Here is a 144,179-nt window from a genome sequence, read left to right on the forward strand (position 1 = left end):
GAAGGATGACCCCTAAAGATTTAGGCTGAGTGACTGGGTAGATGGTGCCGCCGTTAGGGGTGGAACAGGCTGGGAGATGGGAGGGCGGAGGAGTCTGCTGGTGGTAAAGAGAAGTGTGATTTTTAAGGAAGGGGAAGGTTGTTTTATTATGACGGGGAAGATGGAGTTTGCTTGCAGTAGAAGGAGAAAGGGCCACTGGACAGGGAAGGTTGGCCAGGCAAGTGTGGGAAAGGGCCACCGATGGCTGAGGGGGACACAGGTGACTGGGCTGCAGAGCAAGCCGTCAGAGAGAGAGCAGAGAAAGAGGGAGGAAATTTGCAATGGTGAGAACTCAGATTGTGTCGTCTCAGTCCAATTACGATGCTGAGCCATTTGCCGCCATGTGATGGTGGAGTGAGGGGCTCGTGCTGGGGCGAGGCTGCCCCTTTAAGTTGTTTGAAACTGATTGAGTCCCCAGGCCTGTGTTCCCATAATTACCGTACCTATTACCTGGTGTCACCCAGGGCCTTTCCTTTCTACCAAAGCAGCTCATTTTTTCAAAGTGGAGCCTTCCATTGATTAAACATTTATTGAGTGCTTGTTACAGACAGAAAACTCTGAAGATTGGGGGTACTAATACAGCGACGGCATTGTCCTGGGTCTCAAGGAACTCACAACCTAGTTAGGGAAGGTGACAGCTGAACCAGAACTCTAAAACCAGGCAGAAAGAAAAATAAATAAATGCCAGGAAGGAATTACAGCAACAGCTTGCAGGAGAGGAAGTTACATATAATTCAGATGGGCAGAGGGTGCCATGGATCAGAGCTGGCTTGCGGGGAAGTCGGCTGGAATGTGGCCAACAGGTGAAGGAGGGGGAAGATGTCCTAAAAGGGGCAACAGGGTGAGCAAAAGCTGACTACTCAGGCCATCTGCCCTGCACACAGATGGGGAGGGGGATGTGCCAGGGAGTAGAAAAGACAAGAAAATCAAGGGTTCTGCCTTAGAAGAGAAACCACACCAATTAGCATCAAAGCAAAGAAACGATGGGGTGTACTCTCTTGGGGGCCACCTTGAATCACATTCCTGACCCCCACCCCTGGAGTCACACAGCTTCCAGGTAAGGAGGGCCTCACTGCCAAGAACACCTGGGCACCGGAGGACGCCTGCCTGCCTAGAACGTGAGGCTTTCCAAAGCGCAGTGGGGACCCCGGTTCAGACTATTTTCATTATTGTTACCATCATAATTGGCATTTCACACACTGCCTGTTATCTCCTTCTGGTGTTTAGCAGCTCGGAAATGTTCTGCCTGTGATTTTTTTTTTCCATCTAGCATTTATTCCAGCTTCCCCTCCACCTTTTACTTAGCTTCTTTCCCCTAGAAGAGGACTCGACACCACGAACATTTTTTTATTTAGCACAAAATAGCGACAAGTGTATTTGTGAATGTTACAACAAAGAAAGGCATTATGTGGCTGAAAGAAAGGCTAAGAATTAGATAACATCCCACATTCCTAAATTTTAAATCCGTCCCTCCCCCAGGAGAATACACTTGAGCGAATTTTGTGTGTGTTGAACAATTCTACTTGTTCGTAGGTTAGAAAGAGCTTTAAAAAAAAAAAGCAACTCACAATACTCCCTTTTTTGCATATGCCAAACATTTTCACCCAGGGCGAAATCAGTTGCTATTTTAAACAAATTGATTTTTCTGGAGGATGCTGTAAAAATATTATTGCAGGCAGAGCCAGCCTGGGGCAAAGCAGTGTGAACTGCGGGAAGCTTGTCTTTGGTGTTTTCCCGACTCCTCTTCCCTGTTCAGGGGCTGACCTCCACCAGCACTGAGTGTCCCATCCTGGCTGCTGAGGGCTTAGATCTGCGATGGAGAGGCCTGGGAGCCTGGGAAGGTGGGGTCACCTCTGGCTCAGCCAGTAACCAGGTACAACCTTGAGCAAATCCCTTCCCCTCTTTGGGACATAAAATGAGGGTATTGGATCATGGAGGATCCAAAACTCAGATGACCACAAGATGAGACAGATCATGTAAATGGGTGAAGCAGGCTTGGCAGAAGACACTAGGGAGTGGTGGGGACTGAGGCAGAGCAGAGAAAGACTGCCTTAACTAAGGGGCAAGGGCTGGTTCATTGCAGCCAATCGCTGCCTTAGTTAGTGCGAGCCTGGTGTTGCCAGAACTGCTGATTTTTTTAAGGGAACCAAAAATATGAGTTTTATGTGAAAATCTCCAGGCCTAATCTGGCCTGCAGTGGTAAGTGTGTGATCTCTGGGCCAGGTTATCTCTATGACCCTTCTGGTTCTGTCAGCAGCTGGGGGAGGATTAAGGTTCTTTTGCCTCTACTGAGTCTTTTAATGCAACCTCTTAAACATGAGAAGCCCAGAGAGTGAGTCTCTGACGGTGGAGCTGGAAGCCCTATGATGGGCCATTGGGGAAGTTATTTGCGGCTCTGCGCCTGCTCCCCTAGCAGAATATGCTGTCCCCGAAGCTCGGTGCTCTGCCCACACGTGAGCCTGGTGCTACTTACATGGTTTCTTTCTAGTACAAAGTGGCCCAGTCGGGGCAGTCAAGTCCACCCGCAGAGCTGGCCCTCCGCTCTGAGTACCATTTTAACACAGTAACCGCCTGAGTCAGATGGGAGCCCCCTCAGTGGCCAAGGGGTGGGGAGTTTAGAGACTGAGTTATGAGGGAGGAGGAGAAAACTTGGAGTGAGTCTTTGATCACACAATTGCATGCAACTAGAATATCTTACTTTTAACTCCCTGCCCCTAACACATTCACTATTTAATATACTGCGAAAAACTTACCTTCTTGCTTTGACACCTAGGAATTAGGGAAAATTTAGCTGTGTCCAAAGCCCTTCTTGTGATCCTCTCTTAGTCCAGATGAGAAGAATGGCTAGGATTCTCTACTTTTAATACAAAATATCGGCTTTGTTTTATTTGCATATCTGATGCCTAAAGCACACGACTCTCTTGTTATTCAACATTCTGGTAGTTGCCAGTGTTCAGCACTGAAATGACTGCTTTTTAGTTTCAGATAAAAGTTGGGTTGAAGTAACTGATACATTTTAAGTTAGATCAAAGCATAGACCCATCATTTCTCGTTTAATGTTTATTAAGCTCTCTCCCTGGCTCTTGTCGTGTTGTTCAGAAAGCTGTATCCCTAGACCGTATTAACTTTGTTCCCTGCGGAAAGATCCTCACTAAGTCGCGTTGGTTACCATGCCCATGACTTTTATGGAAGGCCATTTTAAGAATCAGCCAAATGAAGAACATTTCCCCATTTTCTCAAAAAACTGTTGTGGAAGATATTGTCCATTATGGTGTTCAATGTTCCTGACACAACGATCCACATTATAAATTCCTCTTAGGATTTAATATTAGGAAATGTTTGCTTCTCTTGACACAAGAGAATGCTTCTTCTTAAGTGGTCATGAAGATGCTAGACGCTCGACCTCGTCATGCTCCCGTTGCTCTTTTGCCTTGGCTGCTGGGTCCCTTAAAGCCCGCCTTTATGCTGGTGGCAGCAACCATATATTCCCAAACTAGGAGCAGAATTATCCTACGGCTGCGCTTTCTTGGTGTTGACCTGTTTTTATTTTAATTGTTTTCTGCGTGTATATATGTGTTTTAATCTGTGTTGGTTAGAGGAGTTTGGGAAGTAAGCAATCCATAAACTATGCATAAATTTCACGATCATTTAAACACATATGTTATGCTATTTTATTATTGTTTTCAAATTACTTCATTTGTGTCTCTTTAATCTTCTCAGCTGGAATTGTAATTTTTTAAAAAAATCTTACAGTTGTACTTAACACAAAGCTTTACACCCAGTTAGCATTCAATAAATACTTGCTAATTTGTTCGCTTCACCATTGACTAATGGCCCATTCCCAAGACACTGAAAGACGGAAAACAGCTTAAATCATATAAAGAATGAAAGTTTATTCATAAACGCGAAGTGAGAAAATAGATAGGTTTCACATACTCTCTCCCTTCTCTGCAAATGGGTGGGGCATCTGACCCAGTAAGAAGTGTGACTTACCCCAGGAAGGCTTGGATTTTGGTAGGAATTCCTAATGTGCAAGGGCACTTAAGACCAGAAAATGGCTTCTACTTATTTGAAGATTTCCTGTATTTACCAAACATGCCTTGACTGTTTACCCTGTGCCTAGCACCGTGCCAGGTGAGGGAAGACAGAAGTAAGGGGAGTGGTCTAGTCTCAGGCTGCATAGAAAAGCAGACAGACCTCAGGGCCACAGCTCACAAAATGGCCCCAGGACGTTGCCACTAGGGTCATCTCTCTCTTGGAGCTGCCCAGCTTGGTGGAACTGGGCGAGGGGTGCAGGGGAACGGTGACAATGAGGAACCAACCACTGGTCTGCTTTATAAGGAGTGTCCTCAAACAGCTCAGTCTCTCTTCATCTTCCAATTATTGAACCAGTAAGTCCAATACCACCATGTTCTTGGCCCTTCTGCCCACAGCCACGATCTGGCTGGGTTGAGGTGTGATACAGCTCACACCAGAGATGGAGAAATGCGTACTTACTGGCAGCTGGGGATTATGATGAGATGGCACTGATTAGATCTGCAATTAACTGTGACCAGCTACCTCAAAGCTAAAGAGTCTGCATTGCCGAGGGAAGGATGGCATTTTGTTGGGCAATGTGTCTTTTAGCGCTTGTTTACATAAATTGTTTACTGACCCTGTGGGGTAACATGACTACTTAGTTGCTAACACACCTCCAAATTTGTGGTAACAATCTCTGATAACACGCATACCACTGACTCACTAGGCAATGCGTATCTCTGTACTTGGAATTTTCTTAGTCATCATATTCTTGGGAAAATAGCAAATGATGGTCACAATTTATTGCAAAGGGTGTTTAGTAATTTAGCATGCATCTGTGAAATGTTACTTAATCCTGGGTGGTCTGTGTGCATAATTATGTTTTAATTTGCACATGATTGCTGATTCTCATTTCACTTAAACAATCAGGATGCATCAAATGCCTGGCTGTTGTCTTATAACATTTTGTTTTCCCCCTTGGAACGATTGGAAAGAGACCATCACATCCCACAGCCATCTGCAATCCTCCATGTGTATTGCTGAATATTGAGTAGATATTACAAGTATTGAATTTGGCAGTACTTCCACAGTCATATTCCGATGTATTTTTCATTGCCTACTGGAAAGAAAATTAAAAGAAAGAGGAAAATGTTAAAGTTCTCTGGGTTCTGCAGAAATGCCCTTGCATCTCTATACCTCTCTCTTCCCATCGTTTGTTTTGTTTCCTCCTCTAATAATAATATCAATCTCTTACCTTTGCATAGTGCACATATTTTAAAAGCATCATCCAATAAAGTGTGGTGTTTGGTCTTTACATTGACTCTGTGAGGTGGGTGGGCTTGCCAAACATTCATTGCATGTATGAGAAAACTAAAGCGAAGAATGCTGGTGACTTCTGGTAACTAATATCTCTATTATTCTGTGATAGCCTAGGAGAGGCCAAGAACTCCTGGTACCTACTTCTGAACATTCCCCACTCAGTAGCACTGCCTTCTAGCTAGAGGATGATGTAGTGGGAGATAATTCCTGTCACATCTTACAGTATATCTCCAGGATGTCAAGAGTGATCATGGAATTGAATGTGAAGGGCCAACATCTAACTGAAAAATAGCCCACTTACAGGTGAAGGGCCCGGAATATGCATGTGTTTCTTTTTCTGGGTCCCCTTCTCTGATGGAGGCCATTTGAACAGAGATCCAGAATAAAACGAGGAAGGGAACTATGTGACTATCTAGAAGAGCATTTCTGACTGAAAGAACAGCAAGTGTAAAAAAATCCCAAAGATGGGAGTGAACCTGGAGGCCGGTGCGGCTGGGGTGGAATCCTGGCCAGGGATCCCGGGTGAGGTTGGAAAGTTAGCTGGGACAACACCACGAAAGGTCTTGCAGGTCATTATGAAGTCCGTGTCTTTCACTTTGTGTGAGCTGGAAAGCCAGCAGAGGGGTGACATGATGTATATGACTTGGGACTGAAACGAATCACTCTGGCTGCTACACAGAGAACGGATTATCACAAGGCAAAGGTGGAATCAGGGACATCAGTTTCCCTGAGAGATGCTGGTGGCTCAGGCTAGACAATGTGCAGCGGAGGTGAAGGAGTGATCGGGTCCTGGATACATTTTGAAGGTGAAGTTGGTAGAATTTGCTGATGGATTGGATGGAGATGTTGAGAGAGGGAAGTCAAGAAGAAAATATTTTATTTAATAAAACCCTACATTTCCATGGAAAGAGTCCTAAGAGTTAAAAGAAAACAATATAAGGACAATTGATCCTTCTGTTTGGAAAAACAATATTCTAGATGCAAGCAAGCAGGGATTATGGCTTAATTTAGCCCTGTGGGTGAGTGATTTGTTGGAAGATGAATTCAGTCACTAATTGTTAGAGTCTTCCAATCAATCGAAGGCAGGATCCTGCGAAAATGTGGGTTACATTCTAATCTCAGCTGGAGGGCTTTGGTGCCCTAAATTTCCCTTCCTCCAACATTCCAGTGTGTGGGCCTTTGTGACCTGCAACCAACTGGTTCAATAACAGTTTTGCCTTTCCCCTAGCCCTGGGGCTGAGGTGCAGCTCTGGGATTTTTCCGAGTGGTCCTTCTGTGCTAAGACCTCGCCCAAGGCCACGGCCACATGCATGACAGCCTGTTCATCAGGAAGCCATCTGAAGGAGAGTTGGTCCAAGTGGGCTTTTGAGGTCTTAATACAAGAGTGAGAGAGAGTCCATTTCCCCAGGAAGGAGGTTGGACATTCTCTGCAAGTCACTGAGGAGTGTCCCTGCCCAAGAGGGTCACAACTGGTTATTGTTAATAATGGAGAGACCCCCTATAATTCATTCTCCTGTCCAGCTGAACAAGAGCAGATCTGTGAGACATCTCTTCCAGCAGGACTCTGCGTAAAAGGAGGCTGGTTCTCTCTGTCTCTACGTCTCTTCAGATCCCAGCATCAGGGTCTTAGGGGCGTTCCTGAAAGGTCTGCACTCCCTGTTTCCCAGGAACCTGACTCACAGCAACCCGGCTGCAGGAGTTATGCTTCCGCAGAGAAGAGCGATCAGATGCTCGTGTGCAGCCCGGCAAGTAATGGAGGAAGCCTGGAAACCCGTGAGCCTCTTCTAAGGTTCCCTGGAATTGGGGGGTGGGGAGGACTTGTTGCCTCTGGGGAACGACAGTCACTTCCCTCTCATTATAGTCAGCAGCCCCTTTTCTGCAGAGCAGCGTCTGATGGTGACCATGAGACCGCATGTACAGATGAGAAGCCTGAGCATAGAGATCTAATCCAAAGGCACAGCTGAGACAGGTTTCCGACAATGGAAAGGAGCCCACACGACATTAGGTTTGACATTTTCCCCTTCGTGGAAGACTTCCTCTTGGAGACACACAGAAGTCCATCCAACACCTCATTACCCAGGCACTGATGACCTGACACCTGGCTTCTTCTGGCCCCTAAAGATGAACCTATCATGAAAATATAAATGCACCATCTCTCACTCATTGTCATCCAGCCATGATTAATCAGGCTGTAGATTATCCAGGGCTTTTTTTTCTCTGTCTTTTGATAATTTTATAAGCCCGTCCAATCTCCTCCACTACAGGGTGGGTATGCGCAGAAAGAAGAGGTACAGCTCAGTATAGTCAATGTCTTCATGAGTTAGGAGGAAGGATTTGGTGTGGGAGAAACTAAATGGCTTAAAAATGATATTGGATTCTCTTTAAGTTTTAATTATCCATGTTCTCTTTCCTTTCATTATTATGGATCCCTGAACGTCACAGTAATGGATGCACAGTTGACAGCTGCACCGTGTAACAACTATGTCTGCTCTGTGATCATATTCCAGCATGCTATTTATCAGGGACCATTAGAACTTAGGATACTGGAGGGCAGCAGAAATAAACAGTAGACAAGCCCAGGGTGCTCTCTTAAACGTCCTCGCCATCTTTCATGATCATTTTCTTAAAAATGAGATTCGTGCAGACTAAGTCTACTCTTTCTTATGAATTTTCAGAATCTAATCCGTATGAGCCACAGGGGAACTGCACGATCACTGTCTTCAGATTGGTATAAGCTGAATTGGTTTTCAGCCATACCCAATGCACGTTAGCTACAGAGGTTCCAGAAGGAACTCCTTGTTGGACAGTCTTGCTATCTTCTGAATATTTTTCTCAGACTCTGGCCTGAGTCATCAGGTAAAGGCCTGGGATGGACTTACTTCAACCAAGCACGGGTTCGTCAGAGCTGATGAGACTCAGTGTCCAAAGAGAGAGGTCACCTCGGTGAGGAGTCACGCAGCAGAGTGTGTGTGATTCCAAGAGCCAGGGACAGGGCTCCAGGAAAGACCCCACATAGTTTTGGAAATCAGGCCGAAGACAGTATAGTCATTATGTGGGAATCCTGTCCACGGGTGAGTGTCTTAGCCTTGGAATTAGGGAGCAGGTGCAGACCTCTAGTCCCAGTAGAGGGATTCGGAACAGCAGGAGAATTGAGCAGTCAGCAAAAATTAAATGAGCATCCTGTCCCGGGACCTGGAGCCTGGGAAAGAGGGCAGGGGCTCTCAGGGCTGAATCATGACTCAGCTGTTAGTGGGAGAGTTTAAATGTGCTTATAAGTATAAAGTGCTCAGAACACTACTTAGAACACAGTAAGCCAGTTTTAAGTGTCAGCTGTTATTAGTGTCACCACCATTGTCATTTTCATGTGACTATCCCAGGAATGCCACATCCTAACTCTGACAACAGTGGTTCATACTAAGCACCTAGATCTCAGTTCAGCACGGTGATGGATGCTAACCCCAACTGTTGTGTGTGAGGCTCTTTACTTTTTCATTAATTAATTAATTAATTAATTAATTAATTGATTAATTGAAGTACAGTCTGTTTACAATGTGTCAATTTCTGGTGTACAGCATAATGCTGCAGTCACACATACACATACCTACATTCCTTTTCATATTCTTTTTCATTATAGGTTGCTACAAGAAAGTGATTATAGTTCTCTGTGCTCTACAGTATAAACCTGTTGTTTATCTGTTTTATGTATAGTAGTTAGTATCTGCAAATCTCAAACTCCCAATTTATCTCTTCCCACCCTCTTCCTGCCTTGGTAATCATAAGTTTGTTTTCTATGTCTGTGAATCTGTTTCTGTTTTATAAATAAGTTCATTTGTGTCTCTTTTTTTTTCAGATTCTGCATATAAGTGATATCATATGGTAATTTTCTTTCTTTTACTGGCTTCACTTAGTATGACAATCTCCAGGTCCATCCATGTTGCTGCAAATGGCATTATTTTATTATTTTTGTGGCTGAGTAGTATTCCATTGTATAAATATACCACAGCTTCTCTATCCAGTCATCTGTTGATGGACATTTAGGCTGTTTCCATGTCTTGGCTATTGTAAATAGAGCTGCTATGAACATTGGGGTGCAGGTGTCTTTTCCAATTAGAGTGTGTGTGAGGCTTTTTAAATGTTGCCTTTCATATCTCTGGATTGATCTGGGAATTGGAGCAAAAGTGGTCCATCAGGCAGAAGGAACAGAAGGTCCAGTTGTGGGAACCTGGACAGAGAGGAAGTAAGGGTTGAGGCTGGTACTCATGATGTGGTCTGAGAGCAGCCTAAGTAGGTGACCCTCAGGCAGGAACATGTAATGAGTAGCTCTCAAAAACGGAGCATGCCTGATTTCTGTGCGGGGAAACATAAATTCGCTTGGATTGAAATTGATTTTTTTTTGTATTTCTGAAATAAACGTTCAGAAATCCAAATGTGGATAATGCTAACTGTCTTCTCAGTAATCTATAGGCCTCTATGGACTGGAATCATCCAAGATAAATAAGATCTGCTGTTAGACTGAGGATCTCCTGCAGCCCGGGTGAATGCAGCATCACATGGGAGTGTGGGCACAGGGATGATTGCTGAGGACTCCTGCAATTAATTCAGTCTCTAAAGAGTTAATTCAGTCTGAAGCACACACTACCAATTCCATCCATATCAGTGCAACTGGATTTGGGGGAGTTTTTATTAAAAATTCTCAAGTCAGTTCAATACAAGAGAATTACCTCCTTGCCACACCAACTCTCCTGCCAAGCACTTGATAAAATGTGTTCTACAAATGTAGATATGGAGTCATGATAAGAAAACTCACTCCTGCTGAATATTGGAATTATCTGGGGGAGATGGCAAGCAAATGTTAAAACCAGGACAAATCCCCACTGGAGTTTTTCCAAACTCAGAGATCATCCATCGTCCTGGGACAAACTTTGACGGGAAAAAAGTGAGACCCTTCAGTTTCCCCACATGTTGGTGAGCATCTTCTTGATGGAACCGCCCCAACTGCTCATAACAGGACAACTTTCATGTATGTCAGGTCTGACCAAGACCTTGAGTGGGCGCTGGCTTGTGAGTCAGACCCCTCGTGTGCTAGGATAGGTTCCTTACAGGCTGAACCCTATCACATACCTTTAATTTAAGCCTGCAATGGACCTCACGTTTTTCTGGGGATATATCTTGTTAACTATCTATGGAAGCAGGGCTCCTATCCCTGGCGCCCGTGGCCAGCCTCACCAGCACCTACAGAGGCGCAGAGGAGTGACTGAGGAGGAAGGAGGGACGATGCTGAGGAGTGGTGACAAGAGGGTGTTGGTGTGGGAGCATTTGCCGTTGAGAGAATGAGGAGGGCTGGGGCAACCTAGAATAGGCATGGCAACCTCTTTCTGATTTTTTTTTGTTTTGGGGTTTTGGGGGTGTTTTGGGTAATAAGAAACACTGTATAAAATTATCACTTACCATGAAAAAGCAGTGGTTTTGCACAAAAAGAGCATCAGATGAGAAGAGGAAATGTAGTTCTGGCTCCTGGTGCTGTAGGAGTGAGCACAAGCAGGGCATTTTCCGCCGCTGTACCTTGGTTTCCACACCTGCACCTTAGAAGGGTGGAGACAGGGAGGAGTCAGTGATGTGTCAGGACCTCTCCAACTCTCATATTTCAAGTCCATGAGCCCTGCATCTTGCCCCAGCATGCTAAGTGCCAACCCACGTACACATTTTCCCTCCACTGAACACTGAGATTCCCTTTGTGATACATTCTACTCTTCACACACACTTGGGCTATGGAGATAAAACACTTGCCTGAGACAGACAATCATTTAGCCAAGAAAACAGAATGTGAAAGAAAATGAAAGCCCATCAGCAGAACAGATGGCTCCGCATACAAGGCAGAGAGACCCGCAGGTGAGACAGAGGGCAGGGCTGATGGGGACACGAGATAAGAGGTGTCAGCAGAAAGATGGATGGAAGGGAGGAGGGAGGCACAGCGGTGACAAGTGGAGCAAGTGCACCATCAGCACTGGCATCACCTAACGCAGACAGACAACCATTTAGGGGACACACAGCCCTGCCCTCCTTCCCGGCTTCCTCCCGCCCTGCCTCCAATGGAAACGGCAAGCGATTTTCAAAACCAAAGCAGGGAATTATGGATCAGGATCACAGAGCGTACCACCACCGTTCACTGTGCCGAGTGGTTTACATCTATTAGCTTATTTCATCTGCATAGTGACCTCATGGGTTGGCCTTATTTCTGTTATTATTATTATAATACCAGTGTACGAATGAAATTAAAAAAAAACAGTCAAGAAGATCCAGTCAGCTAGTAACTGTCAGTGCTGGGCCGAACTGGGTCTGGCTGACTCTTGGCCCTCCTCACTGCCCCGTGCAGCAACCAGACCACTTCCGGTCTATGCAAGTTAGCTTTGGTGCATTTCTCTGCCTTTCACTCACTCTCCCTTCTCCCTTTTTCTGAGACAAAGGTCTCAGCAGATTGGAGCAAGAGGAGATCTTTGCTTCACGCTTTCCTCTTCTTCTCCGCCTCCCTCCCTTCCTTTTCCAGCCAAGAGTTCCGTGTATAACATAGAATTTACGAGGAGGCCATCCATTCACCACTTCCCTAATTTTTATGGCATTTGTGATCAAATCAACTCAAAGGCTGTGGGAAGCTTTGGTAATTAAATAATTTGGGGAACAGAATATTTAATTAATTGTAATTACATATGCCATCTTGAAAGTCATTTCTATTTTAATTTTAGCACAAGCTGTATTGTGCAAAACACTTTTTTTTCTTTGCCACCCAAACCTCTCGTTTCTTTTTTTCCTGTTTTTCTCACCATTTCTCTTAACCCTGGCATCTTTACTTCCCTCTTTCCTTGTATTAAGAGGCACAGGCAGGGTACCAGCCATACTTTAGTTCCGTGTGCTAGGGGCAGTGGACACCAAAAGAGAACATAAGAGAGTCTTGGCCTGCAAGATGCATATGGTCTGATTGAGAAGACAGTCCAAAATGTATTAAAATGTCAATAATACGAACAGCCCCATGGATGATACTTCCAGGCAGAGTGCACTGGAAGTGAGTTTGGACCTGCCTCGAGATATGTGTGGCATTTGTATGGATAAAGACAAATAGAGCAAGTTCCTAGGAAGAGGGGCGTTTGGATCTATAAGAGGTGATTTGTATTTCTTTTCTCTTTCTTTTTTTCTTTTCTTTTCTTTATTTTTTAAATTGAAGTATAGTTGGTTTACAGTGTTGTGTTAATTTCTGGTATACAGCACAGTAATCTAGTTAAATATATATATATAATTGTTTTTCATTATAGGGTATTATAAGATGTTGAATATAGTTCCCTGTGCTATACAGTAGGACCTTGTTGTTTATCTGATTTTATCTTCTTCTTCATTTACTCATTCATTCACTCAACAAAGATTTTCGAGCACCTGTGGATGCCAGACAGTGGCCACTAAAATGTCTGTCTTGAACCCAGGGAAGCACCATCCCACACTCTGTGCTTTCCCATCGGAGCTCAGTGAGGACAGCAGAGCCCGCCCCACTCTCTGGGTGTTCTGGTGGGCACAGTGCCTCCGAGTCCACCTACTGTCGGGGCGAGATGAGTCTGTCCACTGCTGGCTGTGACAGTCCCAGTTGCGTCCTCCCCTGACCAAGGCAGAACTCCACGTAAAGGAAACGGGCTTAGCCCACAACTGTACGGGGAACACAGAAGAGAAAACCCACCTAGTGGGTCTCCAGCCTTTTTGCCACCTCCTCACAGAGCATTCTCCTTGGGCTCCAAGCCCCTGGAGGCCCCCTGAGGTGCCTTTTTCTGGAATGCTCAGACTTGACATCCTATCTTAGCCACATGAGACTCACCTTAGAGCTGGACTCTGAATCTGTGTTTTCTGAATTCCGCAGTGTTTGCCCTTTCTACATCTTCCCCTCAGGAGGTTTTCTGGTTTCACTCTGAAAAGGAACCTGAGAGTGGTGGTGATTCATTTCTTTGTTTCATTTATCCACTCATTTGTTCAGAAAACATATGTCAAGCAGCTGCTGTGTGTCAGGCGCTGGGCTAAGTTTTGTGGGACATAAATGAATACATGGTTCTGTTCTCAAAACCTTTAAAGATAAATGAAGTTTATCAGACACGAAAAAACACAACTCAGGCTAAGCTACGTGTCACAGTACAGGATGACGGAAGACACATCTAACTCAGTTTGCAGAGCTGAACCCAGTCTTGAGATGAGTGATAAATGATTGTAAAGCAGAGAAGAGCAGGTGGGCATTCTAGGTAGAGGGGACAGCTTGTGCAAAGGCGTGGAGACAGGTGTTGGGGAGTGATGTGACTTTCTTCCCTATAAGGTGTTACATAGCCAAGAACTAGACCCAAGATTATTCGTCCCTCTGAGGGAGAGGGTCATCATAACCTTGTATGGGAAAGCAGCGTGGTACAGTGACAAGTCCCAATTTAGTATTAGAAGTTCTGGATTTGCATTGCAGACACCAGATGCTCTGCGCTTGAAGCCTGGCTTTGCCATGTACCATCTGCACATGGCAAAGCCAGCAGGTCACAAATTTCCCATCCCATTTTTGCCACTTGTACAGCAGACCAAAAAGATTTTGCAAAGCTACCTTGGGACTAAATGAGATAAGGTGCATGATATTAAATAGCACTTAGTAGAGGGTAATATCAATATTACCTTAAGTTTTAATGCTAAGATTTTGTAAACTGTTAGCACTTTACAAGTAGAAAGAATCACATAGACTCTCCACGATCTTGCCAAATGTCAACCCCAAATTCGTGGTCACCAGCACTTTTAGATTTTAGGTAGTTTGGTGGTTTGGCCTTGTCTACCTTACAGACCCTATTTTCCATGTGAAATCAAACAATTTAACGTTGCAATAAGAGTCTGTGTTGGAGCAGTGATGACATCAGTGACCGTGTTGTAAGAGCTCGGATATCGTGCTCTTTCAACCCCAGCGGATCCCCGGGAGGGCTCTCAGCTCTCCACGGTGAACAGGTGAATCTTGGGGACAGAGAAGCCAGCTCTGCTCACACCGTCTCTAATGATATGATTTGCTGAGCTCTTTTGCCAAAGCTGCTTTTGCTTTGTTGTTAAGCCTGCTTTTCTTTTGTTTGTGAAGTCGATCAAGTGCAGAGACTCCTGTGATAATGAAGTTGCGTGGGTGTGCTCGCCAAGCAGCCCACTCTCCAGGGGCTTTGTTGAGCTTAGGTTGTGCTGCCTTTGGAGGTCCAGGCCGAGGAGCTTTCACAAACCCGAGATGCCTCCTTGAAGGGTCCTTTGGGGCACTTAGGTATTATTTACCTCATCCCATCCCTTTCTCCTCTAAAGCAAAATTGTGTTAGTGTGGATCACATAGTGATAGTGTCACAATAATGGGTGGGAATAGCTGTACATGCCTCCTGGTTTTTCTAAATAGGTTTTTTTTAAAACATTTTTTATTGATTTATAATCATTTCACGATGTTCTGTCAAATTCCAGTGTAGAGCACAATCTCCGAGCCACACATGAACATACATATAATCATTGTCACACTTTCTTCTCTGTGAGCTACCATAAGATCTTGTGTATATTTCCCTGTGCTACACAGTATAACCTTGTTTATCTATTCTACATTTTGAAATCCCAGTCCCTTCCCACCCCCCGCCCCTTGGCAATCACAAGTTTGTATTCTATGTCTATGAGTTTGTTTCTGTTTTGTATTTATATTTTGTTTGTTTGTTTGTTTGTTTTCTGATTCCACATATGAGCGATCTCATATGGTATTTTTCTTTCTCTTTCTGGCTTACTTCACTCAGAATGACATTCTCCTGGAGTATCCACGTTGCTGCAAATGGCATTATGTTGTCGGTTTTTATGGCTGAGTAGTATTCCATTGTATAAATATACCACATCTTCTTTATCCAGTCATCTGTTGATGGACATTTAGGCTGTTTCCATGTCTTGGCTATTGTAAATTCTAAATAGGTTTAAGTACAATTTTTTAAATTACATTTTTAATCAAAAAGCAGCCTATGCTTTTTATAATATGTAAAGCAGCGTAGAGATGTATAAAGAAAGAGCTAATGTCCCCCTGGTCCTTCTGATTCCACTCAATGAGATCACAGTTCAGTGCAGGTGACCTTCCACAGCTTTCTCTGTGTTCACTAACACATACTCACACTCACACACACACATCTTCCTGTTTGTTTGGTTTGGCAAATGGGATAATTCACTACTCATTACCCTATCATTTGCCTCTGATATACAGACCTCCAGATACAACTCATAGACCCATATAAATATTATATATTATGTATTATATACAGATATTTTTCTGTAATAAAGACTCATAATAAGGAGTTGCTGGTCAGGCCGGTGCCATGTTAATAGGACATTCCATATAATGTTCCACAAAGTCTGCATCATCACTTGAGAACACCCACTGCCCCACGTCCTTCCCAGTCCTGAATAAGATCAGCCTTTTTAATTTCTGGAAATCGGAAGAACTAGACATTGATGAGATTAGTCTTCTTGACCCCTTCCCTTCCCTCCAGAGTAGCCAGACGATGACTGTCTGGGCGCTAAGAGATCAGGCAGAGAGCCGGCCCCACCCTGACTCTCTCGCTTGATGAGAATTCAGCCTGTGATTCACAGGCTGTTCCGCTCACCTTTGTTTCACCAGCGGGGCTCGGCTGGCTTCTCTGGAAGACTTAGGAGCATGAGTAAATTTAGTGTGAAATACCCCTGACAGCTCTAAAAGGTTGTGTTTTATTCATTAAAAGGAGGCCTAACCGTGAAGCTAAACACCGTGGTAGGAAAGGATTCCCCAAACACCTGAAGAGACATTTGAAACAGAGGCCAAAACCCTCCTATCTGCCAAACGCTCCTATTTGCCGAAGATGAAAGAGGAAGAAGAGAGGAGGCGGGAAAGAGAGCGGATGAGTCTGACGTCATGCCCTGAGCCCCTGCGGGACTGTCGTGGAGCCCGCGGTGTCCTACATACACCTAACCCCAGGCCTGCACATGGTGCACACTTCATACATTGCGATGACTGTTGTTATTACATGTTTAATAAACAACAAGTTTTTTTCAACTTGTGATTTGCTACTGACAGACACTTCCTCAATAAGCTATGATTTGAGGACAGTTTCCATTAAAGGCTTTATTGATTTGCAGTTTCTAGGGATCGGACAAGAGCCCCTCTTTTCTGCATGCCTGAACCGAAGCCTTTTCTTCAGGAAGCAGAATGGGAGCTCTCGACTCATCAAATCTGTCCTCAGAGTCCACACAGCCTCTTACTCCTGATTTCTTTTTTTTAAGCCATGAGATCCCTAGATCCTTCTAGCTGAAAGCCCCTTGTTCCCAGACTTGGGCGTGCTGTTCGCAGCCATGGCAAGGATGCCTCCAGGCCCCGGAGAGCTCCGTGGATTAAGGGTGTCCTGGGGAATGACCCTCAGCCAGAGGTGGTATCAAAAAGTCCCACCCCAGGACTTAGTATGTACCTGAAGTTCATTCCAAGGAGCTGATCATTTATTTACACAGTGAGGGACCACGTGCTCAACTATTGCCCTTTCATTTTCCACACACGCTTAATTTTCTATATGTGTATAAGGTGTGTATTTCCATTCGCTTACCCTGCTGCTGATTGCACCTGCCCTACTTTAGCTCTTAGGACCATGCAAGGATAAAGGTGGGCTTCAGCACCCCAAAGCTCTTTCTTAGCAATCATCTGGTACTTGCTTCTAACTTTATTTCCAATCTGTAAAATTTCTTGGCTTCCCGATCTCAACTTTGACCTTTTAACCAAAGTGTTGGCTTTGGTCTCTCAGTACAGATACTGAGGATTCCCAGGCTCTCAGGCTCCTGTAGCCCCTTGCTGGCCCCGAGTCCCACCCCTCTGATGCTCAGTGTCTGACCACAGCCTCGTGACACACCTCCATCTCTCCACAGCAAGGAAAATTGTTCTCAGTGATAGAATGCATTGTCCAGTTCACAACATTTCAGTCTTATGGAGTCCTCCCTCCATATTTCTGCATTTCTTGTGTCCATGGGCTGTTTGCCAGGGATCCTTTACTGCGCGTCGTGTCTTCCTGACACCCTGCCTCCTCCTGGAAGCTCGGGATGAGCGCTGTGAGCCTGGCATTGTTTTCACATCTAGCAGCTTGAGAACAACTAAGTTTTCCCTAGGAACTTGAAATAGAAACATCTTAGCCTGGGTCTGGATGAACTTGGTAGTGCCTTGGTCCTGCTGGCCACGTGCTAAAGCTAAGAGACGACAGGACGGGTTGCTGGAGATGGAGGAGAGGAGGCAAACCACCTCCACTCTCAGGCCCCGAGCGGGCGAGCGCTGCAGACAGCTGGAGTCGGATGTGCCTGTCACACGGGAGCTCGCGGGCGCTATCCAAAATCCAATCTGATCCACTCCGACTGGGCTATTACACTCCAGCCCTGATAGGATCACACTCTTAGAGCACAGGGTAAAATTAAATTTGAGAGAAAATGAGATTTCTTTTGTTTTCTGCAGAGTCCCGTAGATAAGCGTTCTCCACGACTTGACCTTGATGGCTGCAGGAAGCCCTGTTGCAGGCCCGGAGGGATCTGATAGACACATGGAATGAATTGGCGATTCCTTTGCTTGCCTGTCTTCACACCACCACTGGGGACAATGGCCTCCTCTCTCTGTCTCCCTTTAGGCCAGGCCTGGGCAAAATTGTAAAGAACTGCAGAGGATGGAGGACACATGTCTCCATCCCTTCTCTGCAACTCCTCCTCCCTCCCTTGTCAATCCCTGCTCTTCAGCTACCAAATGGCAGCTGCAGACTCCCATGGGATTTTCACGAGCTCTCAGCTATGACTGACTCCATCAGATCAGCTCATTGGAGCTAAAATGTTAACAGTGGCACAAAATATGGTTAACTCTTTACCTCTTCACTGCAAGTCCTTTTATGTGGCCTTCAAGTAGAGAATATCTAAGCCACAGATTTCAGAGATACTGACAAGACTCTAACAACCTGTAGGAGAGGCTCCTTCCACCCCAAAATCACAGCACTTGGCCCCCCGCCCCCTGGGGAGAAAGATAAACCCTAAACACATGCTTTCCTTTCTGAGCGTGGGCTGTAGACAAGGGGCCTCGGAGTCACTGGGGATGCTGGTAAAGTGCGTATTTTCAGTCCCCTGCCCAGAATGACTAAGTCAGAATCTCTGCCATGGCTTCCAAGAAAATAACCTTTTTAATCTGCTTTCCATGAGATTCTGAAGCCTATTGTGAGAGCCACTGGCTTTAGACCTGGAGGCACTTCCCCCAAGTGGTTCTGGCTCCTTCAGACCACCCATCATCTATGTGATTGCTCCTCTCTGGAGTGTCAGAGACAGCCGGCTCCTTTGGCCCTTACTGCCCCGCCTTACTCCCCAGTGGCTACTATGGTAAAGGCCAGGGGCTTCTTAGAAACCTGCAGCTTCCTCTCAGCCAATCTTTTGAGACTCTCACCAAGAGGAAAAGTTGAGTCTTTCCAAAGAACACATCTGGACATGTAAAAATGTTAGGAGAGCCTCAGGTTAACTTGATATATCAAAAGATTGATCTTATTTAGAGTTGGGCAAAGACGATGATAATCCTAATTTCAATAACTATTCAAGGCCTAGCGAGTTCTAGGCCAGGTGCAGACCATTCATAGTTATAACTTCATTTAAACCTCTCAATGTTCTTATGCAGTGAGAATATACCTTTTTTTTTTTTAACAGATAAGGAAATTGTGGCTCAGAGTCACATCTCTAGTGAATATGCTGCAGTAGAATTTGAACCTAGCTCTGTCTGAATCTAACCATTCCTTCCTGGTGGACACCAATGTATAGAGCCAAGGCCCTTCCCTGCACACTCTTCTGTTTTGAGTTTTACACCAACCCTGTGAGGCAGATAGCAAATTTTACAAACTGGAAAGCTGGGGATTGGAGATGTTAATCATTCCCGGGCAGGCACTCATGAGAAGCACCATTGGAACTTGAACTCAGGGCATTTTACTCCTCAATTCAAGGCTTTTTTTTTTTTAATTTCCTTTTTGGTTGTTGTTGGAGGGTAGGTAATTAGGATTGTTTATTTATTTATTTATTTATAATCGAAGTACTGGGGATTGAACCCAGGACCTCGTGCATGCTAGGCACGTGCTCTGCCTCTGAGCTGTACCCTCCCCACTCAGGGCTCTTTCTTTATTGATACTCTTCTCTGCCCTCCTGCCCCTCACATCTTAATTTATATTCAAGAATCAGCAGTACCATTGCTTTAGATTTTCAAATGTGTCTGTTTCCTAGGGCTGTCATAATAAATTACCACAAACTTTGGGCCTTAAAACAATGGAATTTTATTTTCTCACAGCTCTGGAGGCCAGGCGTACAAAATTAAAGTGTGGGCAGGGCTGTGCTCCCTTTGAAGGCTCTAGGGAAGAGTTCTTCCTTGCTCCTTCCAGCTTCTGGTGGCCCCAGACATTCCTTGGTTTGTGGCTATGTAACCCCCAGCTATGCCTCCATCTTCACACGGCCTTCCTCTCCTCTGAGTTTGTGTCTTCTCCTCTTGTGTCTCTTATAAGGACGTTTGTCATTGGATTCAGGGTCCACGTGGATAATCCAGGATAATCTCATCTCAAGATCCTTAACTTAATTACATCTGCCACGACCCCCTTTTTCTAGATAAGGTCACATTCACAGCTTTCAGGGGTTAGGATGTTAGGACGTGGACATGTCTTTCGGGGGCCAGCATTCAATGTACTACGTGTCATTCGTGTTCTCAGACATGCAATCCCAGGAAGTACAAATATACTGAGCTGCTTAGGAGGCATATGCAGTTCATTTCCATTCATTTCCCAGTAGTTTTCCTCCCAAGTGCCAAGTGAGGGCTGCCATGGAGAACGATTTTTGATGAGGACTGGGAGCCGGGAAGGATTCTTCTGGAGCAAAAGGGTCTTAAGGTTACAGCAACCTGGTAGGTGGCTCTGAAAGATCAGAGCCCAACCAGAAGGCAGGGGAGACAGGAGAAGCCATCTTGGCGCTGCCGGAGCAGAACAAATAGGGCAGGACGTGGGTGGAACGGTTCTGGAAGTTGCTAGTCCACAGCCGTGGCCTGCCCGGGTGGGACTCCAGGGGCTTTCATGCTGCGATTGAAGCCTATTTCTGGACTGGAGGAGGAGAGGAGGGAGCGAAGACAAATAGCACCATCTTACTCCTGTTCCAGTTTCAGGTCACTTCATCCCGCAGGGGATGTACCGGGGCTGGGGGTGGGGTGAATGCGGTAGAAGCCCCAGCAGCCTGTGCTCCGATGCTGCCCTTCTGTGACTTCTCGGGGGCACTTACTCAGGCACGGGGAGGGATGTGGAAGCAGCAGGGAGCCCTTTCTCAGCCGTGGAAGCATTCTCCAGGGAGAGTGCAGGATTGCCATTCCCTTGGGGAGGCTCAGAGCCGCTCCACTTCCTACAGCAGCTGGGGAACCTGGCTGGGCTAGAACAGGGCTGGGGCTTCTGGAAATCCCTACACTGGGCTCTTGCAAGCAGCGGGGGTGACCTGCAGGCCAAGAAAACGTTTTTTTCCCCAGATGTTTTGAGCAGACTCTGTGCGATCTAGTGCATTTCCTGCCCCACCTCTGAGCTGCACCACCCCTGTGTCCGCCTTCATCAGCATTTACACATTCCCCACATCCCCCTGGGATGACCCAGTCTCCAGTCTGATAGTTCTTGCATCGATATTCAGTTTTCCTGACACTTAGAAAGGGATGTTTTACAGTCAGCATGGGCAGAATCACCCTGCTGATTTTCACAGTTGTGGGTTATTTGAGAAGAAACAAAAAGAACATCAAGAAGGATTATTCAGGGATGACCAAGTTTGTGGCTGCAGGAGGCTCCTGGGAGGTTTGCCAGGTAAGTAGTGGGCTCTTCCTCCCCAAAACTCCTAAGCTGCAAAGAATGGTTAGCTTCTTGGTGTCAGAGCATCAATACCCCTGATCAAGCTGACACGAGACCCCAGAGGTGCCCCTGAGCTTCCGCCATCTAAAGGTTTCCCAGAGCTGGGGGCAATCAGGAGCCATGAATTGCTCAGCTGAAGGCTGGTCTCCCCTTCAGGGAGACTAAAGAAGGAGGCACCGCTCTGACTGTGAAGTGGTACACATGGCTTTGGAACGCTCTTTACTTTGTACTTGTCTCCATGGGCCTCTTGGTGGCTCCCCACTCCCCACTCCAGTAACCTTCTGCTCCCTTTAGATTTCTGCATGTGTTTCCTGTGGCTGCAGTAACAAAGACCTGGACCCTGTTAACCCTCTAGCCACACTCCTGTTAGTGGGGTTCTCCTACACACAAATGAGCACTGGGGATGCCCTGTACCCCAGCTGGGCCACGCACCTGCCAACACCTGCTCCACGGCTACCGAGGAGCCATTCAGCAAAGGACTGAGAGCACGGGAGTCTTGCTACCTAACATGCCCCTTCCTGACTCAGAGCCTCCAAGACTCATTTATTCTCCAAATATTTGTTTAGTATTCAAGGTTCTCCGCTAGATATGTAAGAAACAGAAATGAAGAGTCACAATAATTCTTAACATTTACCCAACACATATTATGTACAAAGCACTGTATTCAGTGATTTAGGTGGATTATCTCACTCAATGCTCTTAACAACCTCAGGGACTGAATAACATTATTATCCTTATTTCACAGAGAAGGTACCCAAGCCTAGAGAGGCTAAAAACACTTGCCCAAAGTGTTTCCGCCAGGAAGCTGTGGAGCTGGGATTTGAAACAGGGTGGACTCCGTTCAGGAGCATACTCATAACCTCTGGGTAGTACAAATCTGGGTCTCCAAGGTGCCTGTGATCTAGCAAGAAAGATTGGATAACCGTAACTCAGAGTGTGCTGAGAGTTTCTAAATGCTTAGAGAAGGGCTGAGGTGGACTGGATATAAGCATGGGGAGCAGGAAGTAGGGAGAAGGGGATTTTGAATGAGGTCAAATTTGAACTGGACATTGAAGAGGAGGTGATATTAACAGGAGTTTATCAAGCGCTTGCCGTGTATCAAATGTTGGACCCGCACTTTATACCACAACCTTATGACTATTAATCTCTCATTTAGTAGGTTAGGAAATTGAAGGCCCAGAATAGTTGAGTATCAGCTGAATAGATGCCTCTGGGAGTCGGGTGATGGTCAGAGAGAGAAATCATCCCTAAGGGCACAGAAATGGGAACCTCGGGGGTGAGTTTGAGAGCAGTAGTGATTAGGTTTGGTGTCAGAGCCACGAAGGTAAACGAGAGCAGTCAGACGGGGCCAGATCACGGCCAGCAGGGAATTCAAGCTAAGGGTTTGGACTTAATTCAGTAAGCAGCGAGGAGGCATTAGAAGATTTTAATCAGGAAGATTAACCTGGTAGCAGGATTCAGGTTGAAGCAAGGACAGACGTAGACAAGTCAAGCAGACAGCAATTTGAGCGAGGGGCCCGTTAAAGTCAATCGTGCCCATCGTTTGCCCAACAATATATATTGAGTGGCTACGATGTTCCAGAATAGAGTGATCCGCCAGAAAGAAGAGTTCTCTGTCCCTGACGGTGGACAGTCAGGGACGATGGCAGTGAAGGACTGAATCAGGGCAGAGCAGCGGCAGAGGGGAGAAGGGTGGGTGGTGATCGTATTTCATGCTTAGAATCAACAGGACACAGCGATTGTGACATTCAGACTGCTCTCAGCAGTGGGAAAAATGGATCGTGCCTGTGGGTTAGGGACCAATCTATCCGGAAAGAGACTAAAAATAACAGCTCAACTTACAAAGCATGTTGGAATTTAGAAGAGTTTCATTTATTTATTTGTTTGTTTGTTTTACTCACATTCATTTGAGGTTGAGCTGCCACGAAAGGGCATTTCACTCACCTGCCAACTCCAGCCAGGGGGCTCCGTGCTGTGGCTGGGGGAGCGCAGGACAGCAGGGGCCAGCCTCGTGCATGGCACGACCTGGGCAGCTAAATTTCAGGAGCACATCCTGGGCCCTTAGTCTCTGAACCAGCTCCCGGCCCTTGCTCTCTGCCTGACGATCCTGTGGGCTGGGCTCATTCAGCCCTTCTGCTTCCCTCCTCTCTCCCTCCCGCTGTAGCCCTTGGGCTGTGTTTCTGCTGGTTAGCACCTCTGCTGGAGGCGGGGCGGGGAGGGGGAGGGAAGGAGAGGCTCCAGAGCTCAGGCTCACCGTGACTGGCTCTGATGAAAGCCAGGCGGGCTGGAGGATGGAGATGGGGCGGGACGAGGTTACTGGGTCAGATTTCCCTCCTCGTGACTCCTGGTCTGGGTATGTCATATCCTCTGCCCAGGCCTCTCTGCTTGCCCCAATTCCATCAGGCTTCAGGGAGGCTGGCTCACACCCAGCAGAGGCTCTGTACCTGTGGGGCTGGCGATGAAGCTGACAGCACCCCTTCGAGCTGCTAGCCCACACTCATTTCCCTGAGATCCTACACTCTTTGTATATACGCTCCTGCAAGCTGGGGGAAAGGGCTCCATGCCAGACCTTACCTCTGGGGCTCTGAAATCGCTTTTTGCATTTCCTTGCCCATCCAGCCAAAGGGAGTGTTATTAGCGAAGATGACTCTATCGATGTGAATTTGCCTGTTATAACAATTACATAGCACTTCATTTTCCATTTAATTCCCCTTGCTATTTAGTTGGTGAGGTAGGTTTTATTATTCCCATTTTATAGATGGGTAAGTTTCAGTTCAATGATTGATGCAAGAGACTGGGCTACTAGGGTGAAATGAGTTGGAGTGAACGTTTTCTTATTCCAAAGCCACCGTTGTTCCCATCCCAACACACACCCTTCGTGTTTGCACTGTGTTAGTGGGGACTGGCTCTGCTATTACATTTTCTCACAAGTAGAAGAACAGGGATATATATTTGATTACCACCAATGGGTGAGCATCACAGACCTGGGTATCCTTCCTGGTTCAACCCCAGCTAGCTCTGGGTCTTAAGAGCAAGTCTCACAACCTCTCTGGGGCTCTGGTTCCTCGCCTGTAGGATGATGTGTCTGGGTTGGACGCTTTCCCAAGGCTTTTCAAGTTCCAGAGTCTACGCTTCCATGCCTAGGATTGAGTCACTCTTTTTTAGGTCCAAAGCCAGCTGTAGGGGATCCTTGCTTTCTTCCCAGTCAGGCCAGCACACGATAGACTGGTGAACCCCATTGGTTTTGTTCTATCCCATACAGCAGCTGGGTTACCTATGTGACTTTTCTGGTCTCTTGAGATTAAAATGATCCTGTAGTAAAATGACTGGATGATGCACTTGCTGCTCTAGGCAAAGTCCTGGGGGGCCATTCCTGGGCTGGGGCCCTGGACAGGGCTGTGTGAGCTGCAAGCTGGTAAAGGCTCTATAAATACTAGGTGTTCCCTTTGGGCAGCAATGGATGGTGGGCCCAGGAGCAGCGGCTGCCAGTGGGGATGCTCTCGCGGCTGAGTATTATATCTGTCTTCCATTAGGAAGCTGGACAGCCTGAGATGGCCCAGGAGGGACGTGGGCCAGTAGCAGCCCATGACGGAGGAGGGGGCTGATGGGAATGAGCCCTTGGTCACTCAGAGCCCCTCCCAGCATCCCAGGGCAGCAGGTGTCTTTTTATCAAGTCCACTTCCTCTCTAGTTGCAGGAGAAGTTGCCCTTTCAGCCTAACCCAGCTGGGCAGCGTGGTCGGTGAGGCACAGCTGCGCGCTAATGAAAAGCCAGATGGAAGCCCAAACAGGCACGTCAGTGCCCAACCGACTCCTCAACCCTCTGAAATGACTCACAACCTGTGTGCCAGGCTCCCCTAGGCAGAAGGTGAGGGCAGTGTCTGATGAACGGCATTACCCAAAGGGGAACCTCAAATAGTCTTTGTACCCAGGTCAGCCGTCCCCCCGGGCAATATGTCCCTGGAGGTGACTAGCAGATTTGGGCTTCTCGGTAATTGACAAAGCAGGTGCAATCGGGCCCACCAGGTTAGATGGTCCCACTTCCCCCAGGAAGCAATGACCCCATGGCTCTCTGTGAGAGCTCTCCTGAGGCAGAGGTCCCGGGCTGGGGAAGGGAATCCCTGCAGGAGGGGCAGGAGCCATCAAATGGCTTCCTCCTAGCCAGCTGGGACCGGAGACCCTTGTGACCCAGAGCTGTGGTTTAATGGCATGGAACAAAAGCAGCTAAGCGGCTGCCAATAGCATCCGGCTGTATCCCAGAAACTGTGATAAAAACACAGAGGCGAAGGGGAAAATAACCTGCCCTGCTGGGTGATTTGCAGTGCCTGCCTTGACGTCGCATTTGTATTTGTGGTTTCTCTGAAGAGGAGGAGGTGGGCTTTGGTGATACCACTTTCAGTCTCCAGGCCAGAGATGTAATCGTCTGCCATTACTCCTTAATTACATGGGAACTACCATGCCATTACTTTATAACTCCAGCCTAATTGCAACTCACTTCTGATAGTGGGCAATAAACATTCGCAAACAGGGTCCGAAGTCTATTTTCATAAAGCTTACTGCAGCTTAAGAGAAGGAATGCAAACATATAAATTGGATGACTGCAGGGAGCCTGCCCCAGTAGTTATCATGAGGAGTGCTGGTCGAGCTTGAATGATAATGCAGGACGGCAAGGTTTGGAGCCCAGAGTCTTGAATTCAGATTCCAATCCTTTTATTCCCTGGTTGTGTGCTCTTTGCCAAGCACTAAACTTTCCTTGGGTGTCAATCTAAGATAGGCAAAAGAAACAAAACCACCTTGCCAAGGTAAAGATGAAAAAAGATCACGTTTGTGAAAAAGCTTTGTGAAATAAAAAAGCTTGTGTAACTGTTCACTGTTACTATTATCTCCAGGGTTGAGGGACATTCTCTGATAGCACAGTGATGTGACCCTGCTGTTTTGAAGCCTTGAACCACTTGTGCATACAAACCTCCTGGGGAGTCTCAGACTCTGACGCCGTAGGTGTGAGTGGTGCTGAGATCCTGCATGTCTACAAGCTCCCAGGTGGTGCGGATGCTGTTGGTCCGTGGACCACACCATGAGTAGAAGCTTTAGGCCATCCTGAGTCAAGGAACCAGCTGTGGACTGTGACAGGAGGGAGGGCAGAATGACTTCTTGGTCCCTGGAGGGAGCCAGCACCCATGGTTGCCTCTTCTCCTGGAGGAGGCAGCGGCACCGTCTGGAAACCTAACGCATGGAGAACCCCAGGCACTCACACCTGACCCAGGGTCAGGCCCTCAGTGAAAGGGGGCCTGCATCTAAAAGGGTAAATCTCCCTGGAGAGAGGGCATTAGGAAGGTTCTGAAGGAAAGGTGGTTTTGTCTGACGATTGGCAAAGGTGCTCCTGTATCAGGAAGCTCTCAGCAGAGAAGACAGTGGGGTGATCCTGGACAGGGGCTCCGGACGAACCACTCCATCCTCAGAATCTGACCCCAGGAGGGGCTCAGTTACTATGTGGTTGAAGAAGGAGAGAAAGAAAGAAAAACGGATGGAAGGCAAGCAGGCAGGCAGGCAGGCAGGAAGTGGGGCGGAAGGGATGGAGGAAGATAATTTGCTTTTGGAGGGATGGGAAGAGTGGAAGTGGCCTACTTCACACTTTCGTTCATGGTTGTCACTGAAAAGAATCCCCCAATCATAGATGACTGAGGCTGGAAGCCACCTTTGAAGTCACCTTTTCCACCTTTCATTTCAGTACAGAGCAAACACTGAGACTACATGCTTTTCCTGCAGTCACACAGGGAGTTGGTGGTAAAGCTGGGACTAGAGCTTCAGTTTTGCCAGTTCTCAACCCTGTCTTATTTCCCATCCTTCTCATAGCAAATAAGTGCAGTCTGCTTCATGGGCTGTCCTTACCTGCCCAGCACCCAGAAAGAATAGAGGTGTGGCAGGTGGAGCCCAGCTGGAGTGCAGCTGGGGCCACTAGGGGCCACTCCCCTCACTGACTCTTTGTTGAACCTCAGTTCTGAAACCACTTATTTGATTTCCCGGAGAAGGTATTGTATTTTTTCAGTCCCCATCCTACAGCAGAGAGAAGCCAGCTATCCCAGAACCCCAAACCCTCAGAGAAGTGCCCCATCTCACATGTCTGGACCCCACAATACACATAGCATCACCTGCCAGCATCTATAGGTACAGGCACCTGAGAGGGACAAGAAACAGAGCCGCTTTGTCAAGGAGACATCTATTTGTTCCCAAAGTGGTGCAGTACATCTCGGGCGATGCAGCCGTGCCAGGGAGGGGGCCAAAAAGGCAGGCCAGGAGAAGGTGTGCTTTGGCAGTGAACTTGAGGGTGTGGTCACAGTGAATGGCTAAGTGACCTGATAAAAGGCCACTCTCAGGGACCACTTCTGAGCAGAAACCTTAGAATCTGGAAATGCCTTTCAGGATAGCGTGGGGGAGAGGCGATGGATCTGGAAGCCCGTTTGGCCCATGGCCCACCTCCTGGTAGGCTCTTTATCCCACACAGGAGGAGTCAGGGACCTCGTGGTAGAACAGAGCAGAAAAGATCCACATCCATTCTTCAAGTCATTTTTTAAAAATGACCTTAATCTACGACCTATAATGTGTACATTAGGTGAGCAAATTTAACATAAACTCATATTACAACACTACTTTTGAAACTCCTAGCAGGTAGTGTGGAAAGTCATTAAATGTCCTTTCAGCAAAGACTCCGGTGAGATCCCTAATTACTATGTAGAGAATCTAAGTACACACGCACGTGGGGTATTTTAGAAGTCTAATCGAAGGGTGCACGCTATGTTCGTGGTACGGACTGTAAATAAGAGTGTTTAAAGTTTCAGATTTGTGTCTTCTCTCTATTCAGTGTCACCAAACACGTTGTTATGGGGAAGCAGCCCTTTATCCTCAAGCTCCTCCCTCCACACCAGCTTCATTGTCAGCTCCGCACACAGGGAGATGCTGAAGTTCAGACAGGTCGGGGGTGCCCAAAGTGACTTGGTAAGACAGGGCTGTCCCGGCCTGGAGCTCACACACCTTGGAGTTTACATCAGCAGTGTGGGCCTGGGTGTGGACCTCAGAATTGGACCCCTCTAGGCCTGCATTAGTGGGTGGGACTGGGTGACCTAAACACCACTAGGGCATCTCCAGGACTGCAGAATAAGTCTGGCCCCTCCCTTCCCAGGCTCAAGGTTTAAAGTCAGGTCTGCTGAGTAAGGGGTGGTTACTATGTAACCCACCGCACCCCCCAGGCCTGATGTCCAGGCTTGGTGCTCAGCATCCCTTTAAAGGGAAGCTCAGAGAGAAAACTTATGGGAGGGAAAAAGCTCCCAGAATCCCCTCCCTCTTCAGCTGGGAGATGTAGACCAGATGAAAATAGAATTTGGTTGCAATCCATTTAGGCTCCGGGTCACACTGGCCTCATCCTGAGATGAAAGGTTCACAATTGGATTAGCAGCTCTCTTGACCCCTGCTGTCCTTTCTTTATCTCCACAAATGTGATTAAGCCATCTCCCGTCCTTCCTCCCCTCAACGTCAGGAAGGAGGCTGTTTTCACTGGTTAGCTGGCGGGGGTCCCTGGATGAGTCCAGATGGCCCTGAAGCAGCTGTCCCGAGGCTGTCCGCTAGAAGGAGGGAGCCCCGTGGCCCTTCTCTTCTCAGTATTTTTGCCCATGGCCCTATTGTCCCTTTGACACCACATGCATGAGTTGTGCAAGAGAGCTTGTGTGCTGAGTATCTGTGTATGTGCTTACCCGCAGTCAGGATGAGATCAGATTTACCCTGGGGAGCCCATGAGACAAGGTGCCCTTCCCAGGAGACAGGACATACCAAGGAGGAGCCTTTAGAGAGGATGCAGGGAGAGGCCTGGAGGACTCAGGGTTACTAAGGGAGCTGTCCCAGGTCCTTGCCCAAAGCAAGTACTGATAAAGTGTGCTACGAAGGGTCAGGACTGGGGGCCCCAGGGGAAGAGAATGCTGGGAGAATGTCTTCAAGTGCTCCACCTTTTTAAACTAATCTGAGCTGCTGCTGCTGCTGCTGATAAATTTCTGGAAAGGATAGAAGAAACAATCAAGAAAGAAAGTCGTAAATGAAAAAAGATTCCCAGGAGGTAGTAAGAAATCAAACCTCTCTCAAGAAGACAGTGAGGGGGAGAATGTGGCTGGTGGAGACAGGTAGAAAAGCGCTGCCTCCTCCAGCCTGGGTGCCTGGCTCACTCACAGCCTAATTTCGACATCAGCTCAGCCTTGCCAGCCTCCCCGTCTCCCTCCCCACCAGAGTTGAGCCTCGTATTCTTTTCCCCACACCTCTCCCCTCCCTGACTGCACTCCCGTTTGACAGCAGTAGGATTTTGATACGGTTTACTCAGTTTTTTAGTGAGACAAATTGCAAAACGAACACATATGCAAGATATTGTAGCTAACACTTACTGAATGCCTGCTGTGTACCACATCTCTCATAATAACAGTGCTCATGCTATTGTCCCCAATTTACAGATGAGGAAACTGAGACCTAGAAAGGTTAAGTAACTTGCCCTAGATGACACAGCTAGTAAATGACAAGGCTAGGACTTGACTGGGTTCACGTTTCTCCCAATACCATAAAATCTTTCCTACGGAGGTGATGGGAGTTTAAATTGTGATGCTTCTTGGGCAGGAAAGGTCATGTTCATCTTTATAGTAGGCATTTAATAAGGATTGGACTATGCAGAAGGCCTGGTTCTGATCTAGTCTTCCTTGGCTTTGCTGACAATGTTTTCTCCAAGAGAGGAGAGGGCAGTAACTTGACAAAGTGAGAACACTGGCCTGACTCCAAGTCCTTAAGTGAAGGTCAGAGGGTCACCTGGCCAACAGGTGGTAACAGGACTATAGTATCAACACACTTACGGCAACAAGGCGAGCAAGTGGGCAGAGACATAGGACCTCTAGCCTCAGAGGACAGAGAAGAAGGTAGGATACTGAGGGATGACCAATGTTGACAGTGAGATCAGCTGCGGGACTGAGGTCTAGAGGAACCAGGTAGGGTGGCTCTGGGGCAGGGTTGAGTAGGAGGGGATAAGTGAGCTGATTCGTAGGACTTGCTTGTTCCCATGGTGTAAATATTCTCACCACAGCCAATTCCAAGCTGCCAATGTGATGTCAACTGGTTCACAAAATTCCTCCACGTTTGGCAATTGGCTTTTACTGCTGGAACCAGGAAAGTGCTAAGGCAAGGACTTAGACCTTGGGCAGCAAAATAGGGCATATATCTGGACACTCAGAAGTCTGGAGAGGATGTCGGGAAGTTGGAGGGATCACGCCCTTGCATGATGGTGCTTCATGACTAGAGCACCATTCTAGAAAGATATCTCGAGCTCCAAACAATGCCCAGAGGAGAGTTCCCACAGTCTCTCCTGGCGATCTTTTCACCAGTTTCCCACTCTCATAAGCCTACAGCTCTATGTGTCTGAACTGAATGTCTCCAGTCACAAGCTATTGATGAATCCATTCGTTTATCAAATATATTTTCAACTTCCAAAGTGCCAGGCACTGTACTGGACCCATAAATTCTCAGTCTTTCTTGACTATACACATCTTGAGGCAAGGGGCCATCTTCACACCCCAGCACGCAGCACAGCACCAAGCACATACACAAAACTTGTATATTTGTTGAGTTAATGGTTGGAATCAAGCTCATTAATGGAAAATAATATTTTAAAGAAAGACAATGTAACTTCAGGATTTATGCCCTGGAGGGTTTATGCTCCTCCCTCACTCTCTGAGTCTCTCTTACTCAGCCTTTCTCTCATTTCATAAGTGGTTTGGGATTTTAAAGGCATCACAGAAAGATTAAGGATACATGTGTCAAGGTTAGAAGGTCTTGAACTCATTTGTAAAACAGCTGCGTTATTTCACGTGTTAAGAAAGGTGGGCTTTTTTTTCCCCCATAATTGGGAAAAAAAAAATCTATCAGTGCTCAGAGTGATGGAAAATCCCAATGTTTAGCACTGCCCGTGTGCCCAGGCTTTGAATAACAGAGCAGAGGCCTGATCCATTTACTCATGCCTGTCCCTGCAGGGCATTTCTGAAAGAGGCCATTGCCCACAACCCGAATTTCCTCTGCAGTCAAGTGAGTTCCTGTGAAAGTCATCAGATGTGCAAAGAAGGGACATGAAACATACTGAGCTCTCTGAGCAAAGCCACATGGGTCACTTAGAGCCTTGAGAGTCGTCTTTGCAGGAACACCTTTCAGTCCACGGTCCTGTACGAGAAAACTAAGCAGGGGGTGGGCCCCAGGGGTGAGCCCCCGCCCACCCAAGTCTCTGAAACCTAGTTGGGGAGGCGGGGGTGGGGGGTTGGGGGAGGCACGCTTAGCCTGTGGAAGGGCCAGGTTGGGTGATGAAAGCATCCAGGCCAGAGCTCCCCCTTCTTCCCTGCAAAACCTTCTCCCCCATCAGGATTGGGTGGGTGTACAAGCTCCTTCCAAGGAAGGACACTGTAGCTGATCCCCAACTGATAAAGAACTGCATTACCCAGTCCGTGACCTCCAAGGAGAGAATCATCTAAAGAGCCCCAAGGAAGGCTGGGTATTAGATATAAAACATGAAACATTTTCAATTGTTGCTTGTCTGCTCTTTGTCATCCCCTCCACCCCCGCCCCATTGATTTAAACTCAATATACAGCACTTTATTATTTTTTCATAGCTCTATTACAGGATGAATCGTGTTGTGCTATATTACTTTGCACGTCTGTCTTCCCTGCTCTCGGCAGCTTCTCAGTGGCAGGGAATTTGTGTCTCTGCTTCCAGCGCCTGGAAGCGTCCCTGACGTATAGGCAGGGTTCTATATGTGCTTGTGTAGTTAGCGAGCCGATTAATTCATTTGCTAATGAGTCAGGAGGAGGAGAAAGAAGGGAAGGGCGTGGAGACCAGGACAGGTGCCTGAAGAACAAAAAAACACACCTTAGAGAGGGCCCGGGGGCCATCAGGCTGCGCCAACAGGACAAAATAAAGGACGAACCCCAGGTGACAGCAAGGCTCTTTCTTCCCAGATGGAGGACCCAGTTAAGTTACTCTGCAACTTCTTCAGTTAAAAAGAAGAAAAAAGTATCAATGAAGAACCAAGCAAAGAGAAAGGAGGGTGGAGAGGATTTTCAACAGAAACGTTAAAAGGTGACTTTAAAAAGAAAAATGCAATTAGTTGATTTATAACATTGTGGTATTTTCAGGTATTTGGCAAAGTGATTCAGTCATATATATAAATATTTTTCAGATTCTTCTCCATTATAGGTTATTACAAGATATTGAATATATAGTTCCCTGTGCTATATAGTAGGTCCTTGCTGTCCATCTATTTTATATGTAGTTAGTGTGTATCTGTTAATCCCATACTTTTAATTTATTCCTGCCCCTTCTTTCCCCACCCCGGTAACCATAAGTTTGTTTTCTATGTCTGTGAGTCTGTTTCTGTTTTGTAAACAAATTTACTTGTATTATTTTTTAGATTCCACACATATGTGATATCATATAACATTTGCTTTCCTTGGTCTGATTTATTTTGTTTAATATGGTGTTCTCTAGGTCCATCCATGTTGCTGCAAACAGCAATATTTCATTCTTTTTATGGCTGAGTAGTATTCCATTGTGTGTGTGTGTATATATATATATATATATGTGTATATATATATATACATACATATATGTATGTGTGTATATATATGTGTGTGTATGTGTATATATATATATACACCACATCTTCTTTATCCATTCATCTGTTGGTGGCCACTTAGGTTGCTTCCATGTCTTGGCTATTGTAAATAGTGCTGCTATGAATATTGGGGTGCATGTGTCTTTTCTAATTTGAGTTTTCACCTTTTCTGGATTTATGCCCAAGGGTGGGATTGTTGGATCATATGCTAAGTCTATTTTTAGTTTCTTAAAGAACCTCCACACTGTCCTCCATAGTGGCTGCACCAATTTACATTCCCACCAACAGTGCAGGAGGGCTCCCTTTTCCTCACACCCTTTTAAAGGGCGACCTTTAAAGTAGAAGCTGGGCAGGAGCCTCTGGACAGCGGGGTTTCCAGGCCAGCTGGGAGCATTAAGCAGGCTGGGGGACGGAGTGGTGTAACATTGCCCACATAAAGGGAAGCTCCACTGAGGCGGCGGACACTTCGTGAGCGCTCAGGAATCTTGTCCTTTCTCCCTCCCTCTCTCCTTTCCTGCCAGACTGGGAGTTGTGACGGTGGCACCTCCTTCAGGGCACCCAGAGAAGCTGGAGGGGGTGGTCTATGAGGTGGGTCAAATTTAAACAAGCCCAGCTTGGTAAGGAGAGACTTTTCATCAGAATCGACTACTTCCACGGTGGAGAAAGGGACTACTGCAACAGAGGAACTGCTGTGCCTGTAGACCTGCAAGCACCCAGGAGCAGGCAAGGAGAGTTTTTCTGTTATAGGGAGGAGTAAACAAGACTAGAAAGAACTAAGTGTGGGGAAGTGGGAGGAAAGTGGGGCGATGGGACAGTCGAGAAGAGAATGACCCTGGGGGCAGCTTATTCTCAGGAGGGGCTATTATGGAGTTGTCTGCTGACCAAAGCTCAGCGATCTGGTGGAAGAAGGGAAGCTTAACCCAAACTTGGTTTGCAAGCATTTTGTTCCAGTGGATTAGTGGAGACAAGCAGTTCCATTAAGCACTTATGAGGTAAATACTGGGAACTGAGAGGGTCTGTGTGTAGCTTGTCATAGGTAAATAGAGAGGAGGGCATCCCTGAGTCATATCTCAGTCATCTGGAGAAATCTGGTCCTTTCCTGGAACAAGAAAGGATGTAGGCATTTCTTACCTTCACTGTTTTCCAAGATCACAGGGCTCGTGTGAAAATCAACATTGCCAAGTGGGAGAAGCCTTCTTCACTTTTATCTCAGTCTGCAGAGACCAGGGCAGTGGTGTTGTTAGAGGTACGTTTTTCCTAAGGTGATTGGTTACCCTATTTGTCTGGAATCAAGCTTCTGCTTGTGTTCAGAACTGTTTAGGTCTCAATCTCCAGCTAATCTGTCTCTCATATGACTGCATCTAATTAGGTGCTAATATATGTGCCCAAATTCCATATGTTCTCATTAGCAAGACTACCCCTGTCACGGGACAATTGCTCAAACTCTCCCAAATGAGTGACTTTTTATAGGATGATTTAAATTCCTTTTGCTTTATCTCTGTCCCCATCAAGGAAACCTGATTATGGATTTGGCCCCTCATGTAGTTTGACTGCAGGGAGAGGACACACTAATCACGCAGCGTTAGTGCTCTGGTTGTGTGACAATTACCTGTCTCTGCAACTTACATCGGTTGGCCTTCTGACATTTACCTCCGTCTCACATGCATCTCAGTTAACGCAGGCTGGCCCCCAGGGCCCAGTGTCACTTGGCCAACGACAGAGGCTGTCTGTATGCCTGCAAAGTAAAAGCCAAGTCCAAAGGTGTGGGCACATCTGCAAGGTACCCCTGAGGATGAGGATGACAATTTAGATGATACTACAAGTATGTTCACCTACCATTCTCTAAAACCCTCAAATCTCTTCAACCGGAAACTGTCACAAAGGTCTATCCCCTAAGTCACTCTGGCCTCAGCAGCCACTGAAAAGGGAGAGGAAACACGAAACCCATTTCCAGTGGGATTTTTTTTCTTTCTTATTGATTTATGACTTTTTACCCTCATTCTCCACTCACACTCTCTTACCCTCATAGGAGATGATTCGAATGTGTTCGATGTATGTATATGTTCTTGCAAATTATGCATGTTACTTATAAGTGTTTTATATTTATGGAGGTGAGGTCAAGTTGGGCTACAGATATGTTTCAGGTTTTTGCTTTCTCTACTTCACGTGAAGTTTGAAAGCTCCATCTATATTACTAAGGGTACGTCCTGTCTGTAGCCTCCCTCTGCTGCAGCATACTCCGTGGTGTGCATGGACCACGTTTGGCTTATCCATCCCCCCACGATGGAAACTCAGAGAACCCCCACCATGCTGCCTGGCAAACCGTGCTTTGAGGAGGAGCCCAGGGCATGCCTCTTTGTTGGGGGTTCTTTGGGATCTAGGTCCAGGAGCAGATTTTCTGGATCCCAGGTTTTGTGTACTCCAGGTGACAGGACTGCCAGTGTGCTGTCTAGAGTGGCTGCAGCAAGCTCTACTCCCACCTGAGGGCGTAGGAGCTGCCCACATCCCTGCCAACACTGGCTGTCATCCAGCTTTCTAATTTTTGCTATTCCCACGATTTAAACTGGTGTCTAATTATTTTATTTTGTGCCGTTTCTGATTACTAATGTGTTTGAGCACCTCTTATACTTATTACGTGTTGGGGTTTAATCTTTTATTTCCTATTCTGATCCTTTGTCCATTTTTCCATTAGATTATCTCCTTTTTTTTGTCGTTGATTTATAGGTGCTCCTTATACATTCTATGGATCAGTCTGTTGCCAATTACATTACAACAGACATTACAAATATTTCCTCCCAATATCATCTGCCAACTTTTCCTACATTGTCCATAAATCCTTAATTTTTTATTAAGTTCAACTTTTTTCTACCTTATGCTTTATGCTTTTGAAGTTTCATTTAAGAAGTCTTTCCCTATCCCAAGCTCACAATTGACACTTATATTTTCTTCTAGTAACCTCCTACTGATCGTTTCATTTAGTTCTTTAATCTGCCCATGTTCTACTTTGGGTGTGACGTTCGTTTAAAGGAATCCAGTTGCGTTTTTCGCAGCAAATGTCTAAGTCAAATAAGTTCCTGAAATCTGCTGGTTTCTCAACATCGTCGTCTAAGCAATCTGCCGTCTCCCCATTGATCTGTAGCACCATCTTTACCATACATTAAATTTCCAGAGCGAGGTGTACAGTCAGAAAGTTCACTGATTAGATTCACTTGTGAGAGAAAAATAAGGCTTCAAAAGATTCCTCGAAGACAGAAACAACAAAGGCTTCTAAAACTTCCAGGGTGAGCTGCAATCTCGGGCAGACAGCAAAGCTCCCTGGTGCTTCCTGAGGAGCCAGGGTGGGGTCAGATCCGAGAGCCCTGGCTGTCCTTCCTGCGACTACTGGACCGACTGGGCTCACCAGCATTCGTTAATTGGCTGCAGTGTGTTTGAAACTTTCATAACTCATCACTCATCTTAGGAATAATCTCATGAAGTAGGTAGTTATCATCTCAGTGTTACAGATGAGAAAGCGAGGCTGCAAAGAGGTTAAATTCACTTACATCGGTCTGCCCAGCAGATTCAGAGCTCGCTTTGAACCTCGGTGTGCTGAACTCCATTGCTGCTGACCCTGTCGCTCTGTTACACTGCTCTTCCCATCCACCTCTATGCTTTCAGACAAGGTCTACTGAGTTCTGGCTGCCGTAAGACATTGTGCTTAGTGCAGAAAGATTCATCAGATGAGAATTCTGCCCATAAGGAGCATCCAATCTAGTCTGGAAGCCAAGATCTATCCATAATAAGAGCGATGTAGGTTAGAAAAGAAGAGGTGCCTTAGAGGACTGCTAAATTCTGTAGTTGCTCAGAATTTGGAGAAATGTTTCCAATCTTTACTTTTTTTTTTTAAAAAAAAAGTACCTATCCCATTGACTTCCATGTACCTCAGAGTCACATGTTGGGAAGTTAATTATTGGGTTGCATAAATACTTAGAAAACTGTAGTGATAGAGTGTCCTACAGAGAGAGTGGCTTTTAGGAATTAGAGGACAGCCTCCATTTTACAGGAAATACCCTTCCCACTGGAGCCATTTGAAAGTTTGGCATTTCACCTACCATCTAAAGCCACTCCATCTCAACAACCTTCCACCACTCGCCAAAAGGAAGTATTCACAGAGGCCAGAGACACTGGAGCTGTAGAAAGGAAGGAGGAGGAAGGAAAAGGATAACTAGACATTTTCTTAGCAGAACAAACTCTACTGACTTTTCAGATCTGAAAGGTATCAGGCTGGGGTCCCAGAGGCAGACCCTAGGACAAGGACTCTTGTGAAAGTGGCTCAGGAGAACCTAGCGTGAGAGAGACGGAAGCAGGACAGGAAGAAGGAAGGAGCCGAGCAAAGGTGCCGTGTCAGGCTCAGTCTCAGCCCGATCCTGCAGGGGCGCTCTGGAGCGTGCAGGGCAGCTCCCTTTGTTCAGACTTGAGGCAGTGTTGCCGGGGCTCTCACAATCCAGCGTGCGTCCGGCATTAGCTGAGAGTCGGGGGCAATGAGGTGGTGGAAGTAAGTCCCAGGCAGCTCCAGCCGTCCAAGGGCTGTCCCCAGAAGAGAAGTGAGCACAGGGAAGCTGGGGGAGCGATGCGGCCCGGGCAGAGCATCAGTACTGCCACAGTGAAGAAGGGTCTGCCACACATCGTAAGTCAGGCTCAGGAATTCTGCCAGCCTGCAGCCGTTTCAAGGGATCCTAGGGGTCCCCCTCAATTTATAGGTGAGAAAGCTGAGGCACAGAAAGGTTAAAGTATTTGCTCAAAGTGACAGAATTTTAATTTGGGGCTTCTAAATTCAAGTCCAGGGTTCTTTCAACTTACCCCCTTGCTTCCTTGCGGTGACCATGGCCCTTCGAGCTTGGAGGCACGCGTGCCAGCACAGTAGATCATACTCTTCATTTTATGTACATCATTCCCTGCCCAGCGTCTGCCGTCTTTTGGGCTCAGCATCCATCCTTGCAGGGCCCCCGCTGGCCCGCAGAGCTCTGCTTGGCAGCCCAGGAGAAAACAGACTGTTCCCTTGACAGAGGACCCAGCAGTCATCTGGAAGACGTATCTGGGTAGTTAAGGGAACCTTGGCGCCTGAAGAAGGCCCTCAGAAGATGACAGGTCTGAATAGTCTGACAAATTTTTATTGCCCCCAAATCTCCAGTCCTGTAAGTCATGAAATAAATCTCAGCCTGCATCAAATAAATTACTGTCTGTTTAAGAACGAAAGAGCGGATGAAGCAAAGAGCTCAAAATCTGCTCCTGCCTCCTCTTTCCCTCAGCTCAACAGCAGGGTTTTCTCGATCCAGAGCTTTGCCTGACCCTTCCCCATGCCAGATCTCTCCTGCCCCTCTCCTGATAGATGTCTGGGCCAGACAGCAGAGAGCAATCAAGGGGTTAAGCCTGCCTTTGAAAAATGGCAAACACAACTAGGCAGGGACGAAAAACACTCTGAAAGATGAGAAAGCTGTCATGCTTGCTGGGTGGGCACATGAAGTGACCAGCAGTTCCTGAGAGCACTAAAGATTTATCAGCAAAAGGAAAAAAAAAAAAAAAAGAAGTCAGTTGGCCAGACAATCCTAAACGAGAAGAAGGAAGGAGAAAAAATAACGCAAGTGACTAAGGGGATGGAGAAAGAAATTTTAAGAGTGAAATCGGATGTCTTCTCTGGTCTCCCATGATGTCATCTGTGCATCCTTCCCCCTTGCATTTTTAAAAAATATTTATTTATTTCATTGGGGGCAGGGATCCCTAGGTCATTTATTTATTTTGTTAGTTTTTTGGTTTTTTTTTTTTTAATTGAAGTACTGGAGATTGAACCCAGGACCTAGTACTTGCTAAGCATGAGCTCTACCACTTGAGCTATGCCCTCCTCCCCTCCCCCTTGTATTTAACAGGCTGAATTATAATTGCCCATTTGCTTATCTGTCTCCCTGGCCACAGTGCCATGTTCCCAGTGACAAGGACTCTGTCTTTTGCATTCACCCTTGTTGCATGCCAGACCTAGTACAATGTCTGGTACATAACAGATGCTCTTTATATATTTGTTGAATGACTAAGAAAATAAATGAAGGAATGGGCAATTTTTTTAAGGCCCAATATTGACCAGGCACAGTTCTAGACACCTGACCTTCTGGAGTCATATAAATCTCTCAGCAATGAGGTAGATAGTATCGTAGCCATTTTGCAGATAAGAAAATTGAAATTCAGAGAGGTTAAATAACTTTCTTGAGGTCAGACAGCTAATAAATGGAAGAGCTGGGATTCAGAGCAAGGTCTATCTGAGTCTAAAGCCTCTGATTTTTGTTGGATTTACTATTTATGTACGGACAATTCTTTAGGATGTGTGGACCGGCTGCCCGACCTGAGAATGAGCTATTACCCTCCCTTCCTGTGCTGCCGGCCATTTTCTCATTCTCCTCTTTGCTTCCTCCACTTGGTACACTGGAGAAAGGAAAAAGGTGAGACCCAAGCCAGCCCATTAATTACATGCTGTCAGGCTCTTCTCTCTGGGTGTTTCATCTGTGTATGTTTCTTCTCCCCTCCAGGCTGTAAACTCCTTGGGGGCAGAAGCCATACTTTGTGCATCTCTGACTGCTCCTCTTCTAGGCACTTATTGGTATGATTTGGGTCATAGGTGGTCGTGTCCCCTGACTGATGAGCAGAGGGTGGCAGAATGAGGGTCACAGGGACTTGAGGTGGGGCTGTGGCATGTAAGTGGGAGGTGCACAAGAACTGCCTTTGAAAACCCCACTGAAAACTGAGTCAATCCATCAGCTGTGCACAAAACAGACTGGCTCTCAAAGGACAAATGGGACTTAAGGGGAGAGGAGGGAAGAGGATGGCATAAACACAGGTTCTCAAGACATGAGAGCACAGTGGAGTCAGCCGGCCTGCCTCTAACTCCTCTTTCTTCTCTCTGGGCAGCCAGACAGCATTGGCCACAGAAGACTGTTTTTTTTCACTACTGCCCAGCCTTCCTCCTGTGACCTTGGGTGACATTTCCCAGGCTGAGACTTCCTAACTGTAAAACCAAGGCCAGCCCACTTCTCCAGCCCAGATCTCCTGGGAACCCCATGCCAGGTCTCTGATGTAACTGTACCTTACAGGGCTGGTCAGGTGCCGGGAGGGGAGAGAGCCCCCGCGAACATCAAGAAGTGCTGAATTAAAGCTATTATTCGAGAATCACACCTGAATGTTGGCCGGCTGAAGGGCCATCCATCTCAGCCGGGCGGCAGGGATGGGGTGTGATTAATGCAGCTGGTTAGTGGGCCGGCCCGCCCCTGCCCACCTCCTTCTCTGGAGGCTGTTTGAGGAATTCATTAGGAAAGGGCAACAGGGAAGGCAGAGAGCTGCATTGTCCTATTCCCCCTACCCCACTCCCACCTGTAAGATGATCAAGGTGGATCAGGGTCCCCCTAGGTCCTCACCGTGGGAGCAAGAGAGAATCAGCATTGGTGTATCACCCCAAACCACATGGCAAGGCTAAAAGCTTTGGAATGCTCCTTTACACTGTTCACTTAAAAATAAAAAGGGGCTCGGGCTTCTGTGCTGACCCTGCTGGAATCTCCTCTGGCTGCCTGGCCCCAGAAGGAGTCTGTAGTCTAGCCACGCTGTCACCAGGATAGACAACTTCAGTGTGGTGTGGTGAGTGCAGGGCGCAGGTGGGAGGTGGTGGGAGGCTGGAGAAGGGGCTCACCTCATCTTATTCGGACCTCCTGGAAGGGGTGAAGAGGTAGTTCGGCAATTAGAGGGTTCCCCTCACCTCACCACTCATGAATGCTAAGTCCAGAGGGATCCCTGGATGCTGCCAAGCAGATTCAACCCCTGCGATGTGGGCCACGTGAGCAATGGCTATTACTTATCTATTAGACTCACTCTTCCTCACCCCTCTGATTTTTAGTCTGAATTCTTGGAAGCATCATTTTTAGGATTCTGGAAAAAAATCGAACACTTTCTTGCCCCTACTGGTGTCAGTGTGATAATTGCTGTAGCGACTGCTGAGAAGTGGGAGGAGTTTATCCATCCTCTCTCAGGTTAAAACAAAAAAATTCTTTATTAATGACTAGGCCATCTTTGTAAGTTTTATAAATTTTTGCTGACCCATTACTATTTCCTTTGGGAGTGGGAGTGACTGGGCTTGGAGCAAACTCATTGATTTCTCAGGCTGGATAACTCGACACCAAACACCAAGGCAGGAGCCCAGTTATCTTGAAGCTTTATGTACAGGAAGCAGGAAAGACTAGAAAAAAGGTCTCTGTCACTGGAGCGAGGAGATTTATCCTTTAGCGCCAGGTGTACAGCCCAGAGCTGGTGGATCTTGGGTAAATCACTTTTGTTACCTACCGCACTAAAACAGACAAACAACACACAGTTAGTGACACCGACTTCTATTACTGTGCTATTTCTTGTCCCCTCAGAGCGGGTGCACATAATTTTCACCATTTCTTTATTTCGTTATCTATGTATTTATTTATTTCTCCCTCCTTCTAGAAAGGATTTGAGAAAGCTTACAAGAGGCAAAAAAAAAAAAAGAAAAAGAAAAAGAAAAAGAGGTCGAATAAAAATGCACGGCAGAGAACATTAGTGCTCTGGAATACGTGCCATAAGCGTCTGTCTACTTATTAGAAATAGGCTGTGTGTCGATCTCAGAGCTCTCTGTGGCCAAATGAAGTTATGGATCCTGAAAGTGTCCCAATCATTCTGTAAAACACACACAATTTTTCCCGCTTCTGAGAACCAGCAGAGATTTCTTTCTTGGATCCTAATAAAAGCACACAGGGGAGATGAGGCAGCTGACGTTCTCAACATCTTCACCACAGTGAAGACGCCAGTATTTTCTCCAGGCTGTTTCTTGTACTATTCCTCAATGTAAAAGGACAACATAGGAACAGCAGGGAATTCAGTCAAAGATACCCTACAGGTCAGGAATCAAAACAGTCTGCTACACATCTGTACCGCTCAGCTTCAAGCTTGACCTGTTGATAAACGATATTTAGACCAGTTTTTTTTTTTTTCCTTCAAAATGTAGCCCTGAACCTACAGCATCAGTATCACCTGGGAGCTTAGCAGACATGCAAACTTTTGCGCTCCACCCAGAATCAGAAACTGAATCAGAAACTCTGGGGCTGGGGCTGGGGCCAGGGAATCTAGGTTTTACAAGTCCTGCTGCAGTTTGAGGACCAATGACACAAGGGATGAACACTGCGTGACCTTCCCACAATGGTAGGAGCACTATTTTTATTTTTTATTTTTTACTTTGCCTCAGATCTCTTGATCAGTGGTGAGCAGCACGTAGTTGGAGAATATATATTTTTGGCAAGAGCCTGGAGAGCATATACTTATGTTATCAATTAAAAGCGGATCCATAAACTTTCAAACCCACTTAAAGGGAAGTCTGGTTGACCTCCTGCCTCTTCTGAGTGCCAAGTCTCCCCAGAGGTGCTCTGACCTCCCTGCTCCGTACAGAGAGGTGCCAGGCCGGGCCAGTGGGGGACCAAGAGTTTCCTCCAAAGACACCCTCGTGATGCTGCGTGTGTTTCTTCCTGGCTTCTTTTAAATTGTTCTTACGCGTGTCACATGCATATTTCCTCTTTCCTCCCCACCGTCCCTCCCAGCTCTAAAATTCTATGATTATTCCATTAGATGGGAATCGAATAAAGAGGAGCCCTAAAGCTGAAAGGGACTGTAGAGCTAATGTAACACAGCCCCCTCACTTTGCAGATCAGAAGCGACTCGCGAGCAGGAACAACTTCCCTCTGTGTATTGCTTAGCTCAACACCTGGCACCTACAGCACACTCTCGGTGACTCTTAGTTGAATCTGCCTGTTGACTGGATGTAGGGTCATCATTTCCACACGCCTGATAGCATTTTATCCCCACCAACACTTGGAAAGTATTATTACCCCCGTTTTCAGATGAAGAAATGAAAGTTTGAGCAGTTGGATGGTTACTGAAGCTTCGCAGCTTTTAATATCTCACACCCAGACTGGAATCCAAGCCTCTTGATTTTGACATCATGCTGCCCACCCCTCCGATGTATTTAGACATGTATCAAACTGAATGGCTCTCTTCTACGTAAATAGTGGCCCTGACCAACTCAAGGAGACAAAGGCAAGGGCCTCGGCTTTTTCAGAGGCTCAAGACTGCCTCCCCACACGTGTGCCTCTGGGTAGGGGTGGGGGTGTCTTCTCCCCAAAACCCCAATTTGCTGCAGAGCTAATGCAGGGAGGGGCTGGTTTCTACCAGACTCTTCTGAGAGTCTGCCTACCGGACTATCACAGTCAGCTCACGCAAACTGAAAATGAAGGAGATAAAAGCATTTCCTTATTTTCATGTTTCTACATTTGTAGGCGGATTCCTGCACACAGATAGGGGTAATCATGTACCGACTGCCTGTCATTTCTAGGAGAGGCAAAGTGCTTCAATCTCCTCAGCAAAATTAACCTAAACAAATGAGGCGGCAGAAAGAGGATGACAAAATGTCAGATTGAGGAAATGCAAGAAATTGTTTCATTCAAGACCATAAACAGAGACGCAAAGGTTTCCTTCGCATAAGCTTTTAATCCAGTACCTGCATTTGAGTGAAATGCCTTTTTTGTTATTTTTGTTGTTCAGGTTAGCATTTCCTGTGACCTTCCCAAAGGTCACAAGGCTGCTGATAGCCCACAGGGTGCTTTGGTGAAAATTAAGGGCCTCTTCCTTCAGGCAGACTTAGCTCCAACCAGGGAACATGGCTTAGAGAGAGGCGCGTGGACTGGACTTTAATTCCTACTCACCTGTCAGCCCGCTGCTCTTGCGCAGGGCACGACCAACTCAACTGTACAGGGCAACCCTAACTGTACGCACAAGCCCTGTGTGTACTACAGTTTTGGGACCACCCAGTCCAATAAGGTCAGCACCTGGGAGTGTGGCTCATAGATGGGCATTAACAGAAGCCTCACTTTCTGCTAAACCAAACCACCATTAAGTCAGATCAATATTGGTAGCCAAGAATGACATATGAGAGTGTGTTTGCCAAACTATTCCTCATTCAGTGGAAAATCACTTCTTCCAACCCCATGAGTTTGTAAGACATTTCATTGGACAAGTTCAGATTGATGTTAATAATAATGCTAATAATAGTACTACCAGAGATAGTTAACATGTATTTAATGCTTACCAATTGCCAGGCAAGCGTTATTCTAAATATCACACGTATTTACTCGTGTAATTCTCTTAACACCTCCATAAGGTAGTTACTGAAAGTAACTTCAAGCTACTAGTAAAGCTGGGATTCCTACCCAAGTCCAGGTCCAGAGTCCATGTTATTAAGAACAGACTTATGTGATACTTATGTAAAATGCTAGAAACGTAAAGAAGGCCAGGAAAGTTAGGTGTATAGTCAAGCTGAAGTCCTACTGTATCATCTGGCCCACCCCTGCCATCCTGGAGAACCATTCTAGTCACCCAGGCTCGGTCAGCTTCTCCAGGCTACAAGGGTGCCTCCTTTCTGAGTAACACCCTCTTGCCATGAATCCAAATTCTCCTTGCTATCTGGGAAGAACGTTTTCTAGTTTCAAGTAGGACAGAAAACAATTAAGAGACTCACACATGGTGGCAGAGAACCTGCCAACTGGGACTTAGAGGAAGCCTGGGCTGTCTGCAGACCCCTTCTGGACTCCCCATCTTGGTCCCACCCCAGCCCCTGCAGAGAGCCAGCCTCAGGCCTCCTGATGTGGCCACCTTGGCCCACACTTGCTCCCACCAGCACACAGGTGGCCTGTCCCCATTACCGCTAATGCATGACACTGGCACAGCTGAGCGTGGGCTGGGACCCCATTAATCCCGCCGCCCACCACTCAGCCGCACAGGTGAATTACAGACCTCTAAGTCTTCACATTTCTCCTTAATGCTCTAATGGCCTGCTTCTGTTGCCATGGCAACACCAACACAGCTCCAAGGAGCCCTCTAAGTACCTGAGGTGAAAGCAAAAGGGGCATGTTTGCCTTGGCGGTTCAGGTGTGGTGGCGTTGCTGTGCTGGGCTGGGCTAAGGCTATGCAAACCCCCGGGGCTCTGGGAAAGAGGCAATGATCCCTGGGACTCGAGTTGGCCAAACTGAGACTCTTCCTGCCCTCCAAACCTGGCTGCAGTGTGCGGGCTAGAGGGGACGCTGCTCCTCCCCACTCCTGCTCCATGACCCTCAGGCTATTTATCAACTCTGGATGGGGGTGGGGGGCAGGGTTCCCTCCAGGTCAAGGGAAGGAAGAAGTCCTAGGGTGGAGTCTGGAGGCCACCACTGCAGTGCTGCCTCCCCATTTCCTAGCACGTGACCTTAGGGAAGTCCTTTAGCTCCTCTACAGCTGGAGACACTTAGGAGCACAGAGAGCATTAGGGTTAAGCAAACATCTCCTGTCTGCCCAGCAGCACTTCCTGTACTGCATGTCTGCCCTCCTGGAGCTTACAATTCTTTAGAACATTCCAGAAAACGTGAAGGCTTGGGGATCTTGGAATTTGTCACAGAGTGACAGTGATTCACATATGCCACTGGGCAGTTGGTTTCCTGGATTAATGGAGTCTTCTTTGGGCCATGGCTGCTTGAATGTCTTCCTTATGGTGAATGACACACTTTACTGAAATCCAATGTCACATGGGTCATGTGGATCCAATGTCATGTGGAACCCATATTCTCTGCTTGTATGACTGACGTAGAAACTAAATGCATAGTCCATACTTCTTTTAAATTGTATCTTTATTCATTTTAACCTCTACTCTTAGACCCTCACAATCTTTTAAAATTTTAAATCTAACAGCACTGTCTCCTCTCCTCTTCCATTTATACAGCGTCTGTACGTTTAAGTGTACGTTCTAGGCTTGTGCCCAAGGCTTCAGAGATAAAGAAAACATGTTTTCTAAAAACTATAGCTGTGTTTCATTAGCATGAATGTACACAGTGCTTAGTATAACCTTTATTTGCGTCCCATGAAGAATAGCAACATTAATTCCAGTGAGTTGATTTGTTTTTATTTTTTCAACCATGATGTGGTTTAACTAATGATGTGATCTTGACCAAGTCACTTAACCTGCTTAGCTTTTAGTTTTGACAGAAGGTCTAGGAATCATAATTTAATTGAACTGTAGTAAGGAATTGAACTAAATGAGGTCCACAGTTAAATCACCAGTAAGAAAACACCTTGCATGTGCATGGTGGGGAGTACTTCCTGAGAGACATTTGTACATGTGGTCTCCGAAGACTGTAGCTTCCATTCTGAGCTGCGTATCTCGCTCAGCCAAAGCAAGAGTGTTGTGTTCTGCCTTATATTTTCCTTGCCATTCTTAATATACTACATGGTGCTCATGTGTGATAGGCCCATAGGAATTATCTGCTGAAGATAAAGGTGAGGTCCAGAACCGATGACCAAAGATTACCTGGTTCCTTGAGAACTCCTTGACAAGATGGCTCTCAAGACCCCAATGGGCTCAATGTCCTACTTGATTTTTACTAACCCTTCTACCTCTTTTCTAGTGAGGACATTTAGAATGGAAGTGAGAGGAGTGATGTTACTGCAGAAGAGTCAGTAGTTTCCATTCTTATTGAAATTTCTTCTCCCCCACGGCCATCTGCTTTCCTTTGGGGCTGAGCCAGTTCCTTTGGAGGTCCGTGTATCATTGCTAACTTACAGTACTGGTCCAATTAACTATTCTCCTTCCCATATACACACGCCCAATACACCCCTCAGCAAGATTTCTTTTTTAACCTCAGTATCCCAAACAAGCAGACCTCTTCCCCCATCTAAAATCACAACCATGTATAAATACTCCACTAGTACATCTGAAAATGAGCCCCAGTGTCACAGAAGTAAAGGAAAGCCTCTAAAAATTCAGCTCTTGGGTACAATTTGAACTTGAGCACAACCAAGTGCAGCTGGACATCTTGAGACTAACGTGGCATTCATGCATTCAGTAATACTCACTGAATGCCTGCTCTGTCCACAGTGTCCCCAAACAATTTCCAGATGGGAGGGCCCAGACATGGCTTCCTTTTGCGTGAGTATCTGGCAGCCATGCAAGGACACGTGGGGAATGAAGTCCCTCCTGGCAGCCCCCAGGAAACACTGGCCCTCACACCAGGCCCCATCAGCATTCTGCAGACCAGAGCTCTGTTTCCAGCATGGCGAGGACTCGGCCTGGGATTCTGGGAGGCTCATCTCACCCTGGCCCTGCCCGAGGGAACCTTGTACCTCAGGGATAATCTCTCTTGTCATTACTTGCCTCACAGGGAGGTTGAGAGGATTTAATGAGGTAATGTTCGCAAAGCTTTCTGAGCTCCTCAGAAGAATGAACGGTGCTGTATAAATGCAAAACGTCATTATTATAGTGATCGAAGAAGCATTCACTCTACTTAAAGGCAAGGGGGAGGAACCCTGACTCCTATTTTCTGAGAGCTGATAACACGCTGAAATATGCATCCCTTTTCCAACTGAAATTCTCCACCTTTATAATCCGCTCAGAGGTGAAATGTTTGGGGAAAATTTTAGAAAATTTCTCTTTAGTCTCTTTGAGAAGGAAGAACATTAAATAAGCACACTTCGCCTGCTTACAAAAGAGCTGTTTTGACCAAAATCATTCAAAAAGGCCGAGCTTTATGACTTCAAATTTAGCTGGTCTTTAGTCCCCACTGAGATAAATGGAGCAGTGTTAAATCTGAAAGGGGGAAATTGATTTGGCAAGGTTCTAATGTTTGAAGCTGCCATTCAAGGGTTGCTGAACAGAGGCTGAGTTTTCCATAAAACGAAATTGTTTCTTTCTAGAGAAATTATTCCAGTGATTTTCCCACACTGGAAAATGAGGCTTGTTATTTTGACAATAATTCATCCTTCTAATTGAGAAAGATCATTGATTTTTCACAAGACCCTCAAAGTCTTTTTTCTTATGTAGAATCAGTCCCTGGGTAGCAGGAGAGGCCACTACATATCTCATTGCAGATATTTCAAACTGAAATGATTCTGGGAGCCAGGCAGGCAACGTTAGGGCGGGAAGCGGGACAGGTTATCCGGACAACTTTTTCCTTCTACCCTCCTAGGTTCCCACCTGAGGCCCTGCAAATTAGACTGACAAAAGACAGATTCACAGGAGAGAAACAAAAGGTTGTCAATCACACTTACACGTGGGAGGACTCGGTGACGAGTAGTAACTCAAAGAGGTGGTTAGAACTTGGGGCTTATATACCATCTGAAAGAATTTGGTAGAGAAGTGATAAGACAAGAGAAAAAGGGTTTCGGCTTTTAGGGGCAGTAGACCGTGGGAAGGTAACTACTGTGGGGAAACTACTGGAAGACAAGGCTTAGTGAGTGAGCTGTTTTTGTAGACTCTATCTTGGTGCCATTCAGTCTGATGATGTCATCTGGTCTCCGGTGATAAGGTTGCTCTCCTCTTCCTGTTACAGGAAGTTGGGGACAGGGAGGCACCTTTACAAGGGGGACTTTTGCTCTGTTTTCAGGCAGATGGGGGAAGGCAGAGAACTCATCTTACGTCTGCTTTCTTCTTCATTATCTTAAGCTCAGAATAATCCTTACAACGGAGTAGCAGATTTTCACGTGGCATGTTCTGAACCCCTTCACCTCCACATTGGGGAGTGGCTGGAAGTAGAGGGGGTTGTGGGCAACTGAAGAACCTCCTAAAAGGACCCACCACTCCTCAACTCCGGCTACCTCTCATGCAGTACAAAAAAATAGTTACTTTTAGTTTTTCAAGGGAAGCCAAGAATCAGTAATTCTATATACCATCTCCCAATTTTAAATGTTATTCACAAATTCTTCTATGATTTTTAACACTACTTTTTTATTTGTAGCCACACAGTGGGATATTGTTTTCAACTTCGGATTTAAACTAATGTGAATTTTTCAATGAAACTATAGTGGAGGAAAAACTTTTTTTTTTTTTTTTATCTACAAGTCCCAGATAGTCTTCCAATAACAAAAAGTTTGTGGACTTCTGACAGCGTCTCCTTCTCCTTCTTGGTGCTCCCCTTGCTTCACCACAAGTTGCTTAATTTCTCTCTCTGGGCCTCAGCCTCCTCATTCGTAAAATGAGGATAATAAGACCCCTACCTCGTAGGGAGGTTGTGAGTAATAAATGAGAGAATATATCTATGAAATGCTAGCACATTTCACAGCATGTGAATGAACACTCAATAAACCCTGTCCGTTATTATTTGTTGGTTCATTTTTTAAGCTAGCTAGACCGTGGCCTGGGAATCAAGTCCACTGCCTTTCTCACCATCATAAACACAGTCTCCATTCCTTAGTTCACCTCAGTCCAATTCAATCCAACAATTTTGTGCACCCACCACAGACTTAATTTCTAGTTTTGTCTTTTTTTAAGAGGGGGAGGGGAGGTAATTAGGTTTATTTGTTGAATTATTTTTTTAAATGGAGGTACTGGGGATTGAACCCAGGACCTTGTGCATGCTGAGCATGTGCTCTACTACTTGAGCTATACCCTCCCCACTCCACAGACTTAAAACAAAAAAGATGAAACAGATTTTTGAAAGCCAGCACTCCTGAGAGCTGGAAAATGGCAAATAGTGACAAAGCCGAGTCCACGCGAAAGTCTTCCAATTTTCCCATCACAGTCAGATTCTAAAAGGAGCCTGAGAAGTGCAGCTTCTCCAGCCGTCTGCTTCCGGGATGTAATCGTTGATGCTAAACTCTTACGGAGCGGGAAGCAGGAGATAGAGGAGAAAGTTCTGAAATTTCAGGTTAGATGAACGCTTGGGCACGTGAAAGCATCCTTTTGTATTTGCTTTCGCATCTCATTTACAAAGTGAAGACATTGGCCTAGACAACCTCTCAGCACCATTCAGCTTTATTTTTCTGAGTCTGTGTCTTCTCTTTGTATCTTCTCCCACATGGCATGTTCCGTACCAGCACCAGGTAATCCAGATATCTATTGTCAATAACCATTCCTCACTTGTAAGGACACTATTACATACCTGAAACGGATAATAATACAAGATAATATGTGATTATATAAGACACAAAGAAATGCTTGAGGAGGTAGAAAGGGAACCACAAATTAGACCATTAGTAGCAAGGGAAGGACTGAATAATAAGTGGGCTTCTGGTGGACAAGAAAAAGTGGGGGAGGAGATGGCATTCCAAGAGGAAATAACAGCAAGAATGAAAGCTAAGAGGTAGAAGAATATTTTTAAATGTCCAGGAAGTTTCTGCTTTTTCTCTGTACTGACGGATATATAAATTCAGAGGAATTAAAAAAAAATCAAAGTGGCAAAATTCCTACAGGCCCCAGAATAACATTTCCAATCCCCACCGGGACTCTGGAAAATTACATTATCTAATTGTACGCTCCACTTTCCCTTGTTTCTTTAGAAAGTATGCCATGGGGATCAAGAACTCCGGGAAGATTTTTTTTAAAAATTCACATCAGGAAACAGAAACCTCCTAAGAGATGCTAAAGTAACACAGATGGGAGCTATGTGAGAAAACAGAGAAGATACTCCTCTTGTGCCGGACCCTCCCAAGATCTACCGTGTGGCTTTACGGGTGAACAATTACTACAGAAATAAAGTCTAATAAAAGAAATTCAGCACCACTGCCAGCCCCAGGTTCTGGAGTCATCAACATGAAATGTTCTCCCTGTCTTTCATCTGTTTGAGAGGATGCTTGTGGGGGTGAGGAACTCAGGGATGTTTCTCCATCACAGAGAAAGCAAACGGCCACGAGCCCTACTTGCCTTTCAGAAGACGCTCACAGGCATCTCCTCTGCACAGACGAAGGAACAGGGGACAGAGCCCAGTGAGGACCCTGGGCTCCCCACGGAGAGGGTCTGTGAGGGACAGGCTCTTTTGAAATGTAATTTTATTGATTTCCATTCATCCAGTAAAGGAAGCTCGTGATGATGAGGGAATTGAGAACACATCAAACAGAACTAGTTCCTGAAACATGCACCTCCTGAAGCCTGGGCTGACAAGGGTGCTGAGTTTCTTTCATGAGTCTTATTTCCACTGCAATTACTTGCCTATAAATCCCCTTGGTAGGTCTCAGGAGGGCCTGACATAGAGGGGTTGTCTTCTCTCACTGCTTTAGGACGTGCAAACTGTTGGCCTGGATGGGGTCAGATGGGCATCTCTAGAGTCTGGAGACTGACGTTTGTTATTTCTCTCTCCATTAGCTGGCTCAGCATGAGGCTTGGTTTACAAGCATAGAGTCAACCCTGTAAAAGGCTGGGCTGGAGGGCGGCCAACTGACTTGAACTTCCCCATCACTTCTATCAGCACCCTCCACTCAACTCTCACAAAGACACTAAGTAAAAGCAAAATGCTTTCTCTGCACATACCTCAAGCTTTAAGATGAGTTCCCTAGACCTGCTACCTTCCAATCAGATTGCTACTTAAAAATTTTGTTTTTATTGAAGAATAGTTGATTTCCTGTGTTGTGTTAGTTTCAGGTGTACAGCAAAGTGATTCAGTGATATATATATATATATATCTTCTCTTTCAGATTCTTTTCCATTATGGGCTATTACAAGATATTGAATATAGTCCTCTGTGCTATATAGTAGGTGCTTGTTGTTTATTTTATACTTAGTAGCATATATATGTTAATCCCAGACTCCTAATTTATCCCTCGCCTTCCCTTTCCCCTTTGGTAACAACATTTATTTTCTATGTCTGTGAATCGTTACTGTTTTGTAAATAAGTTTATTTATATCATTTTTAAAAAGATTCCACATGTAAGTGATGTCATATGATATTTGTCTTTCTCTATCTGACTTAATTCACTTAACATGATAATCTCCAGGTCCATCTGTGTTGCTGCCAAACGGATTGCTGCTTTTAATTGCGTCCTGTAGAGAAATTCTGCCACTCTTGATACTTTTTAGAAGAGGTCCAACAGGGTGTGTAAAAGGGGGACCCTCGGTCAGAGAGGTACAGCGGGTAAATGCTACCTTTCTGCCATGGTCAAGGACAACAGCGATGTGTCTTCCAGCCCTGTACATGGGTAGATACCCACTCAACAGCAGGCAGAAGATCCCAGAGAAAGAAACGTTCCCCCTTTGAAGAATTGCTTGTTTGGTCATTAATGTGGGAAAGACAGGAGAGAAGGAAAAGGTTGGGCTTTCAAAATCACATTCAGCCTGAAATGAACAGGACCATTTTTCTCCACTTCTGAGAAACTAAGCACAGGACAAGAAAAGCTGAGTTCTCCTCAGGCTCTAGCCCTGAGCTGTGTGACTTTGAGGGCGTCACTTAACCTTGGGAACTTCAGTTGCTTTATCTCTAATACACATGGTGCTCTGCGTTGGATGCTGGTTAATAGCAAAGTGAAAAAGTGATGTAAAGGGCGAAAGGGACTGACCCTCAGGAAAGCGCTGTCCAGATGAGGGATGGGAAGAGAGACTGAGCATGAAGACCAACTGATACAGCCCCTGCAGGAAAAGGGAGGGAGCCACCAGCTTGTCCAGCCAGGCGTCCCTCAGTCAGGTTCCCATGGGGTTATCTACATGGAAGGTCGTCCAACAGGGTGCCATTAATAATCACGCTGGCAACAGACACTGGCACTGCCCCAGAAAACCTGAGATAACGGAGCTCCTTAGCTGTCTATGAACCACAGAAAGAAAGTACGGGTTGTCTCAAGTCAAGGAGGTATGCTGAACCCTGGAGGAAAATTCCACCAAAGATGGTGTTTGGACCAGAGTGGGGCCAAGAGCATCTCTGCAGGCTGAAGTTTATCTGGTGTGTAGAGATACTTTATCCAAGCCCAGAAGAAGGCACTTCTGGAGGGACCAGAGGCTCCACCCTGCTCCAGCCTTGTTCCTGAGCTCATCACCTTGGCCAAAGCTAGGAAAGCCACCAAGCAGAGATACTGTCTCTCACTTTCTTGCTTGTCTTCTCTTTTCCCAGGAGACAGAGGCCTTGTGCTTCTGAGTTTTCTCTCTTGACCAAATCTCAGGGCTAGTGAAGGACGTCGCACTGTCTAAGGTACAAGAAGAAGCATTAGTAAAAAGTCTCTGCCTTCAAGCTGCAAACAACTGGGGCCAGGAATGGGAGGACTGGAGCTGAGAAGACTTGTAGACTTGAATGGCCAGGGAATATAAAATAGCTGTGTGTCCTATATTTTCATGCTTCAGCAAGTGATGTGTGCTTAGGGCTATCATATAAATGCCAGAGGAGGGGGCACTCTGTGAGTACTGAAGGAGTTGTTGGGTGCCCTGGAGGAGATGAGACTCCCACAGAACCTTACACGTGAGTGAGACCTGGGGAAGTGGAGAAGGCAGTCAGGGAGGGCACCCAGGCAGAGCAAAGGCCCTGAGGCCAGCTGTAGCGCTGGGGACTTGCACGCTGGTCAGCAAGAAGAAGCCAAGGTCCTTTCCCTCTTCCCCTACTCAGTACCTGGCTTGTTTATTCAAACACATTTCCCCTTTGTATATTATAATGGGTTGAAAAAACAAAAGAAAAATATTTCCCCAGATAATTCCCCTTGTTGACATACTGACTTATTTTCTATTTCTGTTTTGCATTAAAAAAAAAAAAAAGGAAAGAGAAGGCTTCTTGCATAGCCTCCTATCCATAGATTACATTTACTTCCGGTCTTGGAGAATGGTACGGGATTTTGCACCCCTCTGGTCATGCTGGCATGGGGGAATCAGAGACAATGTGCGTTCCCTTTGTCTTCCCTGGGCGGGATGTGCGGGGCTGGCCAGGCAGGGGCCAGCATCCTGGTTACCGGGTCCAGTTTGTCTTTTAAGGGGGTTATGTGGCTCTGGACTTCAGCTTTTAAATCTGAAAAAGAGAAGAGGCTAGATGTTCCTGGCATTCAGGGTCACCCCCTCCTTGATGCTGTTCATTCATTTGTCATTCACCATTCAATAGATGTTTCCTGAGCGCCTACTGTATGCCCAGCTTTGGAAGTACAAGCATGAACAAGTCATAGTTCTTTCATACACGCTAGAAAAGATAGCGCGTCAAAGACACAGCTGCAGCTGCGGGGGAGAAAAGCTACTCTGGGAAGCAAAGCAAAGCAAAGATGCAGTGGCCACAGCTGGTCAGAGGATCAGCAGCCAGGGGTCAGCACACAATCACAGAGCGACCAGAGCATGACAGGGACTCTGGGCAGGCCACCTGAACCAGAACCAGGATGTCTGCTGGAAGGCAGAGGGCACCAGCAGGTTTCACAGGCAGGGTCCCCAGCTATGCGTGTGGGAGAGCTAGATGTGAACATGAGATACTAAGAAGGTTATCAGGGCAGATGTCAGACCTTGGAAATAACATGGGAATCCAGTTACCATTTCTGGGGTACAGCATGGGGGAGGGCAGTTGGCAGAAGCCCAGCCACTGGAACCAAAGCACAGAAGGGCAGCCCTGTGGGGAGGGACAACTTGGTACCATTCCCAGACCGCTGGATTAGAGCAGCTTCAAACCCTCCTACCTCAGTTGGACCTGGTCTTAAAGCCTGAGAGTAGGGCTCAGTCTACACATGGGGGATCGATGCCTCCATCTGGGGTGGAAAAAAGCTGCAGAAACTGGGGGCCAGGTAGGACCTACGAAGAGAGGTGTAATAGCAAATGTGACACCAATACAACAATAATGATAATAACCACTGAGCTAAGAAAGATTGAGCATTTATAATGGGCTGAGAACTTGCTAATGACTTTGTATGAATTATCTCTTCAAATCTTACAATCACTTTAATCATAGATAGGATTATCCTCATTTCACAAGTGAGGAAACTGAGACTTCAAGAGGTTGAATAACTTTCCCTGAACCAGTCAGGCTCACTCATGTTGTGCTGCAGTAACAAAAAATCTCCCAATTCTCAGTAGCTTGAGAGAACTGTTTACTTCTCACTCATGTGAGAAGTAGGTCAGTGGGGTGAGTCTCTGCTTATCCTGGCCATTTAGACTCCCAGGCTAAATCAAAATTGACACATGCTCCCTTGATGGTTATGGTAGGGGGCAGGGAATGTGGTGCATTTTGCACTAGTTTTTAAAGCCTCCACTTCCACATCGCTTCTACTCATGCTTGTGGCTGAAGCAAGTCACATGGCTACACTTGACTCCAGAAGGGACAGAGAAATACAATTCTACCATGTGCCCAGTTAGAGAATGGGGGTATTTATCAACAGCCCTATTGCTGGCCACCCAGTAGATGGGGAAACCAAGTTGGCTGGGACTGCGTTCTATCCTCACATTGTTCCTGAAGAGAAAGTCAGCCAGCTGGGACTGTCTCTTGCCCCGTCCATGTCCTACTCCCCATTATCCTTGCAGAGCCTTTTCGCTTCCCTTCCCAGGCCCTGGGTTAGGAGACAGGCATCGGGTGATTGATGGCTCCCAGTAATAGTCGGGAGAGATTATCTAACAGCGTGTGCTGAAGGAGCCGTGGCTGGGAGCCTGCTCATAATAGCAACTGAAGTGCTGGTTTCTGTAGGGCTTGGAGTGCCAGGGTCTCGAGGGTTTATTAATCCCACAGCAGTCCTGGGAGGGGTTCAGTGCTGCACTTATTTATACCTTTAGCTGTAGCTCATCCAGCAAGGAGAGTCAGCTGGGCTTATGGTCCAGCGACACAGCCCGGGCTGCTTTCCAAGTGAGGGCTGCAGAGGGCTCTTCCTTCTCCTCGGCCAGGCTCCTAGGCTGCATTCACAAAGAAGAATGAATGGAGGCTATTCAGTCAGGGACACACAGACACAGCGTCACGTCAGAGAGAAGGCAGCCAGGAGGATGTGAAGTCCTGGAACCTGGCTAACCCTCACAGTGCTAAACTTAAGGGCTACCTCCTCCATGATCTCCCCTTCTTAGTCCAGAGTGACTGAAGGTGCCTTCCCAAAAATCATCCTCTTCCCTGCACCCCTTCTTAGTTATGTGGTTTTATTGCTTCTTTTTCCATATGACATGCTCTGTCTGCTGTAATTAAAGGGAGTTCCTTAAAGCACAGATTAGAACTAATGCTTTGTGGGAATACAAGCACCAAGCACATGCGAGGTGTTCAATCAGTGTTTGCAGCCCTTGGCTCCTGCCTACCTGCGCAAGCTCCCCTTCTGCCGTCCCCTCCCATGCTTTCACTTGGCACTCCTGCCAGTCAGAATGAACGGCTCATCTGGCCATCGCACCCTTCCCTGCCTGAGCACGTGCTTTCTTCACCCTGGAAAGCCCATCCCCTCTTCGGTGCCAAATACCCATCTCAGCAAAGTGGATTCCTCCCTCCTTTGTGCCAACGCTGTCTTTTGCACGTATTTCCATTACAGAAATAATTATATTTCAATTATGTGTTTACTCGTCTGTCTTTCCCACTAGCCTGAGAACTCTTTTGAGAATAGAGATGGGTCTTACTTATTTTTCATATCCTTCTGCCTTTACCCACGCCTGGACAGAATCAGGACTGGTGGAAGGCAAATGAGGCAGTTGCCTGGGACACAAAAAATAAGAAGGTGCAAAAAAACTCAGTAATCGAAGTAAATAATGTTTAATGCAATATTTAAAAACAATCAAAATTTATGCAAAATAATCCAAGATGAACAAAATGTGAAAAGTTTTAAGAAAAGATGAGATCTGCAACAGTGTCGTGCTGAGTCCTACTGGAGCCTGAGGCGAAGGAAAAAGAAATACTGATTCTGTCTATTTTAAATTTTGATATTTTGATATTTTGTTCTCAGATTTTTAGCACTGATTTTTTGCATGAATCTTTAATTTTTTTTGCAAATATTGCCTAGAACATGATAAGTGCTCTATAGATATCTATTGAATGAGTGAGCCAATGAGTAAGTGATCAGTGGGTATGTAAGTGAATGGCTGGAAAAATTTTACAGATTGAACCTCCAACTATCCAAAGCTCTGGTATTTACTTGTCGAATTACTCATGCTTTCTTACCAATTCCTTTTTCATTCTGTTGTCTGTCTTTTGGTATAAGTTCTCTAAACCCTTTCCTAAGTTTAGAGAAAAGGAAGAAAAGAAATACAATACCCAAATTCAAGTCAGTTACATGTGTTTTGTTCAATTAGTTGGAGCACCTTGTGATGGGGCCAAGATTTGAGATCCATCCTTGTGGACCATTTGCTTGGTTGGGATGCAGCGACAGTGTGTCATCCTCTTCTTCCCCAACCCTAGCTGGTCGCTATGCAAACAGAAGGCCTTGGTTGCTGGGGACACTGAATAAGAAGCCAGCTATTAGAGTGAATTCTTCTCCACCACCAGCGACACAGAATGGGCAGCCCTAGAGAAAAGGCTGACTTCTCAGTTGAAATGAGTCCTTGAGTCTTTTCCGCATCTCTGTTGTCGTAGATGAATGCCCCCAGACTGGCTTTACAGCCATGTCTGCAAGCTCTCTTGCTCCCAGTTAAGGGCATTACTATGGGCTGGTGGGACAGGCAATGGGCGCAGGAATGGAGAGTTTGGATTTTTGGTCCAGCTTTGCTTCACTAGCTGTATGACCCTCACCAAGCTGCGCAGTGTTTCTGAGCTCCAGTTTATTCATGTGTAAGTAGAGACGTTGATCCACAGAATGGTGGTTTTCAAACCCTGTACTGTGGAACCTGAGGGCTGTGAGCCATCTGTCAGGGGCTGCTGATGGAATCGCAAGGGAGAATGAGATAGCTACTCTGCTTCATCCAGAGCAGCCCTACTTATCTCATTTCTTATATTCAAATGTTGAGTCTTTTTTTTTTCCAAAAGGGGGAGTCTCAGTGGTTTTTTAAAAAATGACTGGTCTAGATAATTTCAATAACTTCACCAGCTATACTATGTGTTCCTTTGGCTGCAGGTTTTTGGAGAACCAAGTCTGCTTCAGCTGTGTCTGAAGGATATGTTTACTTAAGCCCATGGACTAGGAGGCCCAAGGTGCAGAGATACACAAAGAATTATCCTTTCACTTTACAAACATTTCTGTCTTATGAAATCACTCAAAATTAATTGCCACACTGTTATTGCTATGGCCACACTGCTGTTGCCACAAAGTGTTGATAGAGGCCGTTAAGAACCAGTCCAACTGCTTATTCAATACTTGAATTCGCTTCTCTCCATCCCCATCAAGTGGTCATGTAATGTCTTCTTCAATTTCTCCAGTGACTGTGAACTCGCCACCATATATCTGATATATATATATATATATATATATATATATATATATATATATATATATATATCTGATATCTGACTTGAATCCCTGATTCATAGAACTTGACTTCTTTAGACCATGCAAGACAAGCTCGATCCCTCCTCAGAGAAAAACCCTTCAACTGATTGAAGAGAGTTACCACTGGCTCCTCACTGATTTTAGTTGGTCAGGCTAATCATTCCACCCTTGAGCTCTTTTCTTTATAAAATAGATTTAACTCCCCCTTCACCATGCAAGTGGCCATCTGGTTTGTTTCCTCTCTTGATGGAAATGTACCAGAATGGAATGCCACATCCTGCACAGGTGATTAGAGCAAGTAGAGCCAACAGTGTTCTTTTTTTTAAGTCTAGGGCTTTTCAACCCATCTGCACATTAAAATCACATGGGCGGCTTTTGAGACAATATCGTTTTCCAATGTTCCATCTCTGCACAATTAAATCATAAGTTTTAGAATGAGGTGCAAGGTCTAAGCTCAGACATTTTTTTTTAAATGTCCAAGTAATTCTATTGTGTGGCCAGAATTAAGAATCACTGCTTTTGACACTGGGAAGAGATGTCCTCAATTCTTGCTCTGGTTGGTCTATTGGAATGTACATTATACAGCTTGGTTGCGAAGTGAATTTGAGGGAAGAGAAGGAGAGAACCAATGTTTGAGTAACTTTCGTACACAAGGACTGAGCTAGACACTTAGGTACATTCTTCCATCTAATCTTCATCTGTGAGTCAGGTGTTTTTACTCCAGTTTTACAAAAGAGAAAACTGAGTTCAACGAGAGTCAGTAATTCACTCAAGGTCGCTCAGCTTGAGGAGTGGCCGAATTGGGATTCTAACCAAGAGCTGTTTGAGCCTGAAGCCCACCTTTCTTTTATCATGCCACTTCACTTTCCTTCATTCAATTATTTTAACAATTACTTATTAAGAATCAGGACCTACCACGTACTAGACATATTCTAGGCCAACAACTGTTGTGAGCTGGAGGTTTTGTGGTGATCTGCCAAGCTGGGCTAGGACACAGAACATTCTTTTTTCATTCAATGATTTGTTTATGGGTGCGTTTTCGTGCAGGGAAAATCATGTCAAAGTAATGCAGGCTTTGTAGAGAAATAAGTCTTTGGTATATGGTTGTAAAATAAATGTCAGAATAAAATGTTTGAGAAAATAAAGAGCTGTATATGAAATCACTTCCTACAGAGCTGTAGAATACTGATGGAATGTGGCTGGTTTTTCATTATTTAAGGCAAATGTGGTACCCAAAGAAGGGACTGCTGTGCCCCAGAGGTGATGGATTCCCCAGAGCTGTGGTCTCCTTGCCAGGAGTGGCCACAGAACAGCTTCATATTGTTTTAGCCACAAGGCTTATCCCATCCTTTAAAGATTATCCCAATCAGTTGAGTGACAGGACCAGCAACCTGTGGCTCCATGACTCTTTTCATCAAAACTTCTGGAACATACTCTAATAAAGATGTTGGCCACTTTTCTCACTTTAGAATGACTGTGTAGGGCCATTTGTGGGGCTATTGATGGGCTGAAGGGACTAGCCCGGGAGACATAACAAGGTAAGAACAAGGAAAGTGGTCCAGACAAGAGAAGGAGATAGAAGAAGCAATAGTGAAATGGAAAACAGAGCAGGAACATAACAATTAAAGGTGTGTGTGGAGCCCCAACAACTCTAGAAGGGATCCCTTGGCTATAAATGCCCCTCGACCCAGCAGCCATCTCTTTCCCAGGCTGATGTCAACCTGTCCTTCAGACATCAGCCTAGAAAGCCCCTTTTCCTTGGAGGCTTCCCTGACGCCTCACATGTCTTCCCAGCCCTGCGCCTACCTCATCATGGGACACTCGATATTGTATGAATACTGACTCATTATTTAGCAGTCTCCCTTTCCGACCAAAGAGGCTAAGAGGTTCAGTGAAGAATAACTTCTTGATTTGGTCCTCCAGACAGGTCACAGGTGTGCCCAAGCTTTCACACATGTCAGCACTTAGGGTGTCACGGCTGGCAGACCCCGAACCGCCTAGCCTGTCCAGCAGTTTGTGGGAAAACTGTTCTTTGTGTGCCTTGATAGAGACAATGTTAGAAACACTCTTCAGCACTGCTTTGTTAATGAGAGGAAGAAGGGAGGGAGGAGAGGAGAGGGTGACAGGAAGGGGATACAGGCAGCCCAGGTGGGAATAGGTTCTCATCCACGAGACACTCGAGAACCACCATTTGCCAGTGGTTTTACTTTAAACAGTTTTTGTCTAGGTAGGAGGTTGTAATACAGGACACTTAAGGTCTCCCCTGTCTTGTGAGCCAGACTGACCTGGTGGGAAGGGTGTGGGCTTTGGAAGCACAAAGAGGTAAATTTGAACTCCAGGTCTGAGGCATGATCTGTAGGGTCTTGCTCAGGTTCTTCAACTTCTCTCTGCCTCAGCGTTTTCGTTCATAAAATGGGAATAATAACAGGTTTGTTTTTAGGCTATTGTAAGAATTAACAAGATAATGTTTTTGCAATACTCCTGGTTCGTGGTAGCCACTCGACACTTTTCCTAAGATTTTTAAAAATTTGGTATCAGAACCACCCGAGGAATCACTTTTGTAGCAAATGACAATTTACAAGGCTTAGTCCTTAAGTGTGAGTAGCTGAATTCAAATCCTGGTCCTATATTGAGTAGATACATGACCTCAGGCCAATTACTTAACCCTCCCTCAGCTCCCGTGCCTCTTTTTTTTTTTAATTTATTTTAATCTGTAAAATGTGGATAACCACGCCTACCTCACCAGTTTTGTTCTGAGGATTAAAGAGGAAAAAGCCTACAGAACACACCCTGCACATCATAAACACTCAAGTGTGTGTTTGCTCTTATCAATGTGACCCAGTGGGTGGCAGTGAAGGTAGCCAGGAGACTGACGACATGCGCAGATGTGAGACTGTGACTTTAAGGGGGGGGGGGGCAAAGCGTCCACAACCAGAGTGCTGACAGTTGAGTGGAGGTGCAAGAGAGTTTCTTCGCAGTTAATATATATTCAACTGCACTAATTAGCACAGCCCTAAAGCCTAAAATAAATTAAGCCAGTCTTTAAAAAGAAAAAAATATGAGGCCGTAGGCTAGTAAGAATGCTGAAAACTTTTTTAAAATTGTCCTATTATAAGAGTGAAAATATTGATACAAACCAAGGTGGTCTGTGGACCAAAGATCCTGGGCCCTTGTGTCCAGAGTCATAAAGGGGTCTGAGCATCAGATAGCAAGGATTTATTATTGTAACTTTCCATTTTCTACATTCAAACTTTGGAAACCACATGTATTTGTATCCTGGGGCCGCCAAGTACCAAAAACCAGTTGGCTTAGAACAGGGATGTATTGTCTCCTAGTTCTGGAAGCTGGAAGTTCCTAATCGGGGTGTCAGCCGGCCCCGGCTCTTGCTGACATCTCTGGTTCTGGTATTTGTCAGCAAGTCTTGGCATCCCTCGGCTTGCAGGTGCGGTGGTCCAGTCACATGGACGCTTCCCCCTCTGTCTTCTCTCATCGTCTTCCCTCTGTGCATGTCTGTCTCTATGCGCCAGCTTCCCATCTTTATAAGGTCACCAGTCACATTGGATTAGGGCCCACCCCAATGACCTTATTTTAGTTTGATTACCTCTATAAAGACCTTATTTCTAAAGGAAGCCACATTCTAAGGTGCTGGAGTTTAGGACTTCCAAGTATCATTTTTGGGGGGGCTTGATATAACCCATAACACCACCCTTTAAAGATCGTATCATCATCTTGTTTTACAAGTGATGTTTTTGAGCCTTAGGGGTGACAAAAATATGTCTGGGTCACAACACTGGTATTTGGAGAAACCCAATGTCTTCCAGACCCAGGCAAGTCCCCTCCCTCCTTGGCCTCTGGGTGCTGGCTCTTTTGGTGTGTCATGGTTTTACAGGCTGAGCTGGCATTTCTTATGACATTGTTGATCCTATACGTCACTCCAGCACATATCTGTCTGAATTAGATTAATCAGCTCCATGATCTTTGCATGGACTATCTCAACCAGAGATGTCCCTTCCCCTTTCTGGATCCTCCCTGCAGCAGTCCAGGTACAGCCAGAGGAGACCCTGAGATGTTACAGGAACGAGTGGGAAGGGGTAGGTGAGGAGTCCCCCTGTGTCTTGTGTCCTGACCCATAAGGCCCCTTCAGTCCCCTCCTTCACCCCCCTCAGGGGTGCTCTAGGCTGCTGGGTGTGGGCAGGGGTGGGAATTTTGCATGGTCTTGGCATCAGGGGAGGCATTCCTGGCCCGGGGTCTCTTCTGCCCTTGCTACCACATTCCTCTCGGGGCATGCTTGTTACTGCTCTGGGTCAGCTCAGCAGGCTCCCCTGGCCAGCTGGGCCCCAACCTCCAGCTCCCCCAGGCACTGTGACTTTCTCAGGCTCCACCGCGGGGTAAGCCCCTGCCTGGGCTCTCTGCTCCTGGCTGCTCTGGCTGGCCTCCTGGCTCTCAAGTTGTAGACCCCTGTTCTACTCAGGCACATGGGATCTCCTCCATGTCCACTGGGAGCCAAATGAGCCTCAGTGACAGGTGGTAGGGGGAGGATCTGTGTCCTCAGGACCTCTCACTGCCCATACCTGTCCTCCCATCCCTTCCGTCTACACGACTTGTTGCCAAAAAAACTAGCCTCTATATCTCAATAGCCAAATTGAGATTTGGATGCAGAGTTTTGGGAGAATCAGAAAAAACAGCTTTATTGTTTTGCCAGGCAAAAGGGAGTCAGAGCAGGCTAATGCCGTAAAGACTGTGAGCCCATCTTGGCGTGGGGTCCTGAGGTTTTATAGAAAAACTGGATGGAACAGAAAGGTGACAGCAACTTGGTGTTTTCCGGGGTCCTGTATTCTTCTTAATCTTGATGAAGCCACCTGCCATCACAGAGAAACTCCAGAGGGTCTATTCATTCTCCTGAGACCATCAGCCCATGACCACCTTCCTGGAGCACAGCTTCAGGGCTAAGGGATAAGCTGCTCTGGGTAAAGAATGTATAGGGAGTGGAGAGAGTAATGGAAAGGTCGGGGGCTGCTTAGTACAAAAGCAGTTGAGCAAGTGAAGCAAAGATGGGGATTTGTCAGAGAAAAGAGAAAAACAAGTTGCAAGAATTTTGAGTCAGAATGAATCAGCAAACAGCTTTAGCATCAGGGAAGCCATTTCGTTAGTTAGTTTCCTACTCTTTAAAACTCACCCCCATGGTGGTAGGAGCCTCTGTGTCCAGTGGTCCAGGCAGGAAGCATGGTGAAGGTCCCTCTGCTCATTATGTGGGTTCTCCACCACCCCTTTTGCAGAGGTGCAGCCTCAAAGTAGAGCACAGGGCATAGCCCACACTCCTGCTGGAACTTTTTTGTTCTACTCTTCCCTTCTTCTTCAGCACCCCAGCCCGCCAAGCCCAGAAAGCGTTACTTCCCTCCTGCTTAATGGTAAAACTGTCTTTACCACCTGAAGTGTTCCCCCCATCTCTGGACTGTGATATAAATTTCATGCTTGAGTCCTCCAGCCTTTCTTCTTGACAGTCAAAGCTAAGTTTTTGATATGAAAACACCAAGGCAACCGTAATTACACTAAGTCCTGGGCTCTTACAATAGCAAGCCTTGGTTCTCAAGAACTCAAGGTCAAGAATTCAAGTCTTGGTTCTCAGATGATTCTTGGGTATCTTGGGGCAATTAGCTTCAGCCTAATAGTCTAGTTGTAAAGGTCAAAGAGGTGTAGGGCAAAAAGGAATTACCTATGAGGGAAAATCCACAGGGTAACTTTTTAGAATCCTGCCCTACTTTTGTTTTAGCTTTGAGATTTTGCAGCCAAGAAGAGGATCCTTACCTGGCGTCCCCTAGAATTTGAGTTTAGTTGATTGAAGCATCCTTTTAATGAGTCATAGATTCTAGCCAGTAGGAATTGATTGGTTTTGCCCTAGTCCAGGGTCAGAGATAATAATCTCTAATTCTGGTTCCCAGCATCCCAAACGTGCTGCCAGTCTCCAAAATGTAGCTATAGATGGAGTAGCACACGATGGTCCATGGCTAGAACATGACAGAATACAGTGAGTTGTCACTGAGTTTCTAGCCTCATTTTCCTTTATCAGCAGTGGACGTGCCATTGTATGCCTGCCACCCACACTATAAACCTGATCATCTTGTCCAATCTCTCTCATTTTGCAAATGTAGAAATGGAACTCTAGAAAGGTAGGAAAATTTTTCCCAAAGATTCCAAAGCTTTACTGTAGGGAAGCCAGGGCAAGGGTGCCCTGTGGGCGGAAAATTTCTGTGGCGATTGGAACTCCTGCGTTTTCTCTCCCACACCACATGCTGCCACAAGGTTTCCTTACTCCTCCCAACTTACAGATTGTTTTTCAACTATAAATATCCAGTCTGGAGGTGGAGATGGACAAGCGCTAAAGATTGACCCCCAAGTAGCCCCCATCCATCTGCTGATGGCCACCGAAGACAGAATTTCTGATGAGCTGGAACCTTGGTTTCTTTGCCAAGAGGCTTCAGCCGGCTTGCCAAGGAAGGATCGGTTCTCCGCTCAGATGAACCCCCATCTGGGGACGTGGAAGCTGCAGTGGAGGCTTCTTCCAGCGCATCCACGGCCCCTGATCCAGGGGAGGAGGCACTGGACAGACATAGACAGATGGCGAGGATGGGTTTCCCCATCCCAGTCACCACCATGGCAGGAGTGGCAGGCTCTGCAAAGCCTGGCTCTACCACAACACCATTTCCGTGGATTTTTAAAAAGCAGCTGTCAGCTCCAGCTCGCTCCACTGAGCTTTCAGTCCTGATGGCTAGACTGGCAGGGTTGCGACATGGAAACCTGGAAGGAAAAACGGACTTGCCGTCACTTATAACTGTGCGTTTTTTCGCTAGGTTTTTGTTTTCAAAGCAGAGACCTCCTGAGAACTTAAACACTCCTTTCTGTAAGAAGAGATGTGAGGCTCCTCACCTCACCAGGGAAAGGCAGTAGTGAGAATTTAACAGCCACTGGGGCAAATAGATCCACATGCCATAAATGATGGAAAATGATGGGGGGGCCGGACAACGTAAGCTCTCCTTGTTTTGACCTCCGAACGCGCATGCACACACCACTCCCCTTCGTCCCTTAAGCAAACAAGATCAGGTAAAAATAAACATCCTAGACAATCCTGAAGGCAAAAAAGAAAATAAGGCACAAAAGGGCTTCTTTGAAAGGGGGTAAAAAGAGCCCCGCAGCTTCCCTTTGCTGAAAATCACAGAAGGGAGGAGGGTTTATTCCACGCTCACAAGGTGTGATTATAATGTAATAAGACTGCTATTCTTGTGTGGCTCGTTAGCTAGCCTTAAAGATAATTCTAAGAGAAGTTCAAAGGATATTTTGAGCTCTGGGAGGATCAGCGAAGGCATTGCTTTGAATGACAGCTCTCCCTTGGAGCTCTGTAAAAAGTTAATCACATTTCATATGCAAATAGATACCCCTCAGGTATCGTGTTGGGCTTCATTCATTTATTCAAACAACACTTCTGAGCTGTTATCCCGTGTGCAGCACTGTGCCAGGTGCTGTGGGGCAAAGGGAAAAGGTAGACCTGGCTCTCCTGCCCCAACTTTGTTTGGGGAAAAGTTAGGTTGTGCAGAACAAAACATTTAACTGACAGGGCAAGACAGAATTGTCAAATTAATTGGCCACACCTCCTGTGAGAGCCTCAAGCTGTCTTGCAGCAGCTGCTAGAGCCACCTCCCCTTTCTTTCTCCCCAGAAGCTGCATCCCTGAATCTATTCCTCCAGGCCAGTGGGTGGGGTTCTCAGAGTCAACTTTGCAGGTGAAGAGCCTGATGGTGGGGTCTTGGTGTCTAGCTTTTTTCCCTTTCCTTAAGTTGTTGGCAGTATCTTTTAAGGGATCTCTGAGTTTCCATGGGGACCAATAACCTCTTAAAAATCTCAAACTGCCCCTTGGAAGGGGGGAGAAAAGGAAAGGAAGGATAAAAGGCAGGGCTCACAGGGGGATAAGGATGCAAGCCGGGCATCCCAAGGAGAAAGGACTGTTGGAAATGAGAGGGCTTGGGGTGCTGTGGGCAGGAAGCAAGCATGAGTGGTGCTTCCCCTGACCCTCCCCTCTCTATTTTAGGTGGGCCCTTGTGGTGGCCTCGCTGTCCTCTGTTCCATGTCCTCCCTGTCACTTTACACATCACCACGCAAACCCTGGCTTTGCTTCTACCCCTCAGAACCCTCCACGGGCTATCACTGATGCCGGATGAAACCCAGGTTCCGGCCCCTGACAGCTCATCAGTCCAAACCACGTTCTGCATACTCTTCTCCCGGAAGGGATCCTTTGCCTCTGCCACACTGGGCTCCTTGCTACTGCCCAAACGCACCCCGTGTTTGCTGGCTCGGGCCTTCCCTGCCGCCTGGAGCACCTTCTCACCCTCTCATCCCCCTGTTGAACCTGCCCATCCTCCAAGCCCCCTGCGAAGCTCACCAGCCCACCTAAGCTTTCCTGCCTGCCTTTGAGTCCTCATCATTCCTGCGGCCTGCAGCTCTCCCACAGCCCTCACAGAATGCCTGTGTGATATAATGGTGGCTATATGTTTAGTAAATCTTAAATGCAGGGAGTAGGGGAGGGAGAAAAGAGGGAAGGAAGGGAAGGAGGAAGGGAGGAAGGAAAGACTCCTTTCATTCTCTAACTTTGAATAAACAGGACTTATCATGCGAAGTGATCAAAGATTCAGAGCCCGTTATTGGTGCTTAGCTGAGAGAGTCTAAGGATAAAGCGATGAGGTGGGGAGGGGCTCTTCTTGACACTTGGTGGACACTTGTGGTAAAGTCAAAGAGCGCCTGATCTTGGGGTGAGCTGAGGCAGGGTCTCAGATGACAGCAGGGGCTCCTGGTAGGAGAGGAGGTGGGCTCCTGCCCAGGTAGACCCCAGCTCTCCTGAGGGTGGGCTCAGCCCTGCCACCTGGCTCAGGCACCGGAGCCCTCAGAAACCTTTCCCCCTTGCAGCCAGCCATGGGATGACACGCTAATTGCCGGGCTGGCTCTCATTTAAATTCCTCTCATTGGCAAGTGCAGAAAAGGTGACAAAACCCCAGCAGGATTTCCATTTGTTTTAATTCTAGTTCAGCTCCAGGGAGCTCCTCGTTAAGCCATATCGCCAAAACCATTAGGGGCCAGAGCCCAGAGCCGAAAGTCACAAAGGAAGTCAGGGCTATGGGCGGGGCGTGGGGGGGCTTCCCTGCCCCCACTGCCACCTGGACACCCTCCTCCCTCCCTCCTTCATCCGCGGCCCCCACAGCCGTGTATTCGTCTTTGTTCTCCCTGCTCTTTGGGGGCATCTATCTAGCAGTGCTTCCCGTCCATCTGCCCACGTCGTTTTCATATTCTACCCATTGGGCAATCACACTGTTTGTATTTTCTGTCTATTCTGTTTTACGGCCTCTGTCCATCCACAGCATCTATCCTGTTGAAATTCTGGTCTGTTTATATTCCCTTGCTGTGCTGAGGCCCCCCCCCCTTTTAATCTCCTTTATCAGTCTTGTTTACCTTCTCCATCGCCCCTTCATCTTGTTATTATCTCCTTATCTATTTAGTTAAAAGGCCCCAGATCCTCCCTCTCCATCTCAGCTCTCATCAGAATCCACTCCAGGTGCCCCTGGCGGGCTGTCTGCTCCATTCCCACCCTGACATCTTGCACTTGACAAGGGAGCCCAGTTCAACTCTCCTGTGGGGCCAGACTTGAGCAGCTAGGCACCCACTACCGCGCACCCATGAGGTCCTCTCCATCAGCGCTAACATCTACTGAGCATCCAGCACGTGTTGGGACCTGGATGGGCCTTCATTTCCTGTTTATTTTTACAACTTTTCAAGGCAATTTCCTCTTCTATTAGAGGAGGAAGTGGAGGCTCAGGGAGGTGAAGCAACTTGCTCAAGGTCACACAGTTAGTATGGAATATTGACAAGCCGTTTTCAGTTATCTGCATGAGCAATGGCATGGATAATCTCCCCCGGCAGAAAAATGTAGACTCATTTCTAATAGGCTCTGGAATATTGTGTTTAGGGCAGTGGATTTTCCTCCCAGCGCCGCTCTGCTGTGGCTGATAGTCCGAGCACAGTGCAGGGAAGGCCAGCGTTTGGATGGGGCTAAGCCTCAGATTCCCCACAGAAATGACCGTGTGCACAGGCGGCACCGTTCACTGTGATGGGGAGGAGAGCCAGTGTGACGGCTGCCAGCCTCATCCCCAGACCCTCACTCCCAACCCCTCGTCCCAGCCCTATAAGCTATTTCTACTCTCAGAGCACCCACACTGACCGAGGGGTGGAGGGGGTCAGATGCCAAAGCAGGATTCCAGCACTGTCTGGGATAAATGGCGGAGAGGGTAACTGAGGGTCCCCTGTGAGGCAGGCATGGGAAGCTCCCTGAAATAGAGCCATCTTGGGATAAGACGGAGACAGGTGAGTGCTCAGGGCACTTGGTCAAGGGGAAACAACATGGCTTCACTCCTGGACCTTGTGAACTCCTAAAAGAGGAATCCCAAGTTCAGAGAAAAGCGACAACCAAACAGAATCCCTCAGGCAAACTATCGGGGGCATCATGAAGTTCCTTGAAGGCAGCTGCCTCAAATTCTTCCCCGGGTCCCTCTTGCCTCGAGAGTCAAATCCGAACTCCCTGGCCGACCTCTCATATGTCATCTACCTGAGCCTTTCTGCATGAACTGCCCTTCCCTGCCAGATTAGAATCACACAGGGTCCTCACCACACCGTGCTTGGTGTGGGGAAAGGATGAGACGCGCCCCCCACCCCCACAAGAGGCATGCTTGAGGAAGAATGGACGGCCTTTCTTTGGCTAATTACTAAGCTTTTTTTTTTTTTTTAATCACTGGTCCTTAAGGATTCTATAGAGTCCAGTGGTGGAGGACACGTACCTCGATCACTGTATCCAGAGTAGAGAGGCCATGAGCACTAAAATAAAAGTAGTTAGTGTGAACTGGGAGCCCAGAGGAAGGGGAGGCACCCTGGTATGGAGGGTTGAGGAAGGCTCCATGGAAAAGGAGGCATTTAAGCTGAGTCTTGCAAGATAGATAGGATGTATGCAGACGCTCTAAGTGGAGAAATTAATGTAACAGAGGGCAGGGCAGTTCAAGGAGTATTTACAGGCTTGGGGTGAGGAGGTGGGGGTGGTGATGGAGGTAGAGAAACACGGTACTTTTCTGTAAGGACGTGACTGCACGGACTGTAAACCCCGTGGGGCAGTCACCATGTCTCTGCAGCTCTGTGTCCGGCATGGTCATGCCTGGTGCTTAAGAAGCATCTGTAATCATGGGTGGTGTGATGACAGTGGTGATGTGGGTGTCACAATGATGCTGAGGCTGCTCTGTGGGACCCCAGCCACGTCACTGCAAGGCTGAGGATCGGGAACCAGCGCCCGGGAAAGCCAGGGGATTCTCAGACTGCACGCCCTCCTCCCCCACTATTTCCTCAAGCTCTCCCCATCGGACATTGCATCTTTGTCAAAAAACAAACAGGTGGGATGTTGCCAAGCTGACTGAGACCCCCTGCTCAGAGCGATAGACCCTGTCACAGAAAAGTGATTTCTTTTTAAACTTCTATCCGGCGAGATCCCGCTGCTGCACGCAGCAGGCCGGGCCGCGTCAGGGCTAACCTTCTGCCGCCGCAGTCCCGGGGAATAAAGGAAAATGCTTAGCACTACATTTCATGTAAATCAGACTTTATTTGCTCCGGTGACAAGTTATTACCTTCGGCAGGGAATGAAGGGGAAGAAACGGCTGCTGGCTGGAGACACGGGTCCCCAAATGAGAATGTTTCTGATGGCAGCCTACAGCTGTGCAGGCCAGGGCCACCCGCCTTGCCCTGCTCCTCCCTCATCCCCGCAGCTTCCAAGAGCTTCTCCACCAGCATCTGCGGTCTCCTGACTGGTTTAGCCTGGCAGCACTGTTGGCAGCACTGTCCCCAGCACTGAGCTTTCTTGCTGCAGGATGGGGGCATCTTTCATACCGACTGTGCCCACGCCTGTCTCAGCCCTCCGGTGCACTGTGGCCTGGGCCGCCTCTCACCCAGAACACCTTATGTGCTTCTGTTCACCTTGCTGAGTTTCATTGATCCTTCAAGGCCCAATTCAAGTCCAAAACCTCCACGAAGTCTCCCCGCGCCAGCTAGCCTGTGGTGCTCTCTCTTCCTCCTTTGAGCTTTGTTCATCCTTCACCTGGGTCCCCTAACCTAGCCTGTCCTGATGATACGCTCTTATCAGTGACCAATGAGAAACTACTATGTGCTTAAAGTGATGGTTGGCTTGTGCTGTGGAATCTCCTAGGTGCCTGGCACTAAGCTAGGACCTGTGGTTGGACACGGACAGTCGGGGTCACAGTCTCCACCCTCAGCCTGCTCACCACCTGCTTGGGGAGTGAGGTCATGCACAGGAAGAAGCCATCCTTCAATTTAAGCATGTAGTAGATTTTCAATCAATGTGTTGGTTGCAAAGAGGAATCTATCAGCCAGAATAGGCTAGGTTATGCTAAAACAAAAAATGACCCCCAAATCTCTTTTATTTCTTGTGTTTGCTACATGTCCACTGCAGCTGGCCAGCAGATTCTGCTCATTGTGGTCACTCAGGGACCCAGAATGACATAGCAGCCACCAGTGAACACTGAAGATGTTGAACATGGAACATTGCATGGGAGCCTCTCACAGCGGTAATGAAATGCTGTTCTCTTCTAGAAGTGGCACAGATCATCTCCACTCACAAGTCATATGGCCCCACCAAACACAAAGGGACCAGGGAGTGCAATCCTACCATGGGTCCGGGAGGCAGAGACCTAGAAATACTATGAATAGCACCAACAGCTTCTCTAAAGTGCTTAGTTACTAAATTCCATGAAGAATGTATGCTTTTGTCCACCACTTTATCCCTACTGGTTGGCACAGTGCTTGGTACATAATACTTCGGCTGATGGAAAGCCTTGGCTCTGACCCTTTATCTTGGTCCAGAGCTGTGCTTTGTGCTTTCTTGGCCTTGAACCTATCTCTCTGTATACTTCCATGCCTCTGGACCACAAGCCCTCCGGAGGGGACAGCTGTGCCTTCATCGCTTTGTAGCCCTTACACACAAGGGTCAGTGTCACTTGGATAGTCCCCTCTGCACCGGTAGGGGAGGCAGGAAAGGAGGGACACTGTTATCTGTTAAGACTGCTCTTTATTCATTGGCAAGCAGACACTTTTTGAAAAGTATGTGTATAAAGGTTTGTGTGTGTGAGTACGTGTGTGTATAGCAGGTAACACTGCAAGGGAAGCAGACAGACAGCAGCTCCATATTTTATCACTGCATCTCTTCCACTGGTAGTGAATCAACTTTGTGTTTGATGCAGTGTATGCTGGTGGGGGTCGGGGGAGAAGACCTGGGGACAGAGGGGTGTGAGCCTCCTTTTGCAGCTTTTTCTGCTTCGCTACTGCAAGTAGCTCATATTCCCATTTTTTCTTCTGCTTTATCCTTTTCCCTCCCCCCTCTTCTCCGTTTCCTCCCCTCTCCTTTGATTTCCTTATCCCTTTCTCAAAAAATCACAATGGCAAAGAGGATAGGGAGAAGATATGTCTTGAGTCAGGAGTGTAAGAACAGGACTGGGGTCTGGCTGCAAATTGACTGGCATCTGAGGCCATGGTCATGGCTTGAAGGTCCTTGTCATGGTCACAGTTTTAGACATACTCGACTTGGTTTGGGAGCCCTGGCAGAGGAAACTGGGAGCAGAAATCACTTGAGGTTTTCTCTCTACCCTTCTCCCCACCATCCCTCATCTTCGTCTTCAAAGATGAAGGTGAAACTCCACTGGGATCTGACCCCACAACCCATGTGCAGGGAAAGGCCCCCTTGATCACCTATCCCACAGCCAGGGGAGGGGAAGAAGGTTGGGGTCTTCCACAGATCATGTCTGAGCTCGATTAAGGACTGCAGTTCAGTGAAGGCAGAACTGGTCCAGCAGCATGCTGCCTCCGCAGCCGCTGACGCTGGGCATCTGCCAAGCTCACCATCTGTGCCCCCTGGTCAGCAGGATGCAGCACCAGCTTCCACATCAACCCCCACCCCCAGCCCACCGCCCCCAGCCTGTGCTGGGCATCTGCCAGCACCCTAGCCAGACTGCATCATACAAGCGGATAAGCTTTGCCAGGTTTATGGCTGGTAATTTATGGCCTTCTTTAGCAACATCTATCACGCTGTACAGTCGTTAATCCCAGAGTCTTTGCCCACTTTGCAGAAAATAGCTTGCAATTCCTTACAATGTAGCATTTGCTAACTCACCTGTCGGGTATGACAAGCCACTCTTCAGTTACTTCTTCCCATCTTACTTTGCTTAGGGGACCCGGGCCTTCTCCCTCCAGAAAATAACAAGAGGGATCTTTATTACTCAGCTACTGTCCTGCTGTCCCCTGTGGCTGCCCCAGCAGCAGCAGCTTCATTCCCACCTGCATGCTTTCTGGAAGGCGGGGGCTGCTGACGGCAGGGTGGGCTCACAATTCTAGCAAGGGCATAACCTTTCACTGCTACAAAAGAGAGAGCAGGCCCCAGGCAACACACACTTACACCTCCTTCTTCAGTGTCAATGGAGGGAGAGGGTGGAGTGTGACCTGAGGGTGCAGGTACACACTTTCACACAAGTGCAGGGTGTGTGAAATACTTCTGTGGTCAGTCCTGGCTTAGGCACAGTAATCAAAGCATCAGTCTGGACCATTGGAAATTTCCAGTAAAGGCAAACAGAATGATACACAAATGCATTTGGCTCAGGATGAATCGCATGGTGTTTCACAGCCAAAGCTTTTAATTTAAGCTATTTTGGTACTAGAACAAAGTCTCCTGCTCTTAAAGCATGACTCTCTGGGTGAAAGGGGAGGTAGCTTGGGAAATTCTAAATCATGATGAGGAAGTACAGGGGTGATGGAAAGATCTGGACTGTGATCATATGGCATCTATACATGGGTGAGTTAAAAAAAATTATTTTAAGTTCTGGAGAAAGATAGAGTGAGTCCTACTGGAAGAGAATACACAAAATGACAAAAAGGTGAAATTCAGATGCTCGGATGTATGTATATACACACACATACACACATATATACATGTTACATACACATATATTATATTTGTTACATATAATTTGTATATATTATATATATCTCCCAATTTATTATTTTTCTATGTTTTCTTAATTTCCTACAGTGAGCATGCAGTTTCATACTTAGAATAACCACAGACACCACAAATGAATGCTAATCCTCATTTTGATCGACCGACATTGGTATGATAATATCGAAAGTGCTCATCCTTCTCCTGTGCACTCCTAGGACCAAGGGAGGTCAGGAGGCATTGATATCTGCCCATTTCTTTTCTTTGGACCCATCCTCTGGCTTCATATTCAATTTCCTGACAGTAAATACAGAAAGGAAGTCTCCATTACCAAAGAACTTAAGTATTTCCTGATCCAAATGTCATCTTCTTTGTGGTATCCTCAGTGCATAGCTCAGGGAACTCAAGAAATGTTTGTTGACTGAATGAATGAATGAGTGAATGGATGAATGAATGAAGTGGCAGTGGCCTCTGTTCATCTGGAACAAGTGAGCCGAGGCGGCAGGTTCAGGCTGAGCTCACTTTGCTGTCCTGATGCGAGCTCACGAGCATCCGTGCCGTGGGCGGCAGCTGCCGCGGACTTGCCCCTGTCCAGTCAGGGTGGGGACGGTGTCGTCACTGCACACACAGCAGAAGTGATGGCACTTTTCTATATGAGGACTGCAGGCACAGTAGGGTTCCCCGCCCACGTCACAGTTCACCTTAGGGCATTTGTTAGCTTGTTTTTAATCAGACTTCTCCAGTGGAAGGCATGGCTGCTCTGGCAGGCATTACGAGGGGGCGTACTGAGGTCTCTTGGACACCCGTCGCTGTGCTGGGTTGTCTTCGACAGTCCTCCTTCTGCTTGATGCTTTCTTTGCAATTCGGCCTCCGGAGGCATTCAGCTAAACTGCTATGGACTTTGATTTCCTGATTTTAGAGGCTGGGGAGAGGGATCTTTAAGGACGAATCTTTGTAGCCCAGACCTTAAAGTTCAATCAGCTACAGCAGAGAACAAAATCACAAAATTAACTTGCTTCAGCATGACCCTACACACACACACACGCACACACACCCTCCCCAAAAGGTGGGGTCCCACACAAAGCCCAGCTCCCTCCTCTCTCCTCCCACCCCAACCGCCCTCCATCAACATTTTACTCAGAGTTTGAGGGGTGAGGAGGATGAGGAAAATTGTGCAAACAACCATGAGCCTCAGCCTGAAACTGAAGTGAGTTTGGAAAGTTCATCCTGGGCCTCTGGAGACATTCACAAAAATCACAAATCACCACAAAAGGGTCAGCGATGAAAGAAGCTGAGTTTGAGGGCCAGCAGAGCATGCGTGCCGATCTCTGTGACACTGAGACAGGGAATTCCTGAGATTCCCATTGTAAGTCCTTGCAGAGGAGCCTTTTTGCCCATCACTGAGTGTAAGGCAGGGGTGGGTAGGATGCAGACGTCAGAAGTTTTCCCCGCCACTGGCTAACGATGTGGACCCACAATTGTGTCCACTGTCCGTTGTTAAGTTTAAAGCGTGGTCTGGTGGAGGGAGCCACAATCTTGGATCCCAGGCTTAATAACCACGCGGCCTTGAGGAAGCTGCTGGCCCTTCTGGAGCCTCGTTGTCTGTCTCCTATAAACCTGCCTGCCTAATAAGAATCAAGGGAGTAGGTGTTTGGGAAAGTGCTCTGCAAACTGTAAAGTTCTTTACAAATGCAAAACATGATTAGAGTAAGTACATAATAAGTACTTGTTGAATGAGTAAATAAGTGGAGCCCGGTCATGGTGTGCTATTAATTCTGATGACATACTGATATCACTAGCAAGTATTTTATCGATTGATGACAAGTCTATGAGTAGTGGTCAAAGCAGAACTGCAAAAACCACAAATTTCATCGCTGAGTGATATATGGCTTTATCCGGGTTTTCTTTGTTTCATTTGTCTCTGTCTCATCCCTGCAATTACACTGTAAGCTGCTTGAACGCAGAGGTCCAGTCACACACACACACAGTTGGCCCGGCATCAGCAGGGCACAATGGTTTATTCTAGTGGAAACGGGTGGAGGGGGGCTTGAATCTTGGCTTTTTCTTGGACAGAATTTGGGATGCTGTGAGCACGCATGTACCTGGGACGACCATCTGCTGGCTGGACCGGAGGGTCCAGGGAAGCAGAGCTAGTTAGAGGGTACTTTTACAGATGTGCCTGCAAGACGCTTTCTTCTCTTATGTTCAGTAGAGTTTGCCTACAATTGAATAAGAGAAAAATGGGATGTCTGCCGCAAGTCAGATTCAGCTGGAATTTTCCTCCCAGCCTTTTGGGTGATGTCTCACCACCGCCTGGGGGACTAACAACGTGGCTGGCTCTGGCTTCTCTTCTCCCCCTCCTAGAGCTTTTTCTCTCCTTCCTGGCCAGATAAGAGCCCTTTCTTGGCAGTCCCTGGCCAGGAATTAGAAGCAAAATACTGAGATGAAGGGGAAAAAAATAAATAAATAAGTGAACAGCCAGAAGAAGAGAGATGGAACCTTTCAAGGGAACTTTTACTTAGTCCTAGCATCAAAATGAAGGCAAACTCTTTCTTCTCCACGAGGCCAGCACTGAGGAAAATGGAATCGCTCTCCCTCCATTTCATTACAGAGAAGCCTTTTTGTGGCTCCCTTCGAGAGTCTCAAGTCCCCAGGAGGGGTATGGCCGTGAACTCCAGCCCCTGCCCACTGTTCTTTCCTGCATTGTGCTTCGCAGGGGAAGCTGATTGGAAATGTGGTAACTTACAGGGGGCTCTGGCAATTGATCTGGGATGGGGCAGGAGGCAGAGGAGTGGATACACCAGACAACCAGCTCCAGACACTCAGACGGTGACCATTAAAGCCAAAGGGCCAAAGGGAAAGCAGGGCGTGTTATGTACACAAATTGGCAGAGATAAAGGGTATAAACAGGCTGATGGAATGGAGAGAGACAGGGACTGTTTCAAACTTGAGCACCTTCTGTAATATGAAGGATTCATCTCTGTGGGAAGGGCTGGAGCTATTAAAAGGATGAACTGATTGCCGAGCAATGCCCACCATGCTTGTTCCGTAGACCCAAAGCTCTCTAAACAATTACACAACATAGGTAGAAAATAGCTATTAACTAGGGAGAGAAAACTCTGAAAACTAGCTATTAGCAAGGAAAAAGAACCCCCGAGGTCAGGCTTGTGTGTTTAAAGAGAGAACAGCAGTGATTCATCATCATACTTCAGATGCCAAAATAAATATTTACTAGCTGAGGGCAACAGTACATGTGAAGGAACCTGTACAGTGTCCTTGAGAAGGTGCCTCTCTGCAGCTGGACTTTGGTGGGACTTTGCTCTGGGGCCCCAGGGCCTCGGCCTGGACAGGACAGCTGCAGGCTCTTAGGTCACCTTCAGCAAGTGCACCTGAGGAACTTGAACCTTTGGGGCAGGCTTACGTTCTTGCAAATACACCTGAGAACGAGTGATCCTCCCTGGTTTAGGGGCGTAAGGGAAAAACACCCCAACTTCATTTAAATTATTGTCACTATTTTTTAGTCAAAGTGTTAAGAATGTAAGAATTATGGGACAGGAAGAAGTCCAACAAGAACATCTGTCCCGTCCCATTGAGAGGAAAGCGCTGGAGAGTCCTGCAATGATCAGCTCGGAAGGGCCTTAAAACCCCCTAGTCCATCACCATTTTCAGCAGAGGGGAACGAGGCCCTGAGCCAGAGGGGCTTGTCCGAGGCCCCTGGGGGCCTGGGTCCCCAGTCCCGGCTTCCCTCAACCATGCTTCCTTCACTAGACCCCATCTTCCCCCTCTTAGACGGAAGAGCTCTTGATATGATTTAAACATCACGCAGAGATGGTTCCCACGGCTATTTCAGACCTGTGGATGCCTCAGTGGTTGTTTCTCCTTGCTGAGGCCCCAAGGTGCTTTCCCAATGGCCCAGGACCCAACAGCTTTGCGGGATGCTGCAAACTGTGGTGAGTAAATTATAGGGAGGGCCCCTGGATGGGGGCTACCGCCCTCTGTGCCTTCCCAAGACGCACGTTCTCGTCTACGGGGGGAGCTTGGCTGTACTCCCACAAACACACTCGCCAGAAGTGCCGTCATCACTCAGTTACTCACCGGGTGGATTATCCAGTGGTGATGGCTCACCCTGGGGTACCTTTCGCATTCCAGAACACATGTTCCAGTCTCTTCTTTCCTCTGAAGGAATTTAAACTTAAATATTGTTCTAAACATAATGAAGCATAATTACACACACACATCATCTCTGGGAGATTCGAGGTTTTAAATTTTTCACGCTGTTGCTTGAACAGAAAGAGTAGCAGGAGGTTAACGACTACAGATATCATAAAGATCTTGAAAGATCTTAAAAGAATGCAGCTTTGGCTGAGAGATACGGGGCAGAAAATAAAAACTTATGTAATGGTTTTGTGGAAAAGAAAATAAGACCGTTGGCACTGATGGCAGACAAGATGTATCACATTTCAAGTAGGGGCAGGAGCTGCAAACGTGAGTTCATGGTGTGGTGCATGATGCCTCCTTTTATATGTTTATTCCCTAAAGAATCCTTTGAAAAATAACAGATTTTAGAGACCATTGTGGTCAGTTATTTTCTCCTTGTGGACAAAAAGAAATTCAGATTTATAATATTCAAGTGGGAGAAGGGTTATGGAGGAATGGGAAAGACAGTAGGTGCAATGTTGGTTGAATCTGGGGAACTGGGTCACGGGTGCCCTTCATTCCCCTGCTGTCTGGCCTTGCATCAGGCCATTTATGGGGAGCCTTAATGCAACTGAGCAGGACCCTTTGGATCCTTCCCGGGACAGACCCCACCCCATATCCTCTGCTGCAGCTCCTCTCTGGAATACCTAAATGATAGTAACTCGTGTATATTTCCTGAGTTTCTCAGATGTGCAAAACCACCACCAAATGGAAGAAATTAACTACTCAACGATCATGAGAATGTAGCCCCCAGGCCTTCTGGCCCCTAAGGACTGCTCACCACCAACCAGTCAGAGAATTGTGCACAGCTGAGCACATCCCCTGGGACTCCCCCATGCCCCACCCCAGTTGGCTTTTAAAAATGCTCAGCTGAAACCTTTCGGGGAGTTCGGGGTTTAGGGGGCACGAGCCATCCATTCTCCTTACTCGGTCCTGTAGCAAACCTTTCTCTGTTCTAAACTCCAACGTTTAGGTTTGTTTGGCCTCACAGTGAGTCAGGCACACCGACTTGTGTGCGGTAATGTTAATATCCCTCAGAGACGTCACGGGGACAAGAGTCACTTTTCTGAGGAGAAGCGGGGAGCGGGGGCCAGTAGAGGAAGAGCCCCTTCTGGCCCAGAAAATCTGCCGGGTGGTGCATATGGCTTAGGGGGTGCCTATGGCTCTGAGGCCTAAGGGCAGATGCCCTGATTCAGGATCTATGTGACGCCCATCACGGAGATGCGGTTCCTCGAACCCAAGCCGCCCAGACGCGGTGTTGTCAGTGCTGCCTGCTTTCACGCCCCACCCTCGTCTACCGTGGTTAACCAGTTACAAAATGGATTCGTTTGGATTTTAGCTTCTTTTTATTTCCCCTCCTTGCCCTCACATCGGGGTTGCTCATAAACTCCATCATAGGGTACAAGGCTGGTAGCCAAGGGGGAAAGAAGGAAAGTGCAGGTGCCGAGCTAATGAATTAATTGGGTTTTGATGTACTCAGAGTCCATAATGAACTCTGGATTATTCAGGGAGATGTTCCCAACTTAATGCCGTCTTCTTTATTTTCCACCTGCTCTGCTTGAGGCTGAGTAATTTGGAACTTGTATAAAATAACAAGGATTCTTGTGGAAACAAAACAGAATAGCCAACCATGGTCTAATTTTATTTTGTTTTATTTTCAAAGCCTATTCAAGATTCTGCTCATCAATCATTCCCTATTAAAATGCAAGCTTTTTGAGGGCCAGGGTCTAATTTACATTCATATCCTTCCTGCCCCTCCAACCCTGCTCAACAATATCTTATGAATATTTTGTCATGTCGACAAATACAATTCATTTTTAGTGGTTCCATAGTATCCCACTGTATAATGCACTACAATTTATTTAACCTGACTCTAGACATTTCAATCGTTTTTATTTTTTCAGTATTTCTACCAGTGCATTATAAATAAACCTTTGTGCACTTCCTTAATTGCTTTATGAAGATAAAGTCCTAGAAAACAATGATGGGTCAAACGGCATCTGAGTTTTGACACATGTTCCCAGATTACACTCCAGAAACATGCCAACAGTGTATGAGAGTTCCTATTCCTTCTGACCCTCAGTGGCTCCCAGGAGAAGATTTTCCAGCGTCAGATAGCAGTGAGAGATAACCTCCTTACATGACGCTCTCGCGGTGGGCAGCATTACTATTCAGTGCTTTTACCCGCGCTGACTGGTGTCCAAGTTCGAGCCCTTTTGAATCCAATACTGTATCTATAAAGGTCAACCTGTTGTTGTCATCCTCCACTGGTTCGTCTGGCCTTGTTTGCAGACTCGCCGTTTCCACCTCCGGTGGGGGTGGAAGGTGAAGGAGTGGGGAAGGTAAGACTACAGAGTCAAGAGCTCCAGAAAGAAGCCATAGATCCAGGCTCGTTGTTAGAAAGGCAGGGACCTCAGAAACAAAACGGCTGGTTCCCCAGCATTGTCCTGTTTCTTCCTGATCGTAAAAAGGATAAGAAATAGAAAACTTCAGGGATTTTCTTAAGATCCAAGCATTCTTTATGGGCTGAACCATCAAAAACAATGGTTCTCCAAATGGAAAAGTGATTTCAGCTCTTAGCCTTGGCTCTTACATCATAATTCTGGTGTTCTGGCAGACCCCTGGGCACTCCTGCTGTCCAGCTGGTCAGTACTAGATTGAGACAAAGAGAAGACAGATTTTGAAACAAAGTTAGTGATGAAGGAAAGGGCAAAGGTGCAGGTGTAGAGCTGGAGGGGCAAAGTGCAACATGAGGTAGGCGAGAAGGGGAGCAGAGCAGGAAAGGGCAAAGGGGAGCGAAGGGTGGAGCTGGGGCGCTTGAGCGAAGCCATCTGTGTCTGCAGGTGTGAATCAGAGCAGCAAGACGTAGGACGGATCGGAGCGCGGGCATGTTTGGGAGTGGCCCCAATCTCCATCCCACCTCCTCTCTCAAAAAGCCACCCTCAATCAACACTTAATCTCAGTTTTGTTCCCTAAGCTTCTTTTTCAGGTCAAAGTGTGCCCTTAAGCCCCTCCTATATGGAAATCCTGGCGCTGTTACTGGGAGTATTTCCATCAAAATATGCAACCAATACAGAATTCCTTTTAACTATTCTAGGCCTCTAGGTACCATTTACTGTATTAATTATGTCATTTACTGATTAAGGCAATTAATAAAGAACCACTACTCTTGAGATTTTTGAGATTTTCTAAAGCTCTTGACAAGACGTTTCTCCTTAGTCCTTTGCAGCACAGAGGGCCCAAGAAAGGGTGACAGCTGAATGCTAATGCGGGAGCCTCCGGTCTGAATCTGGGGTCCTCCCTCCCCGCCGCCCACACCTGCCTGTGCGGTGGGAAGTGAAGTGAGCCGTGATCAGGGAGACAGGGAAGAAGAAAGAACAAAGGGCTTCTGATGGGGAAGACATGGACATTTCCAGTGCCTGGAAGAAGTCAGGGCCTCGGAGAGCAAAGGCAGATTCTTGCTCTTTGACTTGTTATTTACAGGCCCCTTTGAGGGTATTTTTAATGGTCATAATTGCGCTTTTGCTAATCCTTGTTTAGATCAGGTCTTTCTTTCTTTCTTTCTTTAATGGTGGTACTGGGGGTTGAACCCAGGACCCAGGATGAGAATTCTTTTTTTTTTTTTTAATTTTGTTGTTGAGGGGAGGGTAATTAGGTTTGCTTTTTTAAAAAAAAATTATTATTCTTTTTAATGGAGGCACTGGGGATTGAACCCAGGACCTCATCGCATGCTAAGCACCACTGAGCTATACCTTCCCCCTCAAATCTTTGTCTAAATCAACCGCTGGTTCTCCTGTTGGAAAGACTTACTGTGACTCTGGTCCAGAGAATGAGAGTTCGGTGCACACTTGCCTCGAAAGTGACAGAGGAAAGCAAACAAGCCCAGTTCTTTCAGAGGGTTTTGCAAACCTTGGATGAGAATGACTTGAGCCTTAAAGCCCTTTGCTCAACACAGGGGTGTAAGAGAAAATACTCTGTGGTCTGGCTGATGTGTCACAAAGGGCCCCCTTGCTTATACTCAATTAGAAAACAAGAGAAGCTTCCTGTGAGTCGGCAGGGGGGTGCTCGTGGGGGCCAAGCCAGCATCTCTGTTCCCCTCTCTCATGCATTCAGGCAGCAAAGCATCTTCCCGGCAGAAGCCTCCATGTTGTTTCCCACTAGAACCGAGCAATGCATTTGGAACTTGGGACAAAAGAGCTTAGTATATATGTCAACATGGTGTACAGCTTTGCAAAGCTGCCCTCATTCCACTGATGGATATTCTCTTCATTAGGGACTGGGGGCACTCAAAGCGAGCTCAGAGGAGGCTCGCAAAGGGAGAAGTTATGACAGGCAGCCTCTTTTGTCTTCAAGGCTAACAACTGGTGTGTCTTTAATACCGTTTGATAGGCTACGGAGGAGGCTTAAAGAGACACTAGGTAAGGACTGAAGTATTTTCATGGGGGACTGCCAGTTTGTTAAGTGTTGGTGGACCTTGGCCAGAAAACAGTGCAAGTGATTTTTCTGTCCTGAGAAATGTTGGGACCAGCTTGAAAATTTGGTTAATCCTGGCTTATGTCCATCCATGCGGTTTAATTGGTTTTCCTTACTCTATTTTTCTTTTCCTGGTATGATCAGTCTAAGAGAGCAAGTCCCTGTCCTTCGGTGAATTCTGTGAAAACATGCTTTACGGGAAGGGAAAGGGGGCGCCTCGCTGGGTACACGGGAGGCTCGTCGCCAATGCCATGGGCTCTCGGCGAGGAGAATTCTCAGACCCCCAGTGCTCTAATACAGTCTCTTGTTTGGCCGACGCTCTGTGGGGCAATGGGCTTGATCGTGCTCTCGGGTTTGGCCTGTCTGTTTGGTCAAACAACTGATTCTATTGACCTCTTCATGGAACCTGGCCAGGCATTTGATTGGATTAACCAACCTGAGTGGCTGTATTTTTCTGGCACAAACAACCAGCGCCTCAGATTATCATTAGACATTTTACTTCTGGTGTTTAGGGCCTGGCAGAGAAAAGGCAATACTGACTCTTCACAACAACAGCTAAAAACTGGCAGATTCCCAGCACCGCCAAGTTCCTCTGCCCCTCGTCAGCCAGCGGGTACCGGGAGGGACACTTCCCAGCAGCACCGTCCACGGCTCTCCTTTGGCTGAACTTCTCTGCAGCATCCTATGCCTTCTTCTCTACAGGGTCCACCAGGGACGTGTATTTCTGCAAGAATCCTTGGGTGTGTTGTGTGTTCTCCTCTGCTTAGTCATTCAGCCATAACCTTTTCATTTAGAATCCTGCCCTGCTGATGGTTCAGCTCCCTAGTTCAATATTTTACATTTATCTCTATTGAATTCCAGTTGCCTTCTGTTACAAGAGACACTTAAATTATCTGAGCCTCTCTCCACAGGTTCAAATTCTAATTCCAAGGCAAGTCTGTTTAGCACTTAGGGATCACTGGCTGGATGAGGGGCTTGGGCAGGTAAATGTGTCAGAATGGGGTATTTTTTAATGATGGTGAAGGTGGCTGACTTGGCTGGGAGCATGGGAGCCACTGAATTTATAAAATCTCAATCAGGCTTTCTCAGTACTGGAGGAAAATGGACTAGAAACATCACTTGGAGGGTGAGAAAATAAAAATAATAATAGAGCCTTGTAGTAAAGGAATAGCTAGCAAGTTGCAAGCACCTACTAGTTATGCACACTGTTCCACACGTCAAAAATATAATGCAGTCTTCTCTTTGTCAAGGAGGTTTACACTATATTATGTTATTAGGTCTCTTGTGGCCCTCCCATGGGTGATGTCAGGAAGTCGTGTGATTTCCTCATATTTCAGGACTGAAAGAGTGGTCCAGGATGGGGAAAGAACTTGTGGTGTGCTGGGACTAGCCCACAGCTAGGCTGATCTGTTCTCATTTTTTGCCAATGGATCACAGCTACTGGAAAACAGAGAAAACAGACCCTTAGGACGAGGGTCTCCAGAGGGAGGGGCTCTAAACTGTGCCAATCTACATTCCCAACCATTATAGGAAAATCTCAGCTTTAACGTGGGAGGAAATGAAAGACAGTTCCAACCTAGATGCACCCACCACACACACACACACACACACACACACACACACACTTTGGAATCCAGATTTTGTCAGCTCTCTAAGATCTGAAAGCAGCAGTTTGATGGCTTCTGTGGTTTCCCCTTCTGGGATCCAGTGAGCACCTCTAGCCCTATAAAATCCTACAAATCATAGGGCCAAGAACTCAAGGAGGCTGGGAAGTCCCTTGCATCTGGGGATCCACAGTTTCCTTCTGATTCTCTGACATCTTTTTCCTCTGTGAGGGGGAAGGGAATGGAAGAAAAGAGGACACCAACTGTAGGAGGTGGGGCTGGCACGGAAGGACATCTATGTAAGGTGATGACTTTGCTGCTTTCTGTTTCCCTGTGGGTCCCCTTCTTCCTCTCTAGAAGTGGCCAAGCAACAGCATTGCTTCGGAGAGAGAGAGAGAAGGAGGTGGAACCCCGAAGTAACGGGGAGCCTGCCCAGAAAGCTCTCTGATTAATGTATACGTTAAAAGGTCATGTACAAAAGATAAGAAGAGAAACATAACCAAGGACAAATACAGAAGAGTGTCACAAGCCTGTAGAAATAGTGCCAGGAAGGCCATAGCTCAGGGTGAGAAGAAGCTTCAGAAAAATGCCAGGGACAACACAAAAGCTCTTAGTAGCTGCGTTCAAAATTAAAAAGACAGACTCAGTGCTTGAGGAACTTGGTGCAAGGTGAAAGATGAGAAGAGAAAGGAGAACCCACTCAAGTATCTGGTTTCTTCACCAAAGAGGCAAGATCTTTCAGCAGAAGAGAATGGAATCAATACTGTTAAAATAATCTTGAAACTCAAGCTGAACACACACAAAGTAAGTGGTCACCTGGAGGCTTTAAAAGTTCCCAAATCTGACATATTTCATGCCAGGATTTTGAAGGAGCTTTTATAAATGTTCATAAAACCATGATTTAGAAATGATTGAGGGAAGAAACCAGAAGGCTAGAGATGAGAGAAATCTGATTTTCATAAAAGAAGGTGAGTTCTATGGTGTCCAACCTGGTGAATTTGATACTGATCGTTACAGGAAATTCTAGGAGTACTCACTATTCAAATTGTCTGTGAGGTCTGAGAAGGGAGGTAGAAATCACTAGCCACTAGCATGGGTTCACTGAGAACAATGCACGTTAAATGGAATCTTATTTCCATTTCTGACCAGATAGCAAGATATGTAAGTCAGCTGAATACTGTTGATATGGCAAGGTCCTGGACAGAGTTTGCCGTGATAGCTTGTGGATTAAATGGGAAATTGAGGACTGCATAATACTTTTAGTTAGCATTGTGGTGAGTTGGCAGCCATGCCCTGGCATTGAATTATATCAACACTGTGAAAGCGCCTTGTAGAATATTGAAGGGTTTCATCTTTGGCTCTATCTTGTCTGTTTTATCAAAGACTTAGATAAAAGTGCAGAAAGCATGCTTATCAAATTTATGGATGAAATAGCAGAACCAGGACTCAAAGTATCTCTACACGCTAGAGGAATGACTAAAACTGCCAAGGAGAAATTCAATAGGGATAGAATGAAAATTCTGTACTTAGGCTTAAAAAAAAATCAGGTGTTCAGGGACAGACTAGGGAGACTTTATTTAAGAGTAGTTCATATTAAAAATACTTAGGGATTAATGTTTAACTAGAATCTCAATAGCAGATTACATTCTATAAAGCTTCTGAAGCATTTCCTGCAGTCTCCGGCCACGGGTAGAGGTATTCTGTCCAAGACAAAGGAGACAAACATCTCACTGTTCTGGAGAAGTGTCCCCAGCAAACCAGAGCTTCTCTAGGCATCCCAAAACCTTGTTATGAGGGTATCTTGGCAATAGCTGGTGGAATTAAAGATACTTCTAGATACACTGCCTAGAAAAGTTCTCGCACCTGTGTACAAAAAGACGTTTTCCTAGCAGAATTGATTGTGAAGACTAAGGACAGAAATAACCCAAATGTCCATCAACAGGAGAACAGCTAAAGAAAGTAGGATATATTCAGAAATCTCACAAACATAATTAGAATGGGAAAAGGAAGTTGACTAAGAATATCTACAACATGAGAACATTTATTTGCATTTTAAAATATGCACAATAATACTATTTATTATTCAGTGACACATATATGTGCAGTAAAACAATAAAAAAAAGACATGGGAGTGAGAACTACCAAATCCAAAATCGGCTACTTTTCAGTGGGAAGAGAGGGCAAGGCAGCACATAATGGAAAAACAAGAGCCTTCCATTCGCTCACAATGTTTCATTTGCAGGCTGGATGTTGGGTACATGGGTCTATGTTATTTTAATGTTTACATCATTTTCTACGGTTAAAATATCCAAAATACATTTTGCGTATTTGTAAAACTTTATTTAGGTGAAATTCACATGACAAAATTAACCACTTTCAAGTCAACAAGTCATCAGTACTTAGAACATTTATAGTGTTGTACTACGGCCACCTTTACCTAATTCTAAAACACTTCCATCACTCCAAATAAAACTCCATACCCAGTAAGCAATTTCTCTCCATTCCCCATTGAAGGGTTTTTTTTTTTTTTGGTGGGGGGGGCAGATAGTAAGAACTTCTTTTTTAAAAAATACACTCTATTTTTTTAGAGAAGCTTCAGGTTCACAGCAGATACAGACATTTCCCATAGACCCCCTGCCCTCACACACGCACAGCTCCTCTCACCAATATCCCTCACCACAGCGGCACACCTGTTACAACTGATGAACAAATATTGACACATCATGATCACCAGAGTTTACATTAGGGTTCATTCATGGGTCTGTACATTCTGTGGGCTTAAACAAATGTATCATGACTTGTATCCACCATTATAGTATCAATTGAGTAAGTTCACTGCCCTAAGATTCCTCTGTGCTCCACCAATTCATCCCTTATTCATAATACATTATAACAAGTGTGCTTAAACAAACAAACAAACAAATAATAAGGAAGAAAAAAACAGATGCATGATAACATTCTTTAACTATTTCACATTTTTTCCTGTGGGAGAGAAATTTAGTTTCTGTCTTACAAAGCTCCCAAGAGATCAATGAGTGGGTATCAGTAGAAGGAAGTGTTTGGTTTAGTGTAAGGAAGGACTTTCTAACAAGATTAGAGCCTTACAACGTAGAGGTTCAGAATATGGACTTTGAGTCAGATAGACTTGCTTAAAGTCTGTCTGATGTTTATTAGTCCTGGGCAAGTTGCTTGGTTTCTCTGAGCTTTCATTTCCTAATATTTATAAAGCAGGTAATTATGGTATTGACAGTAGAAAACAAATAGACATAATTTAAATAAAGAATACAGATGAGAGCATACTAAAAAGCACGGAATAAGGGCTGCATAAATATGAAATAATTATGAAAAATAAAGGAAAAGCTGTCCATAGATAGAATGATTATCTTGTAAGACACTGGTATTCATTCAGGTTGAAGCTGATGAGCTGTCCAAGGTGCTGGAGGGAGGCACTCCTGCATCAAAGGGAGGCTCTAGTAAATGCTCCCTATTGTACTCCTCACACACTGGTGAATATAAAGTCTTTATTTCAAACACTGGAGAGTCTTGTTGGTGGGTGCTTCTAAGAGAAAACTGTATTAGCTGTCTATCTATGTGAGTAGTAGTATTATAAATTTAGTGGCTTAAAACAACAGATTTATTATCTCAGTTTCTGCAGGTCATGCTTAGCTGGGTCCTCTACTGAGGGTCTGATCTGAAAGGTGCAATCAAGATGCTGACCAAGGCTGTGTTTCTTCTCAAGGCTTGATCTGCTTTCCGTCTCACATGATTGATGGCAGAATTCAGTCCCTTCTGGACTATTGGACAGAGGGGGGTTCTCAGTTTCTTGCTAGTGGCCTACTGAAAACCATCCTCAGTTCCTATTAATTGTTGGTAGAGGGGGCATCTGCAGCTCCTTATTACATGAATCTTCCCAACATGGCTGCTTGGTCCAACAAAACCAGCAAGGGAAGGAATCTGCCAACAAGATTTTCCAATCTTATCATCATGGAAGTGACAGCCCATCACTTTTGCCATATTCTGTTAGTTAGAAGCAAGTCACAGATTCTGCTCACCCTCAAGATGAGGGGATTACAAGAAGGTATGACTTTGTGAGGCAAGGATAGCTGAGGGCCATTTTGGAGTCTTTCTGCCACAGGCAGGGAACTGAGTGAGGAAACAAGAATACCAGTGCCTCCCTGTGGAGGCAGACACAGACGTGCAAACACAAGAAGAGGACAACTGAGATTGAGTAGGAACAAGATAGGGAGATTTAGGGAAGCTGATGGGCTAAATAACCAGCAAAGCAGAGCTCAGGGAAGGCGAGTGGTTGTGGGGACCCCATGGATGACCCAGCAGATATTCTGGCTAAGGGAGTCTGCCTGATGTGAGCACAGGCTGTGTCCAGAAGTCTTGGCAGAAAAAGTCTTGTTTTCACAGAGCATAGAAAGACAGTTTTTGTGTTTAGGTACAAGGGAGATTTAGAAAAAGAGAAAAGATGTGTGCAAAGATTCAGTTTGTTCCATACCAGGCAGTATATCAGTACTTTGTCCACTTGCATCCACTTCCTCCTCCTTGGGACCATTTGTGACTGAGGCTGTCTGCCACCCACCAACCTGGGTATGTTCATCTAGGTGCCACAGATCATTGTCTCTCTGATGAGAAGGCAGAAAAGAATCAACGGACAAGGAGCTGGGAATGAAGTCCCAGGATGGTGGCCACAGTGGCCAGGAAGAATATATTCAGGATGGCCCTGCATCTCATCACATGCCAGCAAGGGAAATATGTTTGAAAAGGGACCCAGAAACTCTAGATACAGTCCTGGTTAGCCCTCTTAGATACACATATTTTGACAACTTTTTACCTCACTCTTCTGTTCTGAGTGTCCAGTTGTTGGGCAGAGTGTCTGAGTCTATTGATCTTGCTTTAAATAGGGTCTAGGGAAGCTTCAAATCAATGCATAATTGATGTATGCAAAGCTAGCGGCATGGTGGTTGTGATGGTCTTAGAGTCACACAACCTTAGGGTTAGGAGGAACCTTCTGGCTGAATCCTCCCATTCAAGGCTGACATCAGGGATGACTTGGCTGAATTACTTCAAATTTTTCATGGTGTTATGTCTCTGGTTTCCTGGATAAGCGTAAAGCAAGGAGACTTTTAAATCTCTGGAATATGAGAGTCCTGTTATGAGGTCAGGAAATAGAGCCACTTGGGTTCCAGGCCAAATAGCCTTGACAATATTTTCCCAGACAACAAACCCATAGCGTGTTTCAATGATCTTTCCCTCAGTAGAGCTGATTTTTGCATCCTGTGAATGTCTCCAGCTCCAGCCCAAAACCTGGGGAGATGGCTTTTTCTGCTCTGTAGGTGTCAGTGAGTCAGCACTAATGCACTTATGAGTCAGACCAGCTTGGGTGAACCATGCATTCACCCAACACCCTGGAATAGAAGGGCAGGATATTTAGAGAACATGTAGGGAGTTCCTCCAGCTTGGACCTGGCCTGGGAAGCTTTATCACAGAACTAGAAAACATGCTGTTGAAGGCATAATGGGAGTTACCCACCAGCTCCTCTCCCAAAACCTGCAATAATTTGACTAATTCAAATATCTGAGATTTTCCCCTTAGCAGGTGTATTGGTAGGGAAAGGAGGGGCCAAGAGAAAGGATGCTGGGACCCATGCAGTACCTCCTCTGGGCCAGGCAATGTGTGAGCTCCTCTCCATGCACTGTCTCATTTGACATCTGTGCTGTCCTCTCCTCTGTGGCTCCTTTGAACTTGCAGCACCTAGCATGATGCTTCATCCATACTAGGAATTCAATAATAGTTACTTAATTAAAAAATTAAATCAATATAAGGAGGTGGACAGAGCCCTAGCTTTAGAGTAAGAAGTCCTGTATTCTAGCCCTGGCCATGCTCAGCTACTGCATGACCTTGGGTTAACCTTTCACTCCAAACTTCGGATTCTTTATTTATAAAATGAGAAGTTGAATAGGATGATCTCTAAGGCCCAACCAGTTCTAACTCCCAATGGCTTTATGATTTGATAGGCATGGCAACGGGAGAATCTTGGATTTCACAATGAACGAAACTAACCAATGCAAAGAGAAGCATCCTACTCACCAGCTCAGCCTCCCCAGACATGCAGACACTCGGGGTGGGGGCTGGAGACATATGGAGCCAGGAGCCTGTCCTGAGCAGGGCCAGCAGCCCCCATGGGTCATGCCCAGAGCCTTAGCCATCGAACAATGCACAGCTTCAGCTCTTGGCAAGCACAGTTCAGCTTGAAGAAACACAAAGCTATGGGAGAAATAATTATGAAATTGCCTGAAATAATTACAGGCAAACAAATGAAGCCCTATGGTATCTGTCAATTCCCTGAAACACACACACACACACACACAGCTATAAGAGCTCTTTGCCTGAACTCTAATGATCCCCCAGGCTCAAAATATGCCTTGATTTTAAAAAGTCATAAATGCAGAGAAGATATCTTGTTTTTGGAGATGTAGAACACCTTTCTGCTAGTCTTTTAGGGGTACATATGAGCACGTGTCTGTGAGTGCATACACACACCCCAGGTACAGAGACAGGAGCACCATCTCTAACATGGAAATTACAGCACTGTTAACTCTCAGGGCTCAACCTATAAAACATTAGATTTTGTAGGCAATGCAGACATCTCCCCCCTGCTAAGCAAGAACAAAACTAATGTCCAGTGAGCATATGTAATGGGCTTTCAAAGAGCCTTGAAAATGCCAGGTCCCTGGGTGTTTGACCAGAGAGGAAATGTGCCCATCTCCAGCTATCCAATGAGAGAAGGCAGGTGGCCTCTCCCTGGCCACCTTTCATCAGGTCTCAGTTCATTGAGATCATTCGTTTATTTTGTGGGATGCCCAGTGTTTAAGATAATGCTTTGTTCTGGCCACAGAATGCATTATTTCCATTAGTGTGTCTTGGGTCTTGTTTCTTTCAGACATGGGCTAATATTCTTGCGCGTGTGTGTGTGTGTATGTGTGTGTGTGTATGCACATAAGCAAATATGTGTACATGTGTGTAGAACATGTACTGTGTATAGTGTGCAAGCTTTTGTATGTGTGTATAGACATGTATGTATGTGTGTGTGCACACCCCAAGGTGCTGAAATTATTTAAAATATAGTCAAGTCAGCTAACTGAGTCATTCTTAGACCCACTTCATGTTATTGTATTTTTCTTTCTCTCTGCATCGAAAATGCTACGGAACCGAGGAACTGCTCTTGTCTTAATTACCACAGAAATATTGCTAATTAGAAACAAGGGAAGAAGTGCTAGGGATTTGCCTCAGAATCAAAGGCAGCATTATTTTCCAATGGATATTAAAAGGCTTGCAAAAGAGGCTAAGATGATGTGGTAGATAGAGTTGTGAAGTATGTTTAGGGCCCCAGTGGTAAAACGGCTAGAAGGGGAAATTAAATATCTGGGAGGAAAATGTTCTCAGATGTTGGAATTATGCCTGCAGCCATAACACTGGATGCTGTGATCCTATCTACCTCAAACACAAAAACGGGATCAAGAGATCTCCAAGGAACCTGAGGGCCGAAAAAGCATCGGTGGCTTAAAGGGGCATCTCTCTAACCACCTTATCGCTCAACAGACGTTGATAGTGGGCACATGCAAATGTTTTGAATGTAGCATCTTCCTTCTACCCCTGCCACTTTCCCCATCTCATTTTTTTCACCATTTCTTTAGCCTGAAACTGAGAGTGTGCTTGAGTAATAAATCAAAAGATTAAAAGACCGTGTCCACGTGGCAAGAGCACTGTGTTTGTGGAAGACTGAACTTCTAGACGGGCAGAGCTGAGGGGGTCACATGTGATGGGCTGGGTGCTTTCTGGTTTTGATCAAGTGGTCTCCAGTTCGAGTTCAGATTACAAGGCAAAGACTGGTTACCTTTAACCACAAAAGCAGCACCATGATCATGATGTGTCTGATCACTCTCGGTGTTTCAAGTGTTTCAATTCCTGAAGCCAAGAAATCAGTCTGGAGGCATAAGAAAGGGGCAGAGATGAGATTCAAGCAATTGAATAAGAGCAATTCAGAAATGGGAAGGGAAAAGGTGGGAACTGGCATGGTGGAAAGACAGGAAAAATAAAGAATGGAATGACTCAATGTCTTCAAATTTAGAATCCCCAAATAAGCAACAGACCAGATACAGACAAATGACTTTTTCCAAAATTATGCTGCATTTCCCCTTGCTTTAGATCAATGGCTTTAGTAGGTCCATACAGCAACAGCTGCTTTGGAATCTAGGCTGTTTGACCATGGATAAGTAACCAACCTCTCTGAATCCCTGTCCAGATACTATTTCCTGCTCTGACTACCTCCCAAGGTTGCTGCTGGATCTAACAAGGCGATGTGTGTGCGGTGGCTTTGTAGATTCCACAGCACTGTATGCACAGCAGGCGCAGTTATAGCTGTGTCTCAGCACTGGACGGATGGGCTTTGCCATTAAAACTCGGGTTAGTACAGAGAACCAGAGGTATGTGCTCACATGCAAAGCCTTGGTATTCAAGCCAGGTTAAAGTTATCCGGGCTCGTGTACCAGGGGTTTGGAAATCTTGGGAGCCATCTTAGAATTCTCCCTACCACGGTGAGATCTTTTTAGGAGGCAACAGAAATAATTATGTATGTTTAATCCAACATGTTTCATTGGAAGTCTTTCACGCCCTCACTAGCACATTGTTACTGTATGATGACACTTTAGTTAATGTCAATACCCTAGACATCACAGAAATCCTGATCCTTAACTTTTCACATGTGAGTGGTACTCTCTTGAGTTAAGGCTCAGGAAGAATGAGGCTTTCTCCTTTTATCCAAATGAGTGAGCCTTATATGCCTAAGAACCCAAAGTAGACTCTGAATGGACTCCCGCATTGCCCTCTGAAGCATAAGCTTATTAGGAGCCCAGAGGCCAGTCCGGAGAGCTGTGGTTCCGATCTATCCTCAGTGGTCCAGATACACACTGTCAGGTGAGGTTGCTGTTCTGGCTCGTGCCCAGATGTGCAGCGGTACCCAGCTGCATGAAGATGTACCAAGGAGAGACAGCACCTTGGCAGCGGGACTCGGTGATTTTTCCTGCCTTGGCAGATCCCAAGGAAGTTGTTGTCGTCAGTGATGAATCACTAATTTCTAGAAACCTTGACTGGAACCTGAGGAGGGAGATAAATGTGAGTGGGGGTGTTGCCGTGAACATTCCAGCAGATAAATGACCAGTCATGACTGAAAGATGGTTTTACGTTTCCTGAGTGTAACCAAGTGAGATGTAACCAATATTCTGTAGTTCGTCAGCCTCACGTCTCCTGACCTTCACTGTCAGGCATTCCCTCGTGGAGAGGCTCCCTGTCCATCTCACTTTTTTTTTTCTATTTTTAATTTTAGCTTAGAGTAAAACTGATGGGAGAGCCCCTGGCAGGTAACCAGCAGGAGGGACCCTAAAGGGAGGAGAAGGTCCCACACAATTTGCTCTTAGACTAAAGGGAGAGAAGACAGAAAGCAGGGAGGCAGGAATTGGGAGAAAGATTGACGAAGAGAAAAATAGTCTGATTTCAGTATCTTCCTGATGCGGGTGCATTTCTCATTGTAGCCAACTGGGCATCAGCAAACCAATGAAATGTGTGCAATATCTGGAAGAAATTTACCGAGGTGCCTCCTCTTGCTGCTACTAAGTGGAGTGGCAGCAGGACATAGCTTACCCTCTGCACATTCAGCCTTCATTCCTAGCGAGGATCTCTGAGCTTCCTTTCTGGAAAACCTACATTATCTACTTTCCTGTGAAAGGAAGGGGTGGAGAGATACGATTCTGAGACAATGTCCCAAGGAGGATACGGGATCGCTCCTGCAGAAGGGCTGAGAGTCCCTGTGCTGGAGTCTGCCTTGGTCATCCCTGTTCCACTGGAGGTCAATGCTGAGAGCCTGGCCGTGGTCTCACCTGGGTGGGATTTCAGTGGCTTCGCATCAGGTCTTTCTGCTCCAGGTCTTGGCCCACCAAGATCCATCATTCATGCAGATTTCTAAAACCCAACTCTAATCATGTGAGATTCCCTATTTAACAACCCTTGCTGGACCTCAATTGTCTATGGAGCCAAGCCCAAGATTTCTTAGCAGGGCAGTCGATGCTCTTTACAACATGCTCCAACAGTGTCATTTGTAGCTGCCACGCCCCACCCATAGGTGTGCACTGTAACCCCCCTGAGCCGCACCTCTCCCTGAATTCGTTCTGTCCTGTCACACTTTGGCGCCTTTGCGTACACTCTGTTCCTTCTGCCTACAGCCTTCTCCCTTTCTTTGTCTATATGTTAAAAAGCATGCTACTCGTTCTTCAAGTCCCAGCCCCAGTTTCACTTTCTCTGAGGTTCTTTGCTTACCACTGATTCCTCCTTCGTCTTTTCCACTTCAAGGCCGACAGGGACCAGCAGAGCGGGCTAGTCATTAATTAAGAAGTAGATTGTATAGGTCCAAGGTTGCAGGTAAGGGGTTGGCGGAATTGTGGATTCTCAAAGAGAGGATGGCTGCAGTCCCCCACAAAGTAAATTCAAGGGCATGTGACCTAGATGGGAAGGATCCATCCGGTGGGGAGGGCACTGGGTAGGCGATGCTGGAATCAGAGATGCTCAAATGGGCTGTGCCTGGTGCTCCAGGGCCAGGATTCTGCTAAGCAGATTTGAAGGAGGCAGGCTGGCTTACCTGGGAGACGGGTCCCCTGGCACACATAAGACAGTTAATATTTGCGATGTGTTCTGTTTGGACAGTAGTTGCTCTTAAGTAGAGTCAGGGGATGAGCTAGGAAGACAAAGTAAAGCACAAAGGATGGAAGGAAGGGAGACGGGGACAAATTCTTTGCAGAGCAGAGCCAACTACTCCTTTCGCTCCAGCTCAGCCACACACCTTCTCTGGGAACAAAATAGACCCTGGTTGACTTGGGGTGAGCCGCTGCCTGATTGCCTGCACTACCATCTTGGGAAATTCACTTGCTTCCCTTGTGCACTGTTATGGAGGGAGGGTTCCAGACTTCCCAAGGGTCCAGAAGAATCGTCTCCAGTTCAGAGCATCCGCCACACATTGTGGTGACATGGGGCGACCTGACGACTCACAACACGTCCTGCAGACTCAACAGTGATGAAAGGCCACTCACACTTTGAAATGTCTCCCAAAAGGCACGCCGAGCTGGGTACTTAGATGTGGGGCTATCACTTCAGACTTCTCCAACTTTGAACTCTGAAAGCATCTCTGCCCTCATGGCCTTTCTGCCTTTGGTCCAGGTTGAAGGGCAGTTCCGCTTTCCATTAGCCAGCCATGCCCTGAGCTTCACAAAGAGCCAGTGAAAGGAGGGGGCACCCTTAAGATGAGAGATTGCTGGCAGTTCTGCTTCTCTTTCGGGAGACTCTCTCTCTCTGTGTTCTGCTTTTCCTTAGGCTTTTGCACACATCACACCAAGCCTCAGCCCAGAGTCAGAGAAGGCTCTTGTGTCTATCTTCCTATTATCCTGAGGAGCTCCTTGGAGGAAGGGGTGAGTCTTCCTTCTGGAACTCCCTGCCAGCACAGAGCTTGGCACATGGTGAGTGATGAGTGCACCACGGAAGTGAGCTTGGCTTCCTCCCCTTCTCCCATCCTTTGATTCTTCTGCCCTGCTTTAATGTAATGTTCCTCCTCTTCATCTTTTCTCATCACCCAAACCCAGTTAGGATGACAGAGGCTGAGGGGAGTCTGTAAAAAGACTAGGCTGGTATCTCAGTTGGAAGCCTCAATGCCCATAACTTTCCAATTCCACTCTCCAAGAAATCAGAACTTTCTCCTCCTTGGGAACCCCCTTCATAATTCTCTGCCACAACTCTCATTCATGATGCATATGACCCTCTCTGACGCATCACCTTCTCAGGCAGAGCTTAGAGCTTAATGTCTTCCTGTACCTCTGTGAGAGGCAATACGGCGTGGTGGCTAAGGACCCACTCCCTAGAGCTGGATGGCCTTAGTTTGAATCCTGGCTCTGCCACTTACTAGCTGGATGAACTTGGATGAGTTAATCAAAATATCTATGCCTGGGTTTACTCATTTATATAATGGAAATTATAATAGTAGTACCATTCTCATAGAGTTGCCTTGAAGATTGAATTCACACGTGCAAGACACTCAGAGCTGTGCTGGGCACTTGGTGAGCACTGTGTAAGTGTTTGTTATCATTTTTAATATTATGAGGGAATATTATGTTATCATTTTTAATATTATGAGGGAATAAATATTTTCAGTCATATGGTCTCAAATACAGTCATCCCTTGGTGTCCATGGGGGATTGGTTTCAGGACCCTACAGATACCAAAATCTATGGATACTCAAGTCCCTTATATAAAATGGCACAGTATTTGCCTATAACCTATGCACACCTTCTTGTAAACTTTAAATCATCTCTAGATAACTTATAATACCTAATACAATGTAAATGCTGGGTATAGTGTTGAAAATACAATGTAAATGCTATGCAAATAGTTGCCAATGAGTAGTAACTTCAAGTTTTGCTTTTGGGAAAATTCTGAAATTTTTTTCCCGAACATTTTTCATCTGCAGTTGATTGAATACATAGATATAAAACCTGTGGATACAGAGGGCCAGCTATACACACAACTTCAGTCTCTTCGTTTCCAACAAATCTTCCTCCTCAGTCTGCAAACAGTTTCAAATCTCTTCTATCCTAAATAAAACTTTCCTCCTACTCTGTCTCTACCTTAAGCTGTTTCTCTCTCTCTTTCCTTCTCTTCAGCCAACATCATTAAATGAGTAATCTACACTTACCACCTCCACCTCCTCACCTCCCATTCAGGAACCATCCACAGCCAACTGGCTTCAGCTCCTGCCACGCCACTAACACTGTTCTCACCGAGATCACCCATAAACTCCCTATTACTACTCCTCATTACCTCTCGGTCACTTTTGACCTTCTTGACCACTCATTTTCTTCTTGAAGTATTTCTTTCATTTCTGAGACACTATTCTTTTCTGGTTGTAACAGCTTTTGCTATCTTACATTAAAGTAAAAATCCCCAAATCTCAGTGGTTTACACTAATAAAGGTCTCCTTTCCACTCACATTTCACATCAGCTGAGGGTTGGATGCAGCTCTGCCCCTTGTCTGTTCTTTATCTGGGGATCCAGGTGGGAGAAACAGAGGATCTCAGGGCAGAAACACACAGTGATTCCTAAATCTGCTGCCTGGATGTAGTGTACCTCACTCTGCTCATGTGTCATTGGCCAAAGCAAGTCACATGGCCCACGCCTGACATCAAATCAAAGAGGTACCCTCTTCCCACTTGCAATGAGCAGGGACTATGATCTTCCAGGAAAGACAGCAAATAATAGGGAACAATAATACAATCTACCACACTGGTTCTCCTTCTACCTTTCCAATAGCTTGTCCCTAGCCTCTTTCACTGGATTATGTCCATCCGCCAGCTTCCTAAATATTGGTGCTCTCCAGAGCTTCTCACTGTACAGATCCTCTATAGTAACCCTACCCATACCTTTAATTCCAGTAAGCACCTATGTTCTTCCAACTTCCAAATTTCTAGCATAGAACCACAGGTATGTCCAGTTCTTGCATTTAACCTGTCCAAAATTCAACTCATTTTCTTACCTTCCTATTCCTTTATTCCCCACCATGGTTAATGACAAGGCTGTCAATCCAAATGTATAAGTCAGAAGACTGAGAAGGTGTAATTATTCCTCCCTTTGCATCATCTCATCCACTGAGTCAACTACAATCCATTCTACTTTGAAGATAAATCTCTCATCTCTTCCCCACTCTCTATTTACTGTTTCTTGCTTCAATTTTGGTGATGCTTTAACTGGCCTGCCTGCTTCTGTCACCCTTCCCGTGAATCCATCCCTGCCCTGCAGCAGAAGATTGCCCCTCCACTCTGATCTTCTCCTCTCTGATCTCCGGAGTGAGATCCATTCCACTCTGATCTTCTCTGCTTAAGAATCTTCAGCCATTAACCTGCAGTGAAATTCAGTCTCCACCCAATGGTATTCAAGGCTCTTCACAACCAGGTCCTACCAGTCTTTTCATCACCCTTCCTTGCTGTTCAGCATCTTGCACCCTCTGCTTTGCTGTGCTGGACTTCTCATTAGTGTCAAACGCCTCACAATGTTTCTCACTCCCAGGTGTTTATTAGCGCTATTCCCTCTGTCCAAACGCTCTTCTCAGCATCTTTCTTTGAGGAATTCCTACTGACCCCTCAAGATCTAGTCTTACCACCTTTCATAAGCCCTTCCCCAATCTTGCCCACCCCCCGGACTCTACTCCGCAGCAGGTAACAGCATTCTTTGTTACAACATTAATCATGTTACATGATCTCATTTGTCTTTCTCTTCTGTGTGGATTAGGAGTTTCCAGAGCAGGGACTAAATTATTGTCATCCTGGAAATTGCTCAGGAACTAACGCAGCACATGCACACTGGCTACTCAGTAAATGTCTGTGGAGGGAGTGAATAAACGAGCGAATGACATACTCCAGTCCATGTGCCGTGAACACAATGGGCAGATTCTTCCAGTTATTGGTTCTACTCTCTGGCTGCTTGCTGGCTCTAGGAGACATAGTCCCCTTCCTTTGTTGGAGGACTAACTTCTTGCCTTTGTGTTAAACGTGATCTCTCTGCAGCCCCACTGGCATGAACCTGATCGTTTTAGCTTCGTGGGATTCCTTAGCAAACCTCCCTTTCCCAGAGCCTGTCTTTCCAACTAACAAGGTTCCTCTGCAGCTGGACTCGCTGCTCTCTGGCTTTCCTAAATGCCCCCTCCGGTCAGCTTAGGCATTCCTGAGATTCCCATGGAGCCTCTAAAGCTGGATTAAACCATCACTCTTGCTGCCTCCGGTGTTTCTTACCGTTACCTGTCCATCTCTGCCAAGACTAGCTAAGTACTTTGCAGGACCCAGTGCAAAATGAAAATGTGGAGTTCCTTGCCCAAACATTATTAAGAATTTCATGATGGCAACAGCAAAGCAGTAAGCCAAGCACAGGTCCCTTCTGAGCACAGGGTCCTACGTGATCACATGGTTCTCACGGCCAGGAAGCTGGCCCTCAGCAATGCCTCCCAGTTCCAGACAGAAGCCACATGCAGGGATCAAGTTGGGAATACAACCATTCTTCAGGAAAATGAGTTAGCCAGGGTGAAGAGAGGGTTGCCTGCATGAGGACAAAAGCATTAGGAGGAATTTGGTGAAATAAATTAATTCTGAATAAGTTCTTTCATTAATGCAGTTGGAAAAGAGAGTTTTAAAGATCATGTGTGTGTGTATGATTAATATAAATGATTATTTGGTTAAGTAAAGGGTTTGGACCAATGCCATGTGGAAGGCATTTTAAAAGTAAGAATAAGCTGTCTCATTAGAAGCACTTTGTAATTAGGAAGAAATTGCTTGTCATTGCTTGCACCAAACCAGGAGATGCAGAGTGATGCTAATCCCACGGCTTGGGGTGTGGGCACAGAGGGCCTTCACCTTCTACTAGGGCTGCAGATGACAGAACAGGCAAGAGCCCTGGCGGGCTTTGAGAATTCATTCATTGTTCATCCATTTGTTTAACTAAACCCTTTTTGAAGACTCATTATTCATTTCACATCCATAACTTAGATTCAGAGGTTTCTTCATAACAAAGGCAGTGGGAGATCAGATTTGGGGGCTGGCCCTGGAGCCCAAGATGGCTAAGTGCACCCAAACCACACAGCACCCTTCTTCTGAACGCATGTAAATTTACAGTGAAATAAAGCTTATGAATAAAATGCCAGCAGGTATGGGGCACAGTGTCCTCCTGGGAGAAGGGGAGGGCCTGGGTTGGGAGATGGAGGAATTTTGTATCTTTTTTAGTCCTCCTTGATCCCCTTTCTCCAACCTCATGTGATTAATGCAAAGGCGGGAGGCTCATGGTTCCTGGGATTTGCCCCCAGTGAGCACCATGCTCCTGCCAGTTGTCACAGTCTTGTCCTAGCGGTGGGGGATAGTTCTGGTGAGCCTTGTATGTGTAGAGCATCTTCCAGTTTACAACATTACTTCATTTTGATACACACACACACACACACAAATCAGGTTGAACCATATGAAACTGCCATTTCTGTAGGTCACTTAGACCCAGTGCCAGCAATTTCATATGGTTCAATTTATTACCGTATGATATTACGGTGTTATCATCTCTGTTCTCTCAGGGACCAATATAGAAGCATAGAGAGACTGTACCAACCTCACCGAGCCAGGCATGAGATTTGTGAACTTACACTCAGATCCCTCCTCTTTCTCCACGTTTGGTGCCCCTTTGGTGTAAGTGGTAAATCAGCCTCACGCAGCGACACACAAGTTGGGGGTCTCGTGTTAATGTGTTTTAACTGTCTTTTTTTTTTTCCAGCTCCAGATTCAGTAATGGTTCTCTGTACAAACTCATTCATTTTTAATCAGTTGACTGTAATGATTTGTTACAAATGATCTTTAATTCTCAGCTGCTGTTAAATCAGTACTGAAAGGCACTTTTCCTGTTATTTTATTTGGAAAGGACTCAGTGAAATACTTGCCTGCCATTACTGAATAACTTGTTTGTTTTCCCTCTGCGCACAGTTTCTAGCAGCATACAGCAGGATTTAATGTGGGCATTTCCCCTTTACCTAGTGGACTGAGTTTTCCCAGCTGTAGGTGCAGGGATCTCCAAGGCCTCTGAGGATTCATGCTGTGGTTTGTTGCTAACTGACCCTCTTCTGCTGGCCAAGCTCAAAGCCGAGTGCTGGGGACACCCTGACCTATAGGTGGGCAATTGCAACACAACTTGGAAAGGTTATTAAGAGAGTTCATGGAGGAGGAAAGAGGAGATAATGGAGATGTTACCGAAACCATTTCTGGAGTGTTAGGAGGTCTTCCTGGAGGAGGTGATCCTGGAGGACAAACATTAACCAGGCAGAAGTTTCTGGGCAGATGGAACAACAGATGCAAAGGCTCAGAGAGTGAGAGCTCGGGAAGTGGGAAAATGCAAGTAGTCGAGCGTGGCTGGAGGACAGAGAGCAGGTAGGAGAGGGTGGCAGTAACAGCGGTGGTGAGGGAGGCAAGAAGGACTGAATTGTGAAACACCCTGGGCACACCTTAAACCCTGAGAAATTTAAGAAGGGAAATGACTTGAGTAGATTTACTTTAGAAATATCTTTTTTTTTGGTTACTCTTTATTTTTTAATATATTTTTATTGAAGTACAGTCAGTTTACAATGTTGTGTCAATTTCTAGTGTACAGAACAAAACTTTGGTCCTATAAGAGCATACATACATTCGTTTTCGTATTCTCTTTCACCATAAGTTACTACAAGATACTGAATATAGTTCCCTGTGCTACACAGTATAAACTTGTTGTTTATCCATTTTATATATATTAGTCAGTATCCGCAAATCTCAAACTCCCAATTTATCCCTTCCCATCTCCTTCCCTCCCCTGGTAACCATAAGTTTGTTTTAGAAATATCTTTTTGAGAGCAGAATGGAGAATGGATTGGAAGGAGGCTGAATGGAGGCAGGAAGCCAAATGAGGAGGAGATAGGGGGGAGGAAGAGGAGAAATAGGCAAGAGATGCTAGGAGCCTGAGTGAAGTGAGTAGCTACAGAGATGGGGAGAAGCAGGTGCAGTAAGTGGGGGCAGTACAGAAGATGAATTTCTAGTTTTACTCTTGCAGGGCTGGGCTGGGCCACTTGCCTGGCACCCAAAGAGGCTAAATTCTAGCTCCAGGCCAGGGCTATCCGTTGGCAGGAGCAGCTGCCCCAGCGGACAGCGCTAAGGGCTAGGCTCTTTCCTGGGCCATCAGCTGTCTTCAGGCCACTAGGGTTGGCTTTGGGTAAGCTTACAGTGATCTTGACCAATGAAAGAAATTGAAAACAGTTCCTTTCCTCTCACTACCCTCAGTTTCTGGCATTTCTGGCCCTCCTAGGAGTCTGGCATCACCATTCAAAGATTTGAGTGGAGCCCTGGAGCTGAATGATTCTAGAAGTTTACTTTTCCGGTTCCTTTTGTCTGGGGATGTGATCAGTGATGCCTCAGGAGGGCAGCCTCTGTGTTGGGCTGCAGGGAGAGGTGAAGATTGCCTGAGGTTTCTTCCACAGCCTGTCTGTGAAGGGACCACACCTTCTGAGTGCAAGGAGGTCACGTGGAGCCTCTGTTATCAGGGCGACACTTGCCAGCGTGATGAGAGGAAGGACTGGATGATGAGGGAATTGCCATGGCAATAATGTGGTCTGACCACAAAAGCAAAATAACAAACGCCAAACACGGTTACAGCTCCCTCCCCTCCCCACTCTATATACGACACCCATTCACCAGCTGGTGCCTCCTCTGCTGTCTTTTTTTTTTTTTTTTTTGTCAAAGCACAAAAAGTGTGAGGCAGATTTCATTTGTCTTCTTTATCTCTGCTTTTGATGGCCTTACCACAATCTGTTTATCCCTTGCTGTTCCTTATGGCAATTCTTAAGTTCCTCTTCACTCTTGGTGCCCTAGACCAATAGCTAATGAGACTAATTCATGCTATAGTGTGAGTGACTTACACTTTGGTTTAAAATGCTAATATTACAGGGACGGGCACATAGTAACACAATGGTATAAATCTAATGGCAGAAATGTGAGTTTCGGAAACAGGGACTTGGAGGATTTTGTGAAGACCTTTCAATCATATGCACAAGCAACTGCCTGGCCTAAGGAGGGGGTTTCTTGGTTCCCAGAAACAACCGTGAGGCTTCTTTAGAACTTCAGTGAGGTTCTGTGTTTCTCTTCAACCTCCATCTGGGGAAATGGATCTCAAGCCAAGATTCAGGAGCCACCAGGTCTAGGCACGACTGGTTCTCTCTTTTTGGAAAGAGACCCCTCAGAACCTTTCCCATTTCTGAGCCTTAGTGCTTGCATCTTCATCTGATTCCTCTCGGCGGTGAGCCTTCTCAGACTCTGTGCCCGGGGTTCCAGGGTGCTTTGCTCGTGCCTCCGTTAGACTCTGGACACAGAAGCCATGTGAAAATAGCTCTCTATACACATGAGTGTGCCTCCACCATGGGCTGTGAACTTCTTTCTTGAGGGCAGGAATCATTTCTTATTCAGTGGTTTTTAATTCTGGCAGATAACAAGTGACCAGTAATTTTTTTTTCCTTTTCCTGGGGCGGAGTGCAGGCAGACGATTGCACCATGGAAGACTGAGTGGGGTTTTGTGTGGGATCCTCCCTCTAGCCTTCTCAAAGCTAGATTGTCATATTCCTCAGGCCCTCCCCCAGGGAGATGAGATGAAAAAGTCACTCCTTGTGCCTTTAAGGATCTCACCATGTCAGCTCAAACATAGATGTTAGCACATGACGTTGTTGAAAGCATGCTTTCCTCTTGGCCCATGTAAATGGCCTTGCCCTGAAAGCCACCACTGGGGATGGGCCAGCTCTGACTAAGCTGGAATCTGAGGGTCTGAGGAGCCTCCAAGACTCTGCCTTGGGTTCTTGAGTGTAAACCCCACATCTGGGTGACCCGTAACTTCCCTGTTGGGCAGGAGAAGCTGGATTAACTACAGGTGGTCCTGCCTCCTCTCCTCCCTCCTATCTCATGGGTATTTGGAAATATGAGTCAGTGGTCACAGTGTTTGGTGGGGGACATGACAACATAGGATGCCCAGAGCTCAAGGAGGAAGATCACCCTGCTATTGCAGGGTCCACCACGGGCGGTCTCGCCCAGAGAAGAATCAACCCACTGCAAATGGCACCAGTGCACTCTACAAAACTAGACAATGACCTTTGTTCACACCAGGACACCAAGAATTCAAGGTTTTAGGTAAAAGTCAAAGTTTTGAAGACTCAGATGCCAATTAAAGAAAATAGAGCTTCATTTTTCAGGGCCTACCTCATGCTAACCCACCATCAACACTCCTCTACACAGGATTAACCTCCTCCACCTCCACCAGTAATGCTAAGGCTGAGATTCTACACAAGCTACAAGGGACAGTGGCCGGGTAGTCACACTGCAGGTGGCCACTCTCTGCTCCAATTCTGTTCCCTCCCCTTTCCCATTTTCCACAGGGTCAGCATCTGAGCAGAGCAAGCTTGGACACTCAAGCCTGTTGTGGCATACGGGCCCCATTTGCATTGTTCTGGCCTTGTACCCAGCTTCTGGGGCTGTTCCTCCATGCCCTAAGCTCTTGACCTCTGGGTCTGCCTCCCCGATTTCGCTCTGGCACAGATTTCTTAAATATTCTGCTTCTCCAGATTGTGACCTTGGACCATCTCACCCCATCTCCCTCCAAAACCATTATCCCATTCAAAATGACAATGGTGTCTTCACCAGATTTACACTGAAGCCCTGGTTTAATCCACTTCCTGTCTGACTAGGTGATTCCCCATCTACTTCCCCACCCAGTTCATAGGCCCCAGAAGCAGGCCCTTGTCCACAGAGGTGTCCGACCAAGCACCCGCCCAAGAAGAGGGACTCAGATGCTATCTGCCTTCTGCTCAGAGTCCGAGTCTGTGTCCTCTGTGCTCATCTGTTGGCTAATGGGGAAGCAGCTGGGCTTTGGATCACAGCCCAACCAAACCGGAGGAGAGCCCTTCATCAGATGCCCGTGAAGCTGATCTTTTAACACTCCAGCAAGGGATCCCCCTTAACCGCAGACCCAAGGGAGATGCTGCTGCTGAGCAAATTAAAATTGTGCTTGGGGAAGACAGGGATTTCTGAGCTGGCTGGAAAGGTATGCCGTTTGGGTAAGGTCCTTTGAGAAGAAATTGGCGATCTTTGAGGAGGACCTGAGAGCTGCCTCTGGCCCTGCAGTTCAGGCCTTTGCCACCCAAGTACTGGGTTAGCCAGTTACCTGCCCCACAGGAGCCATTTGAAGGAGAGAAGAAATACTCGCCTCCATCTACACCCAGGCAAGGTGGGGCTGTATATTAGGTGAAGAAAGGGCCGGGGCTCATCTTAGATCCAAAGCTTTGTCTTTCCTTTTTTGGCCTCATTTTTGGCTTCTTTCTCGGAGGAGAGCACATGTCTTAAGACAGGAAATTTCCATGGTGATTGATGCCTCGCGAATGCAATTAGGTCCCGGCTAAGTGTTCTCCAAGGGGCGCCCTTCCAGTGAGGTGTTCCAAGTTTGGTGATCACTTAATGACCCAGGACCCAGGGCCTCCTGGTAATGAAGCATTTGTGTCTGTCAGGCTTTGACCACCAGAACGTCCCACTCCCTTTAGACGCAGAAAGGCTGTGGGCTAAGAGATGGGAATGGAAGGTGGAGCAGGGAAGGGGCAGAGTGGATGCTGGGGTGGGAAGGTCAGAACAAGAACGGCCAGGTTGGTCGGGGACATGTGATGGCTCCCAGGTGAGGCCAAAACAGGAGTTGGGGAGCAGGGGTGGCTTCAGTGGTTGAAAACCTATAATATTTGCTCACCAATCTAGTGGTTGGAATACAGTTCTTTCATTCCACTACCTCAGCAGCTTTAGAGGGCTAAAGAAAGATAAATGACCTTGCCCCTGCCCTTGAGGTATTTGCACTCTAGTTGGGATGGTCAAACACACCCTATCAAACTTCCAGGCAACAAGTTTCCGTCTGGCTCGGGGACGCACAGACACGAGAGGCAGCACAGACAATAATATGGAGCCATGGGTGGTACTGAGGGCACGACAAAGGTCGTCCCAAGCATCCTGGCTCTGCCACTTAGAAGCTGAGTGACCTTGAGCAAGTTACTTAACCTCTTCTGTCTCAGGGAGGATGCAGAAGGGCAACACACAGAAAGCCCAGGGCCTAGACCTCGCTGGTCTCAACGCACATCTCTTCCCTTCTTCTGCTTCTAAGCCTGGGCTAATTAACCTTTTTTTTTTTTTGAAATATCATAAACCTCTTTAGCAGACTGGTGATGCATATGAACTCCTTTTCAAAATAATGGCCTAAACATAGAAAATAAAATATATAGGCTTACAGAGGAAACTGCATTTTTTACTGAAATGCAGCTATCAAAATACTAAAAACCAAATTTGCTGTATTGTAATGTATGTGCGTCTTTAATAACACAGTAAATAACAAGATCTACTGGCAAGTCTAACAACTACTGTAATTTTGAAATAGTAATAAGCCTAAACAGTATTTCAACATACCTGCAACAGCTGTAATGAGATAGAAAAATATCCGTGATTTCTATTGGTGACAAAATTGCATCTGCTGCTAATACTGCTGTGACTTGTCACCTACATTCAAATTTAGAGGCATTGCTAAATTTTTGTTAGTGGTTGATGAAAATAAAGATGAATTTCCTTTCCATCGAAGTTGCATGGTCTCTCTGTGGACCCGAGGCTCAGAACTACTGCTGTAACACTTGATCAAATAAGTTATGACCATACTTCCTAATGTTTGTTAAAACAACATTTATTTTCTTGTTACCAAAGCAAAATGTAAACATAATTGGAAAGTTAAGAAATACAGATTAAGTGGAAAAAGACAGAGGATATTTAAAAATATGACCCAGAGAACACCACTGCTAACGCTTGGGGTAATCGTTTGACTTATAGGGCACGGAGCTCATTGCTCATCTGTTTTTCATGCACGAATTTGCTCCACCTCGGATTGTTAGATTGCAGTTTTACTCAGGGGACATCAAGGCACAGGGAATGGTCAGGAAAGAACCAACCCAAAGCATCACGAATGTAAGCCAGAATCTATACAAAGCTCAATGATGGGAAAAGAGCTCCTGACCTTTGCAGCACAGCCTCCCGGAGACAGAGAGAAATGTCAAGGGACAGAGCTGGGTTCCCCAGCTGCCCAGAAAACATGCCGGCAGCCTCCAGCCCCGCTCACAAGAGCTGTCCCACCAATCTCGTATCTCTTGTTAGGCCTGATGAATGATCTCAAGTCGGAATCGTGAATTGTAACATGAATTACCCATTTGATGAAGGATCCCAACCGGCTCTACACAAAACCTGCCAGATGCTCAGATCAGATCCCTGACACACGCAGGCGGAGTGGGAATGCTCATCCGAACCGTCCACTTAGAAACAGCGACACGGAGGCAGCACCGAATCTAGGAGGTGTTATACAACCTGCACAAACGCACTCATGGCGCCAGAGAAGAATCCTGCTGCCGCCCCAGATGCTCCCCCGTGGCAACGCACCGCAGCTGTCTCTGCGTGAAAGGGTAGTTTGACACATGTCCAGCTGTCCCAAGTTAACTGTGGAAGACTGAAGCCTTGGCATGGCCCATCTGGACCCTGTGACAATGCCTGTGGAGAATCCACTGCGTGTGAGTTCAGCACACAGGGGAGGCCAGGCCCTAGCTTACTTGCCCTCAAATCCCCCAGAGAATGCAACCCCACGTGCCCTCCAAGCAGTGGTCAGTTTCTGGACGCCTGACTTGCCACCCTCCTATGGGCCCATGAGGTTATGAAAGCATCACCAAGTTAGGCTCCTGCTGCTTCTCCTAGATGGAACTTCTGGGACACCGGGGCCAGGGTCACTATAGCAACATTGCAAAAGCACCTCCCTTCTCCGCTCCAGCTCAGACCTTAGACCAGTGTCCTCTTCTGACCTCCAAACAGAGACCTTCCATGGCATCACCGTCAAAATGCGATCGTGTGCTTTTCTGGAGGGAGCCCACAGCCCCGAGGTGGCTCACCCTGCTTCCCTAAGCCGAGTTAAAGACTGCAGCCCAAAATAACAGGTCAGCCAAGCCCCTGAGTGCAAGGCGCTGCCGAATTTCAATGTGGAAAGGGCAGCCTGTTCATTTTGATTCTCCACTGGGTCATTCAATTAAATCTGAGATTCTGGGAAAACTTGAACTACCCTGACCATATTTTCCATTAGTAATAATGATAAAAGATAATAATTGAGCCTGTCTGTCAGGTATCCCAGACACCCACACCTCCACTTAATTAATTGCTAATTAAGATATGAAAGAACCGGCATGTCTCACGCACATCCTGACTTTATGAAGCCTCAGTAGATCTCCGTCAGGGAAAAAGAGACCTCAGCTGCCAAGGCTGAGCCCCTCCTCTGGTTTGAAAGCCAGGGGCGGAAGGAGGGGAGGTGGGGAGGAGGGCGGACGCTGGTTGGGGTCATTTAACCACATCATTCAAGTGGTACACGTTGGCCCTGAGAGGGGACGCTGAGGGGGAAAGAGAGAAGAATGAACACGGGCTGGCTTCCTCCCTTTTGGCACACACTGAGCCAAGCCTTTGACATGCATTATCCAAGTCAATCCTCACAGCAAACCTGTAAAGGACGATTATTATTATTATTAGTCCGTAGAGGGACTGCATACGTATCTTTCCAAAGTGTGTAGCCAGTAAGAGCTAGCATTTAAGCCAGATCCCACCCTCTTTCATTTGCTGTTCCCTGAAGATTCAAGGAACAGGAGCGTTCTCTTCCAGGTCTTACCATTACTGATAAAGGGAAAAGGCAGCTGGGGAGCCAACCTTCTAGATGACCCCGATTAATCCTTGCTTCCTAGTATCCGTACCCTTGTGTTGTCTCCTCCCACATTAAATAGGGCGAATCTGTGTAAGCCACAGCGTATTGCAGAAGTGATAAAAGTGGGTCACCAAAGACGCTGTAGCTTCCACCGGGCTTTCTCTTGGACGGCTTGCTCCCAGAGAAGCCAGCCACCATGTTGCAAGGACACTCAAGCAGCCCGGCAGAGGCCCACGTGGGGAGGCCTCCTGCAACAGCAGACGGCATAAGCCAGTCACTCATCTTAGAATCAGATCCTCCAGCCCCAGCAAGTCTTCAGAGGACTGAAGCCCTGGGCGACATCTTAAATGAAACTTCGTGAGAGATCTTGAGCCAGAACCACCCAGAAAAACCACTTCTGAATTCCTGACCCACAGAAACCAAGAGATAATAAATGTTTGTTGTTCTCAGCCACTGAATTGGGGGATAATTTGCAATGCGGCAATAGACAAAGAATTGAGCATTCATGAACTTTTCACATCCTGCTGAACTGCAACGTTTTGCAGAAGACAGTGGGTCAGAGAAATCCTTCTAAGAAACATTCAAATTTGCATGCCTCAATGTAGGAGCCCCAGATTAGTCATTCAAGGTCCCTTCTGTTAGGAGACCTTGAGACTTCAGGAGCTGAATATGGGTCAGATCACCAACATTTGCCTGAACTTCCCATTTTGTCATTAAAATGACCAAATACAGTTTGTTGGCTGTTCACAGTCTGATCTGTTTTCAGCAACTGAATGCTGTGAGAATTGAGAAAAAATATAAATTGACAAGGCTTTAGCATGTCGGGTAGTTTTGTCTAGAGCTGATCAGCGTCCTTGCAATGGCTCTTCCTGGAACATCTCCCGCAGTTTGCAGTCAACAAACCAAAACCATCCAAGTCAGAGGGCTTAGGCTGAATATCAAAACGGACTGTTGCTGTGAAAACCTCCGCAGGTTTTGGATGCTGATCTCACCCCGCCTGGTGGTGTCTTTCTTCTGCCCGTGATTCACCTCGGCCAAAACGGGAAAAAACATGGGTCTTTGGAGAAAATCTGTGACTGGTGTCAAGAAGGCCTCCAAGCTGCACTCCCTGGACTGCCTGGCCCTCAGATCCCGACTGCACAAACGGGGGCGGGGAGCCCACGAGACAAAGTCGAAGCCCAGCCCCTCGGGTTCCTGAACTCACATCCAGCATAAGAGGGGCCAGCATTTGACGAGGAGGGAAAATATAATGCACATTTTTCTGGATGCATTTCATAAGAAAAACTGTTTTGTTTTTTGTTTTGTTTTTTCCCAAAGATGAGCTGTTACAAGTTGACCCCAGAAAATGGCTGTGAAGGAAATGTTGGGCACTAAGAGGGAAAGTGCAGGTAAATGGTGGGTGGAGAGAATGGGCAGGAAGAGCACATCAATTTGCTGAAGCTGCCAGGGAGTCAGGTCACCGTGCTCTGCCGTCGCAGGAGTGTCTCCCGCGGTCCCGCTGCCCCTGGCCGCGGTCCCTTCTGGCAGTGTGTGGGCTGCAAGGATTCCGGGGTATGCGCCCTGCACTGGTTATTGGTCTCTGCTCAGTTTTGCCTCTGCAGCTCGTCTCTACAGGAACAATGGTCCACGTCGTGACACGCCGGCATCTGTTTCCCTGCTGATACTCCTTTGCCTCATCACCAGTTGTATGAAAATCTGCTCCAAGATAAGGCCTCTGTGCGCTCTCCACAGGGCTGTACGGCTTGTTAATAATGCCATTTGCAGCAACATGGATGCTCCTGGAGAATGTCATTCTGAGTGAAGTAAGCCAGAAAGAGAAAGAAAAATACCATATGAGATCGCTCATATGTGGAATCTAAAAAACAAAAACAAAAACAAACAAAAACAAAGAGTAAATACAGGACAGAAATAGACTCACAGACAGAGAATACAGACTTGTGGTTGCCAGGGGGGTGGAGGATGGGAAGGGATAGACTGGGATTTCAAAATTGTAGAATAGATAAGCAAGATTACACTGTATAGCACAGGGAAATATACACAAAATGTTATGATAACTCACAGAGAAAAAAATGTGACAATGAGTGTGTATATGTCCATGAATGACTGAAAAATTGTGCTGAACACTGGAATTTGACACAACGTTGTAAAATGATTATAAATCAATAAAAAATTTAAAAAAAAATCAAATTAAACGGGTCTATTCGTGAGGTCACGCATGTGCCATCACGAGGGCCAGGATGTTAGGTCACTGCAGGCTTCTGTAACGGAGCAAGTGTGGTCACGACATCAGGGAGGCAGCGCGCACCAGCTTGAATTCAAAGTGGCCATTGCTCAGCCCACAGTTTGAAATATATTTAAAAAAAAAAAAAGCACTAGGAAAATAGCAAAGAGCACAGGATTGGAAGACAGGAGCCCAGCATTCTGGTTCTGGTTCTCTAAACAGCTCTGTGCTTGGTGCCTGCGTGCGTTAGTGAACCCCCATCCTCCCCTGTCATTACCACCCGTTCTGGGTCTCTCTCCCCCGTGGGCAGGAGCTCTTTGAAGGCAGGGGCTGCGTCCTCCTCTTGTGTCTCCAGTGCCTGGTGTGGGCGTGGGCACTTGGAAGGCTCAGTAAATACTCACTGCCAATGATCAAAACACTGACTCAGCGCCTCTGACCCTATTCACATACGTATATGTGTGGCTATAAGCGCACGAGGGAAAGTACACAAGTATACACTCCATGCTGGCAGCCTGAGGAGTGGGGGTAATATGGGTGGTGCCGGAAGGAGCGGAGGTGAAGACGGGTAAGCAATTGAGGAAAAAACATAAGGAGACTACACTAAAAACGCCTAGATGTAGACTATGATCTTTTTGTAAAAGCACATGTGTGTATGCACAAATAAATTAGGGAAGAAAAGATGATGTTCTTATGTTAAGTTCAAACAAGTTACAGAGTATTTCAGTTAAAGACGATAAACAAAAACATCCCATATGTCTGCATATAGACGCATAATTGGGTTTAAATAAGCACAAGGGAGGATGTGTACTGTGAGTGCTGTGAGACATCACCCGACTGAGACACTCAGCCCCCAGCTGCTGGGAGCGTTGGCTGCTCACAGCTCACAGCTGAGTTTCTCTCCAGGTGCCGCCCTCAGCCAGCGGGGACTGCTCTGCCCGAGGTTGTGCCTGCCCTCTCTGTGCAGGGCAGCCCACCTCTAAAGACTGGCAGGGCCCAAAGGCCTGTCCCTTCTCAGTGCAGGACAGCTCCAGAGGTCCCTCTGGCCAAGTCAGCTTCCTGTACACCCCGTGAGAGCTGTCCCAACAAACCTTCAGGGGTGCATATCCTGTCTCAGTCTGTTTCCTGGGAACTGGACTTATGACAGTGGGGAAAGATACATACTAGTCTATTAAAATGTTACGTCAAGAAATAATGCCATTTGCAGCAACGTGGATGGACCTAGAGATGATCATATTAAGTGAAGTAAGTCAGACGAGAAAAACAAATACCATATGATATCATATATTCCACATCATTCCACATAAGTGGAATTTATAAGAATAATACAAATGCACTTATTTATAAAACAGAAATAGACCCACAGACATAGGAAAAAACTTACGGTCACCAAAGGGGAAAGCAGGGGGTAGAGGGGAAGGATAAATTGGGAATTTGGGATTAATAGATACACACTATTATATATAAAATAGATAAACAACAAGGACCAACTGTATAGCAGGGAACTACATTCAATATCTTGTAATAACCTGTAATGAGAAAGAATATGGAAAAGAATGTAGATTAGACATATATGTGTAACAGGATCACTATGCTGTACACCAGAACTAACACAACATTGTAAATCAACTGTACTTCAATAAAAGATAAGCCTTAAAAAATAAATAAATAAAATAAAATGTTACATCAAGGAGCTGAGGCTGGGGGGAAATTATGCACTTTTTCTGTGTACATCTTCCTATGGACTCACTTGTTACAATGAGCAATGATCACTTTTATAATTTCAAGAATATCGAATAGAGAAAATTAAAATATAATCAATATATGTGAGTTGAATGAATGAATACCATGCCTATACCTAGTTGGAGAAATAATAATAAAATAGCATGCTGACTTGAAGCTAATGAGCTAAACCAAAGGGGATTTCACCAACATTTTTGATTACTTTTGACTTACTTGGTTCAAAAGAGATTGGACCAGCTTTCTAAGACTGAGCTCACCACTTCACAGAGAGGATGGGAAATAAAAGGGTCGATGGGTGGAAGCAAAAAGGAGAGAAGTTTTAATTCCATGGAAGGAGAGGTTTTCTAATTTCAGAGCTACCTGTCAGTAAAATGAGGCTGCAAATTTGAGGCAGCCGCTGTCCAAATTACACTGTCCAAAGGATCTGCAGTGCTTCCGTTTGGTGAGCAGCCAGATCAGGACCAGAGGAGGAAAGTACTTGGTATTCATGTCACCTCCAGTACTTCCCCACCCTGGACACAAGCAAACCCCTGATGACCACTCTCCTCCCCAGGGATGCAGAATCCTTCCCAGCCCCACTCTGCAGGCAGCCACTGCACTGCTGATGTACTGGAGTATTCTCCGGAGATGAAATCTATTTGCTTTTCCAGGGCTAAATGATCTTTTCCTCCAATTCCAAGTCTCCCTGGGCTCCTCCAGGGAAGGTCAATTTATTCAGGAACAACTTAGATGAACAAGCCTATGCCTTAGCTGAAGGTCTGCTCCTTCCTCCCTCAGTGCTACTTGACTTTTAAGTAGCCTCTTCAGGTGCCTATAAATGAGATCCCTGAAGCTCAGTGTCCACTTGGAGAAGGTTCAGAAGGGTTTGTGGGAAGCAAGCCCTTGCCAGCATAGTCATCCTGCTACGGACCATGGATGACCTGTGGGAACTGTGTAGGAGTGCAGTGGTGGCTGCTCCAAGTTGTGCAGAGGAGCCCTGCTTAAGGAGACTGAAATTCCTGACACGGAGGCTCCCTGCTTGCAAATAGTTACCTCTGCTTCTGTAGGTGGTGGTTCTAACCTGAGAAAACTACTCTTTGTAATGCATTCATTTCCTCAGAGAGGATTTATTGAACTTTTCTGCACTGGCACTGTGCTTGGGATAGAGAATCTGCCCTCAAAGAGTTGAGACTCCAGCCTGGGAACAGCACAAATGAAGAAGTTTACCGTAAGTGGTGACTTCTGTGGCGTAGGAAGGCGCTGAGTGCCACGGGTGTGGAGAACATAAGAGGGGCTCAGGTTTAGAGGCGGATGAGAGGCTTCCTGGAGGAGGTGTCAAGCATTTGTCACAATCAGATCATCCAAGCAGGTAACTACAGCCACCTTCAAAGATCTCAGAAGAGATTTGCTACATAAAACACATTCCTGGATTTATAATCATTCTGTAGAATTTTTATCTTAAATCTTCACCACTTCATTGCAAAGCTACGGAATGAATGAAAGAAAACTAATGAAATGAACAGGACTCTCTGGAGAGGGAAAAAGAACAATAAACGGCAGTTTTCTTCAGGAATCCACACTGTACCTCCAAGTTTATTGAAACGGAGACGTGGCAGTTGCAACGGAAAGGGAGCCCAAGGTTTCTTATTCTGAAACCGCAAACATATTTCTTCCCCTCTTTGTTCCTGTTTCAGGTGGCCGCATCACCGTAACTGCACAGAGGCCAGGTCTCTTTTGGTGTTAGGATTAAAGAACGCGCGGGAAAGAGAAAGCATTGAAGGCATCATCACTACAGGTACGATCTTCTGTGAGCCTTTTACCATCTGTCATTGCAACGGCCGGTTTGAGGCTTTCACTTGTGACTGCATTTTCCCGGGGATTGGAAGCTCTTTGTCACTGTAATAACAGCCTGGGGGACAGTCTCCCTGCAATGAGGTGGTCAAGAGTACCAGCTCCCCTGGGCTTCGTGCTGTGTCAGAAAAAGCTGGAGACACTGAGCATCAAGGCTCTGGCTGCTCATAAAATATTTCTGAAATGCATTTCATAACATGGTAGGTAATAAAAGTGCGTTGCTGCGCTCAGCCCCTCCAAGAGGCTAGGCTTGATTCCCAGCCCAACTGCACCTGATCTGGGCCGGCATGAATCAGTGCTAAATTATTCACCAGCCTGACTTTGAAATTTCTGGAGTTCCAAAACCTCTAATAAAGTATTATGAAAAAATATCCATCTCTTTATCTCTATCCATAACTATTTATATGGCTAGAGGAAAAACCTGTCGTTTTATTTCTTTTAATTTAAAAGCTTCCGTAATTCCTTTTGCAAACCACATATATATGTCTCAAGAATTTTCAGGTTGAAATAATAACTTCTAAAAAATGATCCAGGGAGAAGGCTCTCAGGATTTACAGAGCTGACGGGCACAGTGAACATTTTGTTCCTCTAATAACTTTCCTTGGCACTCAAACTTGGTACAACAAATTGGGAACTGTTCAAACAGGTGTGGCCCTTTTTTTATTGTACAAAAACAATGATAATATGCTCAGCAGCCTTCTCTCTCTCTGTTTATGTAATTGCTAAAGTTTGCTCAGGAAAAATTCATTTCATTCCTCAGACTCATCGTGTTCTCAATCTCTATCTATGGCGATAAAACAGGTTTTTTTTTTATGAAGCCTCGCATTTGAATGAACCCAGAATAGCCTCGGTGACATCCTGCCTCACGTAGGGACACTCGACTGCAAAGTACCCCTGGCCATTTAAAACACCTGTGAATGTACAAACTCACAAGAGACATCATTGCGTTAAGCTAGCTATCAGTCATTCACACTTAAGAGTGAACTGGTTAGCCTGGTGCTTCCAGGCTCACAGTTGGTGGAGCTCAAGTTCTGTGCAACTAAGCTGAGCTGGAATAGGGTGGACTACCTGGACAACAGTTGGGGGTAGCTATTAAGATGGGGACATTTTCACCCACCAGCTCTCTGCTCACAGAAAGTACTTGTGTAGCTAAAAGAATATTTGACAAACCATTTGTAATGAAAGATTAAACTCTCCCACCCGCTCAAAGAAACTTGCTCAAATAAAAATGGCTGGTCTCTGAACTGACTTCTGAATAAGGTGGGTTCAATGGGACCTGGGGTGCTATTATCCTCCAAGGTGATGCTGAATAAATATTTAAAAGGTATTGGTTTATATGGGAGACAAATGATGAGCTTGGCAAGAACACTCACATATTTTCATTTAGCCCTGATACCTGATGGAGGGTCTGGGAGGATGGGAGAGGGATCCCAGCGCCCCACCAGCCTGAGTGAGACTCCAGGGGGGATCTGAGGAGCCCGTGTACAGAAGACAGATGGTGGGAGAGGGGTGGCTACTGGAGACAAACATCCCGTTGTACATGGAGGCAGCCTTACTCCAGCAATGCAGACCCTGCCCTAGTCCTGCCTGTGGAATCGAATCTGCAGGCTGAACCAGAGAATGCTCTTGAAAAGCAAGGATGAGACTGAAGTTTAACGCAGGACCTGGGGATGATCCCTGTGATGTTGTGGTTTATAGTAAGAAATATGTATTTGGTCTTTGTCTCGTTTCTGGCGCAGAGCTCCCCAAACTCTTGAAATGTCCTAAGTGATAAAAGCCATAGAGATGTTTTGATATTCTGAACAAACCCCTTTCAACCACACCTGACAGTCTGTTAACGAGGTGATTTTGGGGGGCTATTTGTCAGGGGGAACTGAGCATGTGATCAGAGAGTTGTAACTTCCAGTTCCACCCCCGACCTCTGGGGAGGAAAGAGGAGTTGGAGATTGAGTTCAATCACAAATAGCCCGTGAGTCAAACAGTCATGTTTGTGTGATGAAGCCTCCATTAAAAACCCAAAAGAAAGGGGTTCTGAGGGCTTCTGGGTTGGTGAACGAGAAAGCTTGCTTGTGCCACGACGCTGTGCTCCAAACTCCATGGGGACAGATGCTCCTTCGAAACTCCTTTGTTCAGGTGTTGTACCTCTTCATCTGATTCGTATCCTTTAATATCCTCAACCTGTAATCTGGTGAGCCAAATGGCTTTCTGAGTTCTGTGAGTCACTCTAGCAAATTAATCAAAGCAGAGGAGGGTGTTGTAGGAACATCCAGTTTGTAGCCACGTGGTCGAGAGCAAAGGTGAAACCTGGACTTGTGAAGGGCCTCTGAAGTGGAGGGTGGTCTTGCGGGACTGCACCCTCAGCCTGTGGACTCTGATGGTATCTCTGGGTGGATAGCGTCCGAATTGAATTGGACGGTAGGACACCCAGCTGGTGTCAAAGAATTGCTTGGTATCGGGAGGACAACCCACACATCAGAATCAGTGTCGGAATCAGAATTGTAATCCCAAACCACTGCACAGCCATAAACACGCAGGGTGTGGGGCTGACGGAAGTCCCTGGGTCCAGGGAGGGTCAAACCACAGCAGGATGTGAGGGGCCCACGTGGGAGCCAGCTAACAACTGCTCATGGGTCCTGACGGGGTGGTGAACCCCGCTGGCCCTCCCTAGGGTGGGACTTCTCAGAAGTCTACAGGATGCAATATTCAGAGGTAGTTCTCAGAAGCACCAGCTGCTCTGTTGATTACATCTCAAAGCCACCTCCTGGCACAGAGGCCAGTATGTCTTTCTCTGCCAAGCCTTGTCACATGTGTACGATTGACTTCACAGGACAGCATGGATTTTCCAGATTAGCCCTCTCCCCCATGTACTTACAAATAGCTGTTCACCAGCGTGGTCTGGTGTTGGAATTGCAGATGTTACCAAACAGGAAGCCACCAAGTCGCCTCCTGGCTCTTCGGCAATTCAAACAGAGGTGCATTTAACTGCCACACTCAGCCTGCGGCTGCCCTACCTTCATTCCCCATGCATCCGAAAGCAGCTTATTTTAAAAGCTGATTAGACGAGTCCTTAATAACATTAGAATTTAAATGGCCCCAGATAGGCTTTCAGTTTCTTGCCAAATTGAGATAAATGTGATATTTGGGGAGCTGAGCTCCCAGCTTCATGGCAGCTCTGGACCGCAGACAGGTTTCGAAGCGCTGCCTTCTCCCACGTTTTCCTGCAGCCTGAAACTGGGTGTATGTGCGTCTCTAAGGGCGCTTTCATCCCTAAAGGTTTAGGATTCTGTCTATAGACGTGTCTCCATGATCGTGCATTTTCAGAGAAAGGCAAGTTAGAGACAGCGCAGAATTCTAAGGACAGAATTATAATCTATGTGTGATAATCTATGGGAAAAAGCTCTGTGCGCCTACATTCTCTGATAACTTTCAGTTCCAGGCAACAAACATTTATTCAGCAACTGCTATTTAACAACTGATGTTGTTAAAACCTGACTTTTGCCGAGACTAATATAAAACGGTCAGAAATATGAATGTTTCATCCTGGTTAATACATTCAGCTCCCTCTGTAACTCTCATAGGTTGGTTCAGTGCTGGGAAGCATATGACTGCCTTCCAATTTAACGCTTTTCCCTATGTTTTAGAGAAAATTAGAAACAGAATGGGACGTTCTGCATGTAAGTAACATATGATATTTGCCCTTGTCTGATTTACTTCACTCAACATGATGATCTCTAGGTCCATCCATGTTGCTGCAAATGGCATTATTCCATTCTTTGCTGTACATCTGAAACTAACATTGTAAATCAACTACACGTCAATAAAAAAATTAAAAAAAAATCTTAAAGTCAGAAACAAAACAAAACAGAATGCGAGAGGTGGAATGGGAAACCAAACCAAGGTGCATGGGAACAGATGGTCCCATGCTGCGATAAACTTGTTCTTACAAACAAATGAACGTCAACTGAGCTGTCTTCTCTCCCCTGTCTTTCCCCAACCAAACCAGACCCCTGAGTGTCCTTAGAATGAAAGCTGGAGACTCTTTTTTTTTAAATTTTTATTGAAGTATAGTCAGTTTATAATGTTATGTCAATTTCTGGTGTACGGCACAATGCTTCAGTCTTACGTGAACATACATATATTCGTTTTCATATTCTTTTTCACCATAAGTTGCTTCAAGATATTGAATACAGTTCCCTGTCCTATACAGTATAATCTTGTTGTTTATTTTATATATATTAATTAGTATCTGCAAATCTCGAACTCCCAATCTATCCCTTCCCATCCCTTTTCCACCCTGGTCACCATAAGTTTGTTTTCTATGTGAGTCTGTAAAGCTGGAGACTCATAAAAACACGGCTGGCCCTTTTGAAGGAGGTGGTCATCGCAGGAGTGACCCTGAATGTAAGCATCCTTTTGGAACGCTCACCAAATACAGCAGCTCTTACAGCCTTTCAAAAGAAGCCAGACCTTGAGCTTAACAAGCCTTGCATTTGCGTTCCAATGGGACGAGACTATCTGCCATGTTTCCCTGAAGTGAGGCTAAGAATTCCAAGAAGCCAGCCTGGGAGTGGATGGGAGACCCTGGGTCTGGACACAGCTGTGGGTTCACCCACTTCTCCTGCTCTGGCCCTAGGGGTCCAAAACTCACCCAGCCTTCCGGGACCTTGAGGGAGTTTCAGGCGGAAAATGCTTGTAATCCCTTTAAACTGTGGCTTGAGGGGGTTCAGACAGAAACTACAGTTTGAGCATGAACGGCTGCCTCACAAAAACAGAGATGAGGAAGACCAGCAAAGCAGGGCTCCAGACGGGTGGGATCTGACTCTCCCAAACCTCTGCGCCATCAGCCTCGGCTGGGACAGCGCTCACCTGGGCTATGACGCTGCTCCACGCGGAGAGGAGAGGGGAGAGTCAGCCCAGCTCCGCAGTGAATTCAGCGCCCCGTCCAACGGTGATCAACTTTTATTAAGAGCCTAGCTTCTAAGAGGCCATTGCTGCTTAAAGTACTCCAAGTATTTGTGTTTTCTTGCAACATCTTGCAGTTTACATGGGGAAAAGGTACCGGTACTGGGTGCGTGGACGGGCAGTTTACCCTCAAGCTCACCCCTCCCTTTGCAAAGCCTAGGGCCATGTGACAAGAGCACGGCTTAGCTTTGCTCCCCTCCTTCCCGGAAAGCCCCTGCAGGCCACCCACCCTGACTTGCTCTGTCCTGTCCCTCTGGAGAGAAAGTGCCCCTGCCCCTTGCCAGTGCTAACTCTTCCACGGAGCCCCGAGTCCCTTCCCTACCACCTCCTCGTTAGCCTTCATCCAGCCACTGCCCCTTTCCTCGCTCATATGTCCTCCCGCTTCTCTGTAAGTTCTCCCCTTTCTGCTTATAAACAAGACTTGGTCTCCATTCATACCAGCAAATGAACAAAAACAGCGTTCCCCTGATTTCATGACTCTCTATTTCCTGTGAAAGAGGATTCCACGTTCACATCTCACCTTATCGTCACTCCTTAATCCCACGGAAAGTGGTTCTTCCTACCCACCCAGGCAACAAATTCAGCTTAACTCAGTGAACGGGCACAGAACATGTACTATGTGCCATGCCCAGTCTGGGTCCTGATCACAAGGAGGACGCATCCTTACCAGGCAGGCAAGCACGCTTATCCCCTCCCGAAATTATAAAAGATGTGCTGAGTGGGGTGTCTGTGCCATAGAGAGGCAGGAAGGGAGTCATCAGCCAATCTTGGGGGCAGGGGAAGCGAGAGATGTGCCCCACAAGCACAAATGAGGGATGCAGGAAGCAGGCAGAGAAAAGGAGAGGCGTGGAGGACAGTCTGGTGGGAAGAGCAGCGTGGGCAAGGTCACTGCAGCCACTGAGGCAGAACGACATGTAGGCAGCACTGCGTACATGACGGCCAGACAAGCTCCATGTTGGGGCGACAGAGCATGACAGACGCTTAGTCTTCAAGCATGAGATCCTGAGAAACTTGAACTCTTTTTTGCAGACAACGCAGGGGTCAAAGCCAGGGAGAGATGCAATCAGATTGCCTTTTAGAACGGCCGCTGGGAAGCAGCAGCTAGAGGGGGCAGCTCAGATAGGAAGCTGCTCTCGTCATCCATACAAGAGGGAGAGAGTCCTGGCCCAGGAGAGCGGCCCCGGGGATGGAGAAGAGGGGATGGTGCACAGGCTCCTGCATCCTCCATGCACCCTGTTTTGGATCCACCCAAGCAGATGTTCGCTCTTCCTGCTCCAAACCCTCAGGGCGTCTGCTGTGCTTTTTCCCTTGTCCTCACTCAACTTGTGCAATAGTCATTTGTGCGTTTCTCTGATTTTCCTTACCAAATTGTGTCTCTGTCCCCCCTCCCTCAAATTACATTACCTTGCTCAGAATAAGAGCTGAAGGAAAGGTTATTTAGTTTAATTGAATTTTCAAGAGCCTCAAACCATGAATAATTGAGGAATCAGCCATGTATAAGTGCTCATCATTTACATAATTGTGTAAACAAGCTGATAAATTTTTTTCCCTTTTTTCCCCCATTATTTTTATTATCCCAAAATGCCCCGCTATCTTTTCAGTTCTCCAGATTTTAGGGAAATAGTAAGCAAGTGTTCTGTAACATACACTCATGGGGCAGAGGCGCCGCCTGGCTCTCACCTCCCCAGGCAAGGGAAGCGGATGACAGGAGGGAACAGATGATTGCATTGATTGAATATGAAAGCCATGTACAAATATTGAGAAATACACTGCCTGAAGAGACGGAGGATTGCAGAGCACACTGCATGATGGGACTCGCACAGAGTCCCGAAGGTCAACGAGCAGATACGAATTGATTAAGCCAAGTACTTACTGAGATTGCTTTCCAACATACTGATGAGAATTGATCATAAGCAGGACCCATACTCGGAGTGCAAACGCTTATGTAAAGTTACCCTTTGGTATGTCATCAAAGCGCATTTAAAATTGTTCAGATGTTTCTCCAAATGAAATTTCCAACAATACAGTTAACAGACAGGTTGTGAACCAGTACTTACGATTTTGTGATTGAGTTTTTTCAATGTGTGGGTTCGATTGGCCCCATAACAGCTTTTATTGTGGCAGCTTTTTATAACCCAAAGGTTAGTCCCTCTCCCTCACTCTCTCATGCCAAACCAAAGGATTCGGACTGGCCAGGAATTAGTCCTGTTCAGTACGGTATCCAAGTGGCCACTCTTAAACATGATCCGTAGCTCCTAGGAAACTAGGAGTCAGAAATCTCCTGAACCTGAATGCATCCAACATGCTTAAGTGGTGGGGTGAACATCTCCAGCCTGGGGCACTTAGGCAGCAGGAAAGAACAGGGTAGCTAATAAGACAGGCAAGACAGATAAGAAAAAAATAAGAGAAAGGAGCAGAAGACTCAGTTAGCAAGTGTACATTGAGTAATTTCTATGTGTCAGATACCAAAGCATGTGCCAAGGGCCACACAAAAGCACACAGCATGGTCCCCGTCCTCAAGGAACTTAGGATTTAGTCGAGAGGACAGTTCTAAGCTGAGAGGAAGTTCTAATGAAATATCAAAGCATGTCAATATAAAGAAATATTAAATATCCCCACCCTTCACCCGGCACTGGCTGTGTTAGTTACCGAGAGCCGGAATGGAACAGGTGTCACGGGGCTCAGGGAAGTGCAGATGGCCACAGAAGACGATGTGGGAGAGGTCGTGGGTTTTGAGCTGAGCCTTGAAAGTAAAGTTGATACAAAGCCAGGAGAGCAAAATGAGTGTGACACCTCGGACTACGGAAAAAGTCAGACTAAGAGGTGAGGAAGAACGCGAACAAGAGAAGGAAAAGTGGTAACAGTGGTGGCGGGGTGGCTACCACGGCTGCCTCACGTCTCCTCCCGCACCTGTGCCAGCCCTTGGCTTGCCCTGGCCAAAGACCAACAATTTCGAGGCAGAAACTAATTCTGTAGACCCAGGCATCTCTGTAGAATTGGACTAGTGCCAGCCAATTTCTGCCATCCCTGTGATCACAAAGTGAAGCATCTTTTTCCTCGTGTTTCCTTGAGAGGAATGTTGTTTATCCTGAAAGCCTCGTACACTTCAGACTGATCCTTAACAACTAAATTCTCATACGACCAACAATTGAGTGTAAAGAACCCACAGAAACTTCACAACAGATGAGATGGCTTCATTAGCTGAAGGTTCCAGTGGCCTCTGAGAAATGGAGAGATGGGTAAATTACGAATAATTTATTGGATGCATTTCAAATGAGTTTTATAGAGAGAGCAAGAAATCACTCATGAAATATATTTAGACCGGCACTGTGAAATCTCCTTGTCTTGAAAATTAGCCCCCATCCTACCTTCACCCCCCGTCTCAAATTTTAAGAAAAATAAAATAAAAAATAAAACACCCGGTTCTGCCATATGCCTGAAATTCTACCATTTGAGATGCATTCTCATTAAGGTATTGCCTTTTCCAGATGTTCCTTCTGAAAGGCAGGTGTCCCCAGAGAGACCTGTTTACCCACACTAGAATGCTCGTTATTTTATTACATCATTTCTGTCTAAAGGCCACTGGAGGAGGAGAAATGATGGCAGAGGAAGAGGGAAAAATAGGTTGCTGCTAGGAAAGGCAGGGTTGAGGAGGGTGTCCTGTGCAAGTGGCAGGTGGTCTAGATGGCTAATGAGCAGGAGGAGAGGTAGAAAATAGAGCCAAAAGGAGAGAGAGAAAAAAAACAAAACAAAAACGCATGATGGAACACAGCTAGAATCAAACTTTGTCTCCTTTGTAGTGTGGCCTGGAGTAGCCCTGGCTGATTGGAGAGCTCCCACGTCAAAGCTGGGTACACACGCAGGTGCTGCCTGCGAACCTCATTCAGTGTTGCTGAAGTGGTCAAAAGGGAGGGAGGAAGGAAGACAAGACTAGCAGGGGAGGGCTGCTTGGGTGGCGGGCTGAGCCTGTGTGTATGCAGCGAGGTCAAGTCCAGCTGCTGCAAAAGCACAGCGAGTCTTCCCTTGGGCGCAGAGAAGAGAATGCCCAGAGGTCACCCCCGGTGCAGAACGCCCGTGGCCACGGGCCAGGGCAGTGCCCCGCTGCCCCGCTGAGTCAGCAGCCTACGGCGGAGCTGGAAAACGCCCGGAGAATCATGATGATGAAACTGTGTGAGGACTCTTGACGGTCTGATCCCAGAAACCCAGACCCATCAAGTGTCCAGGCTAGGATTCCAGACATGATTCTAGTCCAACCCTCGTCTTCTGGCCAGGAGAAAATGGAGCCCTGAGGAGAGTTAAGATTTCTTGAATGCTTTCTATCTGCCAGGTGCTGTTTTAATTACTTTATAGGTATGAACTCACTGACGCCTCCCTACAACCCACAATCACAGGCATTGTTATTACCTCCATTCTACAGAGAGGGAAACTGAGCAACAGAAAAGCTAAATAATTTGCCCAAAGTCAAACAACGTAGTAGGTGGCAGAGTAGGGATCTGGGCCCAGGAAGTTTTGAGTCCTGAGCCCCTCTACCCAAGCAGTACCGAGAAGGATGTGTCCGAGGTCACACATCAGGAAGGAAGAGCCACCTTCTGTCACTGGAGCCCTGGCACGTTCAGGCGAGAGCGTAAGTGTGACCGGTGCAAGCACGGATGGCGGCGGGGAGAGACTGCCAGAGATGCGGCCCTTCCTTGCGGGAGCTGAGGGCTGCTCTGGGAAGGAAGCAGGGCCTTGTGGTGGGGTGGCCTCTCTCTTCTTAGTCAAGAAGAGGTAATGGAGCTGTAGTGGAGCTACACTGCCACTGAAGCTGTGACAATTATTGCGATAATGGCCCAGAAATGGAAGAGCAGAAGTAGCTCTCCTTGAAGAGGAGGACCCTGGGGTAAAGAAGTCGTAGAGAGTGTACTGATGAGGTTTTATTAGTGATCAATGCAACAGCAATAGACTGTGAGTGTGAAGATAAAGGAAGAGTCATTCAATCCACCGTGATTTCTGAATGCTGAACTTCGACCAGCCGCTACGTGTGCTCTGGAAAGGAAATGAGGTCTAGTCCACCATGAACGTACCATCCTAATGGATAGAACAGGGCGATGGTAGACAACTCGACTCCCCCAACACACACACTGGAATATCAGAAATGGCATTGCCACTTACATTAATAGGGTCTTGAACTGCTTTGAGGAAGAAATTGGTGGTTAGGATGCTTTGAGTCAGAGAGCTAACTGTAACGGAGGGCTGTACAGATGAGGCGCTGGTGTCTTTTCAAGATGAGGATTATTACCGTTTGGCTATTACCGAGAGAGAGATGTGAGGATGGAGCAGTGAGTTGTAAATGAGAGTAACAATGGTGATAGTGAAATCGTCATGAATAGTGGCAGATCTTTTATGGTTACCATTATCATGGGTGATTTGATGGAGGAAAAGAAGGGGCTTCTAACCTTAACGGAGATGCTGGAGTCCATGTCTAGTGTGTAATAGGGGTGCCCGTAGCTTTTTCAAAGGTGGCCACAATCTTGCATTGCAGAGGGGTGGAGAAAGACATGGAAATTGTAATGGGAACAATTATGATTGTAACCGAGGTCATAATGAAGATAATGGACCTGTAATTGAAAAGCTGGTGGCTGTAAAGGAGAAGGTGAGGGCAACTGGAATGTACAGGGGGTGATAAGGGAGGTAATGGTGGTGATGGGAAAGGTAATGGAGTTATAATGTAGATGATGCTAAAAGGTAATGGAGTTGTAATGAGGTGATGACTGCGGAGTGGGGGAAAAAGATGATCATCTTAATGGAAGCGAGAGGGACCGTGTGAAACAGGTGAGAACTGTATGCAAAGCATTCATCACGACAGCTGGGGCTGTGGGTGACCAGGAAAGTAATGAAGAGCTTCACCCAAAGTTCTCATTACAGGAGGAGTTCTAATGGACCCTGGAATAAGATAATGACGTTAATGGAAAAGATGATGACCGCCACGAAAATCAGGAGCCTGTGATGGCATTTAGAACTCTCTGTTTAGTGGGAGCGCTGAGAGGAGGAATGGGGGCGGAATTGAGGGTGGACCAGTGTGGATGTGTGTATCTGCATGTCCCAGGACTGAGGTTCCGAAGGGCTGTCATTACGCACGTCCGTGTGGGTGGTTTGGCTTCGTGCAGCTGCTCCTGCTTGTCCACGGCATTTGTCGTGCATGAAGCAAGTTCGGGAATGAACAGATAAGGCTACAGCAACAATTCGAGCTTACCATCTAAATTTTGTTCTTAAATTAGGCATGACACCACACTCACTCCAATATAGTGCTTCCGTGAGTAGATGTGTACACAGAATGACTAGGAAATGCATGCGTTTGCAGCAGAAGTGAATGTATACAGAGGATTATTTACTTCTTATATTTTTAACCATGAATGCTGCTTCCAAGCAGAGAAATGGGAACTTAATCCTCTGGGCTCACTGTTTAACTTCTGAGACCTTTAGTGGGGAAGAGCGTCTGGGGCAGCTTGTGCTGGCGTTCTGGCCAGGACGGCTCTGATGTGGGCTCTGCAAAGAACCTGGGGAACTGGTATTCACAAGGGCCCCCGAATCTGCTGAGATTTCTACACTGAGCATTCTGGAGATGTGCAAAGAGTGTAGACCATGTACTTGGAGATACACAGGTGGTCCCAGATCCACATCAGAGATCAGGGGACACCCGCAAGATGTGCAGCCCATGAGGGGAGCAGAGACAGCCAAACAGACTCATTGTACAAGGACACCTGCCTGAAACCCAGGGGTGCTGCTCCGCCTCTGGTGCCTAAATGCCAGACCAACTACATCCGAGCCCCTGGGGAAGCTTTGACAAAAATACAGACTTCCAGGTCCCACCATGTAGAGAGTCTGATTCCATTGCCTAGGGACAGGGCCTTTGAATCTGCATTTTTAAAACTCCGCTGGAAATTGTCCCACATAGTCGAGTGTGGGTACCACTGTCTTAAGTGTCCACCTGTCGCCCTTATCAGGAGGAGGTTAGGTCAGAGGTGGGCAAAGCCTATTTCGTGGGTGTTGCCTGAACCCATGGTTTGAGTCGATTTGTCCTAATAGTGGGATTTGAGCAGCACTAAGCAGCCTCCCCTTCTCAACAAAAAATTACCCTCCGTCTGCTTGCCCTTCCACCTGCACGTGCACCTTTCCCTCAATGGGAGGTCACGCTGTTGACTAAAGCAATGTCCCAGCAGGGGACTCCTAGAACGGGACCAGGGCAACAGGCCGCAGGGGACCACTGGACCCTGTTTCCTTGAGAATAGAAGGAACAAGGCAGTGCAGGAGCTGAAGGACATGAGAGGGGAGCAGAGAAGGAAATGGAGCAGGAAGGAAAAAGGAAAATGTCCCGAAAAGATGTTTTAAGTACCTCTAGTTAAGGGAACGAATATGGATACAGAGATGAGGGTTGGCACCTGTCTTTTGAAGGTCGGTCCTGCCCAGCCCTCGGCGTACCATTTTGTTCTTCCAGATTCTCTGGGGTTAAAAAGCATCAATATCGTGGAAATATTCAGTTTACATTTGGGGGAGTACAAATGATTTCTGTCCTTAAATGGCATATAAGTTGTACATGTCCACCGACGTTTATACCTAAACCAACAAAACTAGCAAATGGGTATAATTACTAAACGATGCATTAGAAAGAAAATGTATTTTTTTTAATTGCTGAACAAAATGAAAGAGTATTTCTCAGTAGCCCATGTGCTGGTTCCTCCTGTTCCCTTCAGCTCGTAAAGAGACCAGCAAGTTCCTGAAAGGTATTAATACAAAGGCCACAGTCCCTTCAGAAGAAAAGCTCAGGTCCTGTTAGCACCAGCTTGCCTGGATCTGTCTCAGAAGGACAGAAACCCACAGCTTTAGCCCCTGTTCCCTTAGGGGACTAGTGAAGTTCGAATCCTACTTGGTCCACTTGGGAGGAACCCAAGCAACAGGACTGAGGCTGTGGTGTGAGCTCATGAGTGCCGCGGGGCCCCGTCCTCACTCCTCCCTCTCTCCCTGGTCACCACACTTATAAAGTGGGCCACACGGCCCTTTCAAAACAAGGCCTTCCTTTCCCATAGATGCTGACCCACCACCTGAGAAATGCCACCTCCCTCCGCGGCTATGTTGCTATGCGTCCGCTGCTAATCGCTCATTAACCTCCCGGGTACCTACCCAGAAGCCAGGACCTCGCCTTCATTTGCGAAGGTGGTTCACTGGGTCCTCCTTTAATAAAATTACAACTTCAGGAAACAAATCATTTATATCAAATACAACCCTGTGGCTTCCTCTTATGTTACTCATTTCAGGCAGGTGCTATTAGGTAATTCAATCACTGGGCTACGGAAAGCTGCCATTGAATTAATGAGGAATGAACTCAAATTCTGAATAAGAGATTTTCTGAATAAATGGCTCTGAATGAAAAACCAGGAGCCAAGCCTATAATCACAGCAGATGACAACAATACCAAATCGCATATTAAACACAGTCCCAGCTTCCATCAATTCTCCGTCCACAAACTCTTCTGGAGCCAAAAGAACATATTGCGACCAGCAGCAACAGCCTTCCACACTTGCTGCTTTTCTGATAGTTTCTTAACGCCTTTTCAGGTGAACTGAATACATTCTGAATTTATGAAATGCTGTCCTCCCAATTTAGAATAAGCCTTCGTTTATCCCCAAGGCTAGTCTTTCCTTAAAAGGAGCATCTTGTATAGACAACAAATGAATGGTTATCAGTGGGGAGAGGGAAGTGGGGAATACAGGGGTAGGGGATTAAGTGGTACAAACTGTTAGGTAGAAAATAAGCCACAAGGATATATTGTACAACATGGGGAATATAGCTAATATTTTATAATAACTATAAAGGGAGTATAGCCTTTAAAATTTGTGAATCACTATATTGTACATTTGTAACTTATATAATATTACACTGTGACTATATTTTAATTTAAAAAAAAATGGAACCAAAAATGAGCATCTTCATCCACAGCCCTACAGACTCTAACCTTGTCTGCCCCACCTGCATCCAGCCTCCTTCCCCTTGAGGACACTTTCTTCGCAGCCACCAGCTGACCTTCCCTAAACTCAAATCTGACCACATCATGCTCCACTTAATCGTCCACTCATTGTCACTGTCCTCCTCTTTTTAGCGTGTTCTATGGAACTCTTCACGACCAGGCCCCTGGTTATCTTTCCAGCCTCTTCTCTTATTGTTCCCAAGAGGAGAGCTTCCTGACTCCCAGCCACACCCCAAGATCTTGTCATTTCTGAAGGTTCTAAACTCTTTCCTAGCACTGTACTCTTTCTCCCACTGGAGTGCCTACCCCAACCTAGTTCTCATCTTTTAAGATTCATCTTGGCCAGTGCTGCCTCCTTGAGCCCTCTCTGACCCTCTCCTTACCTCCATCCTGAGCCTGAGCACCTGGCGGCAGAGCTCAGTTACTGCACTTGGCATCACTGTCATAGCTGGAGTGCAAGTCTTCCTCTCCATCTAGACTGACATCTCCTTGCGTGTAAGACTGCATAGTGTTTAACCTTGCATTTTCAATGATGGGTCTAAGGTAGACACATCATACATAGCTGATGAATGAATGAATGAACCAATGATAGAATAAATGAAATCAAGGCTGAATAAATGAGTGAACCCAATGACACGTTTTATGCCAATCCTAGCAACCACATTTCCATTTCCCAACTCTGGGCAGAAGCAATTGAAAAGTTTATTTTCTTAATCTGAAATTCGGTCAGTGGAGACTTGGCCCAGGACGAGTGAGTTTCCCTGCAGCTGGTGGTACCATCACAGCTTCTTCATCTTCCCTCTTTTTAGTAAACATCTGATAAAAGATACTCTGTAGCTCGGATAGGGTGCTTCCAGGTGGCAGGGAAACACTGTTAGGATGAACCACGTAGTGACCCAGGTGTCCTTCCTTGGGCCCAGGCGTCCAGCCCCGTGGGACATCTCCCCGACTCTGCGCACTGCATTTGGTTTTCACAGAGCTGTGGTCGCCTGGCATTTATCAAGCTGTGCTTCATCAGAGATTTAATCAGGTTTGAGTTTTTAACAACGTGCTCGTCATGCTCACTTAACTTAAAATCAAGCCTGTTCAGGGCATTAGTCTGTCCTAGTCACTCAGTCTGGTGGGTTTGGCATTCAAAACTTCAGAATTTTTCAAGGAACACTGTACGTGTTTGCCAAGTGTCTCTTATGCATAAACCTCCCAGGCTGGTTCCCTGGTTGAAATATTTCAGCCTTAGGGATTAAACTGCCGGGAAGGAAGTATCTGTGTATTAGCTTCTACTGATGCCATTAGAGATGACCACAAACTTAGAAGCTTAAAACAGTACACACTTGTTGTCTTGTGGTTCTGTAGGTCAGAAGTCTGACGTGGGTTAAAGTCGAGACAGCAGGGCTGTCTTCCTTCTGGAGGCTCAAGGAGAGAATCTGTTTCCTTGTCTTTTCCACCTTCCAGAGGCTGCCCACACTCCTCGGCTCATGCTCCCTTCCTCCATCTTCAAAAGCAGCCGTGGCTGGTGGAGTCTTCCTCATATCATATCCCTCTAGCCTCCTCCTCTGCCTCCCTTCCCCACTTTTAGGGTCACTGGTGAGTAAGGAGATAGAGATAAGGCAGAAGTGTTCTAGCTAGTAGAGCCGCCTCCATTTGGAAGGACACAGTAGGAGGGGAACTCAGCATTTCCGCTAATAAATAACGCCTACGTCGCAGGGTCCTTGTGAGGAGAGTGATACAGCATGTGGTGCATCATGGTTCAGTAGCAAGGAGTGTTCGGCTATCCAGCACGTCTAAAACATCCCAAAGACTTGTTACAAAATGTGGATTCCTGGACCTCACCCTAGGGGATCAGATTCAGTGGTTGGGAATCACAAACCTGAAATCCTGACAGCACACAAGTAAGAAAACAGATGATGTCATGGGCCCTTCAGTCACTTAGGCAGGACTTTACCTAAGCCAGAGAGAATGAGCATCAGACAAGACTCTTTGGGTTATGGATTACAGAAACCAACTTGAGTTGGCTTACCCTAAAGAGGGAATGTGTCACAGGACCCGTGGGTGTCTCACAGAACTCAAGGGCAAAGGGCCCTGGGGACCAGACACTTTCAGGAACAAGACACTTCTCTCTCTTCATCCTTCATTTCTGCTTCTCTCTAAGACCAATGCCATCTTCTCTCTGTTTTCATGTATGTGGTGAGCAGAAGACAGGACTCTATACAAGTCCTGAAGGTGCTTTGTCCCCGGACACTGCAGACAGACTAGCTCTCTTTTAGTCCCAGTTCTAAATTCCCAGAACAGAGAATTTGATCCAAGTCAGGTCAGCTGTCCCCACCAGGTGCAGGGGCCTGAGGTCATTGGACCCATCCCTCCATTTTTGTGGGAAACTTTGGAAGGAGGGCAATTTTCAGAGAAAAGAAGTCATTGCCAGTTTGATAGATATCCAACAGAATTTACCAGAGGCTGCTATGCCTTGTCTTTATTGTTTTAAATTACTTTCCCTCAATAACCCAAAAATAAAAAAGGAAAATCTTGTGTGTTTTTTTTAAGTATAGTCAGTTACAACATGTCAATTTCTGGTATACAGCGTAATGTCCCAGTCATGCATATATATATACACATATACATATACATATATTCATTTTCATCTTTTTCATTAAAGGTTATTACAAGATATTGAATATAATTCCCTGTGCTGTACAGAAGAAACTTATTTTTTATCTAGTCTTATATATAGTGGTTAACAAAAAATGAAAACCTTGTGATTTGGGGTGTCTGATAAAATTTTTTTTCTATTTCAAAATTATAGTTAGACTCAATCTCATTGAAATATCAGCTCTAGTGAAATCCTTAAGATTATGCCTCCCCTGCTTACTCGAAGTGGTCAGGGAGCTTAACTCCTTTGGAGAGGTTGCTTCTACTCCTAAATGAATTCATTTCCCCAGAGAGTTCAGGGCCCTTCTACAAGCTTCCTTCTGGTGTGAAGAAGGTTATTTTCCAAGAAGACATTTTCTGGGAGTGACTTCCAAGTCCACTCATATTGTAATTATTTTCTATGACAGAGTCCACCTACCAGACCACAAGGTCCTCCAGCGTCGCAGGTTCGTTTGTTTCACTCATCCTCTGTCTGTAGTGCTTGTTACAGTGCCTGGTTCAGAGCGACTACACAGTACGTGTTTACTGACTTCAGGAATGAATGAGAGTCATCACCCCTCAAAGAGTGATGAAAAATACCGTGCTTACAGAGCCGTCATCATGTACCAGGAAACGATGCCAGGAGAGAGTCCCCAGATTCAGGCTGGCTGTGCCCTTCCGGGAGGACGGTCATGATCACTTCACTGGGGTCTCGGGGAGGGAAAGGGAAACCGTGAGGGATCTGGCTGTGTGAGAAGCGGGCCCCCAGCTCACAAATTAAGTTCTCCCCCAGGCCTCCTCCTTTCCCTTAGGAAAAGGGTTCCTTCTTTTTCTTCTCCTAAGGACATGACCTCCCTGTCTCTGTGTCAGTTGGCTCACATCCCTACCCTTCCCACCAAGATATGCTTGAGTCATGAGAAGTGTTACTTCTCAGAACTGCCAACTGGCAGCTGTCATAGGATCATCACCAGGAGGGGGCTGTAGATACTGCTTGAGAATATTTATTTTAATTGCAGTTAAAAAAAAAAAACCCTTAGACTTCACAATCCATCATGCCACTATAAAATCAATATTACAAGGCTCAAATATCTGTATCATGACAGTGGTTTATTCGAAAAGTGTATTTTCCTACATGCTCTAGCTTCTGAAATAATAAAAAGTAGCTTTGGCATGACATAAATGAAAACACAATATAACGAAATGGCATTTTATGAATTTAAACTGAAGCCAATATTTGCCATGTTTTATTTAAATTAATTTGCTGTGCATGCTCTGCTATTCCAGTAGCGGGCGAGCTCTGTCATCCCATACGTCTGCTGCACTGGGCTCTGAGATTTGCTGGAAGAAACAGAAGCTAAGGAACCCGAGGGGACCCAATTCTGAGGGTCCCTCAGGCCCACATTCTGGTTCCACTGGTGCTAAAAACTGGCTGGATGTGGGCAGGAAGTTGCTTAACAAAACTTCCACATCCACTCTGCAAGGCAAGGGTGAGATAGCCACCTCCATGTTGGTGGCATTTTTTGCCATATAAAGTTGCTTTTAGTTGTCTTAAACAGTCTCAGTGTGCATTCTATATAAATTGCAAACTGAACAATTTTTTGAGTGCATTGTAAATACCATCTCTTCCTAAACTTTCTAGAAAAACAATCTGCCAGTTCTAGGATGCTAATGCTAACAGTGGGGGAAACTGAGTCATAGATATGTTTGTTAAGTCACTATCTGGGCCTTTGTGAAAAATGTGCCAAGCTCTGGATGTATAGAATAAATGATTTGGAACCAAATATCATTGGTTTAATTTGGAATCCTAGATATTAAACCAATTTCTTCTTTTTATGGCTTCCTGGATCAGTACTTTGTAGTTCCAATTATGAGCTTTCTGTCAGTTTATAGTTATAGAAACTGTATTTGACTATGGTTATTGTTTGCTTTCTAGGCCACTAGCCTAGCACAATGGCCTCTATCCCAGAAGAAGCTCTGAAACTATAATGAAGGTGCAGGTCATGGTCCTCACAGGACAGATGTTGTGAACTGGTTATGGGTCAGGACCAAAATTAATATCTGACTTGCACACATGGATGGTAACTTGTGTCTTTCTAGCTTTGGGGCAAAGGGCTTCAGAGCTGTTAAGGTCAAGTGCACTTTGAGTATGAGGATATAATTTATAGACAAAATAAAGAACCTGGACTTAGGGAAGAAAACAAAATACATTTTTTAAAAGGAATTTCATACACACACACACACACACACACACACACACACACGCACACACACACACTATAGATCCTGTGTCCACTACTTGGAAAACTTTAGTTCCATTCACAGGAAAAATAAGAAAATTTAAAGTGCAGTACAAGATGGCCCCTGATCCGGGAACCTCTACATTTAACAAGGCATCCATTCTTTATTGGTCAGAGTTCTTTCATACCAACATTCGACAGGGTGAATTCATTGGTTTTTGGGGGTTACTGTTGGGCCAAGCCATTGAGTCAACTGGACAAGATCCTTTCCCAAAAGCCTGCCCTCTGTACCCACTCCCAGAGTCAGTCTTCAGAAGTGAGGCAGTCTGGAGGAGCCATGAACAAACTTTTGAAAATGGGAGTGGTAGGTGGGGAGAGGTTCTTCAAGTGCCCAGGCAACTGTGAAATAGCAAAAAGGAGATAAGAGCCCACAAAGTCAAGAGGCAGGAGAAAAACTGGAAGCAAAAGAGTACAGTGGATTACATTTTTCTCAGAGATAACCTGGGAGCAGGCTTTATCGTTCGAAGACCATTTTCTCTCCCATCTAGGAATTTAAAAAGGAGTGAAAAGGATCAGTTCTACAGCAAAGCTCAGCTTAAGTAACCTTACCAGGTAATTGAAAAAAGCTTTCAGGTGTTCAGTTATTTATTTTATTTCTATGTTTACTGTTGTTAAATAAAAACTCTACTGGTAGAAGGAGAAACCATAGTTCCTATTGCAGGCTCAGAAAAAGCTAGGTGTTGGAGAACAGAAACAAGGGCTCCCAGGACGCCCTGACACCACCGGCGCCAGTGTTAACACAGGCAGAGGTCCTGACGTGGGCCAGCCTAACCCAGGGCGCATCCCGGGAGGAAGGGAGGAGGGATGAGAACACACCCTTTGTGGGATCTGCTCCCCACCTGCTTTGACAGTTCTTGCATTTGGTATCTCAGCTGCCTCCTGGAGGAGCCAGAGACACATACAGCAGGCAAGAGTTCTGGGGGTGGGGGTGGGGGTGGGGGTGAAGGGAGGCTTCCTTCTGCGACCTGGAGCAAGGATCCACTCCGTCGGCCAGAGCTCAGGTGATCACTAAGCAGTGGCAGCCAAGGAACGTGAGCTGTGATGCGGACAGCGTGAGAGGCGGGGGGCAGGTTGGAGGTAGCACTTGGATGAGTCAACTGGGGCTGCTGTAACAAAGCGCCCCAGACTGGAGGCTTCAACAACAGTGATCTGTTTCCTCCCTGGTCTGCAGGCTGGCAGTCTGAGATTAAGACGTCAGCAGGGTTGATTCCGTCTGAGGGCTGTAAGGCTAACACCTGTTCCAGGCCCCTCTCCTTGGCTTATAGATGGCCAGCTTCTCCCTGTGTCTTCATAGCATCTTCCCTCATATATGTCTGTGTCCCAGTCGCTCCTTCTAATAAGGACACTGATCTTATTGGATTAGGGCCCACCGCCATAACCTCACTTTAAGGTAGTCATCTCTTTAAAGACCTTATCTCCAACGACAGTCACATTCTGAGGTGCTGGGGGCTAGGACTTCAAAGTATGAACCCCTGGAGGGACACAATTCAGCCCACACCATCCCAACAGCTTGGAAAACTTTCCTGACAGCTTCTCCTTTCTGACGGGCGGGGAGGGGGCGCCCATGCCTGGCTCACTCGCCTGGGTAGGGGGAGTGGGGACTGACCCCGCAGGGCCTGGGGTGTCCATTGTCAGGGCACGATGTGCTCTCCAGGCCCTGAGCGGACCCGGAGCCCCACAGCCAAGGCCAGAGCCGGTGCTCAAACTCCAGAGTGAGGGGTGAATGAGCACCTGAGTCATGGCGGAGGGGTCAGCAGGTAGGACAGGGTATCAGGGGCTGCGAGATGGTGGCAGCTGCCCGACGTGCTGATTCCAGTGAGCCGTGTCCACTGCTGACCTGCCTCCTGCACCTGGGTGCGTGAGTCACCCACTTTCTTGAAGCCTCGGAGTCTGCACCTATAAAACAGGTATCAGCAGCACCTACTTGCAGTAACGGAAGGGATAAAGGGCTAGTTCACTTCTAGTGCTTAGCACAGGGCCTGGCACAGGTGGCTAGTCACTGAATGCTGGTAAATGCAAAGTCACAGGTCATTGCAATCATATGACACATCGATGACACCAGTGACCCACCTAACTGAAGGGCGGTTTTCACCCTAGAAAGTGAGATTCCTTTCAAAGACCAGTGTCTTCCAGGACCAGCCACGTCCTGGGCAAAGCAAGTGTGAATGTTTAGAGTTCCTGGGCACCAGCTCTCTCAGCAGCCCCTACATTCTAGCCCATCACAGCGTCTTGCATCAGGGCTACACCTTAGGATAAAGCTTTTCCTGAGACTAGAAGCCCCTGGTTTACATGTAACCTTGACACCCCATCCAGAAGCACACTCTGCATGGGCCCAGTTCTGCCTGGTCCCCATCCCCAGGACACTTGGCATCGTGCAGCAGCCTACCGCAAAAAAACAGCCATCACTAAAAATTTCTGCCTGCCTCCTCCTCCTCCTTCCTCCTCGTCTCCTCCCCCCTCCCAGGATCTGTTACAGGAATTTTATTCCCCTTAATTTACTCTCTGCAAATTGCTCAGCTTGAATACTGGTATTCCATGGCTCTGTGAATGAGGCGCCGTGAGATTTCAGCCCACTCGCTCTGCAGGCGCGCTCACTCCGCGGGGGGAGAGCTGCCCTTGCCGAGTGGAAGCCAGATCCACCTGCCCTGGGCTTACGGGCATCATGTGAAATGCCTAACCCTGTGTCTTCTTATTCAAACGGGGGTTTACAGGTTCCAGAACACAGGCACCTCCACTGGCTCATTTCCATAAACACCATAGAAGAAGACATAATACCTTTCATTTGAACAGCTCTTTTTCCATTTACCAACTATTCTCGTGTAAATTACCTAATTTATAGATAATATATAATAATAGAATACTCTAGAAATATATTGATTCCTCCATTTGAAGAGCTATTATAGTCCATGACTGAAAAAGAGCATGGGCTGGCCAGTTCCCTACATGCTGAGTGCTGAGACGTAAGCCCGCCCTTGGTTGGGGCCCATCCTTGGTGCCTACGTTGTTGGAAGGCAGCCTTCCAGATGCTTCTTTTTTTAATTCCTTTTTTTTTAATTGAAGAGTAGTCAGTTTACATTGTTGTATCAATTTCTGATGTACAGCATAATGTTTTAGTCATATATATACATACATATATTCCTTTTCATAATCTTTTTCGTTATAGGTTACTACAAGATATTGAATATAGTTCCCTGTGCTGTACAGTAGAAACTTGTTTATCTATTTTATATATATTACTTAATATCTGCAAATCTGGAACTCCCAATTTATCCCTTCTCATCCCCTTTCCCCCCTGGTAATCACAAGCTTGTTTTCTATGTCTGAGTCTCTTTCTGTTTTGTAAATAAGTTCATTTGTGTCTTTTTTTTTTTTTTAGATTCCACATATGATAGCACATGGTAATTTTCTTTCTCTTTCTGGCTTACTTCACTTAGAATGACAATCTCCAGTTCCATCCATGTTGCTGCAAATGGCATTATCTTATTCTTTTTTATGGCTTAGTAGTATTCCATTGTATAAATATACCACACTTCTTTATCCAGTCATCTGTCGATGGACATTTAGGTTTCTTCCTTATCTTGGCTATTGTATATAGTGTTTCTATGAATGTTGGGGTGCATATACCAGATGCCTCTTGAGCTGGGCCTTCTCATCTTAAAGAGTCTTCCATTCCTTCAGCCACGGGCCCAGCGGCTCTGTGCAGGACTCTGGTCTCCCAGTCATCCTGAGCAAAGCCACTCATAAGGACTCTGTGTCCCCTCATGCACAGCGGTGGCAGGGCACCCTGCCCTCTCTAACTCTCACACGTGGCCACCCCAGGGAGCTAGAGTGGGATAGTTCTTCCAGTAGGTCCAGTAGGTCCAATCCATCCTGCAGCCTTGGTTATCTTCATCCAGGGCATATTTGATCAAGTCTTCCATGCCCATCTTTTACTCTTTGCAGCCCTCAAACTCTCCAAATCTTTGCCAGCACCTGTTATCTCTTGTCCCTTTGACAATAGCCAGCCTTAGAGGTATGAGGTGATACCTCACTGTGGTTTTGATTGGCATTTCCCTGATGATTAGTGATGTTGAGCACCTGTCTCGCTAACTCTTATCTATGGCTCTAGACTGGTTTTCCACATGCAGGCTCTGAGCCAGGGACCTGCATGGAGATTTACTGGGGGGACCTTTTGGGAGATAGTTCTGTGAGAGGGTGAGGAAGGCAGGATTGAGCAGTGGGCAGAGGTGACTCACACTGTGGTCTTAACTGAGAACCCAGTCAGCCCTACCAGGAACTCTGGAGCTGGGACGACCCTTGATAGTTGCCCCAAACTGAGGCAAGAGCACCAGCCTTTGTATCCCTGCAGAAGTCTGGCAAGGGGAACCTCGGGTGTGGAAGTTCCCTGTGGCCCAGGGCAAAGCTTAGTGTGGAACACAGCTGTAAGTCTTCAGCAGCCAATATTCAACATGGGGGTTTGATGTGTCTGCCCTGAAGACGGGGTTTGAACACAGTACCCCAGAATTCCCTACACCAGCGGCTCCCAGCATTCATTGTGCCAGAGGACAGGAATGTTGGCGGTCACCTTGGCATCCACCTAGCACACTGGAACGCAAGCCCGCCACCATTCTGCTGGTCCTGCTTTTCTTCGTCACCCATCAGCACTGGATGACTATTTCTTTGCCAAGACCTCATTTAGCTGGCAGCATGACTGCTAAAAGGGGGAAGCCAGGCAAAGGGCTGGACATCCTCCTGCCCCATGCCTCTTCTGCCCCGCCCCTTTGAACAGGGCGACTCCCATTTTGTGCCACGGTCTTAATCAGGCTTTTCTAGGGCACGCTGCCTCCTTGTCCTGTGCCTCCCTGCGTGGAACCCGCTTTTCTCAATTTATTTTCAGCCCTGAAGTTGATCTCAGAGGCAGCATCTGGTTCTGGTTTTAAAACAAACTCTGGCTGAGTCGGGCAGAGAAGCACAGAAGTCAGAAGCATGCTCGTCCCCGAGGTCGCCCGGCAGCAGCGAAGCCTTGGCTCTTCCCTGCCTCTCCCAGCATCCTTTGTTGTCAACACACAACGTCTATTCACCTGGGTCTATTACAGGGTCCTGGGCTTACGGAGCCTACAGCTAGGTTAGGACCACTGGGCTTCGGAGGCCCCCTGAAGCCCAGATCCACTCAGAAAGTCTGCGTGCCGACCAGGAAAATAGAAACGGAGGAGAATGTGACTTGTGAGGCCTGAGGTCCTCTTTTCAGCTTTCCCTTTGGCAAGTAAAGAGCCTGCCTGCCTGCCTGCCTGCCTGCAGCTCCCTGGGCTCCACATTCTCTGTCCAGAAACCTGAATGACTGGTGTGTCTCAGAAGCTAAGCTACCCTCTTCCCCCAAATCCTCCAGGAAGCACTGGCTCCTTTGTGACTCTCAGGGGATGAGGAGGCGGGCTCTGAGTCCCGCCAGGGCCGCTGTTCCCCTTTGGTTCAAGTCTCGGTCAGACTGAGGCTATCACGGAGCAAGCCTCATCACCACGCGGGCGGCAGGAGACACACGTGACAAGTCGTTTGCGCAGGAATGTCTCTCCACAGATGGCAGAAGGGACTGTGGTACACCCATGGTGACCGTGACCGCAGGCATTGTCTTTTCTGGGCCACTTTCACTTTGAACCGCTCTGTTGTGTTGCACCGTAATTTGTGACGGTCAAACCAATTCAACCTCAGTTCTAAATATATGGTCACAGTAGTTATGTAGTGAATTGACTGGGAGTAGGGACAGGGGCATGGAAGAGGCAAGTGGGCAGAGAAGACAGGCATGCTTCTTGCTAAGAGACACCTCAAAAATGTGGGTTCTCCCTTCGCCCTAAGCCCACGGCTGTATCACCCCAATCCAAAATGACTTTGAGGGCACATTAACCAGGACACAAAGTCATCTGATGGATGTAAAGGGAAACACTTCAGTTCACCAGTTGCCAGTCGTGGGGGGTGATTTACCTGGCTAGCTCATTTCTCCCCAGCACGGAGGAGCCCTCAGAGCACGGGGCACAGGGACCTGAGGGACGCAGGCCACACTGGCTGAGACTGGGGCACAGAGTCTGAGGGCTCCCGGGAGGGAGGATATGACGGGGGGTGAACAGGGGCAGCTCATACAGAACAGATCCAGGTCTTAACTTCAGCTGGGGGCACAGAGGAAACAAAGGTGACAGGCCAGGGATCAGGGAGAAGATGGGTCGACGTCACCCCTCAGCTTCCAAAGCCCCACAGGGAGAGCCTGGCCCTGCCATCCTGCATTTGGTGAGTGCAGCTCTCCGCGCTATGCCAGGCCCATATCAAACACTCAGAAACATCCGTCATTGTTACTGTAATTATTATTATTGCTCACGAGACATGCTTTTCTTTGTTATTTTTAATTGGAGGGGAGGACAGTGTTATTCCCAATTTCTACTCCAAAGAAATATTTTTCTGCCTCTTCTGTGTATATTTGGAAAGGAAAAACCAGCCACAAATACAGAACAAAACAAAACAAAACAAAAAAACTGACACGAAACGTGTGATCGGAGAGACCCTGCACAGTTTCGCCCTCCAAGGAGCCGGAGTCCCAGGCGTGTGCCTCGGGGAATGTCAGCTTTCACAGGTTTTGTTCCTGGTTTATGTCTCCTCTGCTGTTATTGTTGTTTTTCTTTTTAATTATGATCAAATGATCTTGTTGTATAAAGTATGCCTCAAATATGAGCAACAGAAGGTTGAGCAAACCGAGTTTAATGCTATAATCAAATGCAACCTACAACCGCATTCGCAGGACCCGTATTATTGATAGATGTGGGTACTGATAGCTGTATGTGCCGCATGGTAATTGGTCGCACCAGATAGGCAGTTCACTTAGGTTACGACTCGGAGGATGACTTTTATGTAGTGGGGATTTCAGTCCCCTCCTCCCTGCACTCTGCTAGCTCTCCAGCATCTACACACTCCCCCAGTGGTGGTTCCTCTGAGATCACACCCCTTCTCTGCTTAGATCCAAACAAGGGCATGGAGCATCCCTGCCTCCGTGAGGGAGAAGAACATAACAACAGAGGGACTGAAGAGGATACAGAAGTCAAGGTGACACGAGCTGCTGAAAGAAACACTCCCCCATAGAAGCCGGTTTCACACCGAGCAGCCCAGTGTGTGTTTCTCATCAGCAGACCGTTTTCCTCCTGAGGCTCCTCCATCCCTTGGTACTCAGGGTTCTCTGGACCCAGATGAAGAGATGGGGAAAGACACACCTACAAACCCTTCTCAAGCTGGATGTGACACACATGACTCAGACTCATCTCCCATCAGTGGGAACTTGCCACGGACGCACGGATGATGGAAAGTGTAGCCCGCAGCGAGACAGCTGCTCCTCACAAGAGCTGTACACCATGGAAGTGGGTGCACGTGTTGCTGGTGGGCAGTTGGCATCTCCGCCGCCAGGCATTTTGGGAGACCCAAGCAGGACCTGTTTGGCTTAAGCGCTAGTGATCTTTGCCTAAGACAAGCACTGAAGATTCAGAGGGATGAATTGATGGTATTAATGAGGGACGAGGGCAGAGACCGTGTGTGAGCCCCAGAAGCATGCATTCTTGCACAAAGTGGAAGTCTGTTCCTCCATAAGACCCTGCTGTCAGCAGCTGCCCCAGGCATCGGGATCCGGGCTCGCAACCTCCACGAAACACAAATGCCTGTTTGATCGGCCTTTACAGCAAAACCTTGTTAAGCAGATATTGGTTTATCCAAGAGAATGCACAATTGGAAGCAACTGTTCCCAGCTAACTGGATACCCCGTCATGCTCCAGTGAAAACATCAGATTATCTGAACTAGTTAATTCAAAATCCATTCTTCCTGGTCCCTTGCCTTTCAGATTAATGACATTCACTGAAATTGACAGTGAGAGAGAGGGTGACTGGGCAGGCGGAGGAGCACGTGATTCCTGGGAGCTGTTGCCTCCCGCTTCCACAGGCCCGAAACCGAGGCCAGGTGGAGGGAAGTGGGGAGGGAGGGCTGGCTGTAAAGTGTGCAGACTGAGAATAAGATTTTAAGTACTATTTGTTCCCCATGAAGGACTCTGGAAAGGAACCAAGGAAGAAAAGGAGAATGCCTAGGCAGCTAATTAGTGTCACAATTAAGAAGTTTAGGGAAGAGAGGTCCTTCTGGTGGACTTTGTTCTACGAGAGTGTCCCCTCTAGAACCCTGGGCCTGAGCAAGCATGACCTGAAGCCCAGGAACCAGGAGAGGCAGAGATGCTGTGGATCACTCACCAGATGGATAAATGCGGGCACGTTACTTAACCCCTCTGTGCCTCCGTCTCCTTAGACGTTGAGTGTCAGACAGTAACTACCCAAAGGGTCGTTGTAAGGCTTAAATGCACTCACATTTGTAAGATGTTTAGATTGGCACCTAGGACACAGTAAGCCCTGTACAGATGTGCATGAAATTAAAAAGCTGGGTTAAAACCTCTGTTCCCCCTTTGAATAGCTAGGGGACCTTGAGCCACTTCACTGAGACTCTGAGCCTCAGTTTCTTGTTGGTAAAATGAGGCTCGTTTTATGGCCTCAGAGAATCATCTCCCAGGTGGTGAGATGAGCTGAGACCGTGCGGGTGGACGTGCTTGCTGGGAGCCTGGCACGGAACCGGCAGGTAATAAATGCTAAGTGCTACCTCGAGCTCAGTGTTTAAAGTATTCCCAGATGCCAGCAAGACAGAAAATGAGAGACGTTGCTAAACAGTGCCAGGGAACGGCAGCCCCGAGTCACCAAGAAGCCTGTGTGCCAGCCAGCACTTTAATTTTCACTGATCTCACAGAATAAGGAGCCACGTGTGCGCGGAGCTCCCACCCAGGTTATCAGAGAGCCACATGGAGCACAGCCACACAGACTGGCAGCGTGGGAAGACCGGGAGAAGTGAGGGGTACCTGGTGAAGGTAGTTAACTACATGAGATGGAGCCGGCTCCTGCAGACTCTGCGGCACACAGACCGGAGTATTAAAACAGCACAGAGACACGAGAATCCGTGAGAATCAGGCACTCAGAAAATCAGCGCAATGAGCCTATTTTAATGACAGGAGGATACACAAGAACTGGACAGAAAAAGAGTGAAAAGATTTCCTAAAATCAGTTCCAAAAATGCCTTGAGGAGGGTGGGAGGTTAGACTCCAGCCAGCAGGAATCCGTCAGCCACCTCGAGGTATAATCCAGTGTGACGGGATCTGGGGAGGCGACACAAGGCAATATGCAGGGGTGGTAGCAAGATTTCTTAATTCCGCTCCTCCTCCTGAATGAGTTAAAAAAAAAAAAAAAGCAAAGAAAAGGTGCATTTTGGGTGTGTGAGGACTGACGGGACTGCCCATGTAGAACGCCTGGTGCTGGTCCCAGGCGCAGAAGGCGTGACCTGCCATGCCATGATCATCACGAGTGAGGCTGGCAAGTGTGCAGGGCCATGGCGTGCGTCGTGGGGGTGGCAGCAGGCTGCGGGCCCGGTGCTTGGCCCGGAACCAGTGACGGGCGGCATCTTCCTTACTGACCTCGACAGTGCTGTGTGTTCCCAGTTCCACTCCTGGGTAGCAGGGGTCATCTTCCTCATCTTCGTGGCCTAAGAATAGCTTCATTCACTCACTCAGTAAATATCCACACAGCACTGAGCTCGGCGAGTGCAGGCACTAGAGTTAAAAATACGATTACGATGACTGGCCATTTGCCCTTAAGGAGCTTGTGGTCCTGCCAGAGAGGGGGACGACAAACATTTAGTAAAGTTTTGTGGGTGCTGTGGGGGTTACACAGAAAGAAGACTTCAGCGGGGAGGTTACCTTGACCTGCATCAAGAATGACGAGAGGACGTCTGCTTGTATAATTGCTTTACTTAAAATCAAATGTGATCAAGTGGGGGGGGGAGCAGAATAGGAAGGAGGACGGGGAGGAGGAAAGGGGGAGACAGTTGATAATTTGGGAAATTACAGACCATTCAGGAGTCTGCTAGCCTTCACTTCAGCAACCTAGGGCTTTTCCTCAGCTGGATGAGACGGGTAAGGGGGTCTGGGTCTTCCATGGATGTTGTGGACTGAATGTTTGTGTCCCCCCCTCCAATTTCATATGTTGAAGTCCTAAACCCCAATGTGACAGGAACTTTGGGAGGCGATGAGGGTGAGATGTGGTCATGAGGGTGGGGTCCTCGTGATGTAATCAGTGCCCGTAAAGGAAGAGACAACAGAGAGCTTGCGTGTACCCCACTCCACCCATGCTCATGCAAAGAAGCAGCCATGTGAGCACACATCGGGAAGGCAGACATCTACAACCCACAGGGAGAGCTCTCACCAGGCACCAGCCAGGCTGGCACCTTGATCTTGGACTCCCAGCCTCCAGAACTGTGAGAAAATAAATTTCTGATGGTTAAGCCGCCCATGTTGTGCTGGCAGCCCAAGCTGGCCGCTACAGGGATGAGAGCAGTTCCTGCGTGCACCAAGAGCAGGCCCTGCAGGAACTGGAAGAAGAGCCGCTGTGATCAGCACCGCCTAGAGCTCTTCTCTAGAGTAACGCCAGGTAGAGGCTTCCCCGCGAGGAGTGCGGGGAGCGTGGGGAGGATCAGCCAAGAGCCACTGAGAGCTGACAAGTGAGAACCATGCTGAGTCTGGAGGGACCAGGGTTGTTTGGAAGAAAACAGTCCCCATCGCTCCCCTGTCCCTGTAGGATGAGATCTAAGCATGCGAGGCCCTTTGTGATCTGGACCAACTCCATTTTCAGCTTGACGACCACTCTTCTTACACGTAATCAACAAGCCCCAGTGAGACTGAGTTACTCACGGGTTCCCCCAAACATCCCAGTTAATCCAGAGGCAGCATCGTAAAATGGTTAAAAGCCAGCCTGCCTGGGTTCACATCCAAGCTCAGACACTTACTAGCCTGATTTCTTAGCCAAGTCATTTGTCCTGTGCCTCGGTTCTCCCCTTTATAAAACGGGATAGTCAGAGTCCTAAGCTAGTAGAGCGGCCAGGCAGAATAATTCCACTAATGTCTGGAAAGTGTTTAGAACAGCACTTTGTATTCAGTAAGTGCTGGATAAGTACTTCATCTTATGAAATTGTATTTCTACTCAAATATCACTGCAAATGTCATCGGTTCTAGGCGATGCTGTCAGTCCCTCCTCTGGGTTCCGATCGCTCTTCAACCTAATTAGCACAGTACAGGATGCATTTGTCCCTCTCTGCACTGGTCTATGAATTCTCAAGAGCAGGCAGGGGAGACCACTCATCTTCCCCCTGGCCTCGCCCAGTGTGTGTCACCGAGCAGGCAATCCATAAGCAGACATTGAATAAATGAGCGAGGGTGTGCAAGGGTGAGGAAGGAAGGAAGGGATGCATGTAGCTGTGCCTGCAGGAGTGAGTACTGAGGACAGCGTGGAACTTAAAAGTGTCAAGGTCAGGAAGAGATGGTACCTGGAGCGCCACATCTGACCGTTTTCAACTCCTCCGAAGTAGGAGGGAATTAGATAGTTACAGGCAAGAACTTGCTGAAGCTGAAATGTTCAGACACTAAGAACAGCGTGCTGGGTCCTCCAACATTCTGTCCTTTAAAAAGAGGCTAGGTTTCCCTCTGTTTGATATCACTAAGGCATCGTCCAGACTCCATCAGGATTCCTCCGTTTCAATGGCAAAGGTGGAGC

The sequence above is a fragment of the Vicugna pacos genome, chromosome 21 (genome assembly GCF_048564905.1).
Source record: "Vicugna pacos chromosome 21, VicPac4, whole genome shotgun sequence".
Classification (NCBI taxonomy): domain Eukaryota; kingdom Metazoa; phylum Chordata; class Mammalia; order Artiodactyla; family Camelidae; genus Vicugna; species Vicugna pacos.